This window comes from Ranitomeya imitator, chromosome 1 (assembly GCF_032444005.1).
Source record: "Ranitomeya imitator isolate aRanImi1 chromosome 1, aRanImi1.pri, whole genome shotgun sequence".
Taxonomy (NCBI): Eukaryota; Metazoa; Chordata; class Amphibia; order Anura; family Dendrobatidae; genus Ranitomeya; species Ranitomeya imitator.
Window position 1 is genome coordinate 974,631,919 of NC_091282.1, and position 144,179 is coordinate 974,776,097.

The following is a 144,179-nucleotide window of genomic DNA, read 5'->3' on the forward strand; positions in this document are numbered from 1 at the left end:
AATGCTGTGCACACTTTGAGGAAAATCCGCTGCGGAAACGCTGCGGTTTAAAAGAAGTAGCATGTCACTTATTTTTTGCGAATCTGCAGCGTTTTTGTACCCATTCCATTATAGAAAATCGCAGGGGTAAAAAATGCAGCAAATCCGCAAGAAAACCGCAGCAAACACGCTGCGGAACCCCACAAAAAACGCGACAAATCCAGGAGAGGCAGAATCCGCACCAGAAATTCCTAAGCCTAATCCGCAACGTGTGCACATAGCCTAATGCAGATCTGAGCAACGTTTGCTGCCTGCTGCTGACAGATCAATAATGCGAAACAGAAAATGCTGTATGGTTGATTCCCATGGCAAAAGAAAGTCCTCTGCTAGATGCATCAATAGAGAAGCTCAACCAACTCTGCACTGTGTATTTAATACAAGCTCCAGTTATGAGTACAGGAGAGAAACCAGCTAACAAACATCCTTTGGGGGCGATATATGCAAAACTGGGTAGTTTTAAAAATGAGTTATAGTGACAAAAATAATTATTATAAGACCACATTGTGATTTTGGGAATAACCCTTTATATGATCAGATGGGATTTTTGCAATATTTAGCTGCATGAAAAATTCTACTCCTGAAAAAAGTATCATCAATTTGAAGATGAGTAATGTAGAATCAACGCTAGATATTGACTCAATCTGACATCCAGAATGCAGAGAGCAACTGGATATTGGGCAGTACAACTGCAGCAATGCCTATTGAGTATGGATTCAAATGAATAGGATCATATCTGTTTTATAGTTGATTTGTCAGCTGCACCACGGAGTGTGCAGTTGTGTGTCTCAGCACATCATTTCACTGGGTGGGAGTTTTCCTTGAGGTGCACATAAAGGGTTCGCTCACACAAGCATATAAACCAGACGAGTGCAATCTGATAAAAAAAGGGATTGCACTCGGACCAGTTATGAGGCAGTGCAAATTTGCCATTATTTCTCAGGTATATTCAAGCATGAGGAAAAATTCACAGCTTGCTGCAACTTGACTCCGAAATTGGTATGGTGCAAGAAAAAAAAATTCAGATGCCATAAGGATCATCAGTAAGGCGTCCGATTTTTACGGATACATTACAATTCTGTAAGATGGGAAACTATAATAGGTCCTGTAAAAGATTAATAGCTGCAGAGTAAAAAAAAAAAAAAAAAAACAGATTGCATTCTGACTGCACAGGGATGACAGGATAGAAAAAAAGTAACTAGGTATGCCAGTAATACGCAAGTCAAGTTGAAGTTTGAAAAGTTTACTTATAGTATTCACAGAAAAAAAAGTATAATTACATTTACAATATAGGGTCTAAACTTGAAATGTTGGTTTTTAAAATAGATATTACTTGCATAAGTATAAAACACATGTTCAAGCAAATTTTTTTTAATTAGGATGTTCTTTATAAATAAATCCACAGTTATTTTGCCAGAGGTTTTTTTTTATATATATTTGGGATAAATGTTGTATCTGTAGAAGGATCTACATTCATCAAGAGTTCACAAGTCATTTGTTTAGTTACATTTTTACACTTTACAAATGCCTTCATATATACATGATTTAGTTTAGCTCTATAGTCACATACGCCAAGTCATATCTTCCCGGTCGAGAATGTCAAAAGATCATAGAAGTTTCTTCAAGCGTAGTAAACACTATCACTGGTCTTTGGCATCTCTTCATATCAGGAAGGAGAATAAAAAAAAACAAACAATTGCAACCATTGGAGGAAAAAAACTACAAGTCATTCATCACATAAAAGAAACACCGCACCAAAATTCCACACGAATCGACATACATAAATCTGTCTAAAACATAAACCGCAGAACAATGGCCATTCTCAAAGGCTTGGAGGTTGTAGAAAACAAGGACTTTGGTGTGGCCTATTCACAGGAAACAGAGTTGATGTACACCAAAGGCCGGGACTCTCGGTATTAAGTGGGGCTATGTTTCAAGATGAGGGCTCCTCCGCATACCCTTGTCACTTGCATATTTGTTGTTGGATGTGAAGTAAAAATTCATAGTAGGAAAAGGCCGCCTCTGAACGGTCTTCAATTAAGTGTTGGAAGAATTCAGTCTTCCCAGCACTGTCGTCCCTGAAATGACAAAGACGAATTACTTCTATAAAGCGGAACATGGCAAGTATTAAATTACTTTCCATTCACCCAAGATTAACATTTCCTATATGCCTCAAATGGTAGAACTCATTTATTAAAAGAAACTTTAACGCATCCAAGAAAACTATTCCCATAGAATACACACATAAATCAATTCATCATACTCCTTAATTCTAAACTTCAGTAAATTTCTGAGGATCTCACATCCTCAAGAGTGGCAAGATTCTAGAGTGGAGAGATGTGATCAAAATGAAAAGATATAGGACTGGATTCATCCCAAAAGTTTCCGACAAAATTCGGTTTACAAATTGCACAAAAAAAATTGCGTTAAGTCAGTCACAACTAGATCATCATAATTTACACCACAAACTTGTGTCAGGACAGAAAAGTGCTCTAGTCTCTGACTGTAGAATGTTTCTTGCGGTGGCGCATGCCAGATAAAAGATGTGCCAAATTCATTAAATGTGTCATCAAAAAATGACCTATTGTTTGGGTAAGGTTTATGTGTTAATGGGAATCTGTCCTCAGGATTTCACACCCCAAACTATCTATATGTGCATGTAGCTTTTTCAAAGACTAGTCCACCAATAGTTTGGGGAGTGGTTAGGTGGTGAGTGAAATTATGCTGGCAGATCCCCTTTAATTTTTTGTTGTTAAATATTTTAGGAAGTATCACAATCTTTATTAAGAATGATAAATAGAAAATTTGCAGCCACTGGGGCTTTTCTTAAACTCCTAACTAGTGATGAACGAATATACTCGCTGCCCGAGACTTCCAAAGCACGCTCGGGTGTCCTCCGAGTATTTTTTAGTGCTCGGAGATTTAGTTTTTGTTGAACGCAGCTGCATGATTTACATCTGCTAGCCAGCATAAGTACATGTGGGGGTTGCCTTGTTGCTAGGGAACCCCCACATGTAATAAAGCTGGCTAGTAGCTGTAAATCATTCAGCTGCGGCGATGAAAACCAAATCTCCGAGCACTAAAAAATAGACACCCGAGCGTGCTCGGGAAATGTCGAGTAACGAGTACACTCACTCATCACTACTCCTAACCTATGGTTTCAGGAAATCCTACATTTGAAGAAATGAAAAGATTCCAAGCCCATTTTTTGTATTGAAGCATATGAGTGTGTGGAAAGGTCATTGAGAAAAGAGGGGGAGCAGGGTCAGGTGTAAGATCACCTATTCTGAACGCCAGAGCCTGTTTTCTCCTTCGCCTCATTGGGGGACACAGACCGTGGGTGTATGCTGCTGCCAATAGGAGGCTGACACTAAGTGATACAAAAAAAGTTCTCTCCTCCCCTGCAGTATACACCCTCCTGCTGGCTCTCAGCTAACCAGTTCTTGCTTAGTGTCTGTAGGAGGCACATGGGTCTGTTTCAGACCCCAACGTTTTTATTTTATTGTTTACTTTTCTGTAAATTTTTATTTTTTAATTAACGGAGTGAAGGGGGCGACGGTTCCTTTCAAGGTTCCGATCTCCCCCGAACCATCAACAGGCGAGCACGGCGAGTATACCTCCCCGTACCCTCTCCTGCGACGTGGGAAGCCATGCCTGAGCTCTCTTCAGGGGCGACGGTTCCTTTCATGGTCCCGATCTCCCCACACCAGCAGCAGGCGACCACATGGAGTGTCGCCTCCATGTATCCTCTCCTGGAGCCAGGCCTAATGCCGGACAACTGGCCCTGTCCACCCGGACTGAGCTCCATGGCTGTACAGAGGCCCCTCTCTATGGCGTCCGAGCAGCCCCCACTGTCCCACCACTGTGAAAGCGGATGGCACAAGGAGGCGGACGGGTCCTCTCCACCTCCCTAACAAACGGATGATGGATTGAGGTTTATCCCTGCACCGTCCACGCTGCACAGAACAGCGCTGAAACCCACATCCGCGGCGGCTCCATGCCGGGACGCGCATCAATGGTGAGTGGATCCATCTTCAGTGGGATATTCACATGCTGACAGGCAGCCTCAGCCACTTCCCTGTGGCCCACCTCTCTGAGGTAACGCTCTGGATGGCTGCAAAAATTTAGTCCCCGGCTTCGGCCGATTTGTAGGCCGCATCCTGGAAGTCTTGCCTGGAACGCCCCGCTGGTGTCGCCCGCCGGCTACAGAAATCTAGGCCCCGGCTTAGGCCTATTCAACATCGTGTCTGTGGCTCCGCCCCCCAAATTGGCGCTTCTCGCTCTCTGCGAGATTTTATCAACTCTGCAGCTCCCGGTGGCCATCTTGGTCCACCCGGCCAGCTCACACTGGGGTGACAGTATTTTTGCATTTAAGGGGCACATCGACTCTACATCAGTACCCGGGTAAGGAAGTACCTGGCCTGGTCTTAAAGGCATATGGCCAGTATTCCCAGTCTTAAAGGCGCATGACCAGTATTCTCTGGTTTTAAAGGTGCATGAACAGAATTCTCTGGTCTTAAAGGTGCATGACCAGTATTCTCTGGTCTTAAAGGTGCATGACCAGTATTCTCTGGTCTTAAAGGTGCATGACCAGTATTCTCTGGTCTTAAAGGTGCATGACCAGTATTCTCTGGTCTTAAAGGTGCATGACCAGTATTCTCTGGTCTTAAAGGTGCATGACCAGTATTCTCTGGTCTTAAAGGTGCATGACCAGTATTTTCTGGTCTTAAAGGTGCATGATCAGTATTTTCTGGTCTTAAAGGTGCATGACCAGTATTCCCTGGTCTTAAAGGCGCATGACCAGCATTCCCTGGTCTTAAAGGCGCATGACCAGTATTCTCTGGTCTTAAAGGCGCATGACCAGTATTCCCTGGTCTTAAAGGCGTATGACCAATATTTCCTGGTCTTAAAGGCGCTTGATCAGTCCGAGGAGCCCTCCGCCGCCGACCCCAGCTTTATCCTCTAGTTCCCCTCAGTGGACTTCTTCACTGACCAATCCATGGTTCTCTGACCAAGAGATTGAATCCCTCTGTGTACCCTCTGTGTTTGGAGTGCTCGCAGGACCAATATACATGGTCCCTATCCTATATGGGAGCCGCAAGTATTCTAGAAACGTGCAGGTGTCTAGAAACATACAGGCATCTAGAAAACGGAAGTTTTTCGTTTCCTGCTCCCTCACCTATGATTTGATGACAACAAGGCTCTGAATATGGATTGGATATTGCCTGAGCTTGCCAGAGCTTCAGAGACTAAACTCCCTCGAGAGCATTTGCCATTCAATTCGGATAAGCGATTCACTGGACAGAAGCCTCTACGTGGGATGCCATGCCTGGCCTGTTTTTTAAGGGCGACGGGTCCTTTAAAGGGCACCGATCTCCCCACACCATCAACAGACGAGCACACGGAGTGTCGTCTCCATGTTTCCTCTTCTGCATCCAGGCCTAACGCCAGACAACCTGTCCTGTCCACCTGGAGAGCTGTACTCTGTGGACACATAGAGGCACCCTTTTTGGCCTACGAGCTCCCCCTCTGCATCACCACTATTTACTGGATGATGCAAGAAGGCGGACAATTCCTCTCCACTTCCCTGTTAAGAGGTTGATGGATCGAGGGTGCCTAATTTTTATCTCTGCACCGTGAAAAGAGGAGATGGCAAGAGACTATGACCTGCTGGATGCAGCCGCACATTCTGCCATGGGTCAGATTAACCGGGTAGAATCTCCTGTGGTATTCCTACCAGTATCCCTACCTGATGGGTCATCAATTCCGTCTTGCGGCTTCGAGTCCAGCGCTCTATCCTCCCTAGCGGCCACATAGATTGCTAGAGCAATGGTCTCCTGGCTGGAGACCTTAACTACCTTGATTCACACCAGCAATAACTGGCCAATCAAATCCTTTGAGCGGGAGACTGACAAAGGATTGTATAAGGATTGTCCAGCACAGTCTAGATCTAAGGGATCTTGGTTCCAAACAGGGGAACGAAAAGTAAGATCGACCCTGGACCTCAAACTTCTAACAACCTTTGACATGGCCCTCCTTCTTTGGATGGAGTTCCTCCGCTCAGCCATTACTTCAACAGAAAAAGGTGCAGTTTCCGGCATCCATCGACATTCGGGTTGCTTGCCCTCTGCAAAAATTCCTTCGCCTTTCCATTCGTCAACAGCATTTTCATGTCACAACCTTGTCCTTTGGCCTTGCTTCCGCACCCAGAGTGTTCGCTCGGGTCATGGCGGATGTCATGTTTCTCTTGCACTCTAGAGGCGTGCTCGTCCTGCCCTGTTTGGTCTGTCTAGCCACCCTTCCAGGACTTCGCTGAGTCGTCTATATCTCTTGCGAATCCTTCTCTCCTGGGCTGGCAGCTACACTTAGACAAGGTCTCCTCATTTCCAGCCCAGCAGATATCCTTTTTGAGGATTATCCTGCACACTTCTAGAAGGATGGTAATTCTTCCTCGAGACAAGGTCATGGCCCTTCAACAGGGAGCTCGCGCAAGGAGAGTTTCTGAGGACTTGATTACTCACCCCTCATTTCATTCGATTTGCTAAGAGAGTTCTGAGGAAAAATGGTGACGACAATGGAAGCGGTTTCCTTCGCTCCGCTCGTTTTCAGCAAGTCAAATAGACTTTCAGACAATAGTCTCTGAGCTCCTTCTTTATCCAGGGCCTTTCTCCCGGTTCAATGGTTATTAGTAACTACCAATGCCAGTCTTCTTCTCCCCATCATTGTTCTGGAGATCCGAACGGTAGTCTTACATCAGGTCCACTGCCTTCTGGCGGGTCACCCTATCCGAATTCAATTGGATAATGCCACGGCGGGGCCTTACGTCAGTCATCTAGCAGGTACCCACGATCAGGCGCCATGACCGAGGTACCTCACTTTTTCTGATGGGCCGAAGTTTATTATTCGGTGATCTCGGCAGTATATATCCCAGAAGTAGAACTCTGAACGGCAAACAAATTCAGCCGTCAGGGTTCCGCCTCAAGTCAGTGGGAACTTCACCCCGAAGTCTTCCATCAGATCTGTCCTTACTGGAGCTCTCCAGTTGTAGGTGGGATGACATCCAGACTGAAGGCCAATGTACTCGAGTTCGTGGTTCGGCCTCGAGATCCAAGAGCCATCGCTCTCCATGCTCTGGTTCTGCCGTGGTACCAGTTTCCATAACTCCCTTTCCACTGCTTCCGAAAGCCTTTCGGAAGCAGAAAGGGGCCCCAGTGATCCTCAGATATCCGCACTGACCACGTCCGTTTTTGTTTGCGGAGCTAGTATCTTCTCGCCTTATCGCAGCACAACTGCAAGTAGGGACTTTCTCACAGGGAGTTTTCACACGTAGTTCTTCCCTATCGCATACCGTTAGATCATTGGGACCTTATCATTCCTAGGAGCCTTACAGTAGGCTCCTTTTTCATCCGGGCAGACTTTACTATCAGGGAAAGTCGTCCCGTTCTCCTCTGCGATATTCTCACTCTGACGAGTCTTCGGAGCTAGCTTCTCTGCTCTTTCAGACTTTTTTCCCTTATTACCTTCGAGGCAAGGTTGTCCTCAGGCCATCTCCATCCCTTGTTACCAAGGTGGTACTGTATTACCACTGTTATGAGGGCATAGTTCTTCCCTCATCTCTTTTGGCTCCAGTCCACAAAATGGAATAAGATCCCCCATATTCTGGACGAAGTGAGTGCTCTGAGTAGGTACATCTTGAGGACAGCGTCCTTCTGAAGGTTGGACATTTTATTTGGGCTTCCTGACGGTAGAGGAAGGCTTCCTGACATTTTCAGGAAGGGTTTAGCCGTTTCATCGACCATGATAACATGGTGAATTCTTTTCACCATCCAGGAGTCCTTCCATGCTAGATGTCAGCCTATCTCCCTGTCTATCAAGGGTTTTAGGCACCAGGCGTCAGCAAGACACGCCTGCAAGCTTGCGGATTCGTCCAGTCCGCATGCATTCTTGAAGCACTATAATTCCCACACTTCCACAGATGTGAGTCTGGGCAGGCGGACTCTGCAGGCCGCGGTGGCGCACTTGTAAGTAGCGGTTACACAGGGCCTGATCTATTGTTGTCCCCACCCAGGGACTGCTTTGGGACGTCCCACGGTCTGTGTCCCCCAATGAGGCGAAGGAGAAATAGGGATTTTTGTGTACTCACCGTAAAATACTTTTCTCCGAGCCATTCATTGGGGGACACAGCTCCCACGCTGTTATTAGCTTATGCTTGTTTTTTAGAATATGACATGCTATACGCTCATATATTGTTATTGATCTCCTACTGCTTTTGCACCGAACTGGTTAGCTAAGAGCCAGCAGGAGGGTATATACTGCAGGGGAGGAGCTAACTTTTTTTGTATCACTTAGTCTCAGCCTCCTATTGGCAGCAGCATACACCCACGGTCTGTGTCCCCCAATGAATGGCTCGGAGAAAAGGATTTTACGGTGAGTACACAAAAATCCCTATTTCTCAGACGTGTATAGAGGTGTTACAGTCGTATTCCTGCCTCGGATAATATGAAGCTTTGCTAAAAACTCACGAGTTTGGGGCGTCTCCCTACCAATCTTACACTGTAATCCAAACATGGCCAACTGTGGCTAACTATTAGAGATGCACCCAATTTCCTTATAGATTGTAAGCCTGCGAGCAGGAACCTCACTCCTCCTGTAACTGATGAACTATATTACTTTGTGAGGTTCTTTTTTGTCTATACGTGTCCCCGCTTATTTGTAAAATGCTATTGAGTATGTTGGCGCTATGTAAATAACATTATTATTATTATGAATTGTAACACTAAGCTGTGAATTTATGTATACATTTCTAGGAGGGATAACAGAGGAACAACCATAAAGAGATCTAAGACGGGATGTTCTAGGATTGGTATTTCATGAAACATACAGGTAAAGAGATCTAAGACTGGATGTTCTAGGATTGGTATTTCATGAAACATACAAGTAAAGAGATCTAAGAAGGGATGTTCTAGGATTGGTATTTCATGAAACATACAGGTAAAGAGATCTAAGATGGGATGTTCTAGGATTGGTATTTCATGAAACATACAGGTAAAGAGATCTAAGATGGGATGTTCTAGGATTGGTATTTCATGAAACATACAGGTAAAGAGATCTAAGAAGGGATGTTCTAGGATTGGTATTTCATGAAACATACAGGTAAAGAGATCTTAGGGTATGTGTCCACGTTCAGGATTGCATCAGGATTTGGTCAGGATTTTTCATCAGTATTTGTAAGCCAAAACCAGGAGTGGAACAATTAGAGGAAAAGTATAATATAAACATATGCTCCACTTTTGCATTTATCACCCACTCCTGGTTTTGGCTTACAAATACTGATGAAAAATCCTGACCAAATCCTGATGCAATCCTGAACGTGGACACATACCCTAAGAAGGGATGTTCTAGGATTGGTATTTCATGAAACATACAGGTAAAGAGATCTAAGACGGGATGTTCTAGGATTGGTATTTCATGAAACATACAGGTAAAGAGATCTAAGAAGGGATGTTCTAGGATTGGTATTTCATGAAAAATACAGGTAAAGAGATCTAAGAAGGGATGTTCTAGGATTGGTATTTCATGAAAAATACAGGTAAAGAGATCTAAGACTGGATGTTCTAGGATTGGTATTTCATGAAACATACAGGTAAAGAGATCTAAGAAGGGATGTTCTAGGATTGGTATTTCATGAAACAAACAGGTAAAGAGATCTAAGAAGGGATGTTCTAGGATTGGTATTTCATGAAACATACAGGTAAAGAGATCTAAGATGGGATGTTCTAGGATTGGTATTTCATGAAACATACAGGTAAAGAGATCTAAGATGGGATGTTCTAGGATTGGTATTTCATGAAACATACGGGTATTTAATTAAGAAGAAAATACACATGCACACATACTTACTTCAACACATATAAAAGAGGGTTTAATGGACTGTCCTGCGTAAGCCATGATATAAAATTTCTTGTTCTTTCAGATGCCACAGTGTCCAACTCTGGAAGCTGGGTCTACAGAAGAAAACTCTGGGTCAGTGAAATTATACACAAGATGTAAACTGCTATAAAAATCATTAACATACAAGACATCAAGGGCAAGAATACTTTATTTTGTGAATTAAGCTTCGCAAGAATAATATTGTTGCTGGAAAGTGTCCTTGTCTCATACAGTAAGAAGGATTGAGTAGCTCTGCAAGTTTACTACATTCTCAGCTCAACCTTGCAAATGAAAGGGAGGGCTCGAACATCCGGTGGTTCACAAACTGTCATCTGTGTGACAGCGTGAGGAACACCGGATCCGATGGGCAGCGGTGACTGTCGGTAACAGACGTCGGCTGATAAGAGTACTACTCTCATCATGGTACGCCCGGTCTCACTGACGTTAGCACGTGTGAGAAAGTTCTCAAGCTGCCAGCACTGACGTCACTGAGGTCACCGGAGTTCATCGACTCTGAACTTCGCACACCTTATTGACATCACTGCTCTGCAGCCGAGTTGTCAGGCTCAGCTTAGTGTTCTCCTGGATTCACAGCTGCATCATGCAACTGTCAGCCATGAAATGGCTTATTTTATCGTCGAGACAGGTGAGGAATATGGTGTTTTTTTAGTTTACATTTTTGAAAATAAATGGGTAAAAGAGGGCGGGGAGTTTTATATCAGATAAAGGACTTTATTCTGGCTGCATCTTCTTTATTACAGTCTATGTTGTTAGTAATGGTGGTGTGTTATAGACACCTCTCCATTACTAACCTCTGGGCTTGATGTCAGCTGAAATTAAAAAGCCGACATCAAACCCACAAATATTAACCCACTTGCCACCGCCCCAGGGCAAGTGCGAAGAGCCAGGTTAAGCACCAGAATTGGCGCATCTAATAGATGAGCCTTTTATGAGACTGCTGCGGTCTCATATTTTTAGGCTGAGGAGGGACAATATCCATGGCCCTTCCCAGTCTGAAAATGCCAGCCCCCAGCTGTCTGCTTTAGCTTGGCTGGTTGTCAAAAATTGGGGGACCCCATGCTGGTTTAGATAATTATTTAAATGAAAAAAAAAGGCGTGGTGACCCCTCTATTTTTGATAATCAGCCAAGATAACACTCACAGATGAGGGCTGAAGCCCGGAGATGTCGGTTTTGACTGTGCTGGTTATCAAAATAAGAGGGGATTTACCCTATATCTGCAGGTTAATAGTGTTTTTGCTGGTGACAGGTTCCTTTTAGCCTCTCCAATTCCTTAGCAACTAAGACACAGACATTGATTCTTTCACAACCCAAGGACCCAGAAAAGCTAGCATTAACCATTCCACTGCCCTATAACACCAAAAAGTGTTTTTTTTCTTTATTGTTGTCCAACATTGATGGGGTCAGAACACTGAAAAACATGGTAAGTCTTTACATTACACTTAATTCTGAATACTTTACTTCCATATTAGGAAGCACCAAGAGCTGGAATCTCAAAATGTAATTACAGTCATGGCCGAAAGTCTTGGCACACTTGAAATTGTTCCAGAAAATTCAGTATTTCTCCCAGGAAATTATTGCAATTACACATCTATTGGTATACACGTTTATTTCCTTTGTGTGTATTGGAACAACACAAAAATAGAAGAAAAGAGGCAAAATAGGTGGGACAAAATTGTTGGCACCTTTCCAAATTTGAGTAAATAACTTTGTTTCAAGCATGTGATGCTCATTCAAACTCACCTGTGCCAAGTAATAGGTGTGGGAAATATGAAAATCGCACCTCAAATCAGATAAAAAGGGAGAAGTTGCATTGTGTGTCTGTGTGTGCCACACTAAGGATGGAGACCAAAGAGGCGAAGGGAACTGATGGAGTATTTGAGAACCAAAATTATAGAAAAATATTAATAATCTCATGGTTATAAGTCCATCTCAAGAGATCTTGATCCTTTGTCCAACATAATCAAGGAGTTTACAATTCATGGCACTATAGGTAATCTCCTGGGGCGTGAACAGCAGAGAAAAAATAATGAACAATTGCAACACAGGGTAGTTCAAATGGTGAATAAACAGCTCCAATTAAGTTCCAAAGAAATTCAAGCTGTCCTGCAGGCTCATGGTGCATCCGTGTCAGCGCAACCAACAGAAAAGTTATAAAAAGCATACCCAGGATGATCCCACTGCTGACACAGACATAAAAATGCTAGACTGCAGTTTAACAAGGAAAGCATCTTGTAGGCAGATGAGACCAAGATAGTAAAAGGATTATGTGCTTTACGAAATAGCTCTGCTTGCCAAAAACGTAATGAAGCCTACAAATAAAAGAACACAGTACCTACAGTCAAATATGGTGGAGGTTCAAAGAGGTTTTGGGGTTGTTTTACTGCTTCTGGCACTAGGTGCCTTGACGGTTTGCAAGGCATCATGAAATCTGAAGATTACCAAAGGATTTTGGGTTGCAATGCTGTGCCCAGTGTCAGAAAGCTGGGTTTGCATCCTAGGTCACGGGTCTTCCAGCAGGACAATGACCTCAAACATACTTCAAGAAGCGACCAGAAATGGATGGAAAGAAAGCAATGGAGAATTCTGAATAGGCCAGTAATGAGTCCGGATGTAAATACCACTGAAGACCCATGTTAAGATCTTAAAATAACTGTTGGGAGAAGGCACCCTTCAAATATGAGGGACCTCGAGCAGTTTACAAAACAAGAGTGGTAAAAAATTCCAGTTGAGAGGTGTTAGAAGCTTGTTGATGGTTATGTGAAGCGATTGATTGCAGTTATTTATTCCAAATGGTGGGCAACCAAATAGTAAGTGACACCAATTTTGTCCAGACCACATTTTTGGGGTTTTGTGCAAAATTATGTTCAGTTTGCCTTTTTTTCATATTTTGGCTATGACTGTATGCATATAAAGCTATTTCGTGTGGGCTTTTTGCAGATGAATATCCAATAATTAACTTGTAATGGCATCCCTAGCGATAGGATATCACTTGTAACAGAGGAGAAATCATCTCAATGGGATAATCGTTGTCAAAATAATGAAATTTGCATTCATACCATAATAAAGGTTTATTTCAGTTGAGGTAATTAAATGCTTCAATGAAGGATTCAAAGTCCAAGTTGATTAAGTATAGGATTAGAAAAAAATGTATGCTGTACAATCTTTTTCTAAAATGCCTCTATGCTTATTGCTCTTCTGTAGCAGTTTAACATTTATCCAGCAAAACCATTGTAATTAAACAGAATACGCACCAAGATCCCTAAAAAGGTCTTGAAAAAATAAAAGTTATATATTTATAACACGCTTACATTTCCAGTTTTTGTTTATATAATTGGCCAAAGCAGAGCCAACTGGATATCTACAGTGGGGCAAAAAAGTATTTAGTCAGTCAGCAATAGTGCAAGTTCCACCACTTAAAAAGATGAGAGGCGTCTGTAATTTACATCATAGGTAGACCTCAACTATGGGAGACAAACTGAGAAAAAAAAATCCAGAAAATCACATTGTCTGTTTTTTTAACATTTTATTTGCATATTATGGTGGAAAATAAGTATTTGGTCAGAAACAAACAATCAAGATTTCAGGCTCTCACAGACCTGTAACTTCTTCTTTAAGAGTCTCCACTTTCCTCCACTCATTACCTGTAGTAATGGCACCTGTTTAAATTTGATATCAGTATAAAAAGACACCTGTGCACACCCTCAAACAGTCTGACTCCAAACTCCACTATGGTGAAGACCAAAGAGCTGTCAAAGGACACCAGAAACAAAATTGTAGCCCTGCACCAGGCTGGGAAGACTGAATCTGCAATAGCCAACCAGCTTGGAGTGAAAAAATCAACAGTGGGAGCAATAATTAGAAAATGGAAGACATACAAGACCACTGATAATCTCCCTCGATCTGGGGCTCCACGCAAAATCCCACCCCGTGGGGTCAGAACGATCACAAGAACGGTGAGCAAAAATCCCAGAACCACACGGGGGGACCTAGTGAATGAACTGCAGAGAGCTGGGACCAATGTAACAAGGCCTACCATAAGTAACACACTACGCCACCATGGACTCAGATCCTGCAGTGCCAGACGTGTCCCACTGCTTAAGCCAGTACATGTCCGGGCCCGTCTGAAGTTTGCTAGAGAGCATTTGGATGATCCAGAGGAGTTTTGGGAGAATGCCCTATGGTCTGATGAAAACAAACTGGAACTGTTTGGTAGAAACACAACTTGTTGTGTTTGGAGGAAAAAGAATACTGAGTTGCATCCATCAAACACCATACCTACTGTAAAGCATGGTGGTGGAAACATCATGCTTTGGGGCTGTTTCTCTGCAAAGGGGCCAGGACGACTGATCCGGGTACATGAAAGAATGAATGGGGCCATGTATCGTGAGATTTTGAGTGCAAACCTCCTTCCATCAGCAAGGGCATTGAAGATGAAACATGGCTGGGTCTTTCAACATGACAATGATCCAAAGCACACCGCCAGGGCAACGAAGGAGTGGCTTCGTAAGTAGCATTTCAAGGTCCTGGAGTGGCCTAGCCAGTCTCCAGATCTCAACCCTATAGAAAACCTTTGGAGGGAGTTGAAAGTCCGTGTTGCCAAGCGAAAAGCCAAACACATCACTGCTCTAGAGGAGATCTGCATGGAGGAATGGGCCAACATACCAACAACAGTGTGTGGCAACCTTGTGAAGACTTACAGAAAACGTTTGACCTCTGTCATTGCCAACAAAGGATATATTACAAAGTATTGAGATGAAATTTTGTTTCTGACCAAATACTTATTTTCCACCATAATATGCAAATAAAATGTTAAAAAAACAGACAATGTGATTTTCTGGATTTTTTTTTCTCAGTTTGTCTACCATAGTTAAGGTCTACCTATGATGTAAATTACAGACGCCTCTCATTTTTTTAAGTTGTGGAACTTGCACTATTGCTGACTGACTAAATACTTTTTTGCCCCACTGTATCTATCTATTCTATATTTATAAAAAGAGACAACTTAAAATAAGGGATCAGATGGGGGTTCTGGTGCACAGTCCTCACAGATCTCCGATTCTCTCAAGGACAATATTCTTTTGCTACCAGGTTGCTTTGTATATTTACCAACCTCAAAAACACAAGTTATTCCCGATCTATAGGACAACTACTGGGATTCACAGATTTCAATAATGGCACTCTACAGCCATGTCTTGACTGGAGCCAAAGTGCCCATCATCATCCTCTGCTCCATTCACTGACAACTGGAGAAAGTTGAGCACATCCCTCGGCTTTTTTTGGCAGTCACAAAGACCATGGATGGATGAGAGGTTGAGGATTTGTATCTCTGTTCCTTTCAAGACAGCCTTATAGAGCAGATTAATTGGGTTTTCAGAGTCTCAATCTCGGAATCGCTGGGGAGCCAGCAGTCACCAGCAAATTTTTACCTATTTTATGAATTGAGAATATATTTATATTTTTGGTAAAAACTTGTGTTGGCGGTGAGCAGTGCGGAGTGCATCGTTGGTTTCCTTGCGGCCACCTTCCTGAAGCCGTGGGCCACCAGAGGCGGCGTGTGTGTAGATTGAGAGCTCGGTGGCCCTTGGCTTCAGGAAAATGGCCGCTGGAAGCCGCGCATGCACAGATTGAGATCTTGGTGGCCATTTTCCTGAAGCCGAGGGCCGCAGAGATCTCAATATACGCACGCGTGGCCTCAGGGAGGAGACCGCCGAGAAACCGGTGATGCACTCAGCTCTGCTCGCCGTGGAGTCGCCACATTTTTGCCGCTGGCATCCTGAGGAAGGGACCCTGCTCCATGCTCTGCCTCACCGCCAACACCGGACCCACAGCATTGCACTCCAGGACTGCAGCATTGCCCCACTTCTACTGCCGCCGGCTTCCTGAGGAAGGGACCATGCCTCCTGTGATCCCGCTCTACCACCGCCTGCCCTCAGGTAAGATACCTTAAATTCAGACAATAAGACGGACCCCCATCTTATAACAATCTTTTTTTCTTCTATTTTCCACCCCAAAATTTGGGGTGTGTCTTATAGTCCGAAAAATACGGTAATTACGTTATTTATTCTTTTGGATTTTACCCTTAAACACAATTTTTTTTTCTTTTTAAGGATGTTCCCTATGGGCTGCCTTTGCACCCTCACATTGCAACATCTGCCTGGGGATGTGGGAAAGGAAAATCTTTTTACAAACCCAGTACCGTCGTGGTGGTAACTGGGAGGAGAGTCTATCTTAGCTAGAAACTAGATGGATTTCAAATTTGAATACCGTCAGCTTGAATGGATTAAATGAGATATTGAGATCGGCATGGAGTTCATATGGATTGCCCATATTTTCTGGTCCGGAAAACATTGAAGCGAACATAGAAGTTTTTTAATTAAATATATTTTTGATATTTAATGTGGAATATTAATTATTTTGCGTATTCATCTCCATTATTACACTTGCACTTTCTAGCATCCTTGTTTGGATACTTATTTACATTCATTTTCATCCTTCACGTGGCCTCTTGTGCCCCCTATTTCTTGTACTTGTGTGCTTTCAAAAGATATAATATTTTTATCGATTTTTCACAATATGAATAATTTTCAGTTTTTTTTTCACATCTGGTATACCTTTGTATATCATCTCATTTTATTTATCCACTTTCACTTATTTATTTCTACTACCGATATTTATTTTTAAAATCATGAATTCCATACTTAAAGGGAACCAGTCACATCCCCAGTGTGTTAGTGATCCAATCTGCATCACTAACACCTTCTTGTCAATCAAAACAGTGCCATAATGGTCTCCAAAAATCACTTTCTATAGTTATATAGTACCATCTCTTTCAGTCATATGGGTGGCGCTTCATTTTCTTTCAGTGATGGGCTTGTCATATTGCCGATGCCCACACACTCTGATTAAATAATGTTTATTGACTTTTCCCTTATTGTGCAATAATAGCTCCACTCCATTCATATATTCCATCCTAAACATGAGTGATCACTACATTCTTTTTTTAAAATTTTTTTTATTACAAATGGTCCTCTGACTATTCTGCCTTATAGTACTACTTATACTACATACACTTTATTTTCATGGCTTATATATTTTTATAAACACTCACGCGTTATCTTATTAGTATTGAACAATTCATAGCTCATATATTGACCACCTGGTTGTATGGATCAATCATGATACGTCTAGTCCTTTATTGCACTACCCTTAAGTGAGGGGATGATTTGTGCACTTAGTCCTAGAGAACAATATCTTCATATAGGACTTTGTCCTTTTTATTTCTATTTACCTGTCGGTCAAACGTGACTTATACAAACACTTTGCTTAGGCACTAGTAATTACCGTATTTTTCGGACTACAAGACGCACTTTTTCCCCCCCAAAAAATGGGGGATAATTGGGGGTGCATCTAATAGTCGCAATGCAGGCTTACCATGGCGGCAGAGGTGCGGGGATGAGGAGGCGCAGTAAGCGGGGTCCCTTTCTCCGGTGAGGTGATGCAGCAGCCCGGTAAGCAGCAGAGCCGGGTGAATCCTGTTGTTATCGGTGGGGGCGGCCATCTTCCTGAAGCCGCGCGTGCGCAGATGAAGCGCTCTGCTTCCCGGGGCTTCAGGAAAATGGCCGCCGCGATCTCCATCTGCGCACGCGCGGCCTCTCGTGGCCATTTTCCTGAAGCCCCGGGAAGCAGAGCGCTTCATTTGCGCACGCGCGGCTTCAGGAAGATGGCCGCCCCCACCGATAACAACAGGATTCACCCGGCTCTGCTGCTTACCGGGCTGCTGCATCACCTCACCAGGGAAAGGGACCCCTCTCACAGCACCTCCTCAGCCCGGAACCCCTCTCACAGCACCTCCTCAGCTCAGCACCCCCTCAGCCCAGCACCTCCTCAGCCCAGCACCCCCTCAGCCTAGCACCCCCTCAGCCCAGCACCCCCTCAGCCCAGCACCTCCTCAGCCCAGCACCCCCTCAGCCCAGCACCCCCTCAGCCCAGCACACCCTCAGCCCAGCACACCCTCAGCCCAGCACACCCTCAGCCCAGCACACCCTCAGCCCAGCACACCCTCAGCCCAGCACACCCTCAGCCCAGCACCTCTGCTGGTAATCACTGCTGCAACCCTCCCATGGACACCAGGCCGTGGCATCGCCCACCTAAGCAGGAAGGGACCCTGCTCAGGTGCACGCCACACGGCATCACCCCACCTCTGCCGACACCATGCCTCCTGTGACCCTGCTCTGCCACCACCATCCCTCAGGTAAGATACTGTACATTCGGACAATAAGACGGACCCCCATCTTATAAAAAATCTTTTTTTCTGCAATTTTCACCCCAAATTTGGGGTGCGTCTTATGGTCCGGTGCGTCTTATAGTCCGAAAAATACGGTAGTATGATTATTTTTGGGGTACCAGAGTATAGTGCTTCTCTGTACATAATCTCCACTTTTTATTCTCTCTATGTTTTTTTTTTTAAATCGTTGATTACTTAATAAATATCATTCAATTTTACGTCTGTGCGTAATGTTTTTTTTTTTTGGTAGTTTGAGAAGTGCTCTTTACTATTGGTCAATATATAGGATTGCAAAGTCAGAGAAAGCAAGATTAAAAAAAAAATGAAATAAAGTAAATAAAAAAAATAACTGCAGATCACCAGCGGTTTGATGATTTTTTAATTAAGTCGAATTTCAACACCAAAATGACCACAAATATATGTATAGCTGTACTTACCATTTTCTGTGGCACTGATGCATAGTTCGGGAATCCTAGAACGTCCTTCAAAAAATTAGCATCACAATTCTTTCCAACCCAGAGGTAAAAGGTCTACAGAAAAAAAAAATAGAGATTACGAATGTTTGTAAAATGCTGTAAAACGAGCTGATGAAATCCAGAATAAAGTGTATGTCTAAATAGTAAGACATTTCCCATTGGTCTCAAAAACCTCAGTCTACATTTACAAGGAAGTCGCATTTCTAAGATGTATAAGATGTAATTGCATTGGCAATTACCAAGCCCTGACACAGAGCAGAGGAGACATTACTGCGAGAAAGCACACTTAATAAAACTAGAGCAGCAATGCCTGGCAGTGTAAAACATTTACAGATTTTAATTGAGTGGGAATAAATGTGTGATTATTAATCCGTATCTGTCCCATGGCATTAGCAATTCTGTCACTTGTCACTTGGAAATATCAGTTATGTTTAACCCCTTTGTTTCTAAAGGTTTCAGGTCAATTTCCACACTTTTAGCATACATAATTAAAATGTAAACTATAAAAAAAAACACCAAAACAATATAACCTACACCAATATGTTTCCTGAAATTGGACCTGCTTCTTGTAAAAAAAATACCATCGAGCAGAATGTTTAAGGAAAGAAAAAAGTAAAACGCTTAGCTAAAAACTTAGCCTTTGATCTTTACCACCACCAAAAATAAAAGCCTAAAGGCGCGTCACCCCAAATGTACACATTAACGCCTTCCCGACATGTGACATAGCGGGACGTCTTATTTAAAGTTGACCTGCGCCAGCATGATCGCTGCCGGGATCACAGCTTAAGTGACAGCCGAGCTCTGACTGGTACAGCCAGGGACCTGCACATTCCCCGGCTGTTTAACCCCCTAAATGCCATGATCAATAGCGATAGCAGCTTTTAGAAGGCTAGGAGAGGGACAGGGCTTCCTCTACCACCCAATCGGCACCCCAGCGACGTAATCGCACAGGCAGGATGGTTCTCTTGGCAGGTCAAATAATACGGTGGCCTATTAGACCAAGCCAAGCGCATGGTCTAGATGGCATTTTGTGAGTGTAAAGCATTACTATGCATTATACCAATGATCAACGTAATAAAAGAAAGTCCCATAGAGGAACTAGGTGAATAAGTAAAAAAATAAATAAATGGTAAAAGTATAAAAAAAAAACATAAAAAAAATAGAAAAATTATTATACCAATAAATATGTACCAGTAGATTTATGCAAAAACTAAAAACCCCAAACACATACTGCACACAGTACTGCAATTTTTTTTTTTTTACTTTTGAAAAGAGACCCAATTCTAACCCTAACACAGCCCTAACCCCACTTGCAAAGAATGGGAATTTAAAAAAAAAATAATTTTTATATAACTAAGGGAATGACAAAGGGGATGTGATTTACTATTTTTTTTTTTTTGGTAGGGTTTTGATAGGGTTTATCACAGTGATCAAATGAATCCAATAGGAAAAATTTCCTATTGTTGCCGGGTACCGGCCGGCACATCTTGGCGGGCGCACTGCGCATGCTCCCATAATTTTGTTTTCCCAGTAAGATGACGCCAGGCCGGGGGACGGAGCAGGAGGGACCGGGGGGCATCATTTCTCACTCGTCTGACATGTATGCTATGTCAGGAGAGAAATCATTGGAGCCAGACAACTTTTTTTTTTGTGATCACCGTTACATGATTGGACACCGGAAAATCTGGCCCGGATCAAGTTCTCCAGGGTCTCAGCTACCCCCGGTAACTGAGACCCCAGAGATTTCCCGACTCTAGGGGCGCTACAGCCTTATTCCCAATCGCTTTTTTTTAAAACTGCGATGAGGGAATAAGTACCCTTAGCTGCTGCCGTTTTATTACGTACAGGCAGTTGCTAAGGGGTTAAAACATAATGAATAGTCAGTTATTACTTATCAATTGGACAAGATTAAATAGTCCCGAAGAAGCAGACTGCAGGTACCCAGGATGTGGTGGCGTCTGCTCGCACAGAACAAGCACATGGTTTTCAAGGTTTAAAAGCTCCACAGCAGCATTGTAAAAATTGGGTGTGATTCTGCATAGTGTGGACTACAAGATACCGACAGGATCTCTTAGGCCGGGGTCAAACTAGATAGTTTTACGGACGTATGAGAGGCGCAAAAACTACGCATTGCACACGGACCAATGTTTCTCTATGGGGCAGCTCCTATCTGCCGTATATTTCTCAGCTGTATTTTACGGGCATAGAAAATGGCAGCATGCTGCGTATGTCAGCGTATTACGCAAAAAAAATTTGCCAATGAAAGTCTAAGGGGGCGAGAAAAATACGGATTACACACGGACCATCAGTGTGACTTGCGAGAAATACGCACCGGTGTTCTATAGAAAAGCCGGTAATTCAGCAAGTTGTACAGTAAAATCACACTGACAGGATAGGATAGAATAAATGTCTACACATAGTGTATATATATATATATATATATATATATATATATATATATATATATATATATATATATATATATATATATACATACATATATACACACACATATACATACATGTGTGTATATATATATATATATATATTTTTTTTTTTAATACAGCGCTAGATAGCAGAAGAGGCGGTAATTCAACTGCCGGCTTTGGTTATCTCCTTATCAAACCCGACCTGATATAAGACATGGTTTACATACAGTAAACCATTTCATATCCCTTTTTTTTTTTTTTTTTTTTTACATACTCCTCACTACTTTTAGAAGTGTATGTGTGCAAAATATTGTGGCTGTTAAAATAAAGGGTTAAATCACGGAAAAAATTGGCGTGGGCTCCCGCCCAATTTTCTCCGCCAGAGTCGGAAAGCCAGTGACTGAGGGCAGATATTAATAGCCTAGAGAGGGACCATGGTTATTGGCCCCCCCCAGGCTAAAAACATCTGCCCCCAGCCACCCCAGAAAAGGCACCTCTGTAAGATACGCCTATTCTGGCACTTTCTGGCCTCTCTCTCCCCACTCCCCTGTAGCGGTGGGATATGGGGTAATAAAGGGTTAATGTCACCTTGTTATTGTAAGGGGACATTAAGCCTGGTTAATAATGGAGAGGTGTCAATATCCAATATTAATAAAGGGTTAAAAAAACACACATTTGGAAAAAAGTATTTTAATGAAATAAATACACATGGTGTTGTAATATCTTTATTATACGCTCAATATAATTGAAGACCCTTGTCACCTGAAACAAAGTTAAAATAAAAAAACAACAATATCCCATACCTTTCCGGCGACCAGTAATGTCCCACAATGTAAATCCATCTGAAGGGGTTAAATAATTTTACAAGCAGGAGCCTGCTAATGCAGCTGTTGCCCCTGCCTGTAAAAACTGGGGAATGAATGGAATGCAGGGGAACGTAGCATCGTAGACTTGCGGTGTTGCGTGGGAATTTTTCTGAATATTTTCTCACGCTAGAGTTCGTATGAGGTCATGCCAGCTGGGGGCGCATATTCATTACTTTATTGAGCGGTACCATGTGACTGTTCATCACTGGAAGGAGCTACCGCCCCGGGACAACAGAGAAGCAGGGAAGTGCAGAGACTGGGCCAGGAAGGTAAGTATGGCAGGGGAGGGTGAGCCATGCGATATTCACCTGTCCCCGTTCCACTGCCAGACTGTGTCTTCCACGTCCTCTGGCTGTGACGTTCAGGTCAGAGGGCGAGATGACGTGGTTAGTGTGCGCCCTCTGCCTGAACAGTCACTGCAGAGAGACGGAAGACACAGCGGCACGGGGTGGTGGAACGGGTACAGGTGGAACGGGTACAGGTGAATATTGCAAGTGCTGGAGACACCAGCACCTGGCCCACAGCGACGAGAGGGGAGTATGTCTTTTTTTTTTTTAATCGCAGCAGCATATGGGGCATATTATTCTATGGAGCATATTATTGGGTCATCAACCTTTCTGGAGCATTACATAGGGCATATTAGTCTATGGAGCATCTTATGGGGCCATTAACCTTTGTGCAGCATTACATGGGCCATATTTTTTGTATGGAGCATCTTATGGGGCCCATCATGAACTGTATGGAGCATTATATGGATATTCAAAAACATTTAACCTACTGATGTCTCAATTAATTTTACTTTTATTGGTATCTACGGTATTTTTATTTTTGAAATGTACCAGTAGCTGCTGCATTTCCCACTCTAGGCTTATACTCAAGTAAATAAGTTTTCCCAGTTTTTTGTGGCAAAATTAAGGGCCTCGGCTTATACTTGGACTGGTATATACAGTATTTATCCATTTTTCATCTTCTTGTCCTGTCATGGGCACATGCTTTTAATGGTTAGTGTTTCCTATCTGCCAATCTTTTGCAATAAAGGCAATTTTATTTGAATATTTCGGTTGTCAGGTACTTTCTTCCGTCCTTTGTTTTGGGGCACTCCTCTATAGGTTCTTCATATTTGAGTGGTTTCAACTTCTTTCTCTCAGTGCACCTGGTAATTAATGTACTAACACGTTTACATTATCTCATTCTACTGGAGTTATATATTAGTGTAGGATTCTCAGGTGTTTCTGTGTGTATTGATTCTCTCTCCACCAGTACTGATCATTCATTCTCAGAATTCTCATTTCATGGGTAAAATCCGCATTCAGGGAAGATAAGAGATGACAGTTGGTGCTGATGAGATTGTGGGCAGATGTGAGGGGTAGGAGCTCTGCCTCAAGATCCTCTCCCTCACCTCCTCCTATCTACATTGAATCTTATCAGCATCAACTGCCATCTCCTACCTCAGAAATGTAAAAACCTGCCTTCACTTAATGTAGATTTAACACAAGAATTGAGAATGAAAGTCCAAGAGGAGAAAGAAGTAGAGTCATTACCTCTACAAATATCTTGTTAACGTGGTTGTAGACTGAAAGTTTATGGGGATATGAAATAGGTATATTAATTACTGATTTGCGAGGATGATTTAATAAAGTATTTTTGGGCTGCAGTTTTACTTTTTTGTTGTTGATATATTATATTTTAAAGAGATCGCCCACTACTAGGACAACCCCTTATTAAACTAAATGTTTAGCCCAGATAAAATAATTTAGCCTATACTCGCCTCCCATGCCGGCTCTGTTCCAGCGGTGTAAGCACTTGCGGTCCCAGGGCTGTGATGCTGTGGAATGACACGTGATGCCCGGCACCCAATCAGCGCTGGTGTCACTGTCCCCACTTTTGGAAAAACTGAACATGAAGAGGAAGTCCGGCATGAGCTGCTTCTTCATGTTGCGTTTGTCCGAAGGCGAGGACAGTGACACCAGCCCTGATTACGCGCCGGCATCACAACACTGCATTACAGCTCCAGGGAGAGCGAGTGCCGACAATGCGGGAACGGCACCGGCGGAGAGTATAAGCTTTATTATCTCATCGGGGCCGAACATTTAGTTTAAGAAGGGGTTGTCCTAGTAGTGGACAACCCCTTTAAATGTAATGCAGTTCTCTTTACCAGATACAGAATATTCATTTCTTATGTTGAATATTTAAGCAGAGAAATTTTTACTGTGGAGGTATACTGTTAAAGTTGCTGGACTCCGTGTGTAAGTTTGAGAGCTGAGTTCCTTTGAAGACAGACAGGAAATAACCTCTCCCTAGACTCCAAACAACAGTGAATAAGTTCATAAACCTCAGTCTGATCGTGACAGGTTCAGGTAATCCTAGAGTTTGATAGTGTGGTGTACGTGTATGCTCACACAAAATGGCAGTCAATGTGGAGGTGCACATAAGGCTTCTTTTACACATACTGGGTTTTTTGCAGCCCGTTATTGCAGGCCTTTTTTGCAGGCCGTATCGCCGCAATTTTGAAGGTCTGTCACAATAACGGACAGCAAAAAACTTGCGGATTGCCGTTTTTCGGATTTTCAATACTATGGAAATAGTATTGGGAAAAAAAAAACGGCGTTCCACAAAACCGGAAGTCACGATGCACTGCAAAAACAAGCTTCCGTTGTTTTTGCGGCCCCATTGATTTTCAATGGGGGCCGTGTCCGTAAGTCATGAAAAAGATCGAGCAGGCTCGATCTTTTTTCAAGGCCATAAATTATTATTATTTATTTATATAGCACCATTGATTCCATGGTACTGTACATGAGAATGGGTTACATACAAATTACAGACATCAATTACAGTAAACAAACTAACAATGACAGACTGGTACAGAGGGGTGACGACCCTGCCCTTGCGAGCTTACATTCTACAGGATGGTGGAGAAGGAGACAATAGGTTGAGGGTTGTAGGAGCTCCGGTGTTGGTGAGGCTGTAGCTCCGGTAGTGGTGAGGAGGCAGCAGGGTCATTGCAGGCTGTAGGCTTTCCTGAAGAGGTGGGTTTTCAGGTTCCGTATGAAGGGTCTGAATGTGGTTGATAGTCGGACGTGTTGGGGCAAAGAATTCCAGATGGGGGATATTCGGGAGAAGTCTTGGAGGCGGTTGGGTGAGGAGCGAATAAGTGTGGAGGAGAGAAGGAGGTCTTGGGAGGACCGGAGATTATGTGAGGGAAGGTATCAACAGATTAGTTCAGAGATATATGGAGGAGACAGGTTATGGATGGCTTTGTAGGTTAGTATTAGTAATTTGAACTGGATACGCTGAGGGAATGGGAGCCAGTGAAGAGATTTGCAGAGGGGAGAAGCGGAGGAGTAGCGAGGAGAGAGATGAATTAGTCGGGCAGCCGAGATAAGGATGGAATGGAGAGGTGCGAGAGTGTTAGCAGGGAGGCCATAGAAAAGGATGCTGCAGTAGCCAAGGCTGGAGATGAGGAGGGCATTCACAAGCATTTTAGTAGATTGACGGTTGAGGAAAGGACGGATTCTGGAGATATTTTTGAGCTGGAGGCGACAGGAGGTGGAAAGAGCTTGGATGTGCTGTTTGAAGGACAGGGCAGAGTTAAGGGTTACTCCGAGGCAGCCGACTTCCGGTACGGGGGAAAGCATGATGTCGTTAATTGCGATAGATAGATCACGTAAGGAAGATCTAGGAGATGGAAGAAAGATGAGGAGTTCAGATTTGTCCACATTGAGTTTGAGGAAGCGAGAGGAGAAGAAGGAGGATATGGCTGATAGACACTCCGGGATTCTGGACAGCAGAGAGGTGACGTCTGAGCCAGAAAGGTAGATCTAAGTGTCATCAGCATAAAGGTGGTACTGGAATCCATGAGACTTTATGAGCTGTCCCAGGCCAAGTGTATAGATTGAGAAGAGTAGGGGTCCTAGAACAGAGCCTTAGGGGACTCCAACAGAGAGAGGGTGGGATGAGGAGGTATTGTGGGAGTGGGAGACGCTGAATGTGCGGTTGGAAAAATATGAGGAGATCCAGGATAGGGCGAGGTCTTTGATGCCAAAGGAGGAGAGGATTTGTAGTAGGAGGCAGTGGTCAACTGTCTCGAAAGCAGAGGACATGTCTAGAAGGCGGAGTACAGAGTACTGTCTGTTAGCTTTGGCTGTAAATAGGTGGTTACTGATTTTGGTCAGGGCTGTCTCAGTTGAGTGATGGGGGCGGAAACCAGATTGTAGATTGTCAAAGAGCAAGTTAGATGAGAGGTGGGAGGAAAGTTCAGCCTGGACGTCCTGCTCCAGGAGTTTGGAAGTTAATGGGAGCAGCGATATTGGGCGATAGCTGGACATAGCTGTTGGATCGAGGTTTTGCTTTTTAAGTATAAGCGTGATTGTGGTATGCTTGAAAGCAGAAGGGAAGGTGCCAGAAGTTAGTGATAGGTTGAAGAGGTGGGATAGGGATGGGATAAGAGTGGTGGTGAGATTGGGGAGGAGGTGGGATGGGGTCGAGCGCACAGGTGGTGAGGTGCAATTTGGAGAGGAGACAATTAAGCCCCCCCCTCAGTGATGTTGGATAGGGAGGTTATGGGGTTTGGGCATTGGTCTGGTATAAAAAAGGGGTTGTGGTGGTTGAACAATGAAGACTTGTCTTGTTTGGTCGATCTTTGTGGCAAAGTCCTCAGGAGAGATGAGGGAGGTTGGAGGGGGCGGAGGAGGGAGTTAAAGGTTTTGAATAACTGTTTGGGGTTGTAGGATAGGGAAGATACGAGGGATGTGAAGTAGGCCTGTTTAGCACAGGTGAGAGCAGATTTAAAAGCGAGTGTTGCCTGTTTGAATGCAGTGAAGTCATCTTCCGAATGTGTTTTCTTCCAATGCCGCTCTGCAACCCTGGAAACTTGCAAGAGCTTTTTAGTGGTGTTATTGTGCCAGGGTTGTCTAGTGATACGTTGCACTCTGTCATGGAGGAGGGGGCAACCGTGTCAATAGCTGATGCGAGAGTGGCATTGAAGAAAGCAGTGGCACTGTCTGTGTCGTGGAGTAAGGATATGGATGCCAGTGGTAGGATAGAGTCAGAGAGTGTGTGGGTGTCTAGGTGTGCAAGGTTTCGGCCGGGGTGCGCATGTTGCTGGACATGGGTGACCGGTGAGGAGGACAGGGATGAGAAGGTGAGCAGATGGTGGTCAGATAGAGTGAGAGGGAAGGCGGTGAAGTTAGATAGAGAGCAGAGACCGTTGAAGACCAGGTCTAATGTGTGTCTGTCTGAGTGGGTGGCTGTGGAGGACCACTAAGTCCAAAAGATAAGGTAAGGGACAGAAGTTTGGAGGCTGCTGACTGAAGGGTATCAGTGGGGATGTTGAAGTCACCTATGATGATGGTGGGAATGTAAACAGAAAGAAAGCGAAGAAGCCAGGTGGCGAATTGGTCAATAAAGGCAGTGGCCGGGCCCGGAGGTCGGTATATGACGGCCACTTGGAGGTTGGAGGGAGAGTAGATGCGGACAGAGTGGACTTCAAAAGAGGGGAGGATAAGGGAGGCCCTCACGGCCATACAGCGCACCGTGAAATTATTGCTGCCCATTTTTGCGGCCCCATAGAAATCTATTGGGGCCGCAAAACAGCGGTATGTGTCAAAGAAGCCTAAATGCAGCATGTGTTCCAGCGCATGTAATGACCAGCAGCACTTGTACACTGATCGTCTGAACTTGGCCTAATACTAAGTAATGATGTCCTGGCAGAGCAGTGGTACTCCAGCTTAAAATACTATACAAGAAACAATAAGAAAGTGAGCACATACTGAACCAGCATCCATGAGAAAGGCGCCATCCCTCTCAAGTTTCTCGACAGATAACTGCTGAAGCTGTGGCTGTGGTACAACCAAGTCATTAACAAGAATAGCCCCCTGCAAAAGAAAATATGAAATACAAATCATTATCCTTATCTATTGTCCTGGATGAAAAAAAAAAAAAAAATAATAGCAGATTTTAGTCATTTCTAAAGTAGATTATACATGGAAATTACACCATTGCTACCAGCAATTAAAAAGATAATACTTGTAGCATATTACATTATGTTTTCTAAACCAATTTCAAAGGTGCCAACATTTTCGGTCATGACTGTACAGTGGGGAAACTAAGTATTTGATACACTGTAGATTTTGCAAGTTTTCCCCACTTACAAAGAATGGAGAGGTCTGTAATTTTTTATCGTAGGTACACTTCAACTGTGAGAGACACAATTTCCCCACTTGGTCTTGGCCATGGTGGAATGTGATTAAGTGTATGGACAGGGGTCTTTCATACAGGTAACGAGTTCAAACAGGTACAATTAAGACAGATAAGTGCAGAGTAGGAGGGATTCTAAAAGAAAAACTAACAGGTCAGTGAGAGCCAGAATTCCTTTAGGTTGGTAGTTGATCAAATACTTATTTCATGCAACAAAATGCAATTTAATTTTTTAAAATCATATAATATTATTTTCTGTTTTTTTTTTTTTTTTTAACCCTGCTGTTGTCTTCAGTCAAAAACGACTGATTTTGAACTTTAATATTTTTCATATTCAAAAATGACTGATAGCCTTTTATAGTGATCTCCAGCCATTTTATGAGTAAAATAAAGGAGCTATAATCTCATTTTGGACTATATATTACATCTACTACTATTTATCAATTTATTTAGGTTCTTTTGGTCCATGCAGATTTACACATATATACATTTTCTTATTACAATACTGCTGATCTATTACCTTCCAGTATAGTTATGTGCCAAATATTTTTATCCTGCTGTTTTTTTCTGTAAAATAGTTCAATTCAGTTCTCAACATTTCATATTGTAAATGAACATATTCTCTTTTTTTACTTGTGTTCCCTGATCTAATTTCTGTGAAATGCTGACCTGAAAGAGTACTAATAAATTCTGTCTGAAAAGTGTGTTTGCTTTAAGGTACCGTCACATTTAGCGACGCTGCAGCGATCTAGACAACGATCCCGATTGCTGCAGCGTCGCTGTGTGGTCACTGGAGAGCTGTCACACAGACAGCTCTCCAGCGACCAACTATGCGAAGTCCCATGGTAACGAGGGTAAACATCGGGTTACTAAGCGCAGGACCGCGCTTAGTAACCCGATGTTTATCCTGGTTACCAGTGCTAATGTAAGAAAAACCAAACACTACATACTTACATTCCGGTGTCTGTCCCCCGGTGCTGTGCTTTCCTGCACTGACTGTGAGCGCCGTCTGGCCGAAAGCACAGTGGTGACGTCACCGCTGTAATCTGCTTTACGGCTGGCCGGCGCTGACAGTGCAGGGAAGCAGAACGCCGAGGGACGCGACAGACACCGGAATGTAAGTATGTAGTGTTTTTTTTTTACATTTACACTGGTAACCAGGGTAAACATCGGGTTACCAGTGAAGACATCACTGAATCGACGTCACACACGCCGATTCAGCGATGTCTGCGGGAGATCCAGCGACAAAATAAAGTTCTGGACTTTCTGCTCCGACCAACGATGTCACAGCAGGATCCAGATCGCTGCTGCATGTCAAACACAACGATATCGCTATCCAGGACGCTGCAACGTCACGGATCGCTAGCGATATCGTTGTGAAGTTGGTCAGTGTGAAGGTACCTTTACTCTGAGCTCTTATCCTAAAGGGTGGGGGTGGGGTTTATTTTATCCTATCAGTAGACAATTGCCATAGTAGTCTATCCAGTTTCATTTTCAGTCCAGCTGGAGAGAGAGCAGAAAAAAAAATCAAGGCATGCGAGTAGTCTTGGATTTGACCCAGGGACTCAAAGGACAAAATGTCACATGCGGCAATTTTTTTTTACATCATATCAATTAGGGCAGATGTTGATGAAAAGAAAAATGACCATGTTGGGTACTATTAGAAAAAATAAGCCAGAACTGCCGCAAGGTATTCTCAGTAAGAGAGACATTTATAGTCCTATGTTTTATTTTACTAAGGATACCACAGTAGTTTCTTACGTCCCAAAGAAACACAAGCAGGTAATTCTGATGAGCACAATGCATCACAATAGTGAAATCAGTAATGGAGATGACAGAAAACCGGACATCATTTTAGAAAATAATGCTACAAAAGGGGCTGCTGATACTCTAGATCAACTGATAAGCACTTACACCTGTAAGCGCAAAACAAATCGGTGGCCAATGGTGATTTTTTACAATATGCTTGATGTGTCAGCATACAATGCATTCGTGCTATGGAAGGAAATAGACCCAAATAGGAACAAAAATGAACTATACAAGAGAAGACTTTTTATAGAGGAGTTGGGAAAATCACTGGTTAGCCCATATATTGAAGAACGAAAGGTAACACAAAGAGCTGATGGAGCGGCAGCCATTGTCCACAGGATCCAACAGCAAGATAAAGAAAGTGAACCAACAGCTTACACCAGCACTGCTACAATACCCACGGACGCCACCAGCAACCCAACCAGCCTAAAACGGAAACGATGCGACTTCTGTCCAACATCAAGCAATCACAAATCAAATGTGATATGTTACAGATGTGAAAAATATTTATGCAAAAGACATGTCAATTATACCTGTGACAATTGCAAACAGTAAATTTTGCACCGTGTGACTTATTTATCATTTTACATTAAAAAAAAAAACTGAACTGTTAATTTTTTTTGTTTTTTTTTTGTTGGAAAATAATATAATTGCATTTAGTTTATTGTTATTAGTTATAGTTTACAGTTGGGTGAATAATTATTTTTGAATGTGCAAATATGCAATATGCATAAATATTCCAATAAAGCCATGTTAAATGTTTTGACACAAAAAAAAAAATAAAAAGTACGTTTTTCTTTCCATTTTTCATTTGTTTATAAACAACCAGGTTCACATACAATATAATACTGCTAAAACTATTCAATTAAAACACTTAAATTAGCTAAAAATCAAGACTTTATTAGGTCCGGTCAAAAATGACTGGAAGATAACAAGTGTATAGTGGTAACCAGGAGAATAGCAGGGTTAAGACTGTCTTTCATAGATGGAGTGTATGATAAAAATTACAGACCTCTCCATTCTTTGCAAGTGAAAAAACGTGCAAAATCGGCAATGTATCAAATACTTATTTTCCTCACTGTATATTGTAACAATATTGCCCATAACGACTGATTAGGTCACAGATTATTTTATACTCTAGAAAAGAAATGGAGAGTGATTGCTTTTTATGGCAATCTGCATTAGTGTGCACGCTTTTCTCCCACCAAGCTGGAAAAAAAAAAAAAAAAAGCTAGTCGCATACAGAAGTACTAGAAAAGTAAAAAAAAAAAAAAAAAAAAGCGTAAAGAACATTTATGGTTAGAAGGAAGCAATAGTAATTACACGAGAGGCAATCAGTATCTCTGCATAGCCCCAATGCCTGTCCTCAAATTGTCTCCTGCGGATGCTCCCCTACCTCGTCAGTAAGCCGGTCTACTCGGTACAGGCTCGGGTGAATCATTTTCATTTGATGAAGCAACGGCTGATATTTCATCTGGCACATTGCAAAAACGCGATCATCCAGACGAGTACAGGTGCCAGTCCTGAAGGCTTTCTGTGAAGACGATACAAACACAATTATTCTTTTCAATTGCTATCAAGCGCATTAACGATGTGTCAAAGATGACGCAGGCAATCCGAGCTTTCCAGCTCCTGAATCCCATTATCTGGAGTGATGTGCCAAATGGAACGCCACAGCGGGGACGCCAGCAGAGCCGCCAGCGTAAAACAGACCAGATCTCATACATGCCGCACCGACAGGAGGCTAGGAAATTGTAAGGAATTACAACATTTCATATGCAGCATCGGGTTCTATAAATCATGGCTGGCCCATGGGGGAGGGGAGGAAGGCGTAATAAGGGCGGCGGGCCCACACACACAGCGCCTGGTGCTGCAATATAGTGCCAGCAATGTATCACTGGAAATTTAGGTGTAAGATTTTATTCTTTTCAGATGATTTGGTTATTATTGAGTGTGTAGTATTTTTTCCCCACATTTGGCAGGAAATACGCCTTATAAATATTCTTTTTTAAATATTTTACAAGTCTTAATCACAGAGGGAGAGAGGAGAGGGAAAGATGGTGCAGGTCAACGCTGCAAGGAACTGACACAGGCACAAGCTGCTTAGCTTCATTATGTTAGATAAGGATGGCTCATTTCAAAAGATCATGCTTAGATAAAAAAACAGTTTTGCAGATGGGGATTGAGAGTGAGATTGCGTAAAATAAAAAATAAGGGACTATTTTCAGTGTCCTGTGTGTGTGATCTGTAACTAGCACCACAAAATGAAGCAAGTGTAAAGAGGCGCAATCTTCAGGGACTGCTTTACATACCGTGCAGTGATACACTATGCGCTAAAATATATGCAAATCCAATAGGGTGCATATATCTCCAATAAAGTGGAAGCGACACTAAGGTATAGGGCATATGGCTGTGCGGAGCGCTCTGCACAGGCGACATCTCTAGCAATGGCACAGGATGCGTTGCCTTTCCACCTGCAGCCTTGAATCAGACCCAGCGACTCATGACAAAATACCTGTAACAAACCGACACATCCTATGCCTTAGTGTCGCTTCCACTTTATTGGATATATATGCACCCTATTGGATTTGCATATATTTTAGCACATAGAGTACCACTGCACGGTATGTAATGCAGTCCCTGACACTTGCGCCTGTTTACACTGGCTTCATTTTGTACCCTATTGGATTTGCTTCACATCCATGTATATACATCACTGAATAAAATCACCTTGCAATTTATGCCTTGCGAGTACGGTGGATATTTTTTATAAGCGAATATTAAGCTACTTCCCCGGCACCTCGCTTAATTCTTTCTGAGCGCAGACCAATTTTTTCCGCTAAGATATGTGCAAACACTGGCAGTAATGCAGGTTAACTTTCATATAAGTCTGTGTAGAACAGTCACATCAGTTTGCACCTATTGACACCTTAGTCAGGAGGAATTGGTCGGTGATTTTTTTCCGCAGTGGTGACTGCCTCCGTTTCTGACTGAGCACTTCTCCCATCAACCAAAAGTTGTTTTTGATTAGTGCTGGATCCTACCTGCCCTTTAAATTTGTAGGCTTTTGGTCTGGGAGAGGCATGTTTGATAGAAATGGTTAAGGTCGCCTTGTGGTGGCCGGTGGGGGCACACAAATTTGTGTACCTAGTACCTTAATTCGTTTTTCTAACATGAAAAATAAAAATGTCCGTATAAAATAAAAAGTTTTCAAAAACTTATCACCAGCTTAATGAAAGACGGCAGCACTTGGATGACACACGAGAGGCATTCAAGTGCCATCAGCCATTTTTATATAGCATTTCAAGTCAATGAGCGAGTCTAATCTGCAGATCAAACTGTGCGCAAACAACAAAAGAATAACCAAAAAAAATATAGGCCCTCTGCAGAATAACTATGCAAGCCACAAGTTCCCATTATGGCCTCCTTCACATACTTTCTTCAGCATTTTGCTACAGTTTTAAATTTAGGCTGGGATTCATTAAGAATAGTGTTTTGTCTGTCTTAATGAGCGGCATGCAGGAATAACATGCACCATAAAATTGGGGCATGTTATCATGGTGTTTGCCTCTGTGCTCCTGGCTAGAGATATTACTCCTGCAACATTTCTGGAGTAAGGAGTAAGAAATGATGCCACATTTGATAACTTTAATGGTTGGCCGTAGCCATGCCCTCGCTCCTCCCCAGCTACGCCCATTTTGGCGGAGCGGCCCAAATCAGGTGTGAAAATGCTACAAATTGCCAAATTTTGCTGCAACTTTGCACTGTGCAAATCAAAGTGTTGTATGAGCTGGCAAAACACTGATGAATCGGGGCCTTAATCTTTATAGTGAAATACTGAAAAGTCTACATACAATAGCGGCAGATTTATCAAAACTGGCTTTTTTTTTTTTTTAAATAAAGGTTTGTTAGGATTCGATCCTCCAAATTTACTAAGAAATTAGTGCCAATTTGGAGGACCTTGGGGCTGCCTCTAGTGAAATAGATTTTGGAGGCCTCTGCTGTAGATTCAACCAAAAATACTAAAGACTGGTTTCGTTATAAAATGTTTTCACTCACCTGCTTAAGAAGAGCCAAAATATATAAGGGGAAAAGTTTCAGAGAAGTGGGCGCAATGAGAGTGCACTGCTGCAGGTTTGGAAGTGTAGACTTGTAGGAGGACAGTGAGTCTACCACTGCGTTCACCAGGGCATCTCTAGCATCAGAAAGGCTGGAAGTCACTGACCGATCTACAGCTGCAAAAAGATAGAATAGAGATGAAGAAAAGCAAATGTCAGGCCGACTCTGTAGGTACTGAACGGTATTCAACCACCTCAGCAGAGCCATTCACATAGCACCATTCATGGAAACACAACATAGTGTCATGTTCCAGAGATGAAAACACTCAACATACACGCAAAATACTAAAGATCTATTTTATAACCTTTATGACAGCCAACATAAAAAAAGTTACAACCTAAAAAATATGTCCTTAAAGGGGTATTCGCAACTTGTCCCTTAAGCAGCTATGAGTAGTGCAGTTTCTTCACTTCCTGGCTTCTAGCATGGCGGGCTGTCCTCCTTGAGTGAGATATGATGAAGTGAAAAACTATAAAGCTCAGCACAACGTCTGCTGTAACACATTCAGCTAGCAATGGTTTACTGTATGTCTGCACTGTTATCACTGTATTTACACAGAGATAATAAGACATTTAGACAAGCACACAACTCTGGACAGCGAGAGCAGACTGAAAGCTGTATTCTGGTAATGATGCAAGTTAGGGAGAGGGAGGCGAGTAGAACTGCTGTATACAAATTAATGACGTGGAGAGTCTTTGCGAGTGTAATGTTAATGCGAACCGGTCATCAGGATTTTGCTAAGTATACTACAGGCATTGTCAGGTCAGCGCCATTATAATGATTAAAATGATCCCTTGGATGATGAAATCCGTCTTGTGGTTGTGGTTTAATCTGTATTTGCAGTTATAAGTAAATGAGATTCTCGTGCTTTGGGGTGGGCCTGTGGGCGGGGCTTTATTAGGTGCCCTCCTCTTATATTCATCCTTATGGGCTTAAGACAGGTCACTGATCCCTCACTGACCTGCCACCCATTTTACATAATGCATATAATAATATTGTTGGCTTAAAAAAAAAAAAAAAGAAAAAAGTAACTTCAGCAAAGTGGCCCCGATGCATGTGCAGTAGCATCCATAGCTTGCCGATAGATGCAACTGCGCATGCGCCGATGCCATTTTGCTGAAGTTACTTTTTTTTTTCTAACTCCACAATATTATATCTATTATGTAAAATAGGTGGCAGGTCACTGTGGGACCAGTGACCTGTCATGTAAGCCTGTAAGGATGCATATGTAATCAGAGCACCACATGAAGCTCCGCCCACAGGCCGGCTTGAAGCACCCGAATCTCATTAACTGAAAACTACAAATACACATTAAACAACAACCACAAGACGGATTTCATCAACCAAGATATAATTTTAATGAGTATAACAGCACCAACCTGACACTGTCTGTAGTATACTTAGCAAAATCCTGATGATAGACTCGCTTTAAGAGTTAAGGCTGCAGAGGCCAGTTTCCACGGAAACAAGTTGCACACCAAGATAAAATCTCTTATTGAAGGAGGATGACATCAGGTAGAAAAAGCAAGTCAATTTTCAAACTTGCTTATTTTTGTGCTGTCTAATTAAATAAACTTAAGAACACCCCTTTAAAGGGAACCTGTCACCACTTTTTGGCTCTATCAGCTAAGAATATCAGTTAATTGCTCGTCAGGTATGCATTCCACATCTACATTTGAAACCCCCCCGACACCCCATGCATCACCCATAAAAACCGTTTTAATTTGTCCCTCGCTGTATGTTAATCTGTTTGGTCCGGTCTGATGGGCGTTGCCTCTGTTTCCTCACTCCCACCCCTCCTCGGCTTGCTGTACGCATTCTTCGCCGTGAATGCGTACAGACTGTGTGTGTGTGTGTGTGTGTGTGTGTGTGTGTGTGCGTGCGTGCGTGCGTGCGTGCGTGCGTGCGTGCATTGCAATGTGACCTCGCGCGTGTGCAGTATGCTTGCCCAAAGGCGGGCAAAGCCGAAAAACAGTACGGCGCAGTACTGGGGCACAGATTAACATACAGCGCGGGACACATTAAAAAGGTTTTTATGGGTGATGCATGGGGTGTCAGGGGGTTTCAAATGTAGATGTGGAATGCATACCTGACCAGCAATTAAATGATATTTTTAGCTGATAAAGCAAAAATGTGGTGACAGGCTCCCTTTAAAAATAGAATATATACACATGGAAAATATTTTCCTATTAAAACTATATACACACACATCATGGCAACGACATCCTTACACAAATACCATCTGAAATACTTTACCATCATTTACTATTAAGCGGATATTTTAGAACTATGACATATGCTGCATCTTAATGGCATAATGGGGTCACTGAGAAATTTCTTTTAACATTCCTAATACAGCTTGCTAAGCAAGCCATGGTTATGTCAGAAAAGCTTTGGAAAAGCAGCACATGTTTAGGCAAGTTAGCATTGTGCCTTAATTCTCAGAAATTAAGCAATATTATAAAAATATAACAAGCTTAAGAGTGTATAAGTATGTATACATGCATGCAAACAGGGAGAAAGAGGACTAAACTCTAGTGCTACATATTCAATGTAGCAATCGTAAAAGCCATTATCAACCTTTAAAAAGGGCCTTGCCATAGGATGTAGGATAAAAAGCCAAAATAGACACCCCATTGGAAGACACATGTTTTGGGGTGTCTAATCAGCGCAAAGCAGGAGAACTGGTTTGGCTAGCTATGACGCCTCTGATGGGGAGTTTCAGGAGTACAGTTTATCCATTTGGAGAGTGCCAAGTCTGTGTAAGGAGGTTTCTAAGCATATGTGTAGCAGTGTGTGTGGATTATATATGTATGCACACATACACGTGTATCTGTGTGCATCCATGTGTGTGTACAGTGCGTGTATATTTATATGAAGTCATATTGATATTATAAACTGCAGTTACAGCTGCTTATTATTATTATTAGTATATATATATTTTACATACAAGACGCTTTGCTGACAGCTTTGATAAACATCTACATTCTGATTAAGAAACACATAAGATCTCACCCATGTTTGCCAAGAGACAAGTAGTAGCCTGAACATCTACTCCTGCAAACACATCAGGTAGGGAATTCACCACGGGCAGGCACAAGGTGTGCACACGTATCCTCCGCTGGCCTGCATGCAAGGAACAAGATTGCATTACATTTAAAGAGGATCTTTGAACCCATTCCACCTTCCCCAACCAAATTGTGTGTGTGTGCTGGTAATTAGAAAAGGAAAAGATATCTTTGCACTGTGTTAGTCAGTAGATAGAAATATATTAATAATTGGAACATGTCACTTTACCAAATAAATACACTGCTCAAAAAAAATAAAGGGAACCCTAAAATCCCACATTCTAGATATCACTGAATGAAATATTCCAATTGTAAATCTTTATTCATTACATAGTGGTATGTGTTGAGAACAATAAAACCTAAAAATGATCAACGTGAATCACAACTAATATACCATAGAGGTCTGGGGTTGGAATGATGCTCAAAGTCAAAGTGGAAAATAAAGTTAAAGGCTGATCCAACTTCAGTGGAAATGCCGAAATGATGCTCAGTAGTGTGTGTGGCCTCCACGTACCTGTATGACCTCCCTACAATGCCTGGGCATGCTTCTGATGAGGCGGCGGATGGTCTCCTGAGGGATCTCCTTCCAGACCTGGACTATAGCATCCACCAACTCCTGGACAGTCTGTGGTCAACGTGATGTGTTCAATTGGATTCAGGTCTGGGGAATGAGCGGGCCACTCCATAGCTTCAATGCCTTCATCTTGGAGGAACTGCTGACACACTCCAGCCACTGGAGGTCTGGCATTGTCCTGCATTAGGAGGAACCCAGTGCGAACCGCACCAACATATGGTCTCCCAAAGGGGTCTGAGGATCTCATCTAGGTACCTAATGGCAGTCAGGCTACCTCTGGCGAGCATATGGAGGGGCTGTGCGGTCCTCCAAAGAAATGCCACCCCACACCATTACTGACCCACTGCCAAACTGGTCATGCTGAAGGATGTTGCAGGCAGCAGATCGCTCTCAACGGTTTCTCCAGACTGCCACGTCTGTCACATATGCTCAGTGTAAACCTGCTTTCATCTGTGAAGAGCACAGGGCGCCGGTGGTGAATTTGCCAATCCTGGTGTTCTGTGGCAAATGCCAAGTGTCCTGCTTGGTGTTGGGCTGTGAGCACAACCCCCATCTGTGGACGTTGGGCACTCAGATCATCCTCATGGAGTCGGTTTCTAACCGTTTGTGCAGACACATGCACATTTGTGGCCTGCTGGAGGTCATTTTGCAGGGCTCTGGCAGTGCTCCTCCTGTTCTTCCTTGCACAAATACGGAGGTAGCAGTCCTGCTGCTGGGTTGTTGCCCTCCTACGGCCCCCTCCACGTCTCCTGGTGTACTGACCTGTCTCATGGTAGCGCCAATTGATTGTCAAACAGTGTTGCTTCCTAAGTGGACAGTTTGATTTCACAGAAGTTTGATTTACTTGGAGTCATATTCTGTTGTTTAAGTGTTCCCTTTATTTTTTTTGAGCAGTGTACCGTATATTCTCAAGTATAAGCCGAGATTTTCAGCCCACTTTATTGGGCTGAAAGTAACCCTCTCAGCTTATACTCGAGTCATACCCAGGGGTCAGCAGGGGAGGGGGAGCGACGCTATGTAATACTCACCTGCTCCTGGCGCGGTCCCTGGTTTCCCGGCAGCTTCTTCCTGTAGTGAGCGGTCACATGGTACTGCTCATTACAGTAATGAATATGGACCCGACTACACTCCCATAGGGGTGGAGCCGCATATTCATTACTGTAATGAGTGGTACCATGTGACCGCTTACTACAGGAAGAAGCTGCTGGCGCCGGGGAACAGAAGTGCAGGGACCGCGATAGGAGCAGGTGAGTATAACGCAGTGCGCGATATTCTCCTGCTCCCCGTTCCACTGTTGGCGCCGCTGTGTCTTCCGCGTCCTCTGCAGTGACGCACAGGTCAGAGGGCGCGATAATGCGATTAGTGCGCGCCGCCCTCTGCCTGAACATCAGTGCAGAGGACAGGGAAGATACAGCGGCGGTCGACGGTGAAACGGGGAGCAGGTGAATATAGCAAGTGCCTAAGAGGTGAGTATGTGATTTATTTTTTTTAATCGCAGCAACAGCATATGGGGAAAATGTCTGTATGGAGCACCTTGCATCTTATGGGGCCATGTGCAGCATTATATGGGGCAAATATCTGTATGGGGCCATGTGCAGCATTATATGGGGCAAATATCTGTATAGAGCATCTTATGGGGCAAATATCTGTATGGGGCCATGTGCAGCATTATATGGGGCAAATATCTGTATAGAGCATCTTATGGGGCTATGTGCAGCATTATATGGGGCAAATATCTGTATGGGGCCATGTGCAGCATTATATGGGGCAAATATCTGTATAGAGCATCTTATGGGGCTATGTGCAGCATTATATGGGGCAAATATCTGTATGGGGCCATGTGCAGCATTATATGGGGCAAATATCTGTATGGGGCCTTGTGCAGCATTATATGGGGCATATATCTGTATGAGGCCATGTGCAGCATTATATGGGGCAAATATCTGTATGGAGCATCTTATGGGGTCATAATCAACCATTGTGCAGCATTATATGGGGCATATTTTATAATGGAGCATCTTATGGAGCATTATATGGGGCTCCTGATTCAATATGGATATTCAAAAACACTTAACCTACTGATCTCTCAATTAATTTTACTTCTATTGGTAACTATTTTTATTTTTGAAATTAACCAGTAGCTGCTGCATTTTCCACCCTAGGCTTATACTCGAGTCATTAAGTTTTCCCAGTTTTTTGTGGCAAAATTGGCTTATATTCGAGTATATATGGTATATATTAATACTTTATAAAATCTCCCCAAAAGCCCTGAGAAAGAACTACCTTTGCTAGATGTGTAGAGAAGGGCCACTTGACAACATGCCAAGGAACTGTCCGTCAGACTTTCTTCTAAAGACATCTGCACTGCAAATCCAGCATCCTCACTGATGTTGGCAAGTGATAACAGGTCCGTTGACCGCACAAAAAAATTTCCATGGAAAGTATGTATTGAGAGGCCTAAAACAGAGCAAACATGTGTGACAACATATACTACACCAGAAAAGCCACAATGACAGATGCTTCTCTTACCGTAGTACTATACAATGCCATTGTTCTAACAAAATGGACACATAGAGAGAGATCATTATGTGCAAGTATCTAGTGGGGAAGACACCACGGTTATTATTTCCCTATAGTAATTGGAGCTATGGAAATCAGATTTAGATGCCAAATAACATTCGGAGCATGGAGCTTAGTGCACAGTAACCTACAGGCAGGCAGCTACTAGGCTCCCTCTACTGGTAGCTACGGGTAACATGTTATGTTGCACATTTAGGACTTGCAGTTATAACCATGCAATAAGTAAATTACTAGGATGGACAGTCACTTTAAAAAGTGGTCACAAAGGAGGAGCATTATTTGTATCCACAGCCAAGTCAAGTACAGCCTTGAGGAAGCAGAGTATTTTAGACAGAAGTAATGTTCTTCTCTCCTGGCAGAACTAACCTTTCATTTTAGACACCCGAAACCTAGGAATTTTTTATGGTGTATATATCTTAGCACTGGATATATACTATGGGGATCAGGCAAAAACAAATCTACCATTACTAAGCCATTTAATGACTATAAATATACAAAAAATGTATTACACAGAGAGCAACTGTTGGACCTAGCCAGCTGATGCAATGCATATGGGGCCTCTCGACTCTCCCCCTCCCCCAAAAAGATGTCAGCGGAGAGAAGGATCTGGCTGCTGGAATTTCAGAGGGAAGATGGGATGGGGAGTGTGCGTGGAGGAATAGTGGGGCCAGCTTCAGCAAACGTTCACTGCCCGTGTCTCATCATCAACATGCTGAGAATGGCCATAGGGGATGGAGAGGACGAATGTCATGCAGACCGCTCCAACCTGCCAAACTCCAGATCACTTAAAACCACCAGGTGGCCCTGAAGCCACAGGCAGTCACCATATGCTGGGGGTCTTCGTTTCTTACAATGTGTGTGTATTTATAAATATAAAATTGCACACACATTCAATTTACGGACGCGCTGAAAGGATCAGAATAGACTGTAAAATCCATATGTAGCTTCAATTTTAGGCCCTGTTCACACTGTGCTTCTGCATTGTGTCTGATGGATCCATCACAATCCCCCAAAATGGGATTCAGACACCTCTGATAGGGCCAGAAGACAATGACAAACGGAGTTCAAATGTCTATATTTCTGTGCAAAACAGACACATTCAGAGAAAACAAAAAACAAAACACCATTTGAACTCGGTTTGCGTCATTGCATTCTATGGCTCCATCGGATCTACTCCATTGGCAGTTCTGCATTATGGGCAGCACGGTGGCTCAGTGGGTAGCACAGCAGCCTTGCAGGGCTGGGATCCTGGGTTCAAATCCCACCAAGGACAACATCTGCAAGGAGTTTGTATGTTCTCCCTGTTTGGTGTGGGTTTCCTCCAGGTTCTCCGGTTTCCTCCCATACTCCAATGACCTAGTGATAGGGAATTTAGTCTGTCAACCCCAATGGGGGCAGCAATGATGTCTGTAAAATGCTGCAGAATCTACAAACCATCTATCTATATAATTGTCTAAGGGTCACTTCCGTCTGTCTGTCTGTCTGTAACGGAAATCCCGCGTCGCTGATAGGCCGCGACCAATCAGTGACTGGCACAGTCCGGCCGTGAATTCGCCCCTTCCTACTCTCCGTCAGTGCCCCCTCCAGTCAGCGCTCACACAGGGTTAATGGCTGCGTTACACCGCGTTATGCCGCGGTGTAACGCAGTCTGTTAACGCTGCTATTAATCCTGTGTGATCAACTTTTTACGATTGATGCTGCCTGTGCAGCATCAATAGTAAAAAGACCCAATTTTAAAAATAATAAAAAAAAATTATATTCTCACCTTCCGGCGCCTTTCCCGCTCCTCGCGACCCTCCGGTCCATGCAATGCGGTCTCGCGAGATGATGACGTAGCGGTCATGCGAGATCGGTACATCGTCATCTCGCGAGACCGCAATGCATTCTTGGGACCGGAGCATCGCTAAATGCCTGGCCTGGATCACCTATCCACAGAAAAGGTAATGGTCTTATCTGTGGAGGTCAAAGTGCTCAGAGTCCAAAATTCATGTTAATGGAGCATATGTGTGCGTATGTGATTACATTCCAAGATGTTCAGGAGCAATTGTGCGCGTGTGTGCCCACTGGTCCCAGTGAGTGAAGCATTGGTCATATGAGTACTACTATTTAAACAACGGGCACTGGACTTCTGTTCTCGTGACACATCCTGGACAAAGGATAACAGAAGCCTAATGATAAATACCTTTAGTACAGCGAATTCTCATTACTGCTTCAAAGCCAATCTTCCTAGTAAGATAATGATCCAGATCTTGCTTTAGTTTATCAGCTTGAGCTGGGTTGTGCTTATGATGGAATGATGGATAGTAATAGATGCATCCAGCAGAGTACTTCGATATGCAGGCTGAAAAACACAATAGCATAATATTACTGCATTCTTCCATAATTATAAGAGAAGAAATATATATAGTCTGCAACTAAATTAGTGTGTAACAAAGATGTTGGCACTGCAGAAAAATGCTGCAATGTCTGGATGAACCCTAAAGCTATGTTCATACGCAGAGTTTTCGCAGCATTTTTCTGCAGCCGCTGCAGAAACACTGCATTCCAGACGCAGGTTTTGCTGCTTTTTTGGGGGAGCCGATTTGTCTACAGTACATGTCAAATAAATTTAGGTTTTATTCACAAAAAAAGCAACAGAAACATTGCAAAAATGCATTAAAGTCTCTTTGCTGAATTTTTTCTGAAGACACAAGGTCCGCCATAAAACATGGACATTTGATCGGCTCAATAGATTTTAAAGGGTATGTGTTCTATCTGTGAAAACTACGGAACAAACACATAATGAATAACTGATGTCTGAATGGGGCCTTATAGGGTTTTTAGTGGCAGGCTCTGTCAACAGAATGTATATCTTTTGATCTGGTAACAAAATATTCAAGCCATCTCTTCAGAGAGGAGAAGGACTTGAGCCCTAGTGCTAACTATTGGAAGCAGCAACCCTACAAGTCAATATCAACCCTTTAATGAGCCTTGCAATATGACTTAAGGTACCGTCACACTTAACGATATCGTTAACGATATCGTTGCTTTTTGTGACGTAGCAACGATATCGTTAAGGAAATCGTTATGTGTGACAGCGACCAACGATCAGGCCCCTGCTGGGAGATCGTTGGTCGCTGAGGAAAGTCCAGAACTTTATTTCGTCACTGGACTCCTGCTGACATCGCTGGATCGGCGTGTGTGACACCGATCCAGCGATGTCTTCACTGGTAACCAGGGTAAACATCGGGTTACTAAGCGCAGGGCCGCGCTTAGTAACCCGATGTTTACCCTGGTTACCAGCGTAAAAGTAAAAAAAAAAAAAAAACAGTACATACTTACCTACCGCTGTCTGTCCCCGGCGCTGTGCTTCTCTGCACTCCTCCTTGCACTGGATGTGAGCGTCGGTCAGCCGGAAAGCAGAGCGGTGACGTCACCGCTCTGCTTTCCGGCCGCTGTGCTCACAGTCAGTGCAGGAGGAGTGCAGAGAAGCAGAGCGCCGGAGGACAGACAGCGGAAGGTATGTATGTAGTGGTTTTTTTTTTTTTTTACGTTTACGCTGGTAACCAGGGTAAACATCGGGTTACTAAGCGCGGCCCTGCGCTTAGTAACCCGATGTTTACCCTGGTTACCCGGGGACTTCGGGATCGTTGGTCGCTGGAGAGCTGTCTGTGTGACAGCTCTCCAGCGACCAAACAGCGACGCTGCAGCGATCGACATCGTTGTCGGTATCGCTGCAGCGTCGCTTAGTGTGACAGTACCTTTAGGATAAAAGCTAGAGTAGAATCCCAATGTACAGACACAGTGCTTTGGATTTGGCTGGGTGAAAGGCTAAGATTTTAACGTAATCTGAAAAATATCTTACTAAGACGTTTTCCGTAACTTAAGGATAGGTCCTCAGTGGAACATCGGTAGGGGTTAAACTTCCCACACCTCCACTGATCAGCTGAATCAATGTGCCATAGTGGAATGGAAATGCAAATAATCAAAGCGTTTGCAGTACCATTCTGTGCCATTTCTAGATGTACAGAGCTGGTACAAATGGGATTCAGTGTGGACCATAATCTACCAAAGACCACATGAGTGTCCACCGCACTGCTCCTAACAGGCCATGATCAAGGTCCGGGTGGACTGAAATGTTGGTCATCTTGTAAAGTGCGGTACTCCTGAACAGCAGATGATGGCAGATAAATATTTTCTCCACTGTAATCAAGGAGTGCCAAGGTCTTTCTTATCCTCTTCTGCAGTACTGATTGTATGAGGGTGTTGGGAGTCTGATCCCCACAGATCTGATACTAAGGACCTAATCCATAGAATAGTTCATCAATAATAAAGTCAGGGATTATCCCCTTTACCAGGGTATTCTTTCCGAATCACAGATAGAAGTACAGAAACATAAAACGGCTACATGTGTACCAACCTAGCGATGCCAGGTCAGAATACTGTGAACTTAGAAGAAACAAGTCCACAGCAGTTTGCTGTCCAGAGCAATCCAAAGCTAGCTTCTTATAGAAATCTGTGGCGGGTCCCAAGTGCTGTATTCCCTGAAAAATAAACAGGAATATATTATAAAAAAGAACTACCACCTTAAAGAGAAGCATTTTATAGAACATCCATGGACATTGTACCTTTAAGCTGGATCTTTGGTTTGGATCTTCTCTAGACTGTAAGAGTCCAGCTCCTAAGGACGGCAGCTGGGTCTGGAATACGGATATTCTTCCTCCAGTGGGAGACATCAATTTAAAAGCTCCTTGAAGAGCGGGACCAAGAGCACTGTGCGTTTCCCTTGTGCTAGTAAACATGCCAGGTAAGGCGGTCAACAGATCTTTGATCAGCTAGGAAGAAAAACAGATACGAACAACATTTAGTATTTAATGACAAAAAATACCCTTATCAGTAACGCTCTTGGGCTCAGGTCACACTTACGTTGCAGATTCTGCGGTTTTTGGCAAAAATTTGTAGCAGCGTCTGAATAGAACTCTATTTCACGGACGGACACCACAGCCATATCTGACAAACCCCCCAAGAAGTAAATAGGGTTCCGTCAGTCGCTGCTGGTAGCCATCATGTCATTGATTCATCAATGTGTCAAGATTTCCGATTATGACAGAAACAACAGAACAAGTTTGGACAAAGCTTACAAAACCACATGGATGTGCTACACGAGGGCATCTAGTCATGTGCTATGGAGGAAACAGGACTAGGGTATGCAAAGTTTACATGTGTGGCAGGTTTGCTGCAGACATGTAACAGGGCTTGGAGCAATTCATCTGCAGAAACATCTCTAGTCATATGTCTGGGGCTGGCCGCTAGTGGCAGAGATGTCTGCACAAAAGCAAGAGTGTCAATGTCCTAAAGGAAGAGACCCGATACCAAACCGTTATTAATCTTATAGTCACCAAGCCAAAATGGCCTTAAAGGGAACCTGTCAGCAGGATTGTGCACAGTAACCTACAGACAGTGTCAGGTCGGCACAGTTATACTGATTAAAATGATGCCTTGGATGATGAAATCCGTCTTGTGATTGTTCTTTAATCCTTATTTTCAGTTTTGTGTTAATGATACACCCGTGTCCTAGGGTGGGGTATGTGGTGCTCTGATTATATATTCATAATACAGACTGCTGACTGGTCACTGATCCCTCACTGACCTGCCCCATAGTTTACATAATGAATAGAATATGTATTGGAAAAAAAATTTAAAGTTTTTTTGGGGTGTGGCGATTTTTCTTTTTTTGCAGAAGTTAACATTTTTTTTTACATTCTCTATCCCCTCAAGAGATCATCTCTTTCTTTATGCAAATACTTTTTTCCACTGCAACTGGGGTATCTGTAAAAGTCACAGTTACATACAAAGTAAAACAGTCTATTGGAGGGACCCAAGTCAAATTTTGCATCGGGGCAGCGTGGGGCATCCCATGTCCATACACCATGGGTAACTTGCATATTATACTATTTATTTGCAGCTTCTTTTGACATGAGTACATCCATAGCCCCCGTCTCTGATGTCTTCGGGTCTTTCACTTTCTGACATTACCGTGAATTTGCAAAACTCATGTGTCTGAGTAGACGAACTACTATTCATCCATACTTGCCACTTATTACCAAGTATTTACCAGTAGTATTTGGTGATATGTTCCCGTTCTCTTTGCTCTTCCCTTCATAAAAGACCTCTTGTTTACTGTGATGTGAATTTTATCATGTTTTTCTAATAAACTCTGACTTTTACTCTATTTGGTGGTTTATGGCTACTCCATTTTTCACTTTTGTTTGCATGTCTTAGGAGTATTTTTTTTGTTTTACACTTCATCTGGGAAAACCACATTACCCTGACAGTTCCCAACCACATTGATTAATAATGTGCATTCTGAAAGTTTGGCTAATTCCCCAAAAAGAGTTCGGTAAAGAAACTTATGCTTATTTTCCAACAGAAATAGATGTAAAGGAGATTTATAACAATCAGATGCCAAGTAATCCAGACCCCAAAATATTGCTCTTACCTCCAAGCTTTCGTGAAGATTTACAAGTAAGCCATCAGGTGTAGGTAAGAATATTTCTGAAAGAAAACAAGAGACAATCATTTACAGTAAGCTAGAAAAACTCCCATTTATACTGAACAGACAAAATGCAACACAAAGTGAATGTAATTACGGGAACTAAGGCCGATACATAGGATTACTTGGCGTTTACTTGCGTGGTGCAAAGTTTTCATGTCTTTTCAATTTTATAGCGCTCCCTCCACTTTTTCCCCTAAGGCCGGGATCACACATGCGAGAAACACGTCCGTGTCTCGCATGTGAAATCCAAGCTCTGGCCCCGGCACTGTGGAGCGGAGCGTGCGGCCGCATAGCAACACATGGAGCCGCATGCTCCGCTCTGGAGTGCCAGCGCCAGAGCTTGGATTTCACATGCGAGACACGGACGTGTTTCTCGCATGTGTGATCCCTGCCTAAAAGAGACATTGGCTGAATGGGAGGTAGCAGGGCCAGCCGCAGCCTGAAAAATTACCGTAACTTGGATTTTCAACTCATGATGACTGCGGTATCAAACACCAGATATATACACAAAAAAAATAAACTACAGAGGGTGAAATAACATAGTATTTTTTTTAAACAATGCAATTTTTCCTTTTCAAAAGTGAATTTAAATTGAATGGGAAAAATAGAAGGAACAAGACAAGTAATAAATCCCTAAGTTATATAGACTTCTAGCCTTGGCCCAAAAAAAAAATAAAAAATAAAAAAATAAATAAATAAATAAATCGGCAGCAGAAACTGTAAAGGTGCCTTTGTAAAAAAAAAAAAAAAAAAAAAAAAAATAGCCAGCTTACCACCTCTTTTGTGAGGAGGTTGTGTGAAATAATCCTTAGAAGCGCACACGAGCAGCTCTGGCCATTTTACTCTTGCTTTAGCTTACTTATAGCTGCAGTAGAGTAGTAATGATAATACTGCTACTAAGAAAACTTTTCCCAATAAACTGTAAAAGGTGAGAAATAATATAAAAAGAAAAGTGGAGCTTTGTAAAGTCAGAGCTCACAGATCGAGAAAGTGATTGTGAACCAAGTTTTTCGCAAAAAGGAAACTGGTGTACGTAACAATGAAGACATGAACAGAACATCCCACGTTCCCAGCAGTCAGATAACTGGCAGACGCTACAGTGGCAACTGTACCCTAGCATATACAAATATCCCATACTCTATCCAGAAGGCTATAAAATAGGGATTTTTGTGTGTACTCACCGTAAAATCCTTTTCTCCGAGCCGCTCATTGGGGGACACAGGTCCATGGGTTATGCTGCTGTCACTAGGAGGCTGACACTAAGCTGAGACAAAAAAGGGTTAGCTCCTCCCCTGCAGTATACACCCTCATGCTGGCATCCAGAGACCCAGTTAGGTGCAAAAGCAGTAGGATAATGAGAACAATATATCAAAAAACATTGGAACATAACATGTCAAACAACAGTCAAAGACTAAAAAAAAAAGATAACTAGCCGTAAGGCTACCAGGGTGGGTGCTGTGTCCCCCAATGAGCGGCTCGGAGAAAAGGATTTTACGGTGAGTACACATAAAAATCCCTATTTCTCCTTCGCCTCATTGGGGGACACAGGACCATGGGACGTCCCAAAGCAGTCCCTGGGAGGGAAACAATACAACCAAGTAACTCCGTCTACCATCTGACTACAAATGCGCAACGGCCGCCTGCAGGATACACCTGCCAAGGGCCGCGTCCGCAGAGGATTGGATGTGAACATTGTAATGCTTTGTGAAGGTATGCAGGCTGGACCACGTTGCGGCCTTGCAAACCTGCTCCGCTGATGCCTGGTGCCGGATGGCCCAGGAAGCACCCATCGACCGAGTGGAGTGAGCTCTAATCCCCGCCGGGATAGGACTGCCCCTGACCCGATAGGATTCCTGGATAGCAGATCGGATCCATCTGGCTATCGTGGATTTAGACGCAGCCAAACCCTTTCTGTGACCCTCCGAGAGCACGAAAAGGGCGTCCGATTTTCTGAAGTGCGCCGTTCTGGAAATGTACATCTTGAGGGCCCGTACCACGTCCAGAGTATGGAGAGCCTTCTCGACCCTATGTTTGGGCTGCGGACAAAAGGAGGGAAGAATGATGTCCTCGTTAAGGTGGAAAGATGATACCACCTTTGGAAGAAACGCCGGAGAAGGACGTAGGACTACCTTGTCCTGATGAAAGGCAAGGAAAGGTGCCCGGCAGGATAGAGCGGCGAGCTCTGAAACCCTTCTGATGGACGTCACCGCTACCAGGAAGGCGACCTTCCAAGAGAGGACAGAGAGCGGAACGTCTTGAAGGGGTTCGAACGGCGGTTCCTGGAGAACCCCCAGGACCAAGTTGAGATCCCAGGTCTCCAATGGCATCCTGTAGGGAGGAACAACATGGGAGACTCCCTGAATGAAAGTCTTGACCTGAAGGTTGATGGCGATCCTACGCTGGAACAGCACGGATAAGGCTGAGATCTGACCTTTAAGAGAGTTCAGGGCCAAACCGGAATCCAGACCAGACTGAAGGAAATTCAGGATACAAGGGATAGAGAACCTGAGCGGAGGGTGCCCTCGGAGCCTGCACCATGAGAAGGTGGTCTTCCAGACGCGGTGGTAGATAGAGGCGGAAGACGCCTTGCGAGCACTTAGCATGGTGGGAATGACCTGCTGAGAGAAACCAGCACGAGTTAGAATCCAGGTTTCAACAGCCACGCCGTTAAACGTAGGGCCCCTGAGCTCTGGTGGTAGATCGGTCCTTGGCGAAGTAGGTCTGGGCGGTCTGGCAACCGCAAGGGAACGTCGGCGACGAGTTCCGCGTACCACGCGCGACGAGGCCAGTCTGGAGCAACCAGAATGACCGGAACTCCCTCCGTCTTGATCTTTCGGATGACCTTCGGCAGTAAGGGAAGGGGAGGGAACACGTATGGGAGCTGAAATTGATGCCACGGAAAAATCAGCGCGTCCACTCCTATGGCCTGGGGATCCCGAGATCGAGCAATGAAGTTGTGGACTTTGGTGTTCAATCTGGACGCCATCAGATCCACGTCCGGGGTCCCCCAGCGAAGACAGATCTGGTGAAAAACCTCTGGGTGGAGTTCCCACTCCCCCGAGGCAAGGCCCTGGCGGCTCAGGAAGTCCGCCGCCCAGTTCTCGACTCCCGGAATGTGCACCGCCGAGATGATGGAGTGGTTGGTTTCGGCCCAACGAAGGATGAGGGAGACTTCCCGCATCGCCGCCCTGCTGCGGGTACCCCCCTGGTGGTTGATGTAAGCCACCGCCGTGACGTTGTCCGATTGGACTCGTATTGGGTGACCCGCGAGCAGAGCGTGGAAGTGACTCAGAGCAAGTCTGATAGCACGAATTTCTAGAATGTTGATGGGGAGACTGGACTCCTGAACAGTCCAACGGCCCTGGGCAGAGTGGTGAAGAAACACCGCCCCCCAGCCAAGAAGACTGGCGTCGGTGGTCACCACTAACCAGCGGATCGGAAGGAAGGACTTCCCCTGGCGAAGAGATGGTCCCAGGGTCCACCAAACGAGAGACTGTCTGACCCTTGGGGACAGGGGACAAGGGTGGTCGAGAGAAAAGGGACTCCTGTCCCAGTTGTCCAGCAGAGCCTGTTGCAGGGGGCGGAGGTGGAGTTGAGCGAAGGGAACCGCTTCGATTGCCGCAACCATCTTTCCCAGGATCTTCATGGCGAACCGAATAGTTCGCGGGCGAGAATGGCAGAGCGTACGGGCCCCCTGTTGGAGCGCTTGGACCTTGGAAGCAAGACCAGCCCCCTTGAAGTGTCCAGGATCATTCCCAGAAAGGAGATCCGACGGGCAGGAACGGGAGAGGACTTGTCCAAGTTGATCAGCCAGCCCAGGCGCGAAAGAGAATCCAGGGTAATGTGGACGCTTGACTCGCAGGCTTGGAAAGACGGGCCCTTTATGAGGAGGTCGTCTAAGTACGGTAACACGACGACCCCTCGAGAGTGAAGAATGGCCATGACAGCCGCCATGACCTTGGTGAATACCCTGGGCGTCGTGGCGAGGCCGAAGGGTAGGGCCGTGAACTGGAAGTGATCCTCCAGAATGGCAAAGCGGAGGAACCTCTGATGAGGCGGGAAAATAGGGATGTGAAGATAGGCATCCTTGATGTCTATCGAGGCCAAGAATTCCCCTCTTTCCATGGAAGAGATGACCGATCTGAGCGATTCCATCCTGAAGTGCCGGACTCTTACGCACTTGTTCAGGAGCTTCATATCCAAAATGGGACGCACCTTCCCGTCCTTCTTTGGCACGACGAAGAGGTTTGAGTAGAAGCCTTTGAACCTCTCGTGTTCCGGGACCGGAACAATGACCCCGCTCTGGCGGAGGGAGTGGATGGCGCAAAGAAGGGCGCGAGACTGAGCTTCCGAACTGGGGAGACGAGAGGGGAAAAACCGGGTTGGAGGAGGAGAGGAGAACTCTATCTTGTAGCCAGACGATACCAGATCTCTGACCCATTCGTCGGAAACGACGGAGAGCCAGGCTTGCTGAAAAAGGAGTAGACGACCGCCTACTCTGCTGGTATCGACTGGCGCCGTTCCCGAGTCATTGAGACGGGAATCTGGGGGGTCTCGAACCTCTGGTCCTGGGCTGCCTCGGTTTTCCGCGCCAGGAAGGATTAGGCCTAAAGGATGGACGAGCGTCTCTGTCTGCGCGGGCGGAACGGTCCGAACTGGGAAGACCGGTGGGATTGGACCAGGCTGAGCTGGTACGAAAAGGCCGAAAACGAAAATAAGGCTTGGGCCTCTGTTGGGGGAGAAACTTGCTCTTTCCCCCTGTGGCGTCGGAAATAAGCTGGTCAAGCTTTTCGCCGAAAAGACGCCCGCTTTGAAAAGGGAGAGAAATCAGGGATTTTTTAGATGAGGAATCTGCGCGCCAATCTCTGAGCCAAAGGGCCCTTCTAATAGCGATGGCGTTGGAAGCCGCCGATGCTGCGCAGTTCGCCGCGTCGAGAGATGCGAACATCACATAATCACTGGCCATGGCTAACTGTTTAGCCAGGTCCGCCATTTCAGAGGGGAGATCCTGTTCATTAATGGATTTCGCTAGGGCATCCGCCCAGGAAACCATAGCCTTGGTCACCCAAGCCGCGGCGAAGGAGGGAGACAGGGAAGAGCCAGAGGCTTCGTACACTGACCGAGCTAGAGAGTCTATCTGGCGTTCAGTGGGACTCTTAATTGAAGCGCCCTCCGGGACTGAGAGAAGAGTTTTAGAAGCCAGGCGCGAGACCGGAGGATCTACGGTAGGGGGATCCGTCCAGTCTTTCACGAGATCAGCCGAGAAGGGATACTTGGAAACCAAGTCCTTCTTACCCGTGAAGCGCTTGTCTGGGCGCTCCCTGTGACGCCTGACTATATCCAGGAAGGCTGGATGAGAGGCAAAAGATTTGTGAGAACGCTTGGTTCTGGAAAAGGAGACCGCGTGTTCCGGAGCGGAATTAGAGTCGTCATCCACCTTAAGTGCGTGATTGACTGCTACAATAAGGGAGTCAACCGTAGCTTTGAACTCCGGAGCCTCCGGGTCCAAAGATATCTCGGACTCATGTTCAGAGTCGTGAACGCTGTGAGCCCCCAAAAGAGGGAGAGCGAGAGGTGGAGCTGCCAGAGTCTGAGTGGCGAGGAGAACGCTCAGGAGAGGTAGTACGGATCCGTTTTCTGGATGACCGTGCCTCCTTAAGAGGAGAGCGGCCCCTGCTGGCCGACGATTCCCCGGCTATGGAGGGATCTCTTAACACCTGTAACGGATTGCCTCGTTCCCCGGGAGGATTTTGAATGGATTTGATGGCGTTAGCTAAAAAATCCACGGACTGTGAAAGCGAGGCGACCCACGGGGGGGGACTAGGTACGCCGGAGTCGGTGGCGGTGGAGGGCTCCTGGGCACATGGGGCATCGCAGGCAGAACAGAGGGGAGAGCTTTGAGGCCTGGGAAGTGGGACCTGGCAGGTGGTACACGCAGAAAAAAAAGGTCGTATGCACCTTAGAAGATTTTTTAGACCTTGACTGCGACATGATTCTAATGCAGAAAAAAAACACAGGGTCTATAAAAAGAAAAACGAGCCAGAGAGTGCGGCGCTGCAGAAGGGAGCTAACGATGTCTCCTTACACCGGTCCTGTGTCCCGCAATCCAGGAGAGACGAGCTGCTAAGGATTCCCCTCAGAGAAGAAGAAGAAGAAGCCGGCTGCACGTGGCCACTGTGACACCCGGAGATGCGACAGGCAGGAGCTGCAGCGCTGTAGTGAGGAGCAAGATGGCCGCCGAGATCAGGAGAGAGATCTCGGCGGCTGCGAGAAGCGCCAGGACCGGGGGGCGGCGCCGCTGTGACGCTGACAGGAGTGGGCGGAGCCTAACGGCGGCGACCAGCGGCTAGGCCGAAGCCGGGGGCTAAATTTTTGGCCTCGGCCCGGCGCGCGGCCGCAAGAGCCGGAAAAAGACGGGGACACCGCCCAACGAACGGTATCAGCCTGCAGATGTGCCCCAAGTTTGCGGAGCCCTCCGGACCGCCGGCGATCCCCCCCAAACCCCCCACCGGACACTTACCCTGATATGGAGGTGAGAGGAAAAAAAAAAAAAAAAATCCCCATTTCTCCTTGCTGGATTCTGCCATGTAATAGGGACGGCGCAGGGGTTGGGAAGCCTCTATCCACCGGCCCCGGATGGGGGGTGGAGAGGAACCGTCCACCACCTGAGTCACTCAGAGCATTGGTGATGCAGTGTGGTCTGCACGGACGCCACGGGGATAAGGCCACTGTACAGCCGAGGGTAGAACCTGGTGGACAAGGCAGATGTCCGGCAATAAAAAAGGAGCCTGGCTGCAGAGGAGGATACTGGAGGTAAAAACACCAGTGCTCGTCTGTATAAAAAGAGGGGAGATCGGGGCCCTTTAGGGGAGAAACCGTCGCCCAAAAAAGGACAGCTCAGGCAGTGGCTCCCACGTCGCAGGAGAGGATACGGTGAGGTGAAACTCCCGTGCTCGCCTGTTGTTGGTTCGGGGGAGATCGAACCTTAGAAGAATCCGTCGCCCCCTTCGTCCGGAATAGATAAAAGAAAAAAGAAAAAAGGAAAAAAAGAAAAAATCAGTGTGCCTCCTACGGACACTAAGCTTAAACTGGGTCTCTGGATGCCAGCATGAGGGTGTATACTGCAGGGGAGGAGCTAACCCTTTTTTGTCTCAGCTTAGTGTCAGCCTCCTAGTGACAGTAGCATAACCCATGGTCCTGTGTCCCCCAATGAGGCGAAGGAGAAAGGGCCCAGAATCTGGTTTCTTCTTCTATTTTGCTTTCAGCGTTCCTGATCGTACCATGTGCTGAATGCAGAGCGCTTGTGAGGGGGGCAGTGATGGAGTTCCCTGCATAGTGGGTCACCAGAGGGAACGGATGCAGCAGCGTTACTGCTGTGCGTCATCATTGGAGGGATGGGAGTCACTGCGGTAAGATCTCATGACCAATAAGTGATAGGAAAATCCCTTTAAGATTGACGAAAATAATAAAGGTGTGGATTGGATGACTTCTTAAAAACATTAACTCGCTGCAAAAACAAAATGTAACAGTTCCGTCCTGAGTTACTCCTCAACAAAGCGGGTTTGCGGAGATGGTTACCAATGTACAAACCTCAACCAAAGTCTTGGCTCAGAGCCTTTATTTCCCCTTTAAATACATTTATTGTGCCTTCTGTTCATCCCATGCTTTGGAAAACTTACCTTCTACATCGGATACGATTAACATCTGTGGCTGAGAAAGACCTTCCTGTAGATTGTAGAAATGCACCGTGCTATCAAACGTTATGAAGCCGATCTTTGTTCTTGAATCTCCCCGTAACCTTACAACAAGTACGAACAATTAGTGATCAATCATTACTCAGCATTATACTCCTGATGACAAAGTCTCCATCAATAAACATTATTATACAGAAAGCACTGGTTCTCATACAGAAGTCTACAAATAAATTCCAGATAAAGTACCCCAACTAGGACACCATGAAAGCATTCTACACCCTATCAGACATTATGCACATGGGTAGGTAGCGGGTCCTCAGTCCTACAGCCATTTAACTCTTAAAAGGGGGGGGGGGTTTCCACTACTCAGACAATCCCATCCCAACATGTTTGCACCAGTAAAATAAACAGTTATACTCCCCTCTCGTGCCAGCACTGTTCCAGAGGTGTCCGCACTCACTCTCCCGGGGCTCACGTGACATTATGTCACACAATCCCTGTGCTCAATCAATGATGGCTTCACTCTCCCAGTCTTTGAATCGGACACCAAGTGGAAGTCAGAGCTGTGGCTCGCTGGTCACTTCCTCTTGATATCCTGTACGTCTGAAGGAGAGTGAAGCCAGTGCTTATTGGGTACAGGGCTCAAGTGACAGTCTCACGCAAGCCCTGGGACAGCGAGTGCCGACACCGCGGGAACGACACCAGGGGGTAAACATGTATATTGAGAAAGGGTTGTCAGCTACTAACAAAAGTGAAATACACCAACTGGTATACCTACTTGTCTAGATTATCCAAAAGTGACTGAGAGAAACATTGGAGATACCCAGACTCAACAGCGTTGTATGATACATCCAGAACAAACAGATAAACGGCTGGAGGTGGAGGGCGAAGCTATGGCAAAGATTAGAAAAAAGAGACATAGAATTCAAAGACATGATGTAATTACATTCCTATACACATTAAAACAGTTATCTGAAGTTTACCCCAACTGGGTCAAGGAGGGTAAAAAAAGCATAAAATAATAAAGCCATGATGACAAATTACTAACCTGATAAATTTCCCAATGATCCAGCACTGCCACTCCCCTCAAATCTGTTGCCCCTGTCTGTGACCACTGCAGCCAATCGCTGGCCAAAACAGAAACCAAGTTTTCACCATAGCCAGTGATCAGTGTGGTGGTCACACTGTCCAGATGGAACAATAGGTGGACATCTGTAAGGGGCCTGGGAGAGTTGGAAAGGGAGTGGCAGTGATCAGTAAGCCAAGTGTCACTTAATATTTTCTATATATTTATATTCAACGCTTACTAATGAGTAGGACCATTCTTAGTGGCTCTACTCTGGCGTATATAGCGTAATCCTGAGATAGACTACTAAGGCCTCTTTCACACTTCCGTCTTCTGTTGTCAGTGAAAATCCGTCGTCGCGACGGATCCATCAACAATAGTGAAAAAAGGAAACAACTGATCCGTTTTTTCATCAGTTTCTTCGACAGATCTGTTTTTTCATATCTCCATATGGGAGGCTCCCAAACGTGATTGGCTACTGGAAAGTAATGGAAACCTATATATTGAGTGTTTTAGCACCCCATCTTTGAGAGGCTGTAGAGCAAGTGGCAGAAATGGAAGGAGTTTGGGCCTGTCTGGCTAATTGCTACTAAATACAGATTTGGAGCATGCTCAGTGTAAAAAAACAGAATCCGTCGCTGGATTCCCTCATTTGACGGATCCTGCGCCCACAGGCTTCCATTCTAGCCAACGACGGATGCCGCTGGATCTAGCAGACAAAAAAAACTTTACTTTGTCCGTCCTCTCCAGACGATGGATAAACAAATTCCGAAGGATCCAGCGCACGACGGACGAAACGTGAGGATATCCGTTGTAATCCGTCGCTAATACAAGTCTATGAGAAAAAGACGGATCCAGCGGGCAAATTCGATGGATTATGACTGAAACAAAAAGACTGAAGTGTGAAAGAGGCCTAACCAAGATGTCTATATGCGTATATGCAGACTATGGGCCGGGGTTGGCAGATTAAACAACTTCTTCAATGGTCAATTTAAAGGGACACTGTCACCTGAATTTGGAGGGAACAATCTTCAGCCATGGAGGAGGGGCTTTTGGGTGTTTGATTCACCCTTTCTTTACCTGCTGGCTGCAATATTGGATTGAAGTTCATTCTCTGTCCTCCATAGTACACGCCTGCGCAAGGCAAGATTGCCTGTACTATGGAGGACAGAGAATGAACTTCAATCCAATATTGCAGCCAGCATGTAGCCATCGGGTAAGGAAAGGGTGAATCAAACACCCAAAAACCCCGCCTCCATGGCTGAAGATTGTTCCCTCCAAATTCAGGTGACAGTGTCCCTTTAAGAGTGATGGAGAGAGCGTACAAAAAGGCTTGGGCTACAATTATATAGTGAAGATAGTATAGAAGAATTGCAAGTAACGTACTATGCAGGTATGAGTATTTAGCCTTCCACAAACATTGCAACTGGATTACGGTACATTAAATACATATTATGAACCACAATTTTAAGCTGAATCATAATCCATCCCTTTAGAACGATCTAACATCCTACCATGTAATCAGATGAAGCAATGAATTCCACTGAAGAATTCAGGACCTCCGGTCGTTTATGCGGCTCTCCATAGGATCGAGTCAATGGATTGTACATAAATTCTTCTGGTACTTTAAATAAAATTATCACAAGTTATATTTCATGCAAAAAAAAAGAACAAGAAAATTGGGGGAAAAAAAAATCAGATAAAGTAAGTCAGGGTAAATAAAAAGTTAAAAAGAGTACAATAAACTGTAGTAGTAGAAAATAACAGAATCGTCTTCACATGTGGTCTATCGCCACGTTAATACGTTCAGTATTTTACATCCATATTGGTAAGTCAAACTCAGGAATGGAACAATCAGAGGAAAAGTATAATAGAAACACGTCATCACTTCTGTATTACCACCCACTCCTGGGTTTGGATTACAAATAAGAGTTGAGTGAATATGTTCGGAAACGATCACCAAATCCAAATTTGCCATACTGGTACCCTATCTGTGCCGAATTTGTGTTTGACGATCGTTTCCGAACAGATTTGCTCATTTCTACTCCCATTGACTCCAATGGCGTTTGGTGAATACTGCAAAAACCGTATTCGCTGGAGAACGTAATCCGGACCGAGCCAGCCAGATCAGTGAACATGCTACAGGAATCTACCTGTCAGCGAGAACCTGACATGTCGAAAAATGCCATTTACCTTCAGATAAAATGTTACGCTCAGGTAAACAGCTTTAAATCTAGTTTAATCAGCTCATTGGAGCTGCAGCTACACAGAGAAAATTAAGCTGTGTCTTTTGCAGCTGCTAGCCTCCAGTCCTCCGGGTGGTGCAGGGAGCGATTAGTCACGCTCAACACAGCGAGCACTTGTGATCATACACTTTGACTGATAGCGCACACATGCTGCAAAGAAAATTGTTAATCAAAGTGACAGGGACTGATAACAGCTCAGAGTATAGTGTGTGTGTGTGTGTGTGTGTGTGTGTGTGTGTGTGTGTGTGTGTGTGTGTGGTGACTAACCGCTCCCTGCACAGCCACAATGACTGGAAGCTAGTAGCTGCAGGGAGGAAATAAACTTCATTTTCTCCCTGTAGCTCTTATTCCAGAGGGCCTGTCAGACATGATTCAGATGCTATTCACCTGCAGATTACGTCTATATCCTATACATTTCTGGATATGGCATGTTCTCTTTAATGTGACGTCTTAACTTACATGAATTTTTGCCACCGTCTTGCACGCAGCGATCATCCAGTCAATGCAGGAAAACCGCTGCTGCCTTTTATATTGATGGCCTGTGGGGGTGCGACACCCAGCACACCCGCCCGCTGGTCCTGGTTGGATGTGCAGAGCAGCAAAGCACAGCTCTATCAACTGCCTAGTGGCAGCGGCCGGGTACTGCACATCCGATCCCTATTGATTTGAATAAGGGGCAGATGTGCGGTACCTGACAGCAGACACTATGTATTTCGTTGACTGAGCTGTGCAGCTCCAAAACTCAGATCAACCGACCAGCACTGGGAGCAGCTGGCAATGGTCACATCCCCATCGATCACATATTGATGACCTATCAACATACTCTAAGTCCTGAACAACCCCTTTGAAGAAAATCGGTCAGCAGGTTTCGCTATGTAATCTCAGGGCATTTGCCCCCATTGAGGAAGCCAGTCAGGCGAAACGGCGCTGTCGGGGTAGCCAAGGAGCGTCTCTAACCAGGACAGTGAGTTATGTGAGTATTTAGGAAAAAACCTTTCCATATACATTATTGACAGCTAGTATACTAGTTATCTATAGGGCAACAGTTAATTGATTGTAGTAAAGGCAGTTTAGTCATCGGGCCGCAGCTGGCTATTTATTGCAGTTCCCCCTAAATCTGTGCACTATGCTATATACTCTGGGTGGAATTACTTTAGCCGGTTGCGGTTTGGCATGATTTCAAGATTTATATATATGCACATGTTGCGGAATTTAAATTGCTGCTGGGTATTTTCTTTACCTGTTTTGGTGGTCGCTCCAGGCTATATGTAAATACGGAAATTTCCCTTGCTGAATATTAATGGTTTTTAATATTACAATTAAAGATATAGACTATTTAATTATTTCAGTGTTTATGCCTCTTTGTCCCTGTGGATTTCACATGGGATTTTGTGTAAAATGATGTCACAGAACCTCTATTGGACAGTTGTTGTAATTAATCCGCATGAGTTAGGGGCTAAAACGCTGAATTAAGTGATGTGACACTTATCAGACTTTGTGCGGTTGTTTACTTACAATGAAGGTTTTAATCAAAGGATATTATCACTGTTGGACTGGGTCTATTAGAACTGCTAGACCGACTGTGCCCCCTCAGCAGCTGATCTGGAAGAGGTCAGCAATCTTAGCTCTGCTGCATTCTACATCTAAGAACTCTGTGTCAGAACTACTGCACCCAGTAATCTAATTGATGCTGCTCTATAGATGAGGTAGCAAAAACATGCTGACAGATTCCCTTTAAATATGGCTTCAAGTTATGATAATCTAGGGAAGGCCATTGTAATATGAAAATATTGTAAATTCAGGGAACTGGGTCACAAATGTTCATGATAAGGCTGGATTCAATCCAATACGACCATCATAATTCAAAGGGTATCAAATGTAGAGAACGGGATATTTAACTGCAGGCAAGAGTCTGGCATGGGGCAGTACTTATATTATTTAGGACTCTGTAAATAGGTAGCATATTTAGTATGAAATATAATAATGGGTTATACGCACCGTCATTCACCCTGTAACACAGATTACATTTCCACCTCCTCTGGTCAATAAACGATACAAATGGATTGATGTACGTCCTACAACTTCTGCAACGCACAATGGTGCTTGGCGATAAAGTGGTGATACGCTGAATAACAAGGAACAAAATAATCAACTGGTATAATCACACAGTTACTGTAACAGTCATTCTGGAGCTGTAAATCCTTACTGGCTTGCTTTTGAAAGGATGAAGAAGTAATCCAAGAGGCAGCTTTGCTTTATTCAGGAGAGCCTGAGTCTGTGGGACGTTTGTGAGCGTGCACCTGAAAAAGCTGCAGACAGACAGCAAAACTAGAGATTTTGTTTTCAATCATAAACAGTGTGTATGGAAAAACATATCCGAACTACAAGGAAATAAACGGTGCTCTGGATTAAAGCCTATATAGGAAGTATAGTCACCAAACAGCCGGCAATAATGATCTATAGTGAGCATCAGGGGCGCTGGGTTCGGGATACGTGGGATCTTTGCCCACATGCATGGTGTGCGTGCGCAGTGGCCACACCATTGCCAAGGCGTTACTTATAACTAATGAACTTTGTGTGTGATACCTCTCCACGTTCATTGTAGGAATGAACTGCGCAGCATCATCAGAAGGTGCGGGAGCCAACAAGCTGCCGGCCCGGAGGTTGGGAGATAGACCTGCAGCCCTCTCCCATCTGTGGCCGCTGTTATTAGGGAGCTTAGCAGTCGGGACAAGGGGATACGGGAAGGGGGTGTAGCAGGGACCCTGCAAGGCTGAGGGGTCTCCTGTGTGCAGCCCACCCTCTGCCTGTTCATCTCCTACCTCAGGCCTCCACTATACACACTTCATCATGCATCCAGTGGCAGAAGTGGAAGCCTGATGTAGGAAAATCAACAGCCAGAGGATTTCCTACATTTCATGTACAAAAGTAGAATATCATCAAAAGGTTCATTTATTTCAGTTCTTCAATACAAAAAGTGAACCTCATATATTATATAGAGCCATTACAGAGTGAAGTATATCAACTGTTTATTTCTGTTAATGTTGATGATTATGGCTTACAGCCAATGAAAACCCAAAAGTCATTATCTCAGGAAATTAGAATACTTTAGAACACCAAACAGAAATAGCACAAAAAAGAGGACTTGAAAATCCTCCAAAAATACAGCAAAAGGGCAGAGATCCTTACCTGCCCAGGCCTCCGAACAAATGCACTAACAGGATGTAGTGGACCCATATAGTTAAGATGACGGTAACACAGGTGCAAGAATACTGATGAGACAACCGTTCACAGCCTACCAATTCATGGAGGGGGCGGCTGCTTGGTATATAAATGCACCATGAAGACTTGTATGTGGCGCTGTTCACACTATGATAATGCACTGCATCAAGGTTACCAGCCTAGTAGTCACACCCTTCTATTAGATCAGGCGGGCTGCCCAGCGCTATCCAAGTGCATCCCATGTGAACAGACACCAGTTTACAAGATTGGTAGGCTGTGAGCAGTTGCCTCATCGGTATTCTTGCACCTGTGTTACTGCCATCTTAACTACAGTGGGGCAAAAAAGTATTTAGTCAGTCAGCAATAGTGCAAGTTCCACCACTTAAAAAGATGAGAGGCGTCTGTAATTTACATCATAGGTAGACCTCAACTATGGGAGACAAACTGAGAAAAAAAAATCCAGAAAATCACATTGTCTGTTTTTTTTATCATTTTTTTTGCATATTATGGTGGAAAATAAGTATTTGGTCAGAAACAAACAATCAAGATTTCTGGCTCTCACAGACCTGTAACTTCTTCTTTAAGAGTCTCCTCTTTCCTCCACTCATTACCTGTAGTAATGGCACCTGTTTAAACTTGTTGTCAGTATAAAAAGACACCTGTGCACACCCTCAAACAGTCTGACTCCAAACTCCACTATGGTGAAGACCAAAGAGCTGCCAAAGGACACCAGAAACAAAATTGTAGCCCTGCGCCAGGCTGGGAAGACTGAATCTGCAATAGCCAACCAGCTTGGAGTGAAGAAATCAACAGTGGGAGCAATAATTAGAAAATGGAAGACATACAAGACCACTGATAATCTCCCTCGATCTGGGGCTCCACGCAAAATCCCACCCCGTGGGGTCAGAATGATCACAAGAACGGTGAGCAAAAATCCCAGAACCACGCGGGGGGACCTAGTGAATGAACTGCAGAGAGCTGGGACCAATGTAACAAGGCCTACCATAAGTAACACACTACGCCACCATGGACTCAGATCCTGCAGTGCCAGACGTGTCCCACTGCTTAAGCCAGTACATGTCCGGGCCCGTCTGAAGTTTGCTAGAGAGCATTTGGATGATCCAGAGGAGTTTTGGGAGAATGTCCTATGGTCTGATGAAACCAAACTGGAACTGTTTGGTAGAAACACAACTTGTCGTGTTTGGAGGAAAAAGAATACTGAGTTGCATCCATCAAACACCATACCTACTGTAAAGCATGGTGGTGGAAACATCATGCTTTGGGGCTGTTTCTCTGCAAAGGGGCCAGGACGACTGATCCGGGTACATGAAAGAATGAATGGGGCCATGTATCGTGAGATTTTGAGTGCAAACCTCCTTCCATCAGCAAGGGCATTGAAGATGAAACGTGGCTGGGTCTTTCAACATGACAATGATCCAAAGCACACCGCCAGGGCAACGAAGGAAGAAGAAGCATTTCAAGGTCCTGGAGTGGCCTAGCCAGTCTCCAGATCTCAACCCTATAGAAAACCTTTGGAGGGAGTTGAAAGTCCGTGTTGCCAAGCGAAAAGCCAAAAACATCACTACTCTAGAGGAGATCTGCATGGAGGAATGGGCCAACATACCAACAACAGTGTGTGGCAACCTTGTGAAGACTTACAGAAAACGTTTGACCTCTGTCATTGCCAACAAAGGATATATTACAAAGTATTGAGATGAAATTTTGTTTCTGACCAAATACTTATTTTCCACCATAATATGCAAATAAAATGTTAAAAAAAACAGACAATGTGATTTTCTTTTCTCAGTTTGTCTCCCATAGTTGAGGTCTACCTATGATGTAAATTACAGACGCCTCTCATCTTTTTAAGTGGTGGAACTTGCACTATTGCTGACTGACTAAATACTTTTTTGCCCCACTGTATATGGGTCCACTGCATCCAGTTAGTGCATTTGTTTGGAGGCCTGGGCAGGTAGGCATCTCTGCCTTTTTGCTGTATTTTTGTACTTTATAACACAAGCTTGAAAAATGATTTTAAAAGCCAAAATGTTGGCCTACTGAAATGTATGTTCAGTAAACGCACTCAATACTTGGTCAGGGGTCCTTCTGCATCAATTCCTGCATCTATGCGGCATGACATGGAGGCGATCAGCCTGTGGCACCGCTGGGTGTTGGGTTTTCTTTGGCTGTAAGCCATAATCATCAACATTAACAGAAATAAACACTTGAAATAGATCACCGTTTGTAATGACTCTGTAATACTGTATTTGTATTGAAGAACTGAAATAAATTAACTTTTGGGTGATATTCTAATTTTATGAGAAGCACCTATATGTCATGTGTATAAATAATGTGTTTGTTCACACAGCTATGATGTCTATGTGACGGCAGATCCAGTGTGTGTATGATGTCCATATGATGGTGTGCCCGGAGTGTGTAAGATGTCCGTGTGATGGTGTACCCAGTGTGTATGATGTCCATGTGATGGTGTGCCCAGTTTGTATGATCGTGTACTCCGTGTGTATGTCTGTGTGATGGTGTACCCGGTGTGTATGATGTCCGTATGATGCTGTACTCGGTGTGCATAATGTCTGTGTGATGGTATACCAGGTGTGTATGATGTCTGTGTGATGGTGTACTCGGTGTGTATGATGTACTCGGTGTGTATGATGTCCTCCTGTGTGTGTCTGGTGAAGCTCATCATTTCTATTTGCAGGTAACAGAGAACATTTGTTCAAAAATTGCATTGAGAGGTTTGGAGTGTAGTTACTACATCTGTAGCGTCCTCTACAGTCTCACAGCATTTACAAGTCTGTTGATACATTGACACCCCATTTTTTGTAGTGTACAATACAGACCAAAGGTTTGGACACGCCTTCTCATTTAAAGATTTTTCTGCATTTTCATGACTAAGAAAATTGTATATTCACACTGAATGCATCAAAACTATGAATTAACACATGTGGAATTATGTACTTCACAAAAAAGTGTGAAACAACTGAAATTATGTCTTACTAGATGGCAGCCCGATTCTAAAGAATCGGGAGTCTAGAATCCATATATACTTGAAATTCGGCAGGAGCTTGAAGAGCAACGTCACTGGGCCCGCCTCCACGCAGTAGAAATTTGCTGTGAGGTAAAAATTCAAAAATCACACCAAAATGGCGGGCGGAGTGTGTCACAGTACGGCACGTTTCTGATTGGTCGCTCGCAGCAGGCGGCAACCAATCAGACACTGGACACTGTTGACGTCACTTATCTCCGGACATTAGCTCCGGACATTAGCTCCGGACAAAGCCACGGAAGTTGGCACAAATTGCAGGAAGTAGTATTCTAGGCAATTATATATAAGATATTCTAGGTTCTTCAAAGTAGCCACCTTTTGCTTTGATGACGGCTTTGCACACTCTTGGCATTCTCTTGAGGTAGTCACCAGGAATGGTCTTCCAACAATCTTGAAGGAGTTCCTAAAGATGCTCAGCACTTGTTGGCCCTTTTTCCTTCACTCTGCGGTCCAGCTCACCCCATACCATCTCGATTGGGTTCAGGTCTGGTGACTGTGGAGGCCAGGTCATCTGGTGTAGCAGCCCATCACTCTCCTTCTTGGTCAAATAGCCCTTACACAGCCTGGAGGTGTGTTTGGGGTCATTGTTCTGTTGATAAATAAATGATGGTCCAACTAAACGCAAACCGGATGGAATAGCATGCCGCTGCAAGATGCTGTGGTAGCCATGCTGGTTCAGTATGCCTTCAACTTTGAATAAATCCCCAACAGTGTCACCAGCAAAGCACCCCCACACCATCACACCTCCTCCTCCTCCTTCACGTTGGGAACCAGGCATGTAGAGTCCATCCGTTCACCTTTTCTGCGTCTCACAAAGACACGGTGGTTGGAACCAAAGTTCTCAAATTTGGACTCATCAGACCAAAGCACAGATTTCTCTGGTCTAATGTCCATTCCTTGTGTTCTTTAGCCCAAACAAGTCTCTTCTGCTTGTTGCCTGTCTTTAGCAGTGGTTTGCTAGCAGCTATTTTACCATGAAGGCCTGCTGCACAAAGTCTCCTCTTAACAGTTGTTGTAGAGGTGTGTCTGCTGCTAGAACTCTGTGTGGCATTGACCTGGTCTCTAATCTGAGCTGCTGTTAACCTGCGATTTATAAGGCTCGTGACTTGGATAAACTTATCCTCAGAAGCAGAGGTGACTCTTGGTCTTCCTTTCCAGGGGCGGTCCTCATGTGAGCCAGTTTCTTTGTAGCGCTTGATGGTTTTTGCCACTGCACTTGGGGACACTTTCAAAGTTTGCCCAATTTTTCGGACTGACTGACCTTTATTTCTTAAAGTAATGATGGCAACTTGTTTTTCTTTACTTAGCTGCTTTTTTCTTGCCATAATACAAATTCTAACAGTCTTCAGTAGGACTATCAGCTGTGTATGCACCAGACTTCTGCACAACACAACTGATGGTCCCAACCCCATTTATGAGGCAAGAAATCCAACTTATTAAACCTGACAGGGCACACCTGGGAAGTGAAGACCATTCCCGGTGACTACCTCTTGAAGATCATCAACAGAATGCCAAGAGTGTGCAAAGCAGTCATCAAAGCAAAAGGTGGCTACTTTGAAGAACCTAGAATATAAGACATGTTTTCAGTTGTTTCACACTTTTCAGTTAAGTATATAATTCCACATGTGTTAATTCATAGTTTTGATGCCTTCAGTGTGAATGTACAATTTTCATAGTCATGAAAATACAGAAAAATCTTTAAATGAGGTGGTGTGTCCAAACTTTTGGTCTGTACTGTATGTCAGTTACATGTGGTTCCTTGTGCATCTTTTCTTTGTTCTGATAACCTCTTTGTTGTGTCTGCCATTAAAGAGGTTGCACTTTTTTGCAACAATGTTGAATATAGCTTTGCACTTTGCTTTGGTTCCGTTGAGGAGTATAATCATATACAACAACAAATTGTATTGTGGCACCGTGTTAGCCAGAAAAATCGATGTGAATACTTTTCTGCCCAATGATGACAAAAGTATTCTCAGAGTGATACCTTTATTGGCTAACCAGAAAATTATTTCTGGTTAGCCAATAAAGGCATCACTCTGAGTATACTTTTGTCATCATTGGGCAGAAAAGTATTCACATCGTTGATGAATATAATCACTTTTAACAGTGGTGTTACATAGGACTGCAGATGACATCTACTACATTATGATCGGAATTATCACTGTGCCATCTCTGGTGTTACATTTTTTTGTTTGGCTGGAGGTAGTGGTCTGCAAACCATATACCCCGGGGGCCTGGGCCCCAGACCTTTTCTGACCCTAGGAACACCCCTAGTGGGCATCTCCAAGTAGCTGTGGAGGAAATGATAAAGGGTCATAGTCTGAATTAATTATTTTAAACACAGCGGTCAGGATATTTTTTAAAATATATTACTTCCTTATGTCACACCAAGACAGACATCCCCGTATAATAATGTTTTACAAAGAAAAATGGAAAAAAAATGTAATTAAGAATTTAATAATTTAAAATCTAAACTAATTTAACACATTTTATGACTCCTTACCACCATGTCCCATGTGTTTTAAAAGTGTTCACACACAAACATTTGGCGCAGGTCATTGTATTGTGCAAATGACAATCTCCTAAATCAGCTGTCACCCCCTGTTATGTTACACAATTTATCCAGTGGATATGCCAAAAATGTACAGAATGGGAATCACTCTTTAAGGAAAGCGAAAAGCCAACCCATATGTTTGCTACGACAGATCGACTGGAGATATTACGGAGCTTTCTGCATCCACTGACCGATAAAGCCGTCTAGTTATGCAAGACCAAGAGGATTGGAGTCAGCTGAACAGGTAGTATAAGTGAGGTGCACGCACATTACGAGTACATACACCTACTAGTAAAACATGCAGGCAATTAGAGGGAAGCTATTTCCAAGAGTCCCTGGGGCCAGAGCTTGGGGAGTCCCGGGTAACGACAGGACAGATGGAACCATAGCACTATAGAAAAGAGCAGGCTTACTCTGGGTTGCAGTTTAGTTTCTTCAGGTCTGCATTGAGATTTGGGGCTGGAGGTGGCAGAGATGATGCAGGAAGGACATTCCGATCCTGAATTAGGTTCACAGGTCGAAGGCTCTCGGGCTGCTGGGGTTGTTGCAGGCTTAATCCCGCTAGTGAGGCAGGTAATTGATTCATGCCACCGTACTGCTAATTCACATGGGAAAAGGGAAAATAAAAGCACATTCAGTAGTATCTCCCAGCAGATTACAATTATACACAAATGGTGGCCTGTTTAGACTGGCTGACAGTGCTTCTGATGGGCACAGAACGCAGGAATCGGTCAGATTCATGCAGCAGGTAGAATCGGAGCTCGGCGGTGCCACTGGAGACAGGTATGTCTGACCCTGGGGCATTTCAGAGAAACCATAGCTTGTAAAGGCAGACGGGGACTATAGGGAGACAGTCTGACAGGTCTCTTCCTGTGTACAGCCATTGTAGAGACCTGTCAATCAACGGAAGAGCGGCGGGGAGAAGCCAGCCGGGGACAGCACTGGACTAGTCAGGTCTCCCTATAGTCTGCGGCCTACATTATAAACTACATTTTCCCTGAAACGCCCCAGAGTTTCAAAGACGTGCCAGGCAGTAACCTTGCAGGCAAGCCGAGATCCATGCAGCTCAGGTTCGTTGATCAAATTATAGAACGGTCCATGTGCACAGGCTGCCATTGTTCTCGGCGGCACATTCTGTTTATGCAGTATAACATGCTGCCGAGAAGAAATGATTTTAAAAAGGGACTGACAGCCCAGAATGATGACTGTTCAAACCAAGTAAAGGCACTCTGTGCATCATGGCGGAGCCAATTATTGAATTGCCAGTTCCCACCCGCTTGTTGTCCCTTCATCTCCACCTTCTCCTCCTCTTTGATTGGCAGCTGTGGCTTCAGAGAGCCAGAGAATGACGGAGACAGATGGAAAACAAGAAGGAGGGAAGCTGCCGTTAAAGGGAACCTGTCACCAGTTTTTGAGTATCTAAACAAATACCAGCACCTTTATCTATTCCTTTACTGCAGTCCACAAACATCTAACGACTCCCCCTGTACACCTCCAAAAATACCATTTGAATTTCTCCTGTGCTGTATATAAATGAGCAGGGTCCGATGGGCGTCATCGCTGCAGTGTCTGCGCCTCCTTTCTTTTCCTAACCTCCATCTCTGACGGATGTGGATGACACCCACACAGCGCAACGTAATCTCACGCCTGTGCAGTAGCATCGCAGGCCCACGTTGCTCTACCCTATGCACCAATGTGCCGTAAGCCGTAATTCCATTAGGCCTAAGATTTATTTATTAATGTATGCAGTTTATCGTGTCAAATTTGGTAACAGATCCAAAACAAATGAGAAACATGGCTTGTTATGAACGACGTAAAGAAGCGAATGATCTGATCAATGATTTGGCTGACTGTATGATGCAATAACTTACCTAAATACAATTCTACACGTTGTGATGTTAATAGATACTAAGCCATTCCTGCCCCCTACCTAACAAGATTGATCGTTTAGCTTGGATTATCTGCATAAGCTATAGTGAAGAAACAAAACCATATGCCCCGGACGATGAAATAACAGGGACACTTGGGTAAAAGCCACTTTAAAGGGCAATACTCGATAAAAGGCAGAGGGACAATGGACACTGACACTTGATCAGGATATAGACAGGCCGTTTATACAGAACATGTTCTTACAGGAGCATACTGTGAGTAATTTGGCTGATGCACAGGAGTGCTTGGCTGAGAGCTGTGGGGACTTGCTGCATTTTGATATCCAGGCTGGAGAGTTGGGTACCCATGACCAAATGGTTTGGATAGCCTAGTAGATACATGAGAAGCTGCATTAACGGGAGCCTGGATGTTTGCGGCAGCAGGCGTCTCTAGAAATGTGCAAAAATAGAGAAGTGGTTAATATCAGAAACAGATGGAGAGGTCCCCGAAATCCATGTGAAACACTGATCAGCGACATTTGGAGCGATATGCACCTGTGTATCCGCCTCCTTCCAACACATCGTAATTTCTGGGCTCAGACGATGCGCTGCTGGTGGTGGAGGAACTTTCATCGATGCCTGAAAACACACAACAATTACCTGTAAATGCCACTTTGTTAGGGCCGGAGATACCATTTACATTCATTAATCTACTTATCAAACATACAATGATATTACGAGACATCCAATGTTATAACAGCAGGTTGTGTCGTGATAGAGCAGCCATGAAGCCCAATCATGCGATTATCAACGTCACTAAGAAAAGTGAACTCATTATCACTTCTCCAGAGATCGGACATTCAGCTGCACAGGAGAAGCTCCCACAGGGGTCACTCCCACAGGGGTCACTCCCACAGGGGTCACTCCCACATCATTTATGGGGCTATACCTGGCGGCAAGTGCTACTTCACTCCTATAAAAATACAGACGGGGATCCAGAACATTGCCTCAATGACGTACAGGAACTTACATTATATATTCCCTGCACCTTTGCAGGGTGCTTTCTCCTACTCTAAAAGTTATTCTCATTGGGCCCAAAAAACTCATAATCACCTCCCTGACCGGTGCCACACCTCCATACCTGCTCCTATGTCCAGCGCTGGTCATGGGGCACCAGCATCCGGGAGGTGGCATGTCCTCACGTTCTGTCCTGCCAGCTTCTTCTCATTGGATGGAGTGTGAAATGGCAATGCACATAGTGGCAAGCACAGAGGAGCGGCACCGGTCTGTGAGGTGGCATGTCAGGTGTGAGGGATCGGCTCTGCAGTAGACGCTGGTTCACACAAGGGACTTCGTTCGTTGCTTCAAAACAAACAGGCGGTTTATTAAAAAGTGCATAAACCGTCAGGGTTACAAAAAAGCGCAGGGACAATAGGGCGCTTAGAGAGCGGACTAGTGGGATCACCCCGGTAGGAGATGCCTTTAAAAGGAATGTCAAAGGAACCAACAAGTGTGAAAGCTTCTGGTGAATGATGGTGCTTCACAATTCTCATGAACGCACTGTAGAACGGACAATGTGTGGACGATACACAAGATCTTCTTACAGTGACTTGCTAGATTCTCTCTATACCCCATTATAAAACTCACAATGATTCCCATTAGAACAGCTGGGGCAGAAACGGTCTCCCCCAATGGCAAATAAACCATTTATACATTCATATAGGGGTCTTAGGCCCTAGAAACGTCACTCATGTAGTTCACATTATTTATTTTACATACTTTTTTTATTTTATTTTATTTTCTATGTAAATGAGAGGTCCTTGGTGGACCCCAGAGGTGGTCAAGATCTCAGTACACTGTTCATTACAATCCTCCACACCTGCCTTAATGTTCATTGACCGCGATCACTCAAATGGAATCCTCAGCGCTGCACACACGGACAGTGTCAGAGAGCATGTTCGTCCCTCTTTCTTGTCATTTGCTACTGTCTAAGCCTATAGCAGGGGGCAGCCGCTACAGACAGGAGAGGGGGATTAGAACCCACCTACACACCGACACTGTGCATGCACGCACTTCCAGCAGCATTACTGCAGATCTGAGGATTCAAGTCAAGCAGCGCTCCAAAGGGGACGCCAACAATCAATATAAGGGGCAATCCAGAAGACTGAAATTGACGGGGCAGAATGGTACAATGAGGTCTTGGCCGTGCCAGGAGTGCATCGCAGTCGCATCATTTACAGATCCAATAAAACTTTTTTTTTTAGATTATGTGCAGCAAAATAAGTAAAATCTACACTACAGTCATGATTTTTATAGGAGCCAAGTCCGGTTTATGAAAGTATAAATTGTTTAATTTGCGTTTTAGTAGAGACAGACAGTTTGCCAATATCTGATGCATCTACCAGACACCGATATAAAAGAAAAACAAAATCCACACATACAAAGTCTGTAGGCTTACAGTAATATGCCATCTTATCCATAATACTGAAAATGTGATGCTAGAAATGAGGAAATATTATATAAAAGGATTGCTCTTATGTATGAATAAGACTATGATTTTATAGATTTTGACAGGATTACGATTTCCTCTATACCAATTACTGTCCACTTCTCATAAAAGTCCCCAGCACACACCCGTGAGAAAAAGGAAGGAAAACAGGAAACGCTGAAAAAAGCTCAAGCCAATGTTCTGGATCAAAGCGTCATTTCAAGGGGATGCCCACATATGTTCATTGAGGGCGCCATGCCTACAATTACAAAAGTCTCTCCTAGGCTCCAATGCGGTTAAAGACTCCAGCAAAATTGGGTGACTGGCAATCCCATGAAAAAAAGCAGAGAGCTCAAGGGTCCTTTACTCCACCAAGCTGTCATAAAAAATGGAATTGCCCTGCCATAACAAAATGAGATTTCGGCAGGGATGTTTCATTGCGTGGAGATGTCTAGGCGAGCTGGAGAGCAGACTGATTTGTCAGATTCTGTTCATACCACGTTAACCTCTAGCGTCAGATAGTTCTGGCCTTCACAACAGACCTTTTTTAAGTTTTCTATTGTCACGTTCTATGAGCCATCATATTTTTTTGTTTCGACAGAGCAGAGAAATAAGAAGAATTAACTGGATAGAAAAGCAAAATGAGCAATTGTAAATACACAGTGCTATATAATAAGATGACTCCAATATATTAAGAGGATAAAAATACTTCTTGAAGATAAGAGGTACACACCCTGGTAAACAGAGCATTACGGATAGGTTTATTGTATATATACATTTAGAGATAACCATGATTTATAAAGATCCTTAGGTCCCCCCCTAACACAGACTAAAGTTGGTGAACCAGAACAGTCTAATGTGTATGGGTACAGCAAAAAGGAAAAATGCAGCCCCTAAACGCCTGACGCGTTTCCAACAAAGTTCTTAGTCATAGGCATATGAACAATACATAAAAACATCTTTATATACCCATTCCATTAAGTAAAACCATGTACACCTGTTGCTTGACACGATTGGTTTACATTCATTACAAAATCAAATGTGAGACAGCCGACCAGAAATCACGAAGCCTACTCAGATTATCGCCACAAAATGGGAATAATAAAATGGGTATATAAAGATGTTTTTATGTATTGTTCATATGCCTATGACTAAGAACTTTGTTCGAAACGCGTCAGGCGTTTAAGGGCTGTGTCCCAACATGATGTTTTTGTCTTGACATGAGAATAAAGTACTGAAGATTTTATGAAGAGATGCCTGGTGCTGGACCTTTTTCCTTTCCTTTTTGCTGTTGCTATTGAGTGGTATCCAGCCACTTGTTCCTGGCACCTGTGTTCATCAGGATTCCCCTGAAACACCACTAATCCCTGTATGAGGTTGGACTAAAGGTACAGTCACACTCAGCGACGCTGCAGCGATATAGACAACGACCCGATCGCTGCAGCGTCGCTGTTTAGTCGTTGTGTGGTCGCTGGAGAGCTGTCACACAGACAGCTCTCCAGCGACCAATGATGCCGAAGTCCCCGGGTAACCAGGGTAAACATCGGGTTACTAAGCACAGGGCCGCGCTTAGTAACCCGATGTTTACCCTGGTTACCACTGTAAATGTAAAAAAAAAAAAAAAAAGCACTACATACTTACATTCCGGTGTCTGTCGCGTCCCCCGGCGTCAGCTTCCCTGCACACTGTAAGCGCCGGCCGTAAAGCAGAGCGGTGACGTCACCGCTGTGCTCTGCTTTACGGCCGGCCGGCGCTGACACAGTGCAGGGAAGCTGACGCCGGGGGACGCAACAGACACCGGAATGTAAGTATGTAGTGTTTTTTTTTTTTACATTTACAATGGTAACCAGGGTAAATATCGGGTTACTAAGCGCGGCCCCGCGCTTAGTAACCCGATGTTTACCCTGGTTACAAGTGAAGACATCGCTGGATCGGCGTCACACACGCCGATTCAGCGATGTCAGCGGGTGATCCAGCTACGAAATAAAATTCTGGCCTTCTAGCTCCGACCAGCGATGTCACAGCAGGATCCTGATCGCTGCTGCGTGTCAAACACAACGATATCGCTATCCAGGACGCTGCAACGTCACGGATCGCTATCGTTCTAAAGTTGCTCAGTGTGAAGGTACCTTATGTGTATGGGGGCCTCCCAACCTGAAACATGATGTCCAGGAGATAAGGGTTGGGCCATAAAGGTACCGTCTCACAGTGGCACTTTGGTCGCTATGACGGCACGATCCGTGACGCTCCAGCATCGCTCCAATATCGCTCCAGCGTCGTAGACTGCGGTCAAGTTAAATAAATAGGGCAGCACACTGCAGCGCCAAAACATGTAAACTTGAAAAAACGAAATTTGAACTGCATTACTGCACTAGAAATATGAAAAATGAGAGCTGGATGTGCAGGTCAGGTTTTTGAAATGTATTCTCTAGCCTTCTGATCGTGCACTCCCCGCCTCCTAGCTTCAGGTGTTTTAATTATAGTAGGTCCAATACCCCTCCACATAGAGAGAGAATTTGAGTCCAAGAAGAGGTTTTTGCATGTACCCATTCAGATGGAGACGTTTATTCTCAGTGAGGTAGGTCAAACTTAGGACCTCGTATAAGAGAGATGCCTTAACGTGGCTACGAGGTACACATAAAATTGGCCATTTTTGTGCGCTAAAAGCTCTCATTTTTCATATTTCTAGTGCAGTAATGCAGTTCAAATTTCGTTTTTTCAAGTTTACATGTTTTGGCGCTGCAGTGTGCTGCCCTATTTATTTAACTATATACGAGTTGGCGACTCTGGGTTCAGCACCTGTTCACACTCAGTCTATGTTTGGATGTGCAGGTCAGGTTTTTGAAATGTATTCTCTAGCCTTCTGATCGTGCACTCCCCGCCTCCTAGCTTCAGGTGTTTTAATTATAGTAGGTCCAATACCCCTCCACATAGAGAGAGAATTTGAGTCCAAGAAGAGGTTTTTGCATGTACCCATTCAGATGGAGACGTTTATTCTCAGTGAGGTAGGTCAAACTTAGGACCTCGTATAAGAGAGATGCCTTAACGTGGCTACGAGGTACACATAAAATTGGCCATTTTTGTGCGCTAAAAGCTCTCATTTTTCATATTTCTAGTGCAGTAATGCAGTTCAAATTTCGTTTTTTCAAGTTTACATGTTTTGGCGCTGCAGTGTGCTGCCCTATTTATTTAACTATATACGAGTTGGCGACTCTGGGTTCAGCACCTGTTCACACTCAGTCTATGTTTGGATGTGCAGGTCAGATTTTTGAAATGTATTCTCTAGCCTTCTGATCGTGCACTCCCCGCCTCCTAGCTTCAGGTGTTTTAATTATAGTAGGTCCAATACCCCTCCACATAGAGAGAGAATTTGAGTCCAAGAAGAGGTTTTTGCATGTACCCATTCAGATGGAGACGTTTATTCTCAGTGAGGTAGGTCAAACTTAGGACCTCGTATAAGAGAGATGCCTTAACGTGGCTACGAGGTACACATAAAATTGGCCATTTTTGTGCGCTAAAAGCTCTCATTTTTCATATTTCTAGTGCAGTAATGCAGTTCAAATTTCGTTTTTTCAAGTTTACATGTTTTGGCGCTGCAGTGTGCTGCCCTATTTATTTAACTATATACGAGTTGGCGACTCTGGGTTCAGCACCTGTTCACACTCAGTCTATGTTTGGATGTGCAGGTCAGGTTTTTGAAATGTATTCTCTAGCCTTCTGATCGTGCACTCCCCGCCTCCTAGCTTCAGGTGTTTTAATTATAGTAGGTCCAATACCCCTCCACATAGAGAGAGAATTTGAGTCCAAGAAGAGGTTTTTGCATGTACCCATTCAGATGGAGACGTTTATTCTCAGTGAGGTAGGTCAAACTTAGGACCTCGTATAAGAGAGATGCCTTAACGTGGCTACGAGGTACACATAAAATTGGCCATTTTTGTGTGCTAAAAGCTCTCACTTTTCATATTTCTAGTGCAGTAATGCAGTTCAAATTTCGTTTTTTCAAGTTTACATGTTTTGGCGCTGCAGTGTGCTGTACTATTTATTTAACTATATACGAGTTGGCGACTCTGGGTTCAGCACCTGTTCACACTCAGTCTATGTTTGGATGTGCAGGTCAGGTTTTTGAAATGTATTCTCTAGCCTTCTGATCGTGCACTCCCCGCCTCCTAGCTTCAGGTGTTTTAATTATAGTAGGTCCAATACCCCTCCACATAGAGAGAGAATTTGAGTCCAAGAAGAGGTTTTTACATGTACCCATTCAGATGGAGACGTTTATTCTCAGTGAGGTAGGTCAAACTTAGGACCTCGTATAAGAGAGATGCCTTAACGTGGCTACGAGGTACACATAAAATTGGCCATTTTTGTGCGCTAAAAGCTCTCATTTTTCATATTTCTAGTGCAGTAATGCAGTTCAAATTTCGTTTTTTCAAGTTTACATGTTTTGGCGCTGCAGTGTGCTGCCCTATTTATTTAACTATATACGAGTTGGCGACTCTGGGTTCAGCACCTGTTCACACTCAGTCTATGTTTGGATGTGCAGGTCAGGTTTTTGAAATGTAGACTGCGGTCACACTTCGCAATGCACGACGCTGGAGCGATAACTTCACGACGTATTTGCGATGTAGAAGCTGTTGGTTACTATGCGCACATCGTATACAATATCGTACACACCTTTGTTACACCATGCGATCATGCCGCCACAGCGGGACACTAGACGACGAAAGAAAGTTTCAAACGATCTGCTACGACGTACGATTCTCAGCGGGGTCCCTGATCGCAGGAGCGTGTCAGACACTGCGAGATCGTAACTATATCGCTGGAATGTCACGAATCGTGCCGTCGTAGCGATCAAAATGCCACTATGTGACGGTACCCTTAAGGTACCGTCACACTTTAGCGACGCTGCAGCGATACCGACAACGATCCGGATCGCTGCAGCGTCGCTGTTTGTCCCCGGCGCTGGGCTTCTCTGGTCTGGCTGTGAGCACAGCGGCCGGAAAGCAGAGCAGTGACGTCACCGCTCTGCTTTCCGGCTGCCCGCCGCTCACAGCCAGACCAGAGAAGCAGAGCGCCGGGGACAGACAGCGGTAGGTAAGTATGTAGCGTTTGTTTTTTTTACTTTAACGATGGTAACCAGGGTAAACATCGGGTTACTAAGCGCGGCCCTGCGCTTAGTAACCCGATGTTTACCCTGGTTACCAGCAAAGACATCGCTGAATCGGCGTCACACACGCCGATTCAGCGATGTCAGAGGGACCTCAACGATCAAAAAATGGCCCAGGCCATTCCGACACGAGCAGCGATCTCACAGCAGGGGCCTGATCGCTGCTACGTGTCACACATAGCGAGATCGCTACTGAGATCGCTGTTGCGTCACAAAACTTGTGACTCAGCAGCGATCTCGCTATGTGTGACGGGGCCTTTAAGGTACCGTCACACTTAGCGACGCTGCAGCGATACCGACAACGATCCGGATCGCTGCAGCGTCGCTGTTTGGTCGCTGGAGAGCTGTCACACAGACCGCTCTCCAGCGACCAACGATGCCGGTAACCAGGGTAAACATCGGGTAACTAAGCGCAGGGCCGCGCTTAGTAACCCAATGTTTACCCTGGTTACCATCCTAAAAGTAAAAAAAAACAAACACTACATACTTACCTACAGCCGTCTGTCCTCCAGCGTTGTGCTCTGCACTCCTCCTGTACTGTCTGTGTGAGCACAGCGGCCGGAAAGCAGAGCGGTGACGTCACCGCTCTGCTTTCCGGCTGACCGACGCTCACAGCCAGTACAGGAGGAGTGCAGAGCACAGCGCTGGAAGACAGACGGCTGTAGGTAAGTATGTAGTGTTTTTTTTTTTTTACTTTTAGGATGGTAACCAGGGTAAACATCGGGTTACTAAGCGCGGCCCTGCGCTTAGTTACCCGATGTTTACCCTGGTTACCAGTGAAGACATCGCTGAATCGGTGTCACACACGCCGATTCAGCGATGTCTATGGGGAGTCCAGCGACCAAATAAAGTTCTGGACTTTCTACCCCGACCAGCGACATCACAGCAGGGGCATGATCGCTGCTGCCTGTCAAACTGAACTATATCGCTAGCGAGGACGCTGCAACGTCACGGATTGCTAGCGATATCGTCTAGTGTGACGGTACCTTTAGAGTTGAGGCTTGACCCTATTGTTCTTTGGCAGATAAGAAGATAATAGTGGTTAGGCAGTGTCTTTCTTCTGGCACAGTTGGGAGAGATAGGCAAAGGTGAATGAGTGCACACGGTGGTGTGAAAAAGTATTTGCCCCTTCTCCATTTCCTATTATTTTGCATGTTTGCCACACTTGAATGTTTCAGATACACAAACACATTAAAATATTAGACAAAGAGAACACAAGTAAAACACAAAAAGCAGTTTTTAAATGAAGGTCTTATTAAGGGAAAAAGAAATCCAAAGTGAAAAAGTGATTGACATAATAACTGGTTGGGCCACCAAAGTACTGCAGTGCGCAGGCGCCGGGAAAGGTCAGAGAGGCCCGGTACTTTGTTCTGCTCTCAACAGGGCAGACAAAGTACGCCTGCGCCGGAGCGTGAAGACAAGAAGAGGACGTCATCATAAGAAGATGGGAGGCCCCGGACCGGACCGCGATGCCTATCGGACCAGGAGCGGACCAGACCGCTCCTGGGTGAGTATAATATAACCTCTTTTTCTCATCTTTCAGGATACATCGGGGGCTTATCTACAGCATTACAGAATGCTGTAGATAAGCCCCCGATGCCGGAGGCCTTAACTCATCTTCGATTTTGGGGGCGACCGGTTCCCTTTAAGTTTTCCTCACCTCAGCAGCATGATTTACAGCTATTAGCCAGCTTGATTACATGTGGGGATTACCTAGCAACCAGGCAACCCCCACATGTACTCAGCCAGGCTAATAGCTGTAAATCATTCAGTTGCCGTGATGAAAACTAAATCTCCGAACACTAAAAAATACTCTGAGGTCACCAGAACGTGCTAGGGAAAACCCGAGCAACGAGTACACTCGCTCATCACTAGTAATCAAGAGTTTGCGATAACTGGCAATGAGTCTTTTACAATGCTCTGGAGGAATTTTGACCAAGTAAATTTTGCAGAATTGTTGTAATTTAGGAGGGCTTCCATCATGAATTGCCTTTCTAAGGACATGTCACAGCATCTAAATCAGATTAAAGTCAGGACTTTGATTAGGCCACTCCAAAGTCCTAATTTTGTTTTTCTTAAGCAACTCAGAGGTGGACTTGCTGGTGTGTTTTGGGTCATTGTCCTGTTGCATAACTCATGTGAGCTTCAGCTTATGGTTACGAACAGATGGCCGGACATTCTCCATCAGCAAGTCTTCCAGGTTTTGAAGCAGCAAAACAGCCCTAGAGCATCACACTACCACCACCATATTTTACTGTTGGTGTTATGTTCCTTTTCTGAAATGATTTGTTATTTATATGCCAGATGTAATGGGACATACACCTTCCACAAAGTTCAACTTTTGTGTTGGGGGATCATCAAGATGTTTTCTGGCAAAACGGAGATGAGCATTGATGTTCTTATTACTCAGCAGTGGTTTTCGTCTTGGAACTCTTCCATGCATTCCATTTTTGCTCAGTCACTTTCTTATGGTGGAGTTATGAACACTGACTTGCAGGCCTCACTTGCCTCAGTTAAGTTCTTTTGATGTTATTATGGGTCTTTTGGGACATCTTGGAGGTGTCGTCGCTGCGCTCTTGAGGTAATTTTGGTTGGCCGGCTACTCTTGGGAAGATTCACCACTATTCCATGTTTTCGCTGTTTGTGGATAATGGCTCTCACTGTGGCTCGCTGGAGTCCCAAAGCTTTAGAAATGGTTTTATAACCTTTTCCAGGTTGATGGATTTCAATTATTTTGTTTCTCATTTGTTCCAGAATTTCTTTGGATCGTGGCATGATGTTTACCTTTTGAAGAAATTTTGGTCTGCTTTACTTTGTCAGACAGGTCCTATTTAAGTGATTTCTTGAATGAGAACAGATATGGCAGTAATCAGGCCTCCAGGGGTGTGGCTAGGGAATTTGAACTGAGCTTCCCCAAGATGTGATAATCCACAATTAAAGCATAGATTAAAGAGGAGGGAGAGCAATCACTTTTTCATATGGGGCCCTGTAGGTTTTTCCCTTTATAATAAACACCTTCATTTAAAAACTACATTTTGCATTTACTTGTGTTATCTTTGTCTAATATTTAAATTTGCTTGGTGATCTGAAACATTTAAGTGTGACAATCCTGCAAAAGAATAGGAAATCAGGAAGGGGCAAACACTTTTTCACACACAACTGATATTTTATAGATAGATAGATAGATAGATAGATAGATAGATAGATAGATAGATAGATAGAGATATATATCGCTCAAATATTATATCTATATATATAAAATTATATACAGGTTGGGTTTTGAAGATAAGTCAATTTCATTTTTCTTCATGGTGGTGGGGGAGGGGAATCCATTTTAGTTTGGTGGTCATCAGAGGAAGTAAATATTTTAATGGTGGGCAGAAACTGAAAGTATGGTTGGCCTCCTTCCACCATCATGCCAAAAAGAAGCAGAATAGAGAAACTGATGGAAAATAAACATGTGCTTCACAGATTGCATTCAGGTTCAGCCATGAAAAATTTGCAGTATGTCAGACACAGCCATATCACAGAAGAGATCATGTTAATGATTAGGATTGTAAAAAAGCTGAAGCAGACCTGCTTCCTCATCATCCTCCTCCTCTTCCTCATCATCTGAGCTGGATGACAAGGGAGTTGGTGCAAAGTTAGCTTGATTATTGACATATCCAGCATACTGCATGCCTGCAAATTATAGAAAGTACAAGAGAAATCAGACAGGAAATCACAGCAGACCGTGTACAGGACAGAAGACTCACAGAACGTCAGCTCTTCATCATAGCACTGAAAACCATGCCGCCACGTCCCTGAGGCTCTGCCATGGCAGGTATAAAGCTTCCCCAGCAGGAGCGCCATTATTGGAAAGCGTACGAGGCAGTATCATTATACCAGGAGTAGAAGGAAAGGTCCGCTCTTTCTCCTTTGTCTAGCGACTGCTATTTCTAGAAGAGAGACTTTCTGCCTAATCCTGGAGACCTGAACTATTTATTGGGGCAGAGTTCAGCCTCGATGTTACAGGGTCTACTCGTTTCGCCATTTATGGCTGAGAAGGAAATACTTATCGATATTTAAGAGAAACATAAGCGGACAGCGTTACAATGCTTCCATAATTCCCATTCACCTCTATAGGATTCATGCAACCCACCTAACACAAGGCATAATCCCGCCGAAGACAGACAGGTATTCCCATCTTAGACATAAATGGCGGAGGTAGGGACATACCTCAAATGGGAATCTTTCTAATCACCAAACAAGAAGAGGTGGATTTAAAAATGGAGGGGAACTGAAACAAAGTAGTTCATGATACGCTATATAATGGAATGTTCTTTTACATAAACTGTGATGTATCAAAACATCAGCAGCCACTAAGATCAAACTGCTGACAGTACCATGTCTATCATGCCTGCTATTTCATTCCCATGCCACTTTCAGTCCAATTAAAACCAAATATTCATTTTATTCAGGACGTGCAAAGAAAAAGTGAGAGAGTGCATGTCCGAAAAAAAAGAGAATTATGGCGCACTTTAAAGACTTAGCAAACGGTTCTAACAACCATTGAAAAAAAATAATACAGTCATTTCAATCGCATTAACTTATTCTTAAAGTGATAACTTGAACAAATGCAAAGCAACTGCATGAAGCAGAGGCAGCTGGTGGTAAAGCCTTACCTAGTGCCCACCGATCATGGCAGCCAGCCACGGCAGTGAAAGCTGTCATCTCCTATACACGAGAATCTCGAGCAGGACCTGAACATGCAGGGAGGCTGCCGAAGGAGACATATAGGCAAGGGCCTATTCTGGAAGCAAATGTATTCTCAACTTTTGCCAAGAGAATCACTTTAATGATCCCAAGAACGTAAATGGTATAAAGTGATCGGTATGTGTAAATACCAAGGAAACATACCTACAAGGATAGATATCTAATTTATATGCCCCGTACAGCCAGAAAGTGAACAATGCTGCCTGCTCCATTAATCAATTCAAGACCCCGCAATTCCCAGCGGGTGACGTGAAATTGTCGTCAAGTGCCCGCTACAGGTACTTAATGGGCACTAATTGGATGCAGGTTTTACTACTTCATCAGACCAGACCTGACATCCGCCAAACAGGAGCTGCTGATTGGTTGTAGTGGGGAAGGTGACAACAATTTGGTGTCACCCGCTGGCATCACTGGAACGGCTGTGCAGCGAGAGGTGAGCATCCTGAATTGATTAAGCAGGGGTGATCCAGTAGCGCACGACCCCGGAATCTTCCATAGATCAATTCAAAATGATACAAGTTGATGGAAACTCCTAACACCAAACCCTTTTCTGTGTGTTCTTGGTAGGACGGTCACCTTGCTGTACTGTGGGCTGAGCTGTATGTGGCGGAGCCGCAGATCCCGCTGACTGGTTTGCAGAAGGCGGATATGTTGCCGTTGAGTTAGTAGCTGATACCGCTGAACTGGGTTGTCCACGATCGGATGTCTGTCCGACTGCAGCACATGCAGAAGACGCTGAGGGGCGAAAAAAAAAGAAAAGTTGGTATAACTTTATAACCCTGACTACTACAGTACAAAGTACCGCCTATAGTATTCTTGTTTTCCTACAGGACATATGCATGTATGGAATATTTATATAAACCTTTAATTTCAATCCACGGAGTGTAAAGGGTGCACTTTTTTCTGCATTTAACAGTTCTAGACATGTGAATTCATGACATCTCATGTCCACTGTGGGGTTAAAGATGCTGAACTGTGCATTTTTCCTTACAGGGTTCTATGGAAGCCTGAAAAATGCAATTGTATCTTTATGCCTAGAATTGCAATGTTTCAGCACTAAAAATACATTTGCACCTAAAAGATGAAAAAGAGGGAAAGTACAACAAACACATAATCAGAGCAGATTACATATTTTGGTGAAGACATGCAAAGAAAAAAACATGGAAAAATGCACCTGGGAGCAGGAGCTAACACTTTAAATGATTTTCCACAGCAATTAAAAAAATAAATAAATAAAATAAATAGTAGGATAAGGTGTCCATGTTGCAGATAAGTGAACAAAATGTACATCTTCAAACTTTCCAGCTTTTTTTTTTTTTTTTTTTATTGAATTTGTCACCAGGTTTTTGCTGCTCAGTATAAGAGCTGCATGATATAGGGGCAGAGACCCTAATTCCAGCAATGTTTCACTTACTGGCGGCTTTCTGACATTTTGATAAAAATCACAATTTTATCTGCTGCAGAGCTAGCAGTTCTCTGAATGCTGAGCTCTATATAAACCTACCTAAACCACTGCTTGGCAGCTTTCTGTGTTCACTGTGCATAAGCAGAAAGAAGCCAATCAGTGGTGGGGACAGGTTTATACAGAGGTCAGAAATAGAGGACTAGGTGACAGGAGCCTTACTAGTCTTCTAGTTAGAATTTCCTGCTGATAAAAACAACCAGCCCAGTAAGTGATACATTGCTGGAATCAGGGTCTCTGCCCCTACATTACGCTGTTCTCAGATTAGGTGGCAAAATTCTGATCTTGCAACAGATTCCTTTTAAAGTTGTCCAGCAACGCAGTTCATTTCTAAAAACCGTAGCGTAGGAATGTTTTGTTAAAATTAAATGAACTAAAGCAAAATATGTTGCTGTTCATAGTTGAAATATTATTACCAACATGTATGCCCATATTGCCACTAACTTCTATTACCAAAAATCCTTATGGTCTTATAAAGACGTGCCTCTGATGAAAAGTTGTAACCAGAGGCTGAGCCACAGCTTGCACTTCTACAGTGCTCTAATTCACAGGCTTTGATCCACTTCAGGTCATTTAGAAGATGTAATCCACTGCAGCTTACACAGACACTGGGGCAGCTAATGCCCTACACATCTGTCACCAAGTCATTGGATAGGCATCTGCCAGAATCTGTCAAAAACTCTCCTGACCTGAAGATTGAAGACGGTAAGGTGCCAAATTCAGAGCATAAGTATGTATACTGCTTATCTATATCGAGACTAGGCAACTGCCAGAAGGCAGGAAGACAATGTGCCTAGAAAAGTCTACGTGATGGGCCCACAGGTACAGGTGCTTCTCACTAAATTAGAATATCATCAAAAAGCTCATTTATTTCAGTTCTTCAATACAAAAAGTGAAACTCATATTATATAGAGTCATCACACACAGAGTCATGTATTTCCAGTGTTTATTTCTGTTAATGTTGATGATTATGGCTTACAGCCAATGAAAACCCAAACGTCATTATCTCAGCAAATTAGAATACTTTATAACACCAGCTCGAAAAATGATTTTAAAATCTGAAATGTTGGCCTCCTGAAATGTATGTTCAGTAAATGCATTCAATACTTGGATGGGGCATCAATGCGGCGTGGCATGGAGGCGATCAGCCGGTGGCACTGCTGAGGTGTTATGGAAGCCCAGGTTGCTTTGTTAGCAGCCTTCAGCTCATCTGTATTCTTGGGTCTGGTGTCTCTCATCTTCCTCTTGACAATACCCCATAGATTCTTCATGGGATTGAGGTCAGGCAAGTTTGCTGGCCAATCGAGCACAGTGATTCTGTTGTTTTTACACCAGGTATTGGTACTTTTGGCAGTGTGGACAGGTGCCAAGTCCTGCTGGAGAATGTAATTTCCATCTCCAGAAAGCTTGCCGGCAGAGGGAAGCATGAAGTGCTATAAAATTTCCTGGTAGATGACTGCACTGACTTTGGTCTTGATAAAACACAGTGGACCTACACCAGCAGATGACATGGCTCCCCAAACCATCACTGATTGTAGAAACTTCACACTAGACCTCAAGCAGCTTGGATTTTGTGCCTCTCCTCTCTTCCTCCAGACTCTGGGACCTTGATTTCCAAATGAAATGCAAAATTTACTTTCATCTGAAAATAACACCTTGGACCACTGAGCAACAGTCCAGTTCTCTTTCTCCTTGGCCCAGGTAAGACGCTTCTGGCATTGTCTATTGGTCATGAGAGGCTTGACACAAGGAATGTGTCACTTGTAGCCCATGTCCTGGATACCTCTGTGTGTGGTGACTCTTGAAGCAATAACTCCAGCAGCAGTCCACTCCTTGTGAATCTCCCCAAAATTTTTGAATGGCCTTTTCTTAATCCTTTCAAGGCTGTGTTTATCCCGGTTGCTTGTGCACCTTTTTCTACCACCCTTTTTCCTTCCACTCAACTTTCCAGTAATATGCTTGGATACAGCGCTCTGAACAGCCATCTTCTTTTAGAAATGACCTTTCGTGGCTTACCCTCCCTGTGGAGTGTGTCAATGACTGCCTTCTGGACACCTGTAAAGTCAGCAGTCTTTCCCATGATTGTGGAGCCTACTGAAACAGACTAAGGGACCTTTTTAAACACTGAGGAAGCCTTTGCAGGTGTTTTTGTTAATTATTCTAATTTACTGAGATAATGACTTTTGGGTTTTCATTGACTGTAAGCCATAATCATCAACATTCACAGAAATAGATCACTCTGTTTGGAACGATTCTATATATGAGTTTCACTTTTTAAATTGAAGAACTGAAAAAAAGTAACTTTTTGATGATATTCTAATGAAGGACAAGAACAAACATCTGCAAGTAATACTACAATTACTGTACTTTATCAGGAGCGTGGCATGAGAATGTGAGATCCCAGGCTTAGGGTCTGGGTCCGGGTCTATACCTGGCTTGCAGCTTCTTTAATTGAGATCGATCTGGTCTCTACGCAAACTATACCACCAGAGAACACCAATATCAATAGTGATATTCCCCGGTTTTTCATTGCCTGTGTATTCCATTCTTTGTCTATGTAATCAATGGGTGTTTAATTTTCTACATTAATAATAAAGATTTCATGGATTTTATTGGCTTGCATTTTTTGATATTGATGTTCTCGGAATTTACATGTATTAGAACCTAATTATATGGATTTTGTATATAGGTGTTCACAAACTATACCACTGCCTTTACTTACTGGAGACCTACAATACGGTATATTGGGGACCAATACAGATCTGGCTCTACAGGTCTATACTCTGCTCTTGATCGTAAAGCACCACTGATGTTGGTTTTTTTTATTGCACCACTGGAGTGGTGCTTTAAATGCAATACCCCTGCCCGGTGTCTCATACTCACCTGCTGCTACCTTCATCCTTTTGCCTGTCGGTAGCTCCGGTGTTTCATGGAGAGCGTTGGAGGTCACTTTTCAGCACTCTAGGAGAGCCTTTGTCCATCACATGAAACCTTATGTAACATTGTCCTCCTGCTACCCTTTAAATTATATGGTTTTAATCAGGAGTCTGTCATATAGTACACCCCTCACATTATTATATCTTTTCATGGGACAGCACTGAAGATATGACACTTTGAAACAATGTAATCAGTGTACAGCCTGTATAACAGTGTAAATCTGGTGTGCCCTCTAAGTAACAACATAAAGCCATTAATGTCTAAACCGCTGGCAACAAAAGTGAGTACACCTCCAAGTGCAAATGGCCAAATTGTGCCCAAAGTGTCAATATTGTGTGTGACCACCATTATTTTCTAGCACTGCCTTAACTCCCTTGGGCATGGAGGCGAATAGAGCTTCACAGGTTTCCACTGGAATCCTCCTCCATGATGGAGCTGGCGGATGTTAGAGACCTTGCACTCCTTCACCTTCCGTTTGAGGATGCCCCACAGATGCTCAATAGGGTTTAAGTCTGGAGACATGCTTGGCCAGTTCAGCACCTTTACTCTCAGTTACTTTAGCAAGGCACTGGTCATCTTGGAGGTGTATTTGGGGTTATGTTGGAATACTGCCTGCGGCACAGTTTCTGAGGGGAGAGGATCATGCTCTGCTACAGTGTGTCACAGTACATGTTGGAATTCATGGTTCCCTTAATGAACTGCACCACAGCCTGCAGCACTCACGCAGCCCCAAACCATGACATTCCCACCACCATGCTTGACTGTAGGTAAGACACACTTATCTTTGTACCCCTCAACCGGTCGCCACCACACACCATCTGAACCAAGTAAGTTTTTCTTGGTCTCATCCAGAGCACAAGACATGGCTCCAGTAATCCATGTCCTTTGTCTGCTTGTCTTCAGCAAACTGATTGCGGGCTTTCTTGTGCATCTTCTTTAGAAGAGGCCTTCTTCTGGGACGACAGCCATGCAGACCAATTTGATGCAATGTGCGGCATATGGTCTGAGCACTGACAGGCGGACCCCCCCCACCCTTTAACCTCTGCAGCAATGCTGGCAGCACTCGTACATCTATTTTGAAAAGACAACCTCTGGATATAACGCGGAGCATGTACACTCAACTTCTTTGGTCTGACCGTGGCGAGGCCAGTTCTGAGTGGAACCTTTCTTGTTAAACCGCTGTATGGCCTTGGCCACCGTGCTGCAGCTCAGTTCCAGGGTATTGGCAATCATATTATAGCCTCGGCCATCTTTATGTAGAGCAACAATTCATTATTTCAGATCCTCGGGGAGTTCTTTGCCATGAGGAGCCATGTTGAACTTCCAGTGACCAGTATCAGAGTGTCAGCGCGATAACACCAAATTTACACTGTTATACAAGCCGGGCACGGACTACTTTACATTGTATCAAAGTGTCAGCTCTTCAGTTCTGTCCCATGAAAAGATATAAGAAAATATTTAAAAAAATGTGAAGGGTGTACTCACTTTTAAGATAGTATGTATGTATGTATGTATGTATGTACCGTATGTTTTTTTAGACTCCTTTACATTTAAAATGGTACCTGTCACATTGTACATGCAGTCTGATCTGTGGACAACACGGTATAGAGGAGAAGCGGAGCAGAATGATGTATATGTTTGTTGGAAAAGATTTAGCATAACGCCTCATTCAGATGTCGGTGTAGGAATATATAGGGCTGTCAAGTTCACGTTAGGAACTTGGTTAGTACAGAGTCCACCCCACTGCTGTGTGAGAACCGGACGTCTGAATGTGGCTTAACATGTATGTATACGAGTCCAGTGGGCGGCCCTCTTCCTCTTCAGTGATTGACAGTCTTCCCTGTATGACTGTGCATGCAGAGAGAGCTGTCAATCACTCAATAGGACCGCCCACTGGACTCAAACATCAGAGATTTCAACAAATAAAATACAAGTTGAGCCTCATTCAGACGTCTGTGGAACACGGCCCCTGTACGGATGCATAGATTGGCCGCAGGTCTCCTAACCTGAACATGACAGCCTCATAGGAATAAGGTCGACACCATCCCAGGCAGAGTAATAAGTCCATCTGAATAAAGCTTAACTTCCATAAAGTTAATGAGGTAAGACTGCCAATCACTGAGTAGGACCGCCCACTGGACTCCAATTATTACAAACACCAGGGATTTCAATGAATAACATGCAAGTTTGACTGAAACTTTTCCCACAAACATGTCTATCAATCTGACAGCTCCTACTGCAGATCAGATGCCAGCTTCACATGACAGGTTACACTTAATATGTCTAGGACAGATAAAAGAGCATGCTTGCTCACTTAGCTTATATACCTTTGTATTGGTAGGGGGGGGGGGGGGGGGTTATAAAATATTTGTTGTATTGTGTGCACCCAAGTATCAGAGTCAATGCTCTTGGCATACTGAACAGTCTCCTCCTGGGTTCATTGCCCTATTGTGCCAAGTGTTACTCCGTATGGAAGTGGTATTTGACTTGAGTATATGGGTTAGGCTGGGTGACAAATTAGGGACTGACTTTAATATAGACAACTGCTGCAAAACCTTGGGGTACTTCTACAATGTACTACTGTTTAGGGGGACGGGGGGGGGGGGGCTGAAGTTGACCTGTTCCAAAATGCACCAACTCAATGGCCCCCAGAGGTGCCAAGATAGGACCCGATACAGAGCATTTCCCCTCCACCAAACATGGCTATTGGTTGCCTGTTACTTTAATATCTGCTGCCAACATACACTGTACATAAAGCAGCGAGAAGTGGCAGTATCTGGCCTGCGAAACTACGACAAATAATCCACCCTACTACCGGGACTGCATCAGGCAGAAATTACATTGGCAGCACACAAGACTTGTGGTTAGGACCGCTCTAATACAATAGTATAAAAAAAAAAATATGTACTGCCTCGATCGCATGTAGACATTTTTGGGGGCTCAGGCTTACTCAGGTGATTATCACTTGCCCATTTCCTCCACGTGACATCCACCCTATTGGCAAGGTTAATAAGGGTATGTTCACACGTAGCATTTTTGATTAATTTTCTTCTGCATCAAAAACACAGGTTAAAGCCAGCAAAGGCCACCCTCCCCCCAAAAAAATGTACGACAGTTTAAAAAAAACAAACAAAAAACACACACATACAGTTGTGGCCAAAAGTATTGACACCCCTGCAATTCTGTCAGATAATACTCAGTTTCTTCCTGAAAATGATTGCAAACACAAATTCTTTGGTATTACTGTATCTTCGTTTAATTTGTCTTAAATGAAAAAACACAAGAAGAATTGTTCTAAAGCCAAATTGGATATAATTCCACACCAAACATAAAAAAGGTGGACAAAAGTATTGGCACTGTTCGAAAAATCATGTAATGCTTCTCTAATTTGTGTAATTAACAGCACCTGTAACTTACCTGTGGCACCTAACAGGTGTTGGTAATAACTAAATCACACTTGCAGCCAGTTGACATGGATTAAAGTTGACTCAGCCTCTGTCCTGTGTCCTTGTGTGTACCACATTGGTCTTCTTTCTTTTCTCCATGCTCAAAGAACTGTCTGAGGACTTGAGAAACCAAATTGTGAGGAAGCATGAGCAATCTCAAGGCTACAAGTCCATCTCCAAAGACCTGAATGCTCCTGTGTCTACTGTGCGCAGTGTCATCAAGAAGTTTAAAGCCCATGGCACTGTGGCTAACCTCCATAGATGTGGATGGAAAAGAAGAATTGACAAGAGATTTCAATGCAAGATTGTGCGGATGTTGGATAAAGAACCTCAACTAACATCCAAACAAGTTCAAGCTGCCCTGCAGTCCGAGGGTACAACAGTGTCAACCCGTACTATCCGTCGGCATCTGAATGAAAAGGGACTGTATGGTAGGAGACCCAGGAAGACCCCACTTATTACCCCAAGACATAAAAAAGCCAGGCTGGAGTTTGCCAAAACTTACCTGAAAAAGCCTAAAACATTTTGGAAGAATGTTCTCTGGTCAGATGAGACAAAAGTAGAGCTTTTGGGGCAAAGGCATCAACATAGAGTTTACAGGAGAGAAAAAAAGAGGCATTCAAAGAAAAGAACACGGTCCCTACAGTCAAACATGGCGGAGGTTTCCTGATGTTTTGGGGTTGCTTTGCTGCCTCTGGCACTGGACTGCTTGACCGTGTGCATGGCATTATGAAGTCTGAAGACTACCAACAAATTTTGCAGCATAATGTAGGGCCCAGTGTGAGAAAGCTGGGTCTCCCTCAAAGGTCATGGGTCTTCCAGCAGGACAATGACCCAAAACACACTTCAAAAAGCACTAGAAAATGGTTTGAGAGAAAGCACTGGAGACTTCTAAGGTGGCCAGCAATGAGTCCAGACCTGAATCCCATAGAACACCTGTGGAGAGATCTAACAATGGCAGTTTGGAGAAGGCACCCTTCAAATATCAGGGACCTGGAGCAGTTTGCCAAAGAAGAATGATCTAAAATTCCAGCAGAGCATTGTAAGAAACTCATTGATGGTTACCGGAAGCGGTTGTTCGCAGTTATTTTGGCTAAAGGTTGTGCAATTAAGTATTAGGCTGAGGGTGCCATTACTTTTGTCTGGCCAATTTTTGGAGTTTTGTGTGAATGATCAATGTTTTGCTTTTTGCTTCATTCTCTTTTGTGTTTTTTCATTTAAGACAAATTAAATGAAGATAATACCAAATAATTTGTGTTTGCAATCATTTTCAGGAAGAAACTGAGTATTATCTGACAGAATTGCAGGGGTGTCAATACTTTTGGCCACAACTGTAGGGTAGGGAAATTTAGAAAGGTCATTCATTTTGCTGTTACTATAAATTGCTGCTTTTTTTCTGTATGACAAAAAATTGAGTGTAGACACAATACATGTGAACAAGCCCTAATACATACAGTAACTATTTCTGTCGATAATGTCGGACGTGGGAGAATGTACAAGCCCCATACACCCGAGCCTGTTTTCCCAGCAGGTGATATTGCATCATTGTACTGACTCTTGCTCTCGGTCATTTCCTTGGGGAACATAACCTACATATGACACCTGCACACACAACCCCTCGCCACTATCACAAAACCACAAGCTTCTGTTGGAGGTTACAAACCATTCACGGCAGACATTGCCAACCTCTCGCACATCACAAAGCCAGTGTACGGAAACAGGCTATTCCCAGCTGGGACACACAACATGGTATAAAAGTCTGATAGATGGGGGTCGCTGGGACTCGCATCTATCTCCAGGCAGAAGTAGCTTCAGATACGTGATGGTCAAACAATGTACTTCACAGGGAGCTACAGAAGAGCCGAGACCCACATCTATGAGCCCGTTTGGGCTGTATCCTCTGAATATGCTGTAAATGTCTAAACTTAGAAAAACCCCTTTAAAGGAAATGGCATTCTTGGCCACAAGAGGAACATATCTGATAATGACATTTCACTTGTAGAATCCTTCTCTTTATAGCCAAGTGACATTTTCCAGGACGTCGTGCATCCATTGTCTGGCTGTGAACACACAGGGCTTGTTCACCCCTCCCACCTTTTATGAATGCTGACACCCTCCGCTCCAGGCTGACTACGTTTTCTCCACATACCATGTTAAAGATCTTAAATTCCTCATATAAGTAGATATATATTTTTTTTACTTTTGGCAAAAAACGACAGAGAACCCAACTTTAAGGAAAGGGCTCATGTTTAAGAAAGACCAAGAAAGTCCCTGCAGCTTACAGCCTTCACATTGGAGGATTAGTCACTACTATAAGACCTGGGTCCCTATGGAATAACATAACTGTGTAATATGGCATCCGATAGAGCAAACAATGAAGGCAAACCTCTGTATAAAGACAGGAGGCAAAGCCCCCCGTAGAGATTTATGGGTACCATACTTCCTTGAGGTTGTAACCATCGGCCATGAAGCCCCCCAAACACATGAAACCAGTGACGGCCGTACCCGCTGACATTGATAGATTCGGCCAACAGTGTAATGAGTATTGGAACTCCGGATGGATGACTATCCGGGGAATTAAGTAACCGACGTGTCCGATCTGGGATTGCTGATCACTTTGTCCTTCCTGAGGTAAGCCCCATCCCGACATGTCTGGCAGCAGCTATTTCATAGAGAACACAGGAGGGAGCAACCATCTAATGTGTATTGGGGGCTTAAGATTGCCTATACCATACATCTAAAATCTAACCTAGGTAGCCTTGGTGGATTTCATATTCATGTATGAGCTATGCTGATGTTTATAGGCTAACACAAAGGACGCGTTTTGTAGACTTCCATGGTGGCATATGGACACCATCTTACCTGCACTGGCTTGTTGATGGTTAGTAGCCACACGGCCACCATGAGCTCTGTGATGATCAGCGACTGGAACACATGGTGCACTTCGGTTTTGCAAATCTTGATGAAGTACGTGAGGCTGAGAAGTTGGTGGCAGTCTCTGTGTATTACCAGTCACCGCAGGGCCAGTCTGAAGGCCATGGGTAGGGATCACTTGTCCACACAGACTGCTTGCAGGCATGGAGGAGTACGGTGCCCCTTGATATAAATGACTGGATGTCACGGGTGCCGAGTAGTGACTGGAATGAGTGGATAATCCCTGAGGAGGAAAGGATGAGGTGGCGGAATATGAATAATTGTAGTCACCAGTGAAGGCGGGATATGGTTGTACAGGAGGAGCTACAACTTGGTGCTCTTCTCGTGATACTGGACCACAAGCACTTTGAGACGGTTCGTGATAGAACTGATGGGAACCTTGACTTGTGTTCACATGGTTGGTGTGGAGGGGTGGGATATTGGTGGTCTGTGGTGGAGCTGCATAGTTTGAGTGATAATCAAACCCATACTGGTTATTTGTATGTGAGGGAGTAACTTTACTCGGCACTTGGGAGTAGAATGCTGGAGCGCTGCTAGCTGACGGATATAGTCTGTATCCATGTGGAGGCTGAGGTGGCGCTGGGCCTAAAATAAAGACAACAATATTATTAGGAAAAGATACAATAATAATCCTACTTTAGAAGAAATATCCACAAGCAGACACAACAATGTACAGACAAATGCAGTGGTGTTGGAAGCAGACCGTCACACCATTTACATGGAACACCGAAAGGTGAAGGTACAGGCTCTGTACGTAGTCTTGTCCTACAAGCGAGTCACTACCGTCCACCGGACATGTGAAACCAGCCTAATATGTAGTTTACGCATGTAGCTTTTTTGCCCAATAATTGTGCAGAGTGGATTAATTATCGGGTCATAATCAACAGGTTCCAGACTCCACCTACACAGGTCCAATATAGAAAAACCAGCCGCACTCTTATAGTATATCTTTGCAAAAATGTGATGTATTTATTCACATGTGTTGAGACAAAATTTTCATATATATACACACACACACACACAGCAGGGAGTATAAACGAAGTAGTAACGTTTCGACCCTGCCTCGGGTCTTTCTCAAACTGTGTTTTCTAGATAGTGTGAAAAATAAGAAGTGTGGTCCCTTTAAGGGCTCCTATTGCTGTGGTGTCAGGTCGTCCTGCTTCTGTGGGCGTTTGTCCACCTACACAGGAGCGACAGCTCAGCTGAGCGTGTATACAATTGCGTACGGAAAGTATTCAGACCGCTTTAAATTTTTCACTCTGCTTCATTGCAGCCATTTGGTAAATTTAAAAAGTTAATTTTTTTCACATTAATGTACACACTGCACCATATCTTGACAGAAAAAAAACAGAAATGTAGAAATTTTTGCAAAATTTATTAAAAAAGAAAAACTGAAATATCACATGGTCATGAGTATTCAGACCCTTTGCTCAGACACTCAGATTAAGGGCTCCTTTCCAGTTGCGTGGGGACAGCGACGTCACACTGGGAGCCCGGCTGTGGGGACAGCGACGTCACACTGGGAGCCCGGCTGTGAGGACAGCGACGTCACACTGGGAGCCCGGCTGTGAGGACAGCGACGTCACACTGGGAGCCCGGCTGTGGGGACAGCGACGTCACACTGGGAGCCCGGCTGTGAGGACAGCGACGTCACACTGGGAGCCCGGATGAGAGGACAGCGACGTCACACTGGGAGCCCGGCTGGGAGGACACTGACGTCACACTGGGAGCCCGGCTGGGAGGACACTGACGTCACACTGGGAGCCCGGCTGGGAGGACACTGACGTCACACTGGGAGCCCGGCTGGGAGGACACTGACGTCACACTGGGAGCCCGGCTGTGAGGACAGCGACGTCACACTGGGAGCCCGGCTGTGAGGACAGCGACGTCACACTGGGAGCCCGGATGAGAGGACAGCGACGTCACACTGGGAGCCCGGCTGTGAGGACAGTGACGTCACACTGGGAGCCCGGCTGGGAGGACACTGACGTCACACTGGGAGCCCGGCTGGGAGGACACTGACGTCACACTGGGAGCCCGGCTGGGAGGACACTGACGTCACACTATGAGCCCGGCTGTGGGGACAGCGACGTCACACTGGGAGCCCGGCTGTGGGGACAGTGAAGTCACACTGGGAGCCCAGCTGTGGGGACAGTGACGTCACACTGGGAGCCCGGCTGGGAGGACACTGACATCACACTGGGAGCCCGGCTGGGAGGACACTGACGTCACACTGGGAGCCCGGCTGGGAGGACACTGACGTCACACTGGGAGCCCGGCTGGGAGGACACTGACGTCACACTGGGAGCCCGATTGGGAGGACACTGACGTCACACTGGGAGCCCGGCTGGGAGGACACTGACGTCACACTAGGGTTACACGGACTGGGCACAGTAGTGGTGGGCACACAGGGTCGGGCATGTACAGGACTGTGACTGTGGGGACAGCGACGTCACACTGGGAGCCCGGCTGTGGGGACAGTGACGTCACAATGGGAGCCCGGCTGTGGGGACAGTGACGTCACAATGGGAGCCCGGAGGAGAGGACAGCGACGTCACACTGGGAGCCCGGCTGTGGGGACAGTGACGTCACACTGGGAGCCCGGCTGGGAGGACACTGACGTCACACTGGGAGCCCGGCTGTGAGGACAGTGACGTCACACTGGGAGCCCGGCTGTGAGGACAGCGACGTCACACTGGGAGCCCGGATGAGAGGACACTGACGTCACACTGGGAGCCCGGCTGTGTGGACAGTGACGTCACACTGGGAGCCCGGATGAGAGGACACTGACGTCACACTGGGAGCCCGGCTGTGGGGACAGTGACGTCACACTGGGAGCCCGGCTGTGGGGACAGCGACGTCACACTGGGAGCCCGGATGAGAGGACACTGACGTCACACTGGGAGCCCGGCTGTGAGGACAGTGACGTCACACTGGGAGCTCGGATGAGAGGACACTGACGTCACACTGGGAGCCCGGCTGTGAGGACACTGACGTCACACTGGGAGCCCGGATGAGGACACTGACGTCACACTGGGAGCCCGGCTGGGAGGACACTGACGTCACACTGGGGGCCCGGCTGGGAGGACAGTGACGTCACACTAGGGTTACACGGACTGGGCACAGTAGTGGTGGGCACACAGGGTCGGGCATGTACAGGACTGTGACTGTGGGGACAGCGACGTCACACTGGGAGCCCGGCTGTGGGGACAGTGACGTCACACTGGGAGCCCGGCTGTGAGGACAGTGACGTCACACTGGGAGCCCGGCTGGGAGGACACTGACGTCACACTGGGAGCCCGGCTGTGAGGACAGTGACGTCACACTGGGAGCCCGGCTGTGAGGACAGTGACGTCACACTGGGAGCCCGGATGAGAGGACACTGACGTCACACTGGGAGCCCGGCTGGGAGGACACTGACGTCACACTGGGAGCCCGGCTGGGAGGACACTGACGTCACACTGAGAGCCCGGCTGGGAGGACACTGACGTCACACTGGGAGCCCGGCTGGGAGGACACTGACGTCACACTGGGAGCCCGGCTGGGAGGACACTGACGTCACACTGGGAGCCCGGCTGGGAGGACACTGACGTCACACTGGGAGCCCGGCTGGGAGGACACTGACGTCACACTGGGAGCCCGGCTGGGAGGACACTGACGTCACACTGGGAGCCCGGCTGGGAGGACACTGACGTCACACTGGGAGCCCGGCTGGGAGGACACTGACGTCACACTGGGAGCCCGGCTGGGAGGACACTGACGTCACACTGGGAGCCCGGCTGGGAGGACACTGACGTCACACTAGGGTTACACGGACTGGGCACAGTAGTGGTGGGCACACAGGGTCGGGCATGTACAGGACTGTGACTGTGGGGACAGCGACGTCACACTGGGAGCCCGGCTGTGGGGACAGTGACGTCACAATGGGAGCCCGGCTGTGGGGACAGTGACGTCACACTGGGAGCCCGGCTGTGAGGACAGTGACGTCACACTGGGAGCCCGGCTGTGGGGACAGTGACGTCACACTGGGAGCCCGGCTGGGAGGACACTGACGTCACACTGGGAGCCCGGCTGTGGGGACAGCGACGTCACACTGGGAGCCCGGCTGTGAGGACAGCGACGTCACACTGGGAGCCCGGCTGTGGGGACAGTGACGTCACACTTGGAGCCCGGCTGGGAGGACACTGACGTCACACTGGGAGCCCGGCTGGGAGGACACTGACGTCACACTGGGAGCCCGGCTGGGAGGACAGTGACGTCACACTAGGGTTACACGGACTGGGCACAGTAGTGGTGAGCACACAGGGTCGGGCATGTACAGGACTGTGACTGTGGGGACAGCGACGTCACACTGGGAGCCCGGCTGTGGGGACAGTGACGTCACACTGGGAGCCCGGCTGGGAGGACAGTGACGTCACACTGGGAGCCCGGCTGTGAGGACACTGACGTCACACTGGGAGCCCGGCTGTGAGGACAGTGACGTCACACTGGGAGCCCGGATGAGAGGACACTGACGTCACACTGGGAGCCCGGATGAGAGGACACTGACGTCACACTGGGAGCCCGGCTGGGAGGACACTGACGTCACACTGGGGGCCCGGCTGGGAGGACACTGACGTCACACTGGGGGCCCGGCTGTGGGGACAGCGACGTCACACTGGGAGCCCGGCTGGGAGGACACCGACGTCACACTGGGAGCCCGGCTGGGAGGACACCGACGTCACACTGGGAGCCCGGCTGGGAGGACACTGACGTCACACTGGGAGCCCGGCTGGGAGGACACTGACGTCACACTGGGAGCCCGGCTGGGAGGACACTGACGTCACACTGGGAGCCCGGCTGGGAGGACACTGACGTCACACTGGGAGCCCGGCTGGGAGGACACTGACGTCACACTGGGAGCCCGGCTGTGGGGACACTGACGTCACACTGGGAGCCCGGCTGTGGGGACACTGACGTCACACTGGGAGCCCGGCTGTGGGGACACTGACGTCACACTGGGAGCCCGGATGAGAGGACACTGACGTCACACTGGGAGCCCGGCTGTGGGGACAGCGACGTCACACTGGGAGCCCGGCTGTGGGGACAGCGACGTCACACTGGGAGCCCGGCTGTGGGGACAGCGACGTCACACTGGGAGCCCGGCTGTGGGGACAGCGACGTCACACTGGGAGCCCGGCTGTGGGGACAGCGACGTCACACTGGGAGCCCGGCTGTGGGGACAGCGACGTCACACTGGGAGCCCGGCTGTGGGGACAGCGACGTCACACTGGGAGCCCGGCTGTGGGGACAGCGACGTCACACTGGGAGCCCGGCTGTGGGGACAGCGACGTCACACTGGGAGCTCGGCTGTGGGGACACTGACGTCACACTGGGAGCCCGGCTGTGGGGACACTGACGTCACACTGGGAGCCCGGCTGTGAGGACACTGACGTCACACTGGGAGCCCGGCTGTGGGGACACTGACGTCACACTGGGAGCCTGGATGAGAGGACACTGACGTCACACTGGGAGCCCGGCTGTGGGGACACTGACGTCACACTGGGAGCCCGGCTGGGAGGACACTGACGTCACACTGGGAGCCCGGCTGGGAGGACACTGACGTCACACTGGGAGCCCGGCTGGGAGGACAGTGACGTCACACTAGGGTTACACGGACTGGGCACAGTAGTGGTGGGCACACAGGGTCAGGCATGTACAGGACTGTGACTGTGGGGACAGCGACGTCACACTGGGAGCCTGGCTGTGGGGACAGTGACGTCACAATGGGAGCCTGGCTGTGGGGACAGTGACGTCACACTGGGAGCCCGGCTGTGAGGACAGTGACGTCACACTGGGAGCCCGGCTGGGAGGACACTGACGTCACACTGGGAGCCCGGCTGGGAGGACACTGACGTCACACTGGCAGCCCGGCTGGGAGGACACTGACGTCACACTGGGAGCCCGGCTGTGGGGACAGCGACGTCACACTGGGAGCCCAGCTGGGAGGACACTGACGTCACACTGGGAGCCCGGCTGTGGGGACACTGACGTCACACTGGGAGCCCGGCTGGGAGGACACTGACGTCACACTGGGAGCCCGGCTGGGAGGACACTGACGTCACACTGGGAGCCCGGCTGGGAGGACACTGACGTCACACTAGGGTTACACGGACTGGGCACAGTAGTGGTGGGCACACAGGGTCAGGCATGTACAGGACTGTGACTGTGGGGACAGCGACGTCACACTGGGAGCCTGGCTGTGGGGACAGTGACGTCACAATGGGAGCCTGGCTGTGGGGACAGTGACGTCACACTGGGAGCCCGGCTGGGAGGACACTGACGTCACACTGGGAGCCCGGCTGGGAGGACACTGACGTCACACTAGGGTTACACGGACTGGGCACAGTAGTGGTGGGCACACAGGGTCAGGCATGTACAGGACTGTGACTGTGGGGACAGCGACGTCACACTGGGAGCCTGGCTGTGGGGACAGTGACGTCACAATGGGAGCCTGGCTGTGGGGACAGTGACGTCACACTGGGAGCCCGGCTGGGAGGACACTGACGTCACACTGGGAGCCCGGCTGGGAGGACACTGACGTCACACTGGCAGCCCGGCTGGGAGGACACTGACGTCACACTGGGAGCCCGGCTGTGGGGACAGCGACGTCACACTGGGAGCCCAGCTGGGAGGACACTGACGTCACACTGGGAGCCCGGCTGTGGGGACAGCGACGTCACACTGGGAGCCCGGCTGTGGGGACAGCGACATCACACTGGGAGCCCGGCCGTGGAGACAGCGACGTCACACTGGGAGCCCGGCTGTGGAGACAGTGACGTCACACTGGGAGCCCGGCTGGGAGGACAGCGACGTCACACTGGGAGCCCGGCTGTGGGGACAGCGACGTCACACTGGGAGCCCGGCTGGGAGGACACTGACGTCACACTGGGAGCCCGGCTGGGAGGACACTGACGTCACACTGGGAGCCCGGCTGGGAGGACAGTGACGTCACACTAGGGTTACACGGACTGGGCACAGTAGTGGTGGGCACACAGGGTCGGGCATGTACAGGACTGTGACTGTGGGGACAGCGACGTCACACTGGGGGCCCGGCTGTGGGGACAGTGACGTCACACTGGGAGCCCGGATGAGAGGACACTGACGTCACACTGGGAGCCCGGCTGTGGGGACAGTGACGTCACACTGGGAGCCCGGCTGAGGGGACAGTGACGTCACACTGGGAGCCCTGCTGGGAGGACAGTGACGTCACACTAGGGTTACACGGACTGGGCACAGTAGTGGTGGGCACACAGGGTCAGGCATGTACAGGACTGTGACTGAGGCCCCAGCAGGGACCAGGCTGTGATGTCAGCAGTACGCGCCGGCCGCGATCAGCCGCACACGTCCCCACTCACCGTTGTGCTGGGCGGCAGGAGGCCCCGGAGCGGACATGACTTCGGCAGTTCGCGCTGATGTTGCGTCACTAATAGCAGCCCCCGGCTGCAGGACCCTCCCGTCACCACCGCAACCACCGGCTTGTGGGAGGAGCTAGCTGATACTTCGTGATAGGAAACATCATGTGACCCATAATTAGCCCATGCCTTACACAAGAAGACTGACCTGAGGTGTAGAGAGTGTGCGCCCTCCAGCGGCCGGAGGATGGTGATGCGTGGCTGTTATCATTGCCAAGTTCTGTAGCGAAAACAGAAACCAAAAACACCAATCATAGACGTCTCACAAATTCCGGGGGCGGGACCCAGCTGTGCTAACTACATATGGAGTGTGAGGCATCAGCATCTGTATGGAGGGGATGTAGCTCAGTGGTAGAGCGCATGCTTTGCATGTATGAGGCCCCGGGTTCAATCCCCGGCATCTCCACAATTATTTTATTTCCGTCAAATGTATGACCGGAATTTTATTGTAGCTTACTTTTTTCTTGACGTTACAAAATGTCAGCAGTAGGATTACATCACACTTCTATGCGCCCATTATTTCCGCGCTCTTCCTGCATTAACGTAGTATTGCGTTCTCATGGGTCCGACCACGGACAGGCTATCTGGGCGCAGCGCCGCCTCTCCTGTGAGTACTGCCATGTAAAAAGGCGGTGCGGGGCCAGTATACAGTGACAGGACGTACTGACAGGCGGGAAGACACCTCATCAGCCCTGAGGAGAACAACGTCAGCGGCAAGGGGATGTAGCTCAGTGGTAGAGCGCATGCTTTGCATGTATGAGGCCCCGGGTTCAATCCCCGGCATCTCCACTTTATGACTTTTATTTTCCACTAGATGGTGGCCCGATTCTAACGCATCTATCGGTCTAGAATATGCATGTCCACAGTAGTATATTGCCCAGCCACATAGTATACAGCACAGACACGTAGTATATTGCCCAGCCACGTAGTATATTGCCCAGCCACGTAGTATATTGCCCAGTCACGTAGTATATTGCCCAGTCACGTAGTATATTGCATAGTCACGTAGTATATTGCTCAGCCACGTAGTATATTGCCCAGTCACGTAGTATATTGCCCAGTCACGTAGTATATTGCCCAGTGACGTAGTATATTGCATAGTCACGTAGTATATTGCCCAGCCACATAGTATACAGCACAGAGCCACATAATATACAGCACAGACACGTAGTATACTGCCCAGCCACGTAGTATATTGCCCAGCCACGTAGTATATTGCCCAGCCACATAGTATACAGCACAGAGCCACATAATATACAGCACAGACACGTAGTATATTGCCCAGCCACGTAGTATTGCCACGTAGTATATTGCCCAGCCACGTAGTATATTGCCCAGTCACGTAGTATATTGCCCAGTCACGTAGTATATTGCCCAGTCACGTAGTATATTGTCCAGTGACGTAGTATATTGCCCAGTCACGTAGTATATTGCCCAGTCATGTAGTATATTGCCCAGTCACGTAGTATATTACCCAGTCATGTAGTATATTGCCCAGTCACGTAGTATACAGCAAAGAGCCACGTAGTATATTGCCCAGTCACGTAGTATATTGCCCAGCCACGTAGTATATTGCCCAGCCACGTAGTATATTGCCCAGTCACGTAGTTTATTGCCCAGCCACGTAGTATATTGCCCAGCCACGTAGTATATTGCCCAGTCACGTAGTATATTGCCCAGCCACGTAGTATATTGCCCAGTCACGTAGTATATTACCCAGTCACGTAGTATATTGCCCAGTCACGTAGTATATTGTCCAGTGACGTAGTATATTGCCCAGTGACGTAGTATATTGCCCAGTGACGTAGTATATTGCCCAGTCACGTAGTATATTGCCCAGCCACGTAGTATATTGCCCAGTCACGTAGTATATTGCCCAGTCACGTAGTATATTGCCCAGTCACGTAGTATATTGTCCAGTGACGTAGTATATTGCCCAGTGACGTAGTATATTGCCCAGTGACGTAGTATATTGCACAGTGACGTAGTATATTGCCCAGTCACGTAGTATATTGTCCAGTGACGTAGTATATTGCCCAGTGACGTAGTATATTGCCCAGTGACATAGTATATTGTCCAGCCACGTAGTATACAGCAAAGAGCCACGTAGTATATTGCAGAGTGATGTAGTATACAGCACAGAGCCACGTAGTATATTGCCCAGTCACGTAGTATATTGCACAGCGACGTAGTATACTGCCCAGTCATGTAGTATACAGCACAGCCACGTAGTATATTGCCCAGTCACGTAGTATATTGCAGTCACGTAGTATATTGCCCAGTCACGTAGTATACTGCCCAGCCACGTAGTATATTGCCCAGCCACGTATGTAACAGGTTAAAAAAGAGTTAAAATAAAAAATAAACATATACTCACCTTCCAAGGGAGCCCTTGTAGTCCCGTCGCCTGTGTGCGGTGCACGCGGCAGCTTCCGGTCCCAGGGTTGGATGAGCGCAGGACCTGTGATGATGTCGCGGTCACTTGACCGTGACGTCATGGAAGGTCCTTCTCGCATAGCATCCTTAGCACTGGAATCTGCCGCTTGCACTGCTGAGGAGAGGACGCTACAACGGAGGGTGAGAATAGCAGGTTTTTTTTATTATTTTTAACATTACATTTTTTTTTACTATTGATGCCGCATAGGCAGCATCAATAGTAAAAAGTTGGGGACACACAGGGTTAATAGCAGCGGTTACGGAGTACGTTACCCGCGGCATAACGCGGTTCGTTACCGCCGGCATTAACCCTGTGTGAGCGGTGACCGGAGGGGAGTATGCGGGCGCCGGGCACTGACTGCGGGGAGTAAGGAGCGGCCATTTTCTTCCGGACTGTGCCCGTCGCTGATTGGTCGTGGCTGTTTTGCCGCGACTAATCAGCGACTTGGATTTCCATGACAGACAGAGGCCGCGACCAATGAATATCCGTGACAGAAAGACAGAAGGACAGAAAGACGGAAGTGACCCTTAGACAATTATATATTAGCTTATTACATGAGGAGATTCATCACCTGTAAGGGTATGTGTCCACGTTCAGGATTGCATCAGGATTTGATCAGAATTTGACGCAGGTAAAATCTGCACCTGAGGTCACTGGCAGATCACCTGCGTTTTTTGACGCGTTTTTTCATGCGGATTTGTGTGTGTTTTTCTAAGCTCAATAAATATATACCAAAAAAAGGGTGATGCCATTTCTTGTCCAATCTCTTCATTTACATACTCCATTGATGAATAATGTTTACACACACAGACAGATGATAGATAACAGATAGATCGATAGATAAGAGATGATAGGTATGGGATAGTTAATAGATAATAGATCTATCGTATCTATCGAATCTATCTTTCATATCTGTCTATCTATCGTATCTTTATCTATTGTAAAATTGCTCTCACTAAGTGTATTGGGGGACACTCGCTTGGCACGGGATGAACGTAGTCAGGCACGATTTTTGAACACAAAACAGTCCATACGGTTTATTAAAGTGTCATAAACCGGGTTATGGAGTTCATATTATACATTCCATAGAACACAGTAGGCACCAACTGGTGATGTTAACTTGCAGCTTTGTCTTAAACACTTCATTTAAGGCTTTGTTTCACAGACACTAAACATGCTGGACCTCTCCCTTCGCCCAGTTACCATGGGTGTCTGTGCGCCGTACACTTCACCAATGTCCCAAGTCACATACAGCGCACATGACACTGGGTCGCGGTCTCTAAACACGCCGAACCTCACTCCATTTAGTCACCATGGGAGACCACACAGTTCATGGAACATCACAAGCACCAACAGTCAATGGTACCTTACGGGAGCTCCTGCTCCACCTGCTGACTCCTTGTCTCTTCCGGGTAAGCTGCCTCACAGGGATCACCAACTTGCCTGGCGGCATATCTTATTCAGTCTAGACCCACCAAAGGAACTGTAGCTTCCCCCCCCCACACACAGAAACCGTCTCAGGCTCTGTAGATGCAGCATTTCCATGCGCTTCCAGGAAGACCAGTCACAGGTACTTCCAACACACAGGCTATCTGTCCATGATCTAACCAGGTGCTTACAGAACTCCAGTCCATCCGCGGACAATCCAACACTCTGTCTATTCAGAACTCATGGATCTCAGTGCTTCCAGGATTCCAGCCCATACCAGGACAATCCAACACTGACCGTTACACTCTTACCAGGTGCTTCCAGGACTCCAGCCCATCCCAGGACAATCTAACACCCTCGAGCATTCAGTCCATAGCCTCAGCAGTGCTTCCAGGACTCCAGCCCATATCAGGACAATCCAACACTGACTGTTCATCAGGTCCACGGTCTCAGTGCTTCCAGGACGACTCCACTCCCAGGAGCCTCCAACACCGACCGTCCAGGTCTATGGTCTCCAGGTGCTTCCAGGACGACTCCACTCCCAGGAGCCTCCAACACCGACCATCCAAGACCTTCAGCACATGGACCAAATGCATCCATACACAGGAACATGTGACCCACACCCTGGTCACATTATATACCCTTAACCACTCCCCTGGATGGGAGTGTGGATGTGTGGCTAGTTTGTCCCACCCATCTCACACAACTAGCCTAGTAAGTCTCCCTTACAGCTACACTAAACATATACACATTCTTGAGGGACCACAGGTCCCAGAACAACCACATTGCATCAGACTTACTACGCAGACTCCTGCAGCGCCCCAGAGATCTGGTCGTTGCAGTATGACACTCTGCTACTAAGGGGAGTGATGGTACGTCTGATGGCACTGAAGGAATTCTCCTGACCAGGTATCACCAGAACACGTTACACTTCATACTCCGGCCACTAGGGGGAGAAAAAGGCTTTTTTTATTGGGCCACTCCTCACACTGATAAAACTAGGGGCTGGGGAGGAAGTTAGTCAGAAGCTGACTGGGTTGGATTCAGGCAACATCCCATGGCAGGGGGTGTTGCAGGGAGAAGACACAGGGGGGTCCCTGTCAGGCGTGGGAACCTGGCAGGTGCCTAGCGAACAGAACAGAACGTTATGGAACCGCGCCTGCACACCCCGCGGCGGCATCCTAAGAAAGAGATAAGAAGGGAAGAATATTGTGGAACAGTATAAATGAGATCATGCAAAAAGGAGTACCAGTAGGAGTCGTGCCGTGAGACCGAGGCAACATCCTACTGAGACGTGTAGCCGGTGGCCGGAACACCGCGGGAGTAACTGACTTCAGGCCTTACTTCAAACTCTGCAGGACAGTTAATTAGAGGTTGGCTGTCTACCTTAAATTTCCTAAGAAGACATAGGGGGCAACATTGGGAGAGGGGCGTCTCTAGGGTCCCGGAAGACCTCCAAGCCTTCCCGTCATACGGGTGCGTCCTAGCCAAAACATAGCTGGGGGACGAGAAACTAGCAACATCTGGAACTAAAGAAAGAGAGAGAGCTGTAGAGAACGACGAACGAGAACAGAAGTTGTGAGGACTATTCCGAATGCTCAGCAGGGTAGGACTACAACACACAGGCGCCAGTGGTGGGCAACGATTTCCATCTGCGAGGGAAACTCTGGAAGTGCCCATCGGACCGGCCGGTCTCTGATAGCCCTGTTAAACGTGCTCTGGATTGAGGATCCTGAAGTCTTCAGTAAAGAGGTAAAGAGACTGCAACCCTGTGTCCTCGTTATTGCCTGCACCTCACACCATCACCATTTACCTTACTGGGAAGCCCTGGGGACACACTTCACCTGTGGGAAGGTATACCATCCAGCTGCCGTTCCATCACCCCAGTGGACCCCACAGCAGCGTCGGTCACCCTGACCGAACACCACAGGTGGCGTCACGAACTCCTGACAAACTGCACCACCTTTATTGGACGCCCCTTAGCAGGGTCGCGGACCGGGTCTAGCCACCGTGACAGCCTCAGAACCGAACCAGAGAGGCCCGGTACCGAGAACTCGTGGCCCTGTGTCTGGGGGCGCTCCACTCCCTCTGCGACACATATCGGCCATTCACAACACAGCCAGTCACTGTTTCACCACCATTATCAGAATAGATATGCCTCCATGCACATCCCAAAGAGCACTCACAGCGCCCCCTGGCTATAACGTGGGTCACTGCACCACACTATCTATAAATATATCTATCGATAGATATATCTATAGACAGCTAGATATACAGTACAGACCAAAAGTTTGGACACACCTTCTCATTTAAAGATTTTTCTGTATTTTCATGACTATGAAAATTGTACATTCACACTGAAGGCATGAGAACTATGAATTAACACATGTGGAATTATATACTTAACAAAAAAAAGTAAAGCAACTGAAAATGTGTCTTATATTCTAGGTTCAAAGGAGCCACCTTTTGCTTTGATGACTGCTTTGCACACTCTTGGCATTCTCTTGATGAGCTTCAAGAGGTAGTCACCAGGAATGGTCTTCCAACAATCTTGAAGGAGTTCCCAGAGATGCTTAGCACTTGTTGGCCCTTTTGCCTTCACTTCCAGCTCACCCCAAGCCATCTCGATTGGGTTCAGGTCTGGCGACTGTGGAGGCCAGGTCATCTGGCGTAGCACCCCATCACTCTCCTACTTGGTCAAATAGCCCTTACACAGCCTGGAGGTGTGTTTGGGGTCATTCTCCTGTTGAAAAATAAATGATGGTCCAACTAAACACAAACCGGATGGAATAACATGCCGCTGCAAGATGCTGTGGTAGCCATGCTGGTTCAGTATGCCTTCAATTTTGAATAAATCCCCAACAGTGTCACCAGCAAAGCACCCCCACACCATCACATCTCCTCCTCCATGCTTCATGGTAGGAACCAGGCATGTAGAGTCCATCTGTTCACCTTTTCTGCTTTGCACAAAGACACGGTGGTTGGAACCAAAGATCTCAAATTTGGACTCATCAGACCAAAGCACAGATTTCCACTGGTCTACTGTCCATTCCTTGTGTTCTTTAGCCCAAATAAGTCTCTTCTGCTTGTTGCCTGTCCTTAGCAGTAGTTTCCTAGCACCTATTTTACCATGAAGGCCTGCTGCACAAAGTCTCCTCTTAACAGTTGCTGTAGAGATGTGTCTGCTGCTAGAACTCTGTGTGGCATTGACCTGGTCTCTAATCTGAGCTGCTGTTAACCTACGATTTCTGAGGCTGGTGACTTGGATAGACTTATCCTCAGAAGCAGAGGTGACTCTTGGTCTTCCTTCCCTGGGGCGGTCCTCATGTGAGCCAGTTTCTTTGTAGTGCTTGATGGTTTTTCAACTGCACTTGGGGACACTTTCAAAGTTTTCCCAATTTTTCGGACTGACTGACCTTCATTTCTTAAAGTAATGATGGCCCCTCGTTTTTCTTTACTTAGCTGCTTTTCTCTTGCCATAATACAAATTCTAACAGTCTATTCAGTAGGACTATCAGCTGTGTATCCACCAGACTTCTGCACAACACAACTGATGGCCCCAACCCCATTTATAAGGCAAGAAATCCCACTTATTAAACCTGACAGGCCACACCTGTGAAGTGAAAACCATTCCCGGTGACTACCTCTTGAAGCTCATCAAGAGAATACCAAGAGTGTGCAAAGCAGTCATCAAAGCAAAAGGTGGCTACTTTGAAGAACCTAGAATATAAGACATAATTTCAGTTGATTTACACTTTTTGTTAAGTATATAATTCTACGTGTGTTAATTCATAGTTTTGATGCCTTCAGTGTGAATTTACAATTTTCATAATCATGAAAATACAGAAAATTCTTTAACCCCTTTACCCCCAAGGGTGGTTTGCACGTTAATGACCAGGCCAATTTTTACAATTCTGACCACTGTCCCTTTATGAGGTTATAACTCCGAAACGCTTCAACGGATCCTGGTGATTCTGACATTGTTTTCTCGTGACATATTGTACTTCATGATAGTGGTAAAATTTCTTTGATAGTACCTGCGTTTATTTGTGAAAAAAACGGAAATTTGGCGAAAATTTTGAAAATTTCGCAATTTTCAAACTTTGAATTTTTATGCAATTAAATCACAGAGATATGTCACACAAAATACTTAATAAGTAACATTTCCCACATGTCTCCTTTACATCAGCACAATTTTGGAACCAATTTTTTTTTTGTTAGGGAGTTATAAGGGTTAAAAGTTGACCAGCAATTTCTCATTTTTACAACACCATTTTTTTTTAGGGACCACGTCTCATTTGAAGTCATTTTGAGGGGTCTATATGATAGAAAATGCCCAAGTGTGACACCATTCTAAAAACTGCACCCCTCAAGGTGCTCAAAACCACATTCAAGAAGTTTATTAACCCTTCAGGTGTTTAATAGGAATTTTTGGAATGTTTAAATAAAAATGAACATTTAACTTTTTTACACAAAAAATTTACTTCAGCTCCAATTTGTTTTATTTTACCAAGGGTAACAGGAGAAATTGGACCCAAAAAGTTGTTGTCCAATTTGTCCTGAGTACGCTGATACCCCATATGTGGCAGTAAACCACTGTTTGGGCGCATGGGAGAGCTCGGAAGGGAAGGAGCGCTATTTGACTTTTCAATGCAAAATTGACAGGAATTGAGATGGGACGCCATGTTGCGTTTGGAGAGCCACTGATGTGCCTAAACATTGAAACCCCCCACAAGTGACACCATTTTGGAAAGTAGACCCCCTAAGGAACTTATCTGGATGTGTGGTGAGCACTTTGACCCACCAAGTGCTTCACAGAAGTTTATAATGCAGAACCGTAAAAATAAAAAATCATATTTTTTCACAAAAATTATATTTTTGCCCCAAATTTTTTATTTTTCCAAGGGTAAGAGAAGAAATTGGACCTCAAAAGTTGTTGTACAATTTGTCCTGAGTACGCTGATACCCCATATGTGGCAGTAAACCACTGTTTGGGCGCATGGGAGAGCTCGGAAGGGAAGGAGCGCAGTTTGACTTTTCAATGCAAAATTGACAGGAATTGAGATGGGACGCCATGTTGCGTTTGGAGAGCCACTGATGTGCCTAAACATTGAAACCCCCCACAAGTGACACCATTTTGGAAAGTAGACCCCCTAAGGAACTTATCTGGATGTGTGGTGAGCACTTTGACCCACCAAGTGCTTCACAGAAGTTTATAATGCAGAACTGTAAAAATAAAAAATCATATTTTTTCACAAAAATTATATTTTTGCCCCCAATTTTTTATTTTTCCAAGGGTAAGAGAAGAAATTGGACCTCAAAAGTTGTTGTCCAATTTGTCCTGAGTACGCTGATACCCCATATGTGGCAGTAAACCACTGTTTGGGCGCATGGGAGAGCTCGGAAGGGAAGGAGCGCAGTTTGACTTTTCAATGCAAAATTGACAGAAATTGAGATGGGACGCCATGTTGCGTTTGGAGAGCCACTGATGTGCCTAAACATTGAAACCCCCCACAAGTGACACCATTTTGGAAAGTAGACCCCCTAAGGAACTTATCTAGAGGTGTGGTGAGCACTTTGACCCACCAAGTGCTTCACAGAAGTTTATAATGCAGAACCGTAAAAATAAAAAATCATATTTTTTCACAAAAATTATATTTTTGCCCCCAATTTTTTATTTTTCCAAGGGTAAGAGAAGAAATTGGACCTCTAAAGTTGTTGTCCAATTTGTCCCGAGTACGCTGATACCCCATATGTGGCAGTAAACCACTGTTTGGGCGCATGGGAGAGCTCGGAAGGGAAGGAGCGCCGTTTGACTTTTCAATGCAAAATTGACAGGAATTGAGATGGGACGCCATGTTGCGTTTGGAGAGCCACTGATGTGCCTAAACATTGAAACCCCCCACAAGTGACACCATTTTGGAAAGTAGACCCCCTAAGGAACTTATCTGGATGTGTGGTGAGCACTTTGACCCACCAAGGGCTTCACAGAAGTTTATAATGCAGAGCCATAAAAATAAAACAAAATTTTTTTCCCACAAAAATTATTTTTTAGCCCCCAGTTTTGTATTTTCCCTAGGGTAACAGGAGAAATTGGACCCCAAAAGTTGTTGTCCAATTTGTCCTGAGTACGCTGATACCCCATATGTGGGGGGGAACCACCGTTTGGGCGCATGGGAGGGTTCGGAAGGGAAGGAGCGCCATTTGGAATGCAGACTTAGATGGAATGGTCTGCAGGCGTCACATTGCGTTTGCAGAGCCCCTAATGTACCTAAACAGTAGAAACCCCCCACAAGTGACACCATTTTGGAAAGTAGACCCCCTAAGGAACTCATCTTGATGTGTTGTGAGAGCTTTGAACCCCCAAGTATTTCACTACAGTTTATAACGCAGAGCCATGCAAATAAAAAATATTTTTTTTTCCACAAAAATTATATTTTAGCCCCCAGTTTTGTATTTTTCCAAGGTTAGCAGGAGAAATTGGACCCTAAATGTTGTTGTCCAATTTGTCCTGAGTACGCTGATACCCGATATGTGGGGGGGAACCACCGTTTGGGCGCATGGGAGGGCTCGGAAGGGAAGGAGCATCATTTGGAATGCAGACTTAGATGGATTGGTCTGCAGGCGTCACATTGCGTTTGCAGAGCCCCTAATGTACCTAAACAGTAGAAACCCCCCACAAGTGACCCCATATTGGAAACTAGACCCCTCAATGAACTTATCTAGATGTGTTGTGAGAACTTTGAACCCCCAAGTGTTTCACTACAGTTTATAACGCAGAGCCGTGAAAATAAAAAATCTTTTTGTTTTCCCACAAAAATTATTTTTTAGCCCCCAGTTTTGTATTTTCCCAAGGGTAACAGGAGAAATTGGTCCACAAAAGTTGTTGTCCAATTTGTCCTGAGTACGCTGATACCCCATATGTTGGGGTAAACCCCTGTTTGGGCACACAGGAGAGCTCGGAAGGGAAGGAGCACTGTTTTACTTTTTCAACGCAGAATTGGCTGGAATTGAGATCGGACGCCATGTCGTGTTTGGAGAGCCCCTGATGTGCCGAAACAGTGGAAACCCCCCAATTATAACTGAAACCCTAATCTAAACACACCCCTAACCCTAATTCCAACGGTAACCCTAACCACACCTCTAACCCTGACACACCCCTAACCCTAATCCCAACCCTATTCCCAACTGTAAATGTAATCTAAACCCTAACCCTAACTTTAGCCCCAACCCTAACTGTAGCCCCAACCCTAACCCTAACCCTAGCCCTAACCCTAGCCCTAACCCTAACCCTAACCCTAGCCCTAACCCTAGCCCTAACCCTAGCCCTAACCCTAGCCCTAACCCTAGCCCTAGCCCTAACCCTAGCCCTAACCCTAGCCCTAGCCCTAACCCTAGCCCTAACCCTAGCCCTAACCCTAGCCCTAATGGGAAAATGGAAATAAATACATTTTTTTTTATTTTTCCCTAACTAAGGGGGTGATGAAGGGGGGTTTGATTTACTTTTATAGCGAGTTTTTTAGCGGATTTTTATGATTGGCAGCCGTCACACACTGAAAGACCCTTTTTATTGCAAAAAATATTTTTTGCAATACCACATTTTGAGAGCTATAATTTTTCCATATTTTGGTCCACAGAGTCATGTGAGGTCTTGTTTTTTGCGGGACGAGTTGACGTTTTTATTGAAAACATTTTTGGGCACGTGACATTTTTTTATCGCTTTTTATTCCGATTTTTGTGAGGAAGAATGACCAAAAGCCAGCTATTCATGAATTTCTATTGGGGGAGGCGTTTATACCGTTCCGCGTTTGGTAAAATTGATAAATCAGTTTTATTTTTCGGGTCAGTACGATTACAGCGATACCTCATTTATATCATTTTTTTATGGTTTGGTGCTTTTATACGATAAAAACTATTTTACAGAAAAAATAATTATTTTTGCATCGCTTTATTCTCAGGACTATAACTTTTTTATTTTTTTGCTGATGATGCTGTATGGCAGCTCTTTTTTTGCGGGACAATATGACGCTTTCAGCGGTACCATGGTTATTTATATCTGTCCTTTTGATCGCGTGTTATTCCACTTTTTGTTTGGCGGTATGATAATAAAGCGTTGTTTTTTGCCTCGTTTTTTTTTTTTTTTCTTACGGTGTTTACTGAAGGGGTTAACTAGTGGGACAGTTTTATAGGTCGGGTCGTTACGGACGCGGCGATACTAAATATGTGTACTTTTATTGTTTTTTTTTTTTTATTTAGATGAAGAAATGTATTTATGGGAATAATATATATTTTTTTTTTTCATTATTTTGGAATATTTTTTTTTATTTTTTTTACACATTTGGAAAAATTTTTTTTAACTTTTTTACTTTGTCCCAGGGGGGGACATCACAGATCAGTGATCTGACAGTTTGCACAGCACTCTGTCAGATCACTGATCTGACATGCAGCGCTGCAGCCTTCACAGTGCCTGCTCTGAGCAGGCTCTGTGAAGCCACCTCCCTCCCTGCAGGACCCGGATCCGCGGCCATCTTGGATCCGGGGCTCGAGCAGGGAGGGAGGTGAGGAGACCCTCGCAGCAACGCGATCACATCGCGTTGCTCCGGGGGTCTCAGGGAAGCCCGCAGGGAGCCCCCTCCCTGCGCGGTGCTTCCCTGCACCGCCGGCACATCGCGATCATCTTTGATCGCGGTGTGCCAGGGGTTAATGTGCCGGGGGCGGTCCGTGACCGCTCCTGGCACATAGTGCCGGATGTCAGCTGCGATAAGCAGCTGACACCCGGCCGCGATCGGCCGCGCTCCCCCCGTGAGCGCGGCCGATCGGCTATGACGTACTATCCCGTCCAGGGTCAGATAAGCCCAGGGCACCTCGACGGGATAGTACGTCTAAGGTCACAGAGGGGTTAAATGAGAAGGTGTGTCCAAACTTTTGGTCTGTACTGTATATATCGATAGATAGATAATAAATAGATAATAGATGGATAATAGATAGATAGATAGATAGATAGATAATACCAAGCCCGATGTTTAGTATACAGGTCCTTCTCAAAAAATTAGCATATAGTGTTAAATTTCATTATTTACCATAATGTAATGATTACAATTAAACTTTCATATATTATAGATTCATTATCCACCAACTGAAGTTTGTCAGGTCTTTTATTGTTTTAATACTGATGATTTTGGCATACAACTCCTGATAACCCAAAAAACCTGTCTCAATAAATTAGCATATCAAGAAAAGGTTCTCTAAACGACCTATTACCCTAATCTTCTGAATCAACTAATTAACTCTAAACACATGCAAAAGATACCTGAGGCTTTTATAAACTCCCTGCCTGCTTCATTACTCAAAACCCCCATCATGGGTAAGACTAGCGACCTGACAGATGTCAAGAAGGCCATCATTGACACCCTCAAGCAAGAGGGTAAGGGTACCGTCACACTATACGATTTACCTACGATCACGACCAGCGATATGACCTGGCCGTGATCGTAGGTAAATCGTAGTGTGGTCGCTGGGGAGCTGTCACACAGACAGCTCTCCAGCGACCAACGATGCTGAGGTCCCTGGGTAACCAGGGTAAACATCGGGTAACTAAGCGCAGGACCGCGCTTAGTTACCCGATGTTTACCCTGGTTACAAGCGTTAAACTAAAAAAAAACAAACAGCACATACTTACATTCTGGTGTCCGTCAGGTCCCTTGCAGTCTGCTTCCCTCTGCTTCCCGCACTCACAGACTGCCGGCCGTAAAGTGAAAGTGAAAGCACAGCCGCTGTGCTCTGCTTTCACTTTACGGCCGGCAGTCACAGTGCGGGAAGCAGACGGCAAGGGACCTGACGGACACCAGAATGTAAGTATGTGCTGTTTTTTTTTTTTTAGTTTAACGCTTGTAACCAGGGTAAACATCGGGTAACTAAGCGCGGTCCTGCGCTTAGTTACCTGATGTTTACCCTGGTTACAAGCAAACGCATCGCTGGATCGCATCGCTAGATCGCTAGATCGGTGTCACACACACCGATCTAGCGATGACAGCGGGAGATCCAGCGATGAAAGAAAGTTCCATACGATCTGCTACGACGTACGATTCTCAGCAGGATCCCTGATCGCTGCTGCGTGTCAGACACAGCGATATCGTAACGATATCGCTGGAATGTCACGAATCGTACCGTCGTAGCGATCGAAATGTTATAGTGTGACGGTACCCTAAGACCCAGAAAGAAATTTCTCAACAAATAGGCTGTTCCCAGAGTGCTGTATCAAGGCACCTCAATGGTAAGTCTGTTGGAAGGAAACAATGTGGCAGAAAACGCTGTACAACGAGAAGAGGAGACCGGACCCTGAGGAAGATTGTGGAGAAGGACCGATTCCAGACCTTGGGGAACCTGAGGAAGCAGTGGACTGAGTCTGGTGTGGAAACATCCAGAGCCACCGTGCACAGGCGTGTGCAGGAAATGGGCTACAGGTGCCGCATTCCCCAGGTAAAGCCACTTTTGAGCTACAGAGAAGCAGCACTGGACTGTTGCTAAGTGGTCCCAAGTACTTTTTTCTGATGAAAGCAAATTTTGCATGTCATTCGGAAATCAAGGTGCCAGAGTCTGGAGGAAGACTGGGGAGAAGGAAATGCCAAAATGCCTGAAGTCCAGTGTCAAGTACCCACAGTCTGTGATGGTGTGGGGTGCCATGTCAGCTGCTGGTGTTGGTCCACTGTGTTTCATCAAGGGCAGGGTCAATGCAGCTAGCTATCAGGAGATTTTGGAGCACTTCATGCTTCCATCGGCTGAAATGCTTTATGGAGATGAAGATTTCATTTTTCAGCACGACCTGGCACCTGCTCACAGTGCCAAAACCACTGGTAAATGGTTTACTGACCATGGTATTACTGTGCTCAATTGGCCTGCCAACTCTCCTGACCTGAACCCCATAGAGAATCTGTGGGATATTGTGAAGAGAAAGTTGAGAGACACAAGACCCAACACTCTGGATGAGCTTAAGGCCGCTATTGAAGCATCCTGGGCCTCCATAACATCTCAGCAGTGTCACAGGCTGATTGCTTCCATGCCACGCCGCATTGAAGCAGTCATTTCTGCCAAAGGATACCAAGTATTGAGTGCATAACTGAACATTATTATTTGTTGGTTTTTTTGTTTGTTATTAAAAAACACTTTTATTTGATTGGATGGGTGAAATATGCTAATTTATTGAGACAGGTTTTTTGGGTTATCAGGAGTTGTATGCCAAAATCATCAGTATTAAAACAATAAAAGACCTGACAAATTTCAGTTGGTGGATAATGAATCTATAATATATGAAAGTTTAATTGTAATCATTACATTATGGTAAATAATGAAATTTAACACTATATGCTAATTTTTTGAGAAGGACCTGTATCTATGTATCTATAGATATATCTATCTATAAATATATCTATAGATAGATTATCCATCTATCTATCCATATAATCATCTAAGGGGTACTTCCGTCTGTTTGTCTGTCTTTCTGTCTGTAACGGAAATCCCGAGTCGCTGATTGGGCGAATTGGCCCCTCCCTACTCCCCATCCCGGACCAACTTTTTTACTATTGATGCTGGCTATGCAGCATCAATAGTAAAAAGATATAATGGTAAAAGTAATAAAAAAAGTAAAAAATCATGCTATTCTGACCTTCCGTCACCTCCACAGCATTCCCACTGCATTGCGAAATTACACAGATGACTTAGCGGTCTCTGGCAAAGACCGCTAAGTCATCTGGGTAATTTCGCAATGCATCTCTGGGAACGGAAGCTGCCGGCCGCATCGCGAGGAGCGGGACAGCTTCGGTGGATGACGGAAGGTGAGTATATAACTATTTTTTATTTTCATTCTTTTTGTGGGCTGTGTTATTTACTACGTGGCTGTGCTATCTAGTGCGTTGGCTGTGCTATATACTACGTGGCTGTGTTATATACTACGTGGGCTGTGCTATATACTACGTGGCTGTGATATCTACTGCATGGGCTATGCTATATACTACGTGGGCTGTGTTATATACTGCATCGCTGTGCTATATACTACATGGCTGTGCTATATACTATGTGGCTGTGCTATATACTATGTACTACGTGGCTGTGCTATATACTATGTGGGCTGTGTTATATACTACATTGCTGTGCTATATACTGAGTGGCTGTGCTATATACTACGTGGTTGTGCTATATACTACGTGGCTGTACTATATACTGCGTGGGCTGTGTTTTATACTACATCGCTGTGCTATATACTACGTGGCTGTGCTATATACTACGTGGCTGCGCTATCTACTGTGTTGGCTGTGCTATATACTACGTGGCTGTGTTATATATTACGTGGCTGTGCTATACACTACGTGGGCTGTGTTATATACTACATCACTGTGCTATATACTATGTGACTGTGCTATATACTACGTGGCTGTGCTACCTACTGCGTGGGCTGTGTTATATACTATGTGGGGTGTGTTATATACTACATCACTGTGTTATACTACGTGGCTGCTATATACTACGTGGCTGCGCTATCTACTGTGTTGGCTCTGCTATATACTATGTGGCTGTGTTATATACTACGTGGGCTGTGCAATATACTACATCGCTGAGCTATATACTTAGTGGCTGTGCTGTATACTACGTGGCTGTTCTATATACTATGTGGCTGTGCTATATACTATGTGTCTGTGCTATCTACTGCGTGGGCTGTGTTATATACTACGTGGGCTGTGTTATATACTACGTGGCTGTGCTATATACTACATGGCCGGAAGCGACCAATAAGCGATATTGGTGCGGAATTTAACCCCCACTCACAGCGCGACATACATACATACATACATATTCTAGAATACCCATCTAGTAGATATGTAATAGCAAGGCCGATGTTTATGAATGAACGTTTAATGTAAAAAAAAATGGGAAAAAAATGGCGTGGGCTCCCGCGCAATTTTCTGCGCCAGAGGGGGAAAGCCGATGGCCGGGGGCCAATATTTGTAGCCTGGGAAGGGGGTAATACCCATGGCCCCTCTCTAGGCTATGAATATCAGCCCGCAGCTGTCTACGTAACCTTTACTGGCTATAAAGATAGGGGGACCCCCCCCAAAAAAAAGACGTGGGGTCCCCCTGTATTTTATAGCCAGAAAGGCTACGCAGACAGCTGCGGGCTGATATTCATAGCTTAGAGAGGGGCCATGGATATTGGCCCCCCGTCTTCAAATACCAGCCCCCAGCCACCCCAGAAATGGCGCATCTTTAAGATGCGCCAATTCCGGCACTTAGCCCCTCTCTTCCGGTGGGATATGGGGTAATAAGGGGTTAATGTCACCTTGCTATTGTAAGGTGACATTAAGCCGGGTTAATAATGGAGAGGCGTCAATAAGATGCCTATCCATTAACCCCTTCATGACCCAGCCTATTTTGACCTTAAAGACCTTGCCGTTTTTTGCAATTCTGACCAGTGTCCCTTTATGAGGTAATAACTCAGGAACGCTTCAACGGATCCTAGCGGTTCTGAGATTGTTTTTTCGAGACATATTGGGCTTCATGTTAGTGGTAAATTTAGGTCAATAAATTCTGCGTTTATTTGTCATAAAAACGGAAATTTGGCGAAAATTTTGAAAATTTCGCAATTTTGAATTTTTATTCTGTTAAACCAGAGAGATATGTGACACAAAATAGTTAATAAATAACATTTCCCACATGTTTACTTTACATCAGCACAATTTTGGAAACAAAATTTTTTTTTTGTTAGGAAGTTATAAGGGTTAAAATTTGACCAGCGATTTGTCATTTTTACAACGAAATTTACAAAACCATTTTTTTTAGGGACCACCTCACATTTGAAGTCAGTTTGAGGGGTCTATATGGCTGAAAATACCCAAAAGTGACACTATTCTAAAAACTGCACCCCTCAGGGTACTCAAAACCACATTCAAAAAGTTTATTAACCCTTCAGGTGCTTCACAGCAGCAGAAGCAACATGGAAGGAAAAAATGAACATTTAACTTTTTAGTCACAAAAATTATCTTTTAGCAACAATTTTTTTTATTTTCCCAATGGTAAAAGGAGAAACTGAACCATGAAAGTTGTTGTCCAATTTGTCTTGAGTACGCTGATACCTCATATGTGGGGGTAAACCACTGTTTGGGCGCACGGCAGGGCTTGGAAGGGAAGGAGCGCCATTTGACTTTTTGAATCAAAAATTGGCTCCACTCTTTAGCGGACACCATGTCACGTTTGGAGAGCCCCCGTGTGCCTAAAAATTGGAGCTCCCCCACAAGTGACCCCATTTTGGAAACTAGATGCCCCAAGGAACTTATCTAGATGCACAGTGAGCACTTTGAACCCCCAGGTGCTTCACAAATTGATCCGTAAAAATGAAAAAGTACTTTTTTTTTCACAAAAAAATTCTTTTAGCCTCAATTTTTTCATTTTCACATGGGCAACAGGATAAAATGGATCCTAAAATGTATTGGGCAATTTCTCCTGAGTACGCCGATACCTCATATGTGGGGGTAAACCACTGTTTGGGCACATGGTAAGGCTCGGAAGGGAAGGAGCGCCATTTGACTTTTTGAATGAAAAATTATTTCCATCGTTAGCGGACACCATGTCGCGTTTGGAGAGCTCCTGTGTGCCTAAACATTGGCGTTCCCCCACAAGTGACCCCATTTTGGAAACTAGACCCCCCAAGGAACTTATTTAGATGCCTAGTGAGCACTTTAAACCCTCAGGTGCTTCACAAATTGATCTGTAAAAATGAAAAAGTACTTTTTTTTCACAAAAAAATTCTTTTCGCCTCAATTTTTTCATTTTCACATGGGCAGTAGGATAAAGTGGATCCTAAAATTTGTTGGGCAATTTCTCCCGAGTACGCCGATACCTCATATGTGGGGGTAAACCACTGTTTGGGCACACGGCAGGGCTCGGAAGGGAAGGCGCGCCATTTGACTTTTTGAATGGAAAATTAGCTCCAATTGTTAGCGGACACCATGTCGCGTTTGGAGAGCCCCTGTGTGCCTATGCATTGGAGCTCCCCCACAAGTGACCCCATTTTGGAAACTAGACCCCCCAAGGAACTTATCTAGATGCATATTGAGCACTTTAAACCCCCAGGTGCTTCACAGAAGTTTATAACGCAGAGCCATGAAAATAAAAAAAAATTTTTCTTTTCTCAAAAATGATTTTTTAGCCTGGAATTTCCTATTTTGCCAAGGATAATAGGAGAAATTGGACCCCAAATATTGTTGTCCAGTTTGTCCTGAGTACGCTGATACCCCATATGTGGGGGTAAACCACTGTTTGGGCGCACGGCAGGGCTCGGAACGGATGGCACGCCATTTGGCTTTTTAAATGGAAAATTAGCTCCAATCATTAGCGGACACCATGTCACGTTTGGAGAGCCCCTGTGTGCCTAAACATTGGAGATCCCCCAGAAATGACCCCATTTTGGAAACTAGACCCCCAAAGGAACTAATCTAGATGTGTGGTGAGGACTTTGAACCCCCAAGTGCTTCACAGAAGTTTATAACGCAGAGCTATGAAAATAAAAAAAAAATAATTATTTTCTCAAAAATGATCTTTTAGCCTGCAATTTTTTATTTTACAAAGGGTAACAGGAGAAATTTGACCCCAAAAGTTGTTGTCCAGTTTCTCCTGAGTACGCTGATACCCCATATGTGGGGGTAGACCACTGTTTGGGCACATGCCGGGGCTCGGAAGTGAAGTAGTGACATTTTGAAATGCAGACTTTGATGGAATGCTCTGTGGGCGTCACGTTGCGTTTGCAGAGCCCCTGATGTGGCTTAACAGTAGAAACCCCCCACAAGTGACCCCATTTTGGAAACTAGACCCCGAAAGGAACTTATCTAGATGTGTGGTGAGCACTTTGAACCCTCAAGTGCTTCACAGAAGTTTATAATGCAGAGCCGTGAAAATAATAAATACGTTTTCTTTCCTCAAAAATAATTATTTAGCCCAGAATTTTTTAATTTTCCCAAGGGTAACAGGAGAAATTTGACCCCAATATTTGTTGTCCAGTTTCTCCTGAGTACGGTGATACCCCATATGTGGGGGTAAACTACTGTTTGGGCACATGCCGGGGCTCGGAATTGAAGTAGTGACGTTTTGAAATGCAGACTTTGATGGAATGCTCTGCGGGCGTCACGTTGCGTTTGCAGAGCCCCTGATGTGCCTAAACAGTAGAAATCTCCCACAAGTGACCCCATTTTGGAAACTAGACCCCGAAAGGAACTTATCTAGATGTGTGGTGAGCACTTTGAACCCCCAAGTGCTTCATAGAAGTTTATAATGCAGAGCCGTGAAAATAATAAATACGTTTTCTTTCCTCAAAAATAATTATTTAGCCCAGAATTTTTTATTTTCCCAAGGGTTACAGGAGAAATTGGACCCCAAAAGTTGTTGTCCAGTTTCTCCTGAGTACGCTGATACCCCATGTGTGGGGGTAAACCACTGTTTGGGCACACGTCGGGGCTCAGAAGGGAAGTAGTGACTTTTGAAATGCAGACTTTGATGGAATGGTCTGCGGGCGTCACATTGCGTTTGCAGAGCCCCTGGTGTGCCTAAACAGTAGAAACCCCCCACAAGTGACCCCATTTTAGAACTAGACCCCCCAAGGAACTTATCTAGATATGTGGTGAGCACTTTGATCCCCCAAGTGCTTCACAGACGTTTACAACGCAGAGCCGTGAAAATAAAAAATCATTTTTCTTTCCTCAAAAATGATGTTTTAGCAAGCATTTCTTTATTTTCACAAGGGTAACAGGAGAAATTGGACCCCAGTAATTGTTGCGCAGTTTGTCCTGAGTATGCTGGTACCCCATATGTGGGGGTAAACCACTGTTTGGGTGCACGTCGGGGCTCGGAAGTGAGGGAGCACCATTTGACTTTTTGAATACAAGATTGGCTGGAATCAATGGTGGCGCCATGTTGCGTTTGGAGACCCCCTGATGTGCCTAAACAGTGGAAACCCCTCAATTCTAACTCCAACACACCCCTAACCCTTATCCCAACTGTAGCCGTAACCCTAATCACAACCCTAATCCCAACACACCCGTAACCCCAACACACCCCTAACCCTAACCACAACCCTAATTCCAACCCAACCCTAGCCCTAAGGCTATGTGCCAACGTTGCGGATTCGTATGAGATTTTTCAGCACCATTTTTGAAAAATCCGCGGGTAAAAGGCACTGCGTTTTACCTGCGGATTTACCGCGGATTTCCAGTGTTTTTTGTCCGGATTTCACCTGCGGATTCCTATTGAGGAACAGGTGTAAAACGCTGCGGAATCCGCACAAAGAATTGACATGCTGCGGAAAATACAACGCAGCGTTCCCGCGCGGTATTTTCCGCACCATGGGCACAGCGGATTTGGCTTTCCATATGTTTACATGGTACTGTAAACTTGATGGAACTCTGCTGCGGATCCGCAGCGGCCAATCCGCACCGTGTGCACATAGCCTAATTCTAAAGGTATGTGCACACGCTGCGGAAAACGGTGCGGATCCGCAGCAGTTTCCCATGAGTTTACAGTTCAATGCAAACCTATGGAAAACAAAAATCGCTGTACACATGCTGCAGAAAAACTGCACGGAAACGCAGCGGTTTACATTCCGCAGCATGTCACTTCTTTCTGCGGATTCCGCAGCGGTTTTACAACTGCTCAAATAGAAAATCGCTGTTGTAAAACCGCATTGAAATGCGCAGAAAAAACATGGTAAATCCGCCATAAATCCGCAGCGGTTTAGCACTGCGGATTTATCAAATCCGCAGCGGAAAAATCCGCAGAGGACCAGAATACGTGTGCACATACCGAAACCCTAACCCTAACCCTAACCCTACCCCTAACCCTAACCCTACCCCTAACCCTACCCCTAACCCTACCCCTAACCCTAACCCTAGTTCTTACCCCAACCTTAGTGGAAAAAAAAATAAAAATATTTTTTTTATTGTCCCTACCTATGGGGGTGGCAAAGGGGGGGGGGGTCATTTACTTTTTTTTTTTATTTTGATCACTGAGATAAACCTATCTCAGTGATCAAAATTCACTCTGGAACGAATCTGCCGGCCGGCAGAATTGGCGGGCGCACTGTACATGCGCCCGCCATTTTGGAAGATGGCGGCGCCCAGGAAAGAAGACGGACGGTCCCCGGGAGGCCAGGTAAGTATAAGGGGGGGGAGATCAGGGCACGGGGGGGGGGGGGCGTCGGAGCACGGGGGGGTGGATCGGAACACGGGGGGGTGGATTGGAGCACGGAGTGGGGGATCGCTGTGGGGGCGGGTGGATCGGAGCACGGGGGGGGAATCGCTGTGCGGGGGGGGAGAGGGATCGCTGTGCGGGGGGGATCGGAGTGCGGGGGGGTTTGATTGGAGCACGGGGGGTGTGATTGGAGCACGGGGGGAGCGGGCAGGAGGACGGGGGAGCGGAGCACAGGACCGAGGGACCACAGATCGGGGGGCGATCGGAGGAGTGGGGTGGGTGCACATTAGTGTGTCCAGCCATGGCCGATGATATTGCAGCATCGGCCATGGCTGGATTGTAATATTTCACCATTTTTTTAGGTGAAATATTACAAATCGCTCTGATTGGCAGTTTCACTTTCAACAGCCAATCAGAGCGATCGTAGCCACGAGGGGGTGAAGCCACCCCCCCTGGGCTAAACTACCACTCCCCCTGTCCCTGCAGATCGGGTGAAATGGGAGTTAACCCTTTCACCCGATCTGCAGGGACGCGATCTTTCCATGACGCATATGCTGCGTCATGGGTCGGAATGGCACCGACTTTCATGACGCAGCGTATGCGTCAAAGGTTGGGAAGGGGTTAATAATCCTAGTGTAGTGAAAGAGTTAAAAAAAAAAAGAAGAAAAAAAAACACAGCCAGAAAAAAGTATTTTAATATTCTTCATTTAACCATACTTACCATACTTCAGCGCCTGCAAAAAACGTAAAATAAACCGGATACTACCTGTCCGCCGTAGTCCAATTAATAACAAGTGTCCCACGACGATCTCCCCTATAGGACAGTGACATCGGTTGATGTCACTGCTCTATAAGCCCTCCAGTGACACACTGACAGGAGACAATGGCTCCTGCAGTGTACTGTATCACTGAGGTTACCTCAGTTCAGGGTCTCACTTTATGGCATTGCTGCGTGGGAACTTTCTCACACAGCAGTGCCACAAGTGAGACTAGGGACTATTTTTTACAGTGGCGGAGGAATACAGTGTGGAAGGATACCTTCCTTTATTGTTTTCCTGGAGCACCTGGAGAGCGATCGCATCTGCTGATGCTGCTGCTCTCCATGGGAGATCGTCGTGGGACACTCGTTTTAATTGGATTTCTGCGGATCAGGGAGTATAGTGTTTATTTATTATTTTAATATTTTTGACAGGTGACACTGGCTTTGGAGATCAAAGTGACAAGTGATGGTGAGTATGAACTCTATGTTTAATGTACTGTATGTCTATATGTATGTACTGTATGTATGTGCTGTATGGTGTATGTTGCATGGTGCATGTCGTATGTTGCATGTCGCATGTTGTCGCATGTTGTTGCATGTTGCATGTCGCATGTTGTCGCATGCTGTCGCATGTTGCATATCACATGTCGCATGTTGCATATCACATGTCGCATGTTGCATGTTGCATGTCGTCGCATGTCACATGTCGTCGCATGTTGTCGCATGTTGCATGTCGTCGCACCTTGTCGCATGTTGTTGCATGTCACATGTTGTCGCATGTCGTCGCATGTTGCATGTCGTCGCATGTTGCATGTCGTCGCATGTTGTTGTATGTTGTGTGGTGTATGTGCACACAGTGTAGACGAGTCCAGCTACTCTACATCTGGATGCCTGACATCTAGATGTACAGTAGCAGAGCCGGTAGATGGTCGCCGGAGATAACTCTCCAGCGACTATCTACAATACAGCGTTCTCACAATCATCTGTACTCTTCTGAAAAGATGGACAATACTCAACAGAGGCCAGATGAAGTCCAGAGTAACTCTGCTGCATCATTATAGTGATTGTATCCCTCGGGGGTTTCATCTGAATCTCGTCACTCGGAGATATAGATGGAAACCCTGATGTAAGTGCTCAGCATAGAGCGCCAGATAAATGTGATCCTAAACATTATGTAAAATGTTCACAACTGAGGCAAATTAAGGGAGAGGAAAGCAGGACATCTGCCCCAGGTGCAGATGGCAAGGCAGGCATGGTTGGGCTACTTAATGAGGTGGTCCTAAGTGTCTCCCCTGGCGACTGCATTTTATTGCCCCCCTCCCCTGCACTGGGAGTAGGCCATTCTCTGAGCCAGCTGTGAAGCTGAAAAACACATACCATAAGATACGGCCTTCCTCAAACCCTGTCTGATGACAAATGCACATCTAGCAGGATACAGCAGGCCTCCAGTGATAACGTTTTTATCAGCAGTTTGCACCTGTGCTGCCCCTGCCTTTATCACTGGAGGCCTGCTGCATCCTGCTAGTGCATTTGTCATCAGACAGGGTTTCAGGAAGGCCGTATCTTATGGTATGTGTTTTTTTCAGTTTTTCTGTTAGCTGTTTTTTATTTTAGTGGTTCTGGCAAGTATGAGGACCCGTGACGTTGATTGCGACCTTATTTATTTTGGCCAAAATATTAACCAATACCTTATTTAATGTATTTATCCTATGCATTAATTTTTTGCACTTTTGATCATATCAATTTTTGGTCTATTGGGGCGTCTATCCCTGTGTGTTGCATATTATAGTGCTGGGCAGCCCGCCTGTTAATACAAGGGCGTCATCAATAGGCTGCAAACCAGACACTTTGCATCACACTTACCTGTGTGACTGATGTCCTATGCAAGCCATATCAATGAGCAATTTTTTCTACTAGGCAGCCAACCCCTCCATGGTCTGGTATGTGTGGGGGTGGCTGTTTTTATCAGTAGTTTGGACCTGTGCTGCCCCTTGACTTTTTAGGATGCCTATCCTGAGGAAAGGTCATCATTGTTTGATCGGTGGCGGTGCAACACCCGGTTACAACTGCTCAGTTGTGGAGCTACACAGTGCAGCTCCGTCAACTGTATCGTGGCTGCAGCCGAGTGCTGCACATCCACCGCCTGTTCAAAATCAATAGAGGGTAGATGTGTAGCACCCAGTCATGGCCACTATACAGTAAAAGGAGATGTTCTGTGCAGCTCAACAACTGGGCAGTTCTGGCTGCCGCCGGATAAGCCATCAATGTTAAAGTCCTGGACAAGCTCATTAAGTATGAGTGGAGCTGCAGTGCGTCTGATCGACGTCTGCTCCATTCTGCTGATGCCTCTTTTCAGATGACGATGCCTCCATACAGTTTATACATGCTGGCCCACTTACGATCACGGCGTGTATAAACTCCACTTCATTTTGGCTCTGGACATCGCAATTTGCTTGGATTGCTTCAAAAAAATTGGAATAGTCATAGCAAATTCATGACAACTGGCATATATGATTTTACCAATGTGAACTTTGATAAGAAATTTAACAGCAAATGATTATTGCCTGGGAAGAAATCAGCCATTTACAATATTTCATCCAATAGTTGGGTGAGTGGATTTGTGGGATTCTGGTCCATCAGTGAGGTCAGTAAGCTCTGGCTACTGGGCAGGAGCTCTGCATATCTTTTATTTTCCGGGATCCCCAACGTAGCTTTTAATTAGCCTCGCTAGTTGCTGGTGTTATATCTTCATTGCAGAGTGCTGCACAGATGTTCCACCAGCCCTGCTAATCAAAAGCAATATCGGGGATCCTGCAAGGTATAGCAGCCAGAGATTACTAACCTGCTCCATGGACTGGACATGGATATTTTATAGATAACAGAAAGCCGACACACTGCAGTAAGAGTGGTCGCACTTTGAGGAAAGGAAAGTAATCTCCTAGCATTAATAGAGAGGACCTCAGCACTGACGCATATGAATAAGGTTATTCTTGCTTCCAAAAAATAATTTTAACCGATCCGGCATCAAAAATAAGGAACAGATGGCGTCTAATGTTTCGACCTGCGAGAGGTCTTTGTCAAGGGCATCTGTCAGTTTTCTGACCGGGTAGGGGCAGAAAAATGGCATCAGTGTGCAGTCGGGTGTGGTATGACAGATGTCCTTGACAAAGACCTCTGTGTCTGATTTAGAACAGGAAAAAACAGCCTGGTCTTTCATTGGTAATGTCTTTGTCTATCTTAAAGGGGTATTCTAGTCTCAAACATTTAGGACATATCCACAGAATATGTCATACAGGTGCATCTCACAAAATTTGAATATCATCAAAAAGTTACTAGAGCGCCCCCGTGGACAGTGGGGTACTCGGTACCGGGTCCTTCGGTTCTCAAGGGGGATGTCACGGTGGCTGACCCAGTCCGTGGCCCTTGGGAGGTCCATTGTAAAAGGGAAAGGTTTTTAAAGGGAATGTTCGTGAAGCCTCCGTTGTAAAACCAGTAGGAAGCACCTTTAACAAGGTGCAAACTATATACAGCAAGTATGGCCCTACCCACGCCGGCAAGTGGGTAGAACCAAGGTGCACCTTGTGGGTGCCAACTATGTGCAATGTAGAGTTTGTGGACCATTCACTGTCCATGATCCAAATGTCCTTGAAGCAAAACGAAACTCTGTTTACAGAGGATCCCTTTAAACGAGGGACCCCTTTAAGTGAAAACCCTGGCTGGGTTCAATAAACTTGAAAACAGCAACAGTCATTTTTGGAACTTGCAGCAATGGACAAACTTTTAACTATTTACAGTCATTTCCAGATTCTTCTTTTACCTTCTCTTATGCTGGGAGTGGACCGACCAGTGACTAGTCGGCCTGAAGTGGGGCACAGTCAGTGGCCGCAGTAAGGTCAGTCACTGGAGCAGAGTCAGTAGCTGGGGCAGGAGCAGCTGCGTGAGCGGGGTCGGTTTCCGGGGCAGGGTTATTCCTAATACCTGCTTCAGATGCGGTCCCTCCGGTGCCGGTCTGCTCCGTCTCGGCTAGGGTCTGGAACACTGGTTGCAGGGCCTTGTGCTGTGGCGTTGTCATCTCTGTTTGCAGCATCTCGCTTTCCGGCAGGGACTTGCTTTCTAGCTTCTGAGCGCCGGAACTTCTTTCTTGCTCCGGACCAGACGATGCTGCCGTCGGACCTCGGGTAAGGCTCCCGATGAAGGTCTTCTTCCACCCGGCCACAGTGCTCAGCTGCGTCCACAGTAGTTGGTCGCTGAGCTCTTCCACCTCCGCTTTCAGGAACTCCAGAACCTCGGGTGACGGCTCACTGCAGCTTCCATCCCGGTAGCTGGGGGAGTCCTCGGCTTCCACCCCATGCTCCGGGTCCTGGCCGCTCGCCATCTTGTCCTCCATGTTTCTTCATCTCTTTCCCACTCTCTCATCCAGGGCGGAGCTTCTTTCTCTTTTTCCAACCATTCAGGATCAGGAGGCGGATCTCTGTTGCTGATGGACATGTCCGCATGGTACAGTAGAACTTGGAGTGGGCGGTCATTATTTTTCGCATTTCTCAGTTCATTCACGCCCACGATGGCACGCCCTTCTTCTGCGCTCCTCGTGGCGCTGTAATGGCGGCAGTTTTGGCGGGAATTTTGGTGGTCTTTTGCAATACACAGTTCTTCAATTAATCACATTTCAAGCACGATTCTGGCACAGTCTCTAGGCACACATGACCTGATTTTCAGGCTTAAATAGATCCTGTTCGTGATGCCAAAGTATTTGGAGCGCCCCCATGGACAGTGGGGTACTCGCTACCGGGTCCTTCGGTTCTCAAGGGGGATGTCACGGTGGCTGACCCGGTCTGTGGCCCATGGGACGTCTGTTGTAAAAGGGAAAGGTCTTTAAAGGGAATGTTCGTGAGGCCACCTGCGGTATTTGGTCAGGGTGACTGACTCTGCTTTAAGAGGTCAGCTGGGGTGATGCTATGGCTGCTAGATGGTATACCTTTCCAAAGGTGAAGTATATCCCCAGGGCTTCCCAGTGTATAGATGGTGGATGGTGTGAGGCGCAGTGAAGAACGAGGACACAAGGTTGCAGTCTCTTTACCTTTTTACCGAAGGCTTCAGCATCCACAGTCCAGAGCACAGATCACAGGGCAGGCAGAGTCCGGCCGGTTTGGAGGCAAATCCAGAGTCCCCATATCCAGGTAGAAATCAGTAGCCTTCCTCTAGCGCCGTGTTTTGTAGTACCTCACTGCTAAGCTTCTCATAAGGTCCTCATAACTGTTGTAGATGTTATCGGTGTGATGTGTCCCTCTGTCCCCCAGATGGATAGGACAAACCCGTATGACGGGTGGTTTGAGGCTTTTTACAGGGACTCTATCATGCCCCGGCCTCCCGTGGATGCCACTTTGCCTCCTGGGTATAGGGCGGGCAGGTAATGTGAAATTAGCTGTCCTGCCGGTCTCTGGAGCAAGGCATAAAGGACTGTTGCTCCCTCGGTGTTCTGGCTACCGGGATCTTGCACCTCAGAAGGAGGCAGCCTGTGCAGGGCAGAACTCCTCTGATATCCACTCCTTTGCTACGACTTCTTCACTCTCTCTACAATACAGTTCTCTTTTCGTGTCTCTTTCTAGGAGGCTGCCGCACTCAGGGCAGGCGCAGCTCCGTGTCCTTCTGTCTCATCCTCTGACAGGATCCCACCCCTGTCAGGGACCAACTACCTGATCAAAGCTCAGCCAGCAACTGCCTAACTTCCTCCCCAGGCAACCAGTTTAACCTAAGTGTGAGGATTGCCCTAGTAAATAGGAGCAAAGCTCCTCCTGGTGGCCTGGAGTGCAAAATGTGTTGTATGTTTGTGATAACTGCATTCAGTTGTCTTTCATTGCCTCCAAACGTAACATCACTCCCCCTAGAGGAGAATGATATTACCGCAATGACCAGGACCCCAGGGCACTGCATTACTGTATATACTTGAGTATAAGCTGAGAATTTCAGCCCTTTTTTTAGGCTGAAATTGCCCCTCTTGGCTTATACTCGAGTTATTCCCAGGGGTCGGAATGGGAAGGGGAGCGGCAGCTGTCTAATAATACTCACCTGCTCCTGTTACGGTCCCTGCATGTCAAGAGAGGAGACACCTCTTGAAATGCGTTGGTAGTGTCCTAACCTAGCTCCCGTCCTTGCTAATCTGTGATGTCACATATAGCTCCGCCCACCCCGTGCGCCGCATCCTGGCGTCGCTCACGGCCGGAGCACGCAGGCTGCTGGCGTCCCTCTGCACTTCAGAGGCTTCTCACCTTACCGCTCTAAGCGGTAGCACTCCTCCTCACCGGCAGTTACTCCCCTATGCCAAACCCCGGCTCAGCAACTGCCTACCCACCACCTCTCTATTCCTGCAGTGCACACAGTACCATCAGGCTGGAGTCACACTCAGCGTAAGACAATATGGAACGTACTGTTCCGTGTGTAATCCGTATGTGATCCGTATGGCGTATTTTTCACGCAGCATCACAAAATGGACATTTAATGGTTTTCTGGCCTGCAAATCATTTAAATCATCATTAACAACACTATTTAAGCCCTCTACAACAGGTGGAACCCTCCCATCTGCCCTATTTGTTCTGGAGCTTCTTTTGGCTGTGTTGCTTTCACCTTACAAACATGTCTGACCATGTGTATTTAAGCACAACTCAGCGGGTGTTACTTCACTGGGTGTTGTCACGTCGCTTTGGACAGCCATATCCGGTCAATGTTGATCCGCGAAGGAGGGGACGAAGATTGTGGGTGCATCCTCTATTGACCCAACGCCAGAGTAAAGGACATTTTCAGAGGCTATATTCAGCTTTGAGGTCACATCCTGCCAAGTTTTACCTGTATAGTCGCATGACCATCAGGACTTTTGATATGTTGTTGGAGATCTTACGTCCTGGGCTCACCTATCAGGACACAAGGATGAGAAAAGCCATCTCTGCTGAGGAGCGTCTGCTCCTAACCTTACGGTATGTATTCAACATTCTCACATACTGTATGTTGATGGTATTTTTCTAGTAGGTTTCTGTAAGTTTAGGTTGACATTATGGCCCAAGCACTTCAAAAATACTGTGGTTAATGTTGTATGAAACTAACCATGGGAATTTTGAAATTTTAGATTGTGCATAAAGTCTTTGTAAATATACTATACACTTGTGCTTCTTCATGTTTTCTTTGGACTCATGTTTAATATATATATATATATATATATTTTTTTTTTTCTTTCAGCTTCCTGTCCACAGGCTTGTCCTATGCGGGACTACACTTGGAGTTCCTTATTGGGCGTTCAACAATTTCAGGCATTGTTCGTAAAACCTGTTTCCAAATATGGGAGAAGCTTCATGATGTGGTTATGCCTGAGCCCAAACAGGAGGATTGGCTAAAAATCGCCACTGGTTTCAAGGAAACTTGTGACTTCCCTAACTGCATTGGAGCTGTGGATGGGAAACATATTAGGGTGCTTAAGCCGCCGAATTCTGGCACCCAATTCTATAATTATAAACAGTTTTTCTCTGTAGTTCTGTTAGTTGTTGCTGACAGTAACTACAGGTTTATAATTGTAGACATTGGGGCCTATGGGCGAACTGGAGACTGTAGGGTCTTCAATGCGTCCATAATGGGTCGGCGGCTACGTGATAACCAGCTAAACCTCCCACCACCACAACAACTCCCAGGATCCAATGCGGAAGCAGTGCCTTTTGTTTTTGTGGGAGATGAGGCTTTCCAACTTACAAGGCACGTCATGAGGCCTTATCCAAGGCGCAACCTAGACCACCGGCGGAGGGTCTTTAATCTGAGACTTTCAAGGGCGCGGAGACTGGTGGAATGTGCCTTTGGGATTCTTGTAGCCAAATGGCGTGTTCTTCAGTCTGCCATTCAGCTAGGTGAGGCTACAATCAATGAAGTTATCAAAGCCTGTGTTATTTTACATAATTTTACACGCATACATGACTGTTCCTCACCTAATATTGATGTTCACCTCATGAACAATGTTATTCTGCCTACCCCATATGTCTCTCCTCCGCGTCGGCCCCTTTCTGGCCTCAAAGTTCGGGATGTTTTCACCAATTATTTTTTGAGTCCTCAAGGTGCTACTCCCTGGCAAGAATATGCAATTTAGTATGTTTAATTTACACTATAAAATTTTTTGATTACCATTGTCAAAAATCAGTCTTTTGTATTTCTTACATTTTCATATGGTTATGATCCTATCATGTGTGTGTGATGGAATAATGTATTGTCCACAACCAGATGTTGCTTTTTGGCAAAATAATATTTACTTCACTCAAAATTTGAGTGTTGGTTATTATTTAGTCATAACCTTTATTTGACCAACAAATTATCATGACCCTTTTTTTTGGGCCAATGTAAACATAAAACATCATCAGCATTACAAAGTGCTATGTCAGCACAAACAACCTCAAGATTGTAGAAACTAAAAAAGTAAAAAAACAAAAAAAAGGAAAAACAAAATATAAAAACCAAATAAAACTAAAATAACAAATCACAAGTCTTGGTAGGTAGGTGGTGGAGATGTGGCTTGCTCTGAGTCCTCATCAGGTGGCCTTTGTAGGCCCAATTGTCCTGCACCCTGTGAGGATGTGGTAGTGGCTGTAGGAACATTATGCCTGGGATGATGCTGGCCAGTTGGCATATTTGGGAAAGGATTTCTAGGTAACCCCTGATGTTGCTGAACATATGGCCTGGAATCATACCCCAAACCAAAATGGCCATATTGTCCAAACCCAGGTTGAGACCAGCCTCCAGCACTGGGTGTGGACAAGTGGCCATATTGGGATGGGTGACGATATCCGGCCATATGGTACTGAGGTTGCCATGGTGGGTTGGGTGTGGGTTGTGGTTGAGGTGTTGGCTGACGTGGAGGGGGTGCATCAGATCCCTCATGAGCATGCATGCCTTGTAATCTCTGAGGCCGCAGGATATTTTGAGGTGACATCTGCCACTGTTCAATAAATTCCATAAGTTGGTATGGGTTATTTGGGGGGGTGCATGCATCAATCAGGATCTGAATGCACCCTCTCACACGAAGCCTCAACTCACGTTCTATTGGCCTTAAATACCAGGCAAGGCTCCTGGTAAAGCCCTCCTCCCCATCATCCTCACGAACCCTTGCCAGATAGTTCATCACACCAGCATCCACGTTTCTCTGGCCTTGGATAAGCTCTCTCCTGCGGCGAGCACGCTGTGAAAAGACTGCAGCCTGTGGTGAGCGCTCCAGGGCAACAGTAGGGCTGCTGCTGTTTCCAGGGTCATCCTGGCTAGGTGGTGGTGGTGCTGCTGCTACTGCTGCTGCTGCTGATGCCAACTGTGGGGCCTCTTGATGTTGTTCTGGCTCTGCTGGAGCTGGCTGGCCAGATGAGGAGGATCCTTCAGGGATGGAGCCGGAGGGAGCAGAAGATGGACCAGCCACCTCTTCGCCTTCACCCACTGGGTCTATGACCAATTCTGAGTCCGACCCTGTCTCCCTGTCAGTGAGGTTGGACTGTGTTCTGTAAATAAAAATGTCTTTGAGTACAAATGTTTATGTTTTTGGAATTTAAAAAATGGGTTGTGATGTTTGTACTTACGGCCTGAGGTCCATGCTGGGGTTCAAAAAAGTGAGCCGGTCAAAATAAATATATATTTTTTTCTTGGGAGGTGCGCCTGCCCCACTCCTCTCCCTCCGATATTGGTCGCGGATGCTCCTCCATCTGGTTGTAACATCACCCACTGAAACAACAAATATTACACACATTGATTAGGCCATTATGCAGAGTGGTCTCACAAGGTGTAATTGACTACACAATTTTTTTCTTGGCATAGGAATATGCATTTGGAGAAGACATTTATTAGTTAACTAGATTGTGGCCCGATTCTAATGCATCGGGTATTCTAGAATATGCATGTGCCCGTAGTATATGGACAATGATGATTCCAGAATTCGCGGCAGACTGTGTCCGTTGCTGATTGGTCGAGGCAACCTTTATGACATCATCGTTGCCATGGCAACCATTATGACATCATCGTCGCTGTGCCTGTTGCTGATTGGTCGAGGCCTGGCGGCCTCGACCAATCAGAGACGCAGGATGTCTACGTCCTTTATGACATCATCGTCGCTGTGCCCGTTGCTGATTGGTCGAGGCCTGGCGGCCTCGACCAATCAGAGAGCAGGGATTTCCAGGACAGACAGACAGACAGACAGACAGACGGAAAAACCCTTAGACAATTATATATATAGATTTGAAAACATAAGACAATTCTAAAGTAAGGCCACAAGGACAGAGTCCGCTACCCTTTACCCCAGAAAGAACAATTACTTGCAAACAATGTTAGTAAGGGACATCTGGTAAAAACATTATTGAAATCCATTTAGCATATATACTACACCATGTACGTACTGGTGTGCTTTCAATTAATTTGTGTATTCATTAATACATTAATTTTTTACAATTCAAAGTACTAAGGTCCTGCTGTTAAACAAGAACATTAAATTACAAACATGGGTGTACTTACTTATTTGCCGCTGTTCCGCACGTGGCAGCTGCTCATAATTTGGGAAGAGTGACCAACACACACTCCTCCATGCTGCCTCTTTTTGTGCCCTGTTGGCATAGTTGGGATCCCTCTGATCCCAGATAACAGGTCTTTCTTGCACCAATATGATGAGCAGATCAACATTTATGATGTGTGCCATCTTGAAGATCTCACTCCGTGGAGGCGTGCAGCAGACTTCCGAGTTCACTGTCTGGCTTTTTCAGCTAATTAGCATGTCTCACCTGCCTGATTGAGGCCTTTGGACATTTCCGGACATCTGCCAGTGAGTAGCGTATTTCTCGCAAGTCACACGCATGGCCCATATGCATTCCGTATTTTACGCTCCCCCATAGACTTTCATTGGCGTATTATTCACGCAATACGCTGACAAACGCAGCATGCTGCGATTTGTTACGGCTGTAGAAAGCCGTATAATACGGATCCGTAATATACGGCTGATAGGAGCAGACCCATTGAGAATAATTGTGCTGTTTGTTTGGCGAGTTTTACGGACGTATTTTCTGCGCTCTTACATCCGTAAAACTCGCTAGTGTGACTCCAGCCTCAACGGTACCACAAGTAAGTGGATCTCTGTATTTACCACCGCAAGTGCACCATAGTAGTCTACTTATAAATCTGACTCATCTTATATCGATCCAACTGCACTATAACAATATTCTAATTTGTGCACAGCAAAAGCTTTTTGATTTTTGCACAACAAAAGCTTCTATTTTTTACCGCTAAAACGCGGCAATATTTTTCCTCATTGACAGCATTTCCAAAGCCGGCACATCAATATTATACCGTCTATCCACTACCCCCTGCATGGGTCCTGTAGTGCACGCTGTACCACCAACGTAGTCACTAGTAAGTACACTTCTACATTTACAATCAAAGTATACCGTTCACACTGGATAGATTTTTAACTACTATCTCAAGTAAAACAAAAAACACAGTATAATTTTTTATAACCTCCTCAACAGCTGCACCAGTCAGAAAAAATCCCAATTGACCTACACATTTTTTACGCGAGCAAGTGAGTACTAAGCAAACTTTATCTAACCTAATTTCTGTACTATTCACCTCTGCTGCATCCCTACTACAGTTCAGCTAGCGCGGCGAATATAGCAAGTGCCGAGAGTGACGAGAGGTGAGTATGTGATTTTTTTTTTTAATCGCAGCAACAGCAAATGGGGCAAATATCTCTATGGAGCATCTTATGGGGCCATGTGCAACGTTATATGGGGCAAATATCTCTATGGAGCATCTTATGGGGCCATGTGCAACGTTATATGGGGGCAAATATCTCTATGGAGCATCTTATGGGGCCATGTGCAACGTTATATGGGGGCAAATATCTCTATGGAGCATCTTATGGGGCCATGTGCAACGTTATATGGGGCAAATATCTCTATGGAGCATCTTATGGGGCCATGTGCAACGTTATATGGGGGCAAATATCTCTATGGAGCATCTTATGGGGCCATGTGCAGCATTATATTGGGCAAATGTCTGTATGGAGCATCTTATGGGGCCAAAATCAGCATTTGTGCAGCATTATATGGGGCAAATGTGTCTATCGAGCATCTTATGGGGCCATAATCAACATTTGTGCAGCATTATAAGGGGCATATTTTAATATGGAGCATCTTATGGGGCCCATCATAAACTGTATGGAACATTATATGGGGCGTGTTTTGTATGGAGCATTATATGGGGCGTATTTTGTATGAAACATTATATGAGACCCATCATGAACTGTATGGAGCTTTATATGGGGCTCCTGATTCAATATGGATATTCAAAAACATTTAACCTACTGATGTCTCAATTAATTTTACTTTTATTGGTATCTATTTTTATTTTTGACATTTCCTGCTGGAGAATTAAATTTCCATTTCCAAAAAGCTTGTCAGCAGAGGAAATCATAAAGTGCTCTAATATTACCTGGTAGATGGCTGCGCTGACTTTAGTCTTGATAAAACACAGTGGACCAACACCAGCAGACAGGGCCGGCGTCAGCACCCGGCGCACCTGGGCAAATGCCGGGGCCCTGGCAAGACGGGGGGGCCCATTTGGTATGTACAACACACTCGTCGGTCAGCCGCCAGCGCGCTTCACTCAGTCACTACATCCCGACCACGTCCCCCGGCGGCGCCTTCGCCTTGGCTGCAGGGGGCCGGCCGCCGGGCGGGGCACAGTCAGCTGCTGTGTCTCTGAGGACTGAGTCACTGAGCTGAGGCCATTTCGCTGGCGCTGCGCAGCTGCAATAGCAGCTGCAATACTCACCGCCGCCCGGCCCTGGCCTCACCATTGGATAGAGAAGAGAGAAGACACTTCCGGTTCTGGGTCGCGACGCTGGTGCTGGGTCTGGGTCATCTCTCCTCCTTACATCCGGTCGGCGGGCGGAGAGGAGAGAGATAGAGAGCTGCGGTTCGGAGTTGAACTTGGACGTCCAGGCTGCGTCCACTCCACGGTCCACCATCCAGATGATCCAGCACAGCCAGGAGGAGACTAGGACAGATCCGGACCAGCAGCCGCAGCGCCAAGCAGGAGGAGAAGAAGAGGACGAGGGAATCTTCCAGACCTCAGGCTTCCCACCCACCACCTGGGACAAAGTGTAAGTGTTCAATGTAAGAAGTACTGCCCTCATCATGTATCGATTCGACTACATATCTCAGCTGCACAGTGCCTTGTTGATGCCTCACCCCAAAGCTAGGAGCAGATGTCCCGATTGCCCACCCGTTCCCAGCACCCCTTTGCCCTTGCACTCCCAGGCTGGGGCACCCGCACCTTTGCTGGGTGCTGCTGAATGCTCCACTTTGCTTTCCACTTATGGTGCAGGCTCTTTTCCAGCAGTACAATGGCTCCATCCTGTTTTTCCATCATTTGCATATGATCTGACCCATAAAACAGAGACCTTCAGGGCAGCCGCAGGTGCCAACGAACGTATTTTCTGATAAAACATTGCATCGCGCCCGGACCAATCTTATTCTATGGCGGAATCATTGTATCAGATATTCTGATCTCACGTGACGCGGCCATGCAAGTAGTCCATGGGAAAAAAATCAGACTGCACTCGGGTGACATCTGACTGCAGAATGGAGATGCTGGAGACATTTTTTCTCATCTTCTTGTCAGCCAAGAAAATGAGATCACACTGCTGAGAAAATACAGAAGTGTGACCCCGGCCTAAGGCTGTTATCAAAGCAACAATGGCCACAACGGCCATTCTTATCTGTGCATCATGAATCGTGGTATAAATGTGTTAAAGGGAGGTTGGGGGGCCCACTGAGACTCGTTCGGCCGGGGCCCTCAAAAACCTGGAGCCGGCCCTGCCAGCAGATGACATGGCTCCCCAAACCATCACTGATTGTGGAAACTTCACGCCCCCGGAAGAAGCTAGGGCGAAACGCGCATTGGGACGCACTAAGAAGGCACATACAGCTGGCACCTCGCACTTTATCCGGTCCCCCTGTTTACAACGTATTTCAGGTATTTGCTATTTTGTATGCAATTATTATATTCTACACAGAACCCGGAATGGCCTGTAGGATGGAGTCACTATGGGTTACTTTCCAGACTTGATATATACTTAGTATATGGCATCACAGTGATATAAAATCTGGGATGAACGCTAATATTACTCTTAAATGATGTGTTTTGCACAAGTAGCTTTTCTAGTTGGGGACCTAGCAAAAAATAGTAAAAAATTAAAAATTAAACACTGTATGCTGGATTATATATAGTGTATGTACCGATATGGTTATTTAACCTTTACTAATAGATTTTTAACGGTACAGGACATTATTCCACCTCAAGTGAAAGTATATTTGTGACTGCTGCCATATGTTTGTAAGGAATGCCACATATTGTGTCCTTCTACACACTCTGTTTTTGTGATGTCTTTTTTTCTGCTTTGTGGATTTTAATTTTGAAAATAAAGAAACGTGGTTTTATATATGGTTCTCTTCTTGCGGCTAACTAAATATAAGTCCGCGTTTTGCTTGGTTACTAAAGGTCTGAAGTGCCATAGAATTGGATTAAGACGGGACACAAAGGTGTTTTGAATTGTTATAAAGTATTCTAATTTACTGAGATAATGACTGTTGGGTTTTTTATTGGCTGTAAGCCATAATAATCAACATTAACAGAAATAAACACTTGAAATGCATGACTCTGTAATGACTATATAATTTTTGAGTTTCACTTTTTGTATTGAAGAACTGAAATAAGGAAGGTGCCGGCACCGGGAAGCCAGGGACCTGCAGGGACTGCGCCAGGAGCAGGTAAGTATAATTAGACAGCCCCCACTCCCTCTACCCTGCCGACCCCTGCGTATGACTCGAGTATAAGCCGAGAGGGGGACTTTGAGCCCAAAAAAGTGGGCTGAAAATCTCGGCTTATACTCGAGTATATACGGTAACCTTTTGATGATATTCTAATTTTGTGAGATGCACATCTGCTCTAAGGTTCTCTGGGAGCTACCTCTACTGCTCTCTCCATTCACTTCCATTGGAGTTCCAAAAATAACCAAACCCCATTCTAGTACTGCTAGCTTATTTTTAGGAACTAGAATGTTTAATAGCTTATAGCAAAATCAGGAATAAACTGAACACCTGTTTGGCAGTATTATAATAAAGTAAAAAGCAGCATATTATCTGAACCATAAGCAAAGGATGGATATTATATAAGTGATCAAAGGAGAATCCAAACAATAGCGTTGGATGCAGGTAGGCTACAACACAGATTTAATGTTATATTCTAAGGCTAACTGCACTCTCCAAACTCGCCACATGATGGAGCTGTTGCATAAACAAAAGAAGCGTTAGCCAGTAAATGTTAAAGTTGGTGCAAATCGATTCAGAGAGCCCGATTTATCAGTTGCGGGAGTAATCTTCAGGTACTAGATGAGAGCCCTGATATTCAACCAACTCTTTTGTTTAGCTGACCTGGCGCAACATTGTCGTTGTAGCAAATCAAAGAAAGAATATGCAAAACATAGCACATAATCGGATTATCTTCAATTTTCTTTATAAAATGTTCATTTTCATTATTATACTTTCAACACTTGAAAATGTATTTGTCATAATCACCACTGTGAAGAGTATCCCAATGGCCCAGCAGACTTCCAGCTTGAAAGTTGCAGAAAGGACAAAGGTTTGGACAATCCAGGCTCATTGGAATGAAATTAGGGAGCAGCAGCTAAGTAGATGCTATCATATGGTGAACAGGAAGCACATCTGCGGGGACGTTTTGGGGACTTCGCCCTTTCGCAAGCCTACAAGAAAGGGGGAGGTCGAGAGATGGGCCCTGGGACAAGATGCCCAACAGTACAGCCTGGAGTTCATAATCCTTCTATATTATTTCAAAACACTCTTTTTCGGTGATTACATTGTATCTCAGTTCCTACTGCACCCAGATACACAAATGATACACCATTTGAAAGGTAAACTTGCCCCCTTCCGTATGAAAATAGCCAAACAAACCACACATCCATGACGTGATCACAAAATACATTTTAAACATTAATTTTCATAAAACTGCAGTAAGGAAAAATGACCTGCAGGTGGCACCACACTACCCCAAAGCACAATACCACAGAGCTGAAACAAATCCTAACATTTGCTTTGGGGGCTTTCCAGCTTGCCAAACTCCTTGCCCAGCCGATTTCAGGCAGGTACATATAAAATATTTTCTACATATGTGGAGGTAGAATAAAAGTAAAACTTTACCTGTTTAAGACTTCAGCTTTAAAACTGAAGATATAAATGAATGCAGCCTAAAAAGGACCAGACAGGTTCTGAACCATCAGATTTTCCATATTATTGGACAGTCATTGAAAAGTCTATCTTCTAAGGTTGCAGCTTATTGGTGACCTGGAGTCACCTCTGGTCCCAAGTAAAAAACTGCAGCGTTGACATAACTCAGACTGTACATTGTTTCCCAATGTGAGAGATTGGTGGAAATAACCTTGCAAAAATTGAAAAAAAAATCCAACCGTAGGGAAAAAGGTAAAATAATCTGCAGATATTACTTTTTTTTAAAGGGATATTCCCAATTATTATATAACTAGATGGTGGCCCGATTCTAACGCATCGGGTATTCTAGAATATGTATGTCCATGTAGTATATTGCCCAACCACGTAGTATATTGCCCAGCCACGTAGTATATTGCCCAGCCACGTAGTATATTGCCCAGCCATGTAGTTCACGTAGTATATTGCCCAGTCACATAGTATATTGCCCAGCCACGTAGTATATTGCCCAGTCACGTAGTATATTGCCCAGCCATGTAGTATATTGCCCAGCCACGTAGTATATTGCCCAGCCACGTAGTTCACATAGTATATTGCCCAGTCACATAGTATATTGCCCAGCCATGTAGTATATTGCCCAGCCACGTAGTATATTGCCCAGCTTGCCCAGTCACATAGTATACAGCACAGAGCCACGTAGTATACAGCACAGAGCCACGTAGTATGCAGCACAGAGCCACGTAGTATACTGCCCAGTCACGTAGTATACAGCACAGTCACGTAGTATATTGGCCAGTCACGTAGTATATTGCCCAGTCAAGTAGTATGCACCATATCCCTGTTAAAAATAAATAATTAAAATAAAAAATAGTTACATACTCACCTCCTGGAGCCTCCGGATCGAAGCGGACGCTTCCCGATGCTTGTTGCGCACTCCGGTCTTAAGATTGCTTTGCGGTCTCGCGAGATGATGATGTAGCGGTCTGCGAGACCGTATGTCATCATCTCGCGAGACCGCAATGCATGCAGCGGTCACCGGGGCGTCGCGCAGAGCGGGAAAGGCCAGTTCCTGATCCGGGGGGCCACCGGAGGGTGAGTATGTAACTATTTTTAATTTTTTTTATTTATTTTTAACATTAGATATTTTTACTATTCATGCTGCATAGGCAGCATGAATAGTAAAAAGGTGGTCACACAGGGTTAATAGCAGCGTTAACCGAGTGCGTTACACCGCGGTCAACGCTGCCATTAACCCTGTGTGAGCGCTGACCGGAGGGGAGTATGCGGACGCCGGGCACTGACTGCGGGTGAGGAAAGTGCGGCCATTTTCTTCCGGACTGTGGCCGTCGCTGATTGGTCGCGGCAGCTATGACAGGCAGCTGCCGAGACCAATCAGCGAATGAATAACCGTGACAGACAGAAGGACAGACAGACAGACAGACAGAAAGACGGAAGTGACCCTTAGACAATTATATAGTAGATGGTGTAAATACGCTCAGTTATAGGGTCAATTCTCCTTCATCATTTTTACTGTCAAAGTGGCACTGCTGTACAGGGAGCTGCTCTGTTAACATACATAGGGCTGTGTTGCACTTCCCTACACTGCAGATAGATGGCAGTGCTGCTGTGGAGGGGAAAAAAAATTCTGCTGCCGTTTTACATGGACGAGAATCGCAGAAATGTTCCCTGAACAGTGATCCATATGCCATCCATGTGCAGTGCGAGGATGCGATTTTCTCACATGTAACCATCCGTGTGACGTCCGTATGGTGAGATTTTCTCGCCGGCTTGCAAAATGGACATATAATGGATCCATGGGCTCATATATTCTTGAAAATTATATATATATATATCTATAATCTATAATATAACGCTGGGAGCGTCACTCTGTCCGAAGCCTTTATAGACTGCGCAGGCGCAAGCGCCGGCGCAGTCTGGCCCCCACAGAGTGACGCTCCCAGGAGATCGCGGTATGCGTAAGCACTGAACGCATACCGCGATCTCCACCGGAGAGTCAGGGACCGTGGACACGCCAGGAGGGAGGGTAAGTATATTCACCTGTCCTCCGTTCCAGCGCTGCGTGCGGCTCCGTCTCCCGGCTCCTCTGCTGTGACAGAGTCCAGTCACAGGTAGAGGAGCCGGAGTGTGTGTTCAAGAAAATGGCGCCAGAAAGCGCGGACTGCGCAGGCGCCGGTTCCTGCTGCCGGAATCGGCGCCTGCGCAGTCCGCGCTTTCCGGCGCCATTTTCTTGAAGACACACTCCGGCTCCACTGCAGGTGTGTCTTCAAGAAAATGGTGCCGGAGAGCGCGGACTGCGCAGGCGCCGATTCCTGCTGCCGGAATCGGCGCCTGCGCAGTCCGCGCTTTCCGGCGCCATTTTCTTGAAGACACACTCCGGCTCCACTGCAGGTGTGTCTTCAAGAAAATGGCGCCGGAGAGCGCGGACTGCGCAGGCGCCGATTCCTGCTGCCGGAATCGGCGCCTGCGCAGTCTGCGCTTTCCGGCGCCATTTTCTTGAAGACACACCTGCAGTGGAGTCGGACGATAGGTGAGTATGGTATTTTTTTTTTTTTATATGGCAGCAGCATACGGGGGCATACACACTGGAGCGTCTTATGGGGGGCATATAATACAATAGTGGCGCAGGATGGGAGCAGCACATGACAGAACGGGCGCAAGATGGCAGCAGCACATGACAGAACGGGTGCAGGATGGCAGCAGCGCATGACAGAACGGGCGCAGGATGGCAGCAGCACATGACAGAACGGGCGCAGGATGGCAGCAGCACATGACAGAACGGGCGCAGGATGGCAGCAGCACATGACAGAACGGGCGCAGGATGGCAACAGCACATGACAGAACGGGCGCAGGATGGCAGCAGCGCATGACATAACGGGCGCAGGATGGCAGCAGGATGGGAGCAGCACATGACAGCGGGCGCAGGATGGCAGCAGCGCATGTCAGAATGGGTGCGCAGGATGGGAGCAGCACATGACAGAACGGGGGCGTAGGATGGGAGCAGCACATGACAGAACGGGTGCAGGATGGCAGCAGCGTATGACAGAACGGGCGCAGGATGGCAGCAGCGCATGATAGAACGGGCGCAGGATGGCAGCAGCGCATGACAGAACGGGCGCAGGATGGCAGCAGCACATGACAGAACGGGTGCAGGATGGCAGCAGCACATGACAGAACGGGCGCAGGATGGCAGCAGCACATGACAGAACGGGCGCAGGATGGCAGCAGCGCATGACAGAACGGGCGCAGGATGGCAGCAGCGCATGACATAACGGGCGCAGGATGGGAGCAGCGCATGACAGAACAGGCGCAGGATGGCAGCAGCGCATGACAGAACGGGGGCGCTGGATGGGAGCAGCACATGACAGAACGGGCGCAGGATGGCAGCAGCGCATGACAGAACGGGCGCAGGATGGCAGCAGCGCATGACAGAACGGGCGCAGGATGGCAGCAGCACATGACAGAACGGGCGCAGGATGGCAGCAGCACATGACAGAACGGGCGCAGGATGGCAGCAGCACATGATGGAGACCATATACCAATATAAATGCTCGCCACCCGGGCGTAGAACGGGTTCAATAGCTAGTCTATAATATAACGCTGGGAGCGTCACTCTGCCGAAGCCTTTATAGACTGCGCAAGCGCAAGCGCCGGCGCAGTCTCGCTCCCACAGAGTGACGCTCCCAGGAGATCGTGGTATGCGTAAACACTGAACGCACACAGCGATCTCCAACAGAGAAGCAGGGACCGCCAGGAGGGTTAGTATCGGCTATATTCACCTGGCCCCGTTCCCCGGCTGCGCGCCGCCATCTTCCGGGTCCTCTGCCTGTGACGTTCAGTTCAGAGGGCGCGATGACGCGCTTAATGCGTGCCGCCCTCTGATTGACCAGTCACAGCCAGAGGAGCTGGAAGATGGTGGCGCGCAGCGGTGGAACGGGGCCAGGTGAATATAGCAAGTGCTGGGGGGCCTGGACTAGCGGCGATACCGGCACCTGACCCCCACAGCGCGCCGGTGTCCCCGCCTGCTCAGGCCCCCCAGCACTCGGCGCCCAGCGACGATAGGTGAGTATGGTATTTTTTTTTTCATATATTGCATCTTATGGGGCCATATACCATAATGGAGCAGTGTACGGGGGCATATAATATGGAGCATCTTATGGGGCCATAAACCATAATGGAGCAGTGTACGGGGGCATATACAGTGGAGCATCTTATGGGGCCATAAACCATAATGGAGCAGTGTACGGGGGCATATACCATGGAGCATCTTATGGGGCCATAAACCATAATGGAGCAGTGTATATGGGGGCATATACAATGGAGCATCTTATGGGGCCATAAACCTTTATGGAGCAGTGTGCGGGGGGCATATACTATGGAGCATCTTATGGGGGCCATAAACCTTTATGGAGCAGCGTATGGGGCATATGGATGGGAGCAGCAAATTAAAGAACGGTGGCGCAGGATGGGAGCAGCACATGTCAGAATGGAGGCGCAGGATGGGAGCAGCACATGTCAGAATGGAGGCGCAGGATGGGTGCAGCACATGTCAGAATGGAGGCGCAGGATGGGAGCAGCACATGACAGGATGGGGGCGCAGGATGGGAGCAGCACATGACAGGATGGGGGCGCAGGATGGGAGCAGCACATGACAGGATGGGGGCGCAGGATGGGTGCAGCACATGACAGAATGGGGGTGCAGGATGGGAGCAGCACATGACAGGATGGAGACGCAGGATGAAGCAGCACATGACAGGATGGGGGCGCATGATGGGAGCAGCACATGACAGGATGGGGGCACAGGATGGAGCAGCACATGACAGGATGGGGGCGCAGGATGGGTGCAGCACATGACAGGATGGGGGCGCAGGATGGGTGCAGCACATGACAGAATGGGGGCGCAGGATGGGTGCAGCACATGACAGGATGGGGACGCAGGATGGAGCAGCACATACCAGGATGGAGACCATATACCAATATAAATGCCCGCCACCCGGGCGTAGAACGGGTTCAGTAGCTATATATATATATTGTATATGTCTGTGACACACATACCTCTGTGTTCATCATCTCATTAAATACATTTATCCAGCTTAATTTTCCTGAAATTGCCTGCGCCCCCGACAACCAATGTGCGAAAATTTTGCATGGGCCAACTAGTAATAATAATCTTTATTTTTATATAGCACTAACATTCTGCAGCGCTTTACAGTTTGCACACATTATCATCACTGTCCCCAATGGGGCTCACAATCTAGAATCCCTATCAGTATGTCTTTTGAATGTGGGAGGAAACCGGAGTACCCGGAGGAAACCCACGCAAACACGGAGAGAACATACAAACTCCTTGCAGATGTTGTCTTTGGTGGGAATTGAACCCAGGACTCCAGCGCTGCAGTGCTAACCACTGAGCCACTATGCTGCCTATCGTTTATGACTCAGAGAGGTAACAGGTAGGGTTGAGCGAAACGGATCGGACGAATTCAAAGATCGCCAACTTTCGGCAAAGTCGGGTTTCATGAAACCCAACCCGATCTTAGTGTGGGATCGGCCATGAGGTCGGCGATCAGCGTGCCAAAGTCGCGTTTCATATGACGCTGTCAGCGCCATTTCTCATCCAATGACGGAGGATGCAGAGTGTGGGCAGCGTGATGACATAGGTCTCAGTCCCCACCATCTTAGAGAAGGGCATTACAGTGATTGGCTTGCTTTCTGCGGCGTCACAGGGGCTATAAAGGGGCG

At 45.8% G+C, this 144,179-nt stretch overlaps 1 protein-coding gene and 2 non-coding genes across 5 annotated transcripts; 2 read left to right on the forward strand and 1 right to left on the reverse strand.

Moving 5' to 3' along the window:
* Window positions 1-1,263: 1,263 nt before the first annotated feature.
* SEC24B (SEC24 homolog B, COPII coat complex component) lies at window positions 1,264-99,504 on the reverse strand. 3 transcript variants are annotated; one of them, XM_069743862.1, is made up of 24 exons: window positions 99,221-99,504; window positions 91,752-92,408; window positions 81,621-81,779; window positions 79,866-79,970; window positions 69,193-69,276; window positions 68,903-69,087; window positions 67,183-67,367; window positions 60,136-60,238; window positions 59,928-60,054; window positions 57,198-57,307; window positions 55,396-55,508; window positions 54,603-54,721; window positions 46,867-46,922; window positions 44,996-45,202; window positions 44,788-44,911; window positions 42,571-42,729; window positions 40,092-40,265; window positions 37,182-37,292; window positions 34,107-34,282; window positions 31,444-31,581; window positions 27,812-27,916; window positions 18,710-18,802; window positions 9,937-10,040; window positions 1,264-2,114 (listed from the first exon to the last, which is right to left on the reverse strand). In XM_069743862.1, the coding sequence occupies exons 1-24, from the start codon at window positions 99,255-99,257 to the stop codon at window positions 2,000-2,002; spliced, it is 3,546 nt and encodes a 1,181-aa protein (XP_069599963.1). In that variant the 5' UTR covers window positions 99,258-99,504; the 3' UTR covers window positions 1,264-1,999. The 3 variants fall into 3 exon arrangements, with proteins under 3 accessions (XP_069599963.1, XP_069599964.1, XP_069599965.1); XM_069743863.1 differs by having other exon boundaries at window positions 67,183-67,364; window positions 99,221-99,376; XM_069743864.1 differs by lacking the exon at window positions 79,866-79,970 and having other exon boundaries at window positions 99,221-99,376.
* A 107-nt stretch (window positions 99,505-99,611) lies between these two features.
* On the forward strand, window positions 99,612-99,683 carry TRNAA-UGC (transfer RNA alanine (anticodon UGC)). Its single transcript has one exon. It is a non-coding gene; the product is annotated as a tRNA-Ala (tRNA).
* A 311-nt stretch (window positions 99,684-99,994) lies between these two features.
* TRNAA-UGC (transfer RNA alanine (anticodon UGC)) lies at window positions 99,995-100,066 on the forward strand. Its single transcript has one exon. It is a non-coding gene; the product is annotated as a tRNA-Ala (tRNA).
* The last annotated feature ends 44,113 nt before the right edge of the window (window positions 100,067-144,179 follow it).

Excerpts from the sequence above, each read along its gene's own strand:
- SEC24B (XM_069743862.1), bottom strand. The coding sequence starts at position 99,257 with ATGTCCGCTCCGGGGCCTCCTGCCGCCCAGCACAACG. Across the intron at positions 42,730-44,787 it reads TTCTGACCTGGCATCGCTAG|CCTGCATATCGAAGTACTCT; the intron begins GTTGGTACACAT and ends TGTGTTTTTCAG. Across the intron at positions 27,917-31,443 it reads TAGACCGGCTTACTGACGAG|GGGGCTATTCTTGTTAATGA; the intron begins GTAGGGGAGCAT and ends TTTCTTTTGCAG.